This window comes from Rhopalosiphum maidis, chromosome 2, assembly GCF_003676215.2.
Source record: "Rhopalosiphum maidis isolate BTI-1 chromosome 2, ASM367621v3, whole genome shotgun sequence".
Classification (NCBI taxonomy): domain Eukaryota; kingdom Metazoa; phylum Arthropoda; class Insecta; order Hemiptera; family Aphididae; genus Rhopalosiphum; species Rhopalosiphum maidis.
The window spans coordinates 82,197,386-82,312,308 of NC_040878.1; the positions used below are offsets into that span (position 1 = coordinate 82,197,386).

Below are 114,923 nucleotides of genomic sequence, written 5' to 3' on the forward strand. Positions count from 1 at the left end.
GTTTAGCACGGCGGGACGATAAGATTATCGCGTGATCTGGTGCACCGTATATGCGCTTGTTATAGCGGTGGACGGGGTAGGTTAAGATTATCGCGTGCAGCTGTGCAAGTACCTACTGATGTAGTTCGAACTTTGAGTACTTATAGTATATACGCGGGTATGTATCATTTTTTTTCTGGAAGCTGACGATTAAACCTTTTCCCCGCCACATCCATCGTATTGCACGCCAATGCGTTTATATCTAATGTTTATACACAATATTATATAATCTATTGTGTAGATGTCTTTTATTTGATGTAAGTATACCTATAAGGCTATTAATGTATTATATGTCCAGAGGTGTATGGGCCTACACGCTGACATGGTGATTTTCCCTATGGGCACTGATGATGAGTGTCGAGTGACGACGGTTCGTATTACCTAAATATTTTGGTGAACACGTTCGGGCAATAACGGTGTAGATTCACATAATTTTAATTGTTTATGTAAATTCCGACCCGTGTGTACATAGTATAGTCAGTATAGGTACCTACATAAACCGCGACTCGAGTATATTTTGTATATTATATGTAAATTGTGGCATAAGTATTTTTTTGTCTGTAAGTACTATTATACCTACGCAAATTAAGTCGAGGAATACCTATTTTTATTTTTGAAAAATAAATATTTTCCTTCCCATTATTCAGACTTAGGACTGCCAATATAATATTGTAGTAATGGTATGGTCAACAATATTTGTTTTTCTGTTTATGTCGCTTATGATATATTTATTTATTATTATATTATTTATTTTTTTTTTTGCAAGATTTTCGCTTTTCTTGTGTATAATTTATGGAGGTATTTTTTTCTACTTTTTGTTTTCTGACTTCAAACTAATATACCCCATGTACTTATATAATTATATACTTTGCTCGTTTTTTTTTTCTAAATGTCCTGAGACTTGATTTAAGTAATATATTCAGATCGCAATAATAATGATAGCATTTATAATATACTGCTGTTGTTTTAAGCTTTTCGACGTTCGTGAAGAACCGATCTTGCCTGTCGTTTAATTTGATCGTTATAGTTAGTGCGGTCACATACGATTTTTTTTAAATTATGTATTATCTACTATAATAGGTATTAGGACGTTAGGTACATTATTATATTATAATTATTCATATCTTTATGGATCAAAAAATCATCCTCATAATATTGTAATCTGTTAAACTCGACTACCTCTTTCATACCCATAATTTATTTAACAAATTCAAGTATAGGTATAACTACCTAATAATAAAATTGTACAGCTAAATAAAAAAAAAATAGATTTTATAATATACATATAGGTAGGTACCTAACTAAAAACCTACTACCTACACATGGATAGATACAGGTATACAAATATGGGTACATATTTAATTAAATTTCTTAGTAGATTATTATCTATAAACCGATGGTGTATTAATATTATATTCTTAATTCAAAATGTTTAAAATATAAATTTAACTTAAAAAATACGACAGTAACCTATTCATTAGAACTCAGAAGTTTTCTAATTTTGAAATGTATTTTTAAATTAATTTATGTCGTTTATAATAAGTTTTAAACTATTTTTGTATGTAACAAACGATCAAAGCTGCTGTTATGTAAAACAAAAATTCCTCGAAACTATGAAAATAGTTTTCACAAGAATAATATAATATTTTTTGATTATGACTTTGAGTGTTTTCGTCTTTTAAGGAACAATAAACTTTTTTAGTTAATTACAATTTTGTATAATTATTAATTGTTTCATAATTTTATAATTTGTTTCTGTATAAATTTGATCATTACATTTTGATTTACCCATGAAATATCTATATTATCTAATAATCCTTAATTTATGTTTATGTCTATAAAATAATAATTTAGACGGTACCTACTACTTATGTAATAGGTCCACTATTGTTCTAAAAATGTTAAATTTTGAAATAATTAAAACCGTAATTTCAATAATTAATAATTATACTGCTAATACTTAATTTTTGAAAAGTATTTATATGTTTAACTAGGTATTGGTTATTATTATAATATTTAGGTTGCTTTTATATTTTTAAAATTATAATAAATTATTCTTTGGTATTTGATTATACATATTTGAAATATTATTTTTTTTTATTATTATAAACAGGTACCACATAGAATCAATATACCTATATCTACAATACAGCAGGAAAAAGTACACACATTGTTTTGTCAATAATATTTGCAGTGAGATATAAATAAGTAATATTTTGTTTGTAGTTAAATGTACACATCTGTTGATACATATAATTATTATAGTGCGATACCTACGTATGTATAATATTAAAAAGATAAAAAAGTAATTGTGTTTTTATATATTCAAGAATTTTTTATATGAGATATGATAATGAATATATAAAATAAATACAAAGGATTTCAGTATTAAGACCAAGTATCAAAAAATTATCTATTTACAGATAGAGTACGTACAAATAAAATATCGTTATTATCTAGAAAATAAAACAGATAAATTTAATTATTTATATAATATCAATAACGATTTTAATGTAGGTACTAATATTAAAAATACCTAAATAATAATAAAGTTCGAAGAATCTTGCAGCCTCAATTTATAGTAAATGTGAAACCGATTATTCGCTTCAAATGTAATTTAAAATAAATAAATAAATAAAATACAATGTAATCATAAGTTGTATATACAAATAGTCATTGCACCATCATGTAAAATGGATTTTGGAGTGCATTTCTCTTGATAAATGTTAGTTTAATATTTGATAAAGTGAAATCGATTATTAGATTTTCAACAAAGAGAGGAAGCTTTATTGAATTTATAATGATATGTGTAGATATTATTTTTATTTTCACGTTCTTTATTAAGTTTAGATTTTTTAGGAAAGTAAAAGCGTTCAAAATACTTTCACGCAGATAACACATTTTATAAATACCATTGTATTACATATTATTAAATAATTTATTAACCACTACCGCAAATAATAATAATATAACTTTAAGTAACATTAATTGCATTAACGCTAATGAATACATTACATATTATTTTTCTATAGTATACAGCTATTGATTATACGCGTACATGTTAATTTAATCACAACAATAATCAATTATGCAGTGGAGTAATTTTTTTTTTTGGGGGGGGGGAGCTGATAATTTTTTATATAAAGAAAATTTTTAACAATGATTTTTTGTGAGTTGGATATGTTGATATCATGAATATATACAACTTTAGACTTTTGCAGCAACTTTCATATATTGAAATTTGTATACATGGTTAGTTACCTCTTACGTAGGTAATATATATTGTCCACAAGACAGCTAATGTGGAATTATTCATTTGCGTCAAAATAAAAAAGATCTGTTTTTTCGATGCTTCATTTGCACTGAATGTACCTGCGACGTTCAGTGATTTAAAATAAAAATAATAATCAATTAAATAAAGTTTTATTTTTAACATTAAAATAGTTGTAATACAAATTGTTTTAAAATAACTATACAAAAAAATAAAAATAAAGTTTACAATAATAGTTAATTGTACACATTTTTAAGGAATTCGGTATGATAAACTATAGAAAATTAGCTGTCACTGTGAATTTCGATTTGGTTGCCCAATGTTGACATTTAGCGTAACGTGTGTGGATAAATATTTTTTTTCTCCGATTTTATGTACTTATAGATAATATTTCCAACATATAAACTTTAAGTACATAATTTTCCTACCCGGTGCTGGCCATGTAATTTTTTTTAACCGTTTAAAAGCAACATTTCTTAAAAATTATTCTTCGCTCAGGTGGCCAGTGACAGGCTTAATATTTTTTTAAAAGTTTTTTTCAAAGTTTCTATTGATTTTCTACTATTTCTTTGTAAACTGTATTATTTGTTTTTATGATCAGGGTTATAGACGTATAAATTGTTTTCTGAGCTTTCCACAGGGACATGGGCAACCAACATAGCAGTTATTTTTGTGCACTTCGCTATTTATTAAAAATATGCCTCTTATTATGTGGTACCTACAAACTTTGTATAATTTGTTATTTTTACTCGTCGTTAAATCTATATGTGCGTATTTGTCGATTATAAAAACTAATAACTCGATTGATAATAAAATTATATAGAATCAGAAATCAGCTTAAAACCTTCTTCGCTTGAAAAAAAAAAATAAAAAACAAAAAACGAGAATGGTGCTATATTTTTGTAATTAGATGCTAGTGTACCTATCACTTTACTGGCAAATTGTTAATTTTTTCAGGGATTCTTATAATCGATATTATAAAATTAACTGAAAATTTATACTATTATTATTGTATTACATTTAATTTTCCTGGACAGATATGCCATTGATATATTCATATTTTATCGCTCAATATTCCGGGGACAGGAGATGGATCCATAAAATGATGCTTAAAACCTGCTGTCCTGCTGCGTAGTGGGCTCTTTCATTTAAAAAAATTTACAAAGCGATCCACTTCAGATCCACAAATTGAATGTATTATCGAAGACATATAAACATTAAAAATTTCCTAGAAATCGATTGAAGTGTCACCTACCAAGTCTAAATGTGAATCTAAACCATCAAGGAACTCATTTGCACACAAAAAATTTCATCAAAATCGGTCCAGCTGTTAAGAAGAAGTTCAGTGACACACACACGTACAGAAACACTAGCTATGTGTACAAAAATTAGTTTATTTGTTTTTTCAAACACTTTTTTTTTTAAATAATTCAATAATTATTGTTAATAATGCAATAATACATTTTTTATTTAAACAAATGGCAATTTCCAAACAGTGAAAAGTGAAAGTATTTTTAATTTTTCTGAAATTTTGGATAGGGCTGCATCCTTAATCCACTGCATTCACCCACCCCAATTTCGAGGTACGGTTATCGTCCTACCAGTGTGATGTATAGAAGAGTTCAGTGTCCTTGGGATGTGTAATATATTATTATACAGATCATTTTAAAATTACGTTTGCAACTTGTACAAACAATCCAATTATAATTATTATGTTTTCTCGTTAAAATTAAAAATAAAAATACTATAAATTTTAATATTTAAGGATAGTGTACGTATAAATTATAATTGTAGCGTGTGCATTATTACACGCGTACTGAGGATTAAAAAGTGTTTAATCATGTAAATCTAAGTAGGTTTAAAGTATAAACCTTGTGGAAAATAATAAAAATGTATATGATTTTAATACAAAATAATATGAGTGTTAAGATAAGGAAAATAATTGGAATAAAAAGTATATTTTCCAAGTAAGAGTAGGAAAATTTTTACAAAGATGACGTTTTGCATATTGTCAAACAGTCAAGTATATATATACTATAGTTATTTATATATATTTGCACATCTGATTTTAAATAATGCATACAGCAATAGTAATAAAAAATGCATTTTGTTGAACACTGTATAATCTAACACTATATATACCTAACTATATATATATATTTATTGATCGTAAAATAAATTTAACATCAGCAACAAAGACTATTAGGTAGTTATATAGTAATATTACACATTTATTAATCAAGAACTAGATTAAAGCTATTTTTTTTAAATATGATTATATAATTTTATTTGCTTAAATAAATTAATCATGATTAAGTTTTATTCTTGATCAGGCCCGAGTGCTCTGTCAAGGTTATGTGATGCATTGTGCTCAAAGTTCAATTCGATCTTGATTATACTTTAAGCATGTGTTTAACGGATATAGTTCAGTTTTTCACGTTTGGTTTGCAGTGGAGGGAGGTCCTTTACTCCTCTCTGGCCATTAAGAAATTATAAATGATTCTGGTGTGATTAATTAGTAATTAACTATAATAATATATTATATTATTATCAATTACGATTATTCAGTTTCACGTAGTACCTAACTGAAAACTCGTTATTACATAAATACAACTTTTTTTCCATGCACACAAAAGACACAACGCACCATTATATAATAAAAAAAGTTATTAAAATGTTTCAAAATTTTTACAAGAGAAAATATTACGCACGCCAAAAAATGAAATTTATTGATGTACATTTTATGTATAAAATTAAATATAAAATGTCAGTTCAAAATATATTTTTTTATAACATTTTTAATTTAGTATCTATTATGTATATATTGTATATAAACAAAGCTAGAGCAACTATTGAATGATAGAGAATAAGAGAATAAGAGGGAAGAGATCTGTAAGAGGAAGATAAAAAAAAAAAAATTATGGATTTAATGGCATACAACAACCGAAGACTCAAGAAAATTAAAAAATCGATGTTACAGAACTGGAGAAGAACCAGGATTGTGGAAATTGGACTGACAGCGTTAGCTATATCCTTACAGAGTTATGAAGCCATATGGCGATGGTGATATATCTTGTCTGTTAATACAACTATAATGGTGTGTCATACTTCTACAATATTGAGCTCTACTATTATACTTTTATTATATTGCTCGAAAAATAGTATCATAGGTACGTTAAATTTTTTTTTATAAATTGTGCTCTTAAATGTATAAGACTTATTTAATCATTTATATCATTTAATAAATGATATGGACTGAAATGGTTATGCTCATAATAGAAATAAAAAAATGAATTGCACAATTTACTATAGATGTATTCTTTATACTCCCTTTTCCCTTTGGGAAAAATTTACAATCGTTCGTTTATATAGAATTACATTGGCGTAACTAGGGTGTGATTAGGTTACAGGGATTGGGCTATTGGGTTTTATAACCCAAACAAAATCCTTATTAGTTTTTAACTGTAAAGTATATTATGTTTAGGTTAGTTATCTGACCCGGCGTGGCGGCATATTTTATGTTGTTACCCGATAAAAAAAAAATACAAGATAAGACTTAACTGTGTTATTTATTTATCAATTGTTGTTTCTTATAAATTAATTGAAAATAATATGGACAGTTTTTTAAACTTGAATTTTAATTATACGAAAAAAAAAAGATTAAAATAAAATAATGGCAAAGCGTTATGTGTTTGAAAAAAATATGATTAGAAATATGGCAATAAGCTGTTTGAAAATATTACACCTCATATACCTAATTTTTAAACAAAAAATATAATATAAGCATAATGTTTATAGCCATATTATGTTATTACGAGTATTATTATTGTTATTAAAATTAAAACCTAATATACATTTATTATAGCAAAAGTTATAATCACTTTATTAAAAACAAAAATATCAAAAAATATAGATTTTATAATTTTATAGAAGTGGTCATACTACATTTTGTAATTATTTTAGTCTTGTATTAGATTTTTAATGATGATGAAAGAGGTGTTAAATTTTTAAGAGATTTTTAGGCGACAAAAGTATAATTACGACCGGAAGGTAATAAGCTCCATCACAATTTTCATGGTACATTTTTTATAATATCTTTTATTTTTATTTGTTATAATGAGAATTTCCTGAGTGCGTCCCGGAATTACCCTTTTTTAATGTTCCGAGTGGGTCCCAAACATAAGGTATCACCCAAGTGCGTCCCAAGAAAAAAAGGTCATATTTTTGACATAACCCTAATGCGTCCCAGTTCATTTAGAGGTACCCAATTATTATCGAAGTTAAAATGAAATGCAATTTTCCCACCATTTCCAGTGCTTCACAATCATAGTTGTAAAAATTAAGCACCTATAAAGTATTATAGTTATAGTTTTGAACGAGCATGGACCAATTAACCAATTGGACCAACTAAAATAAAATTTTCCTTTTGCGCTCGTATTCAAATTTACCTATTTACAGGGATGAAAATATTTTTGTTCGTATTAATTCTATCAACATCAACATAAACAATCTAAACAATAAAATACTTAAAAAATTATAAACTTGTTTATCGATCAATTGATTACTGGTTAAAGTGACTGGTTATAAAATATTTTATTATAGTATTGGGAATTTTATGAAACGTTATTATTATCACTCAAGTAAAGACAATTAACTTGTTTAGTTTGAAGTAAAAAATTATTTTTTTTATTTATATTGTATACCTATTATCTCCTATACTCGCCAAAAAATCCGTTAGTGTATACTAACCAGTATTATATAATGTATTATATAATTATAACTAACTAATAAGCTTTCCTTAGTATTATAAAATATTTTGAGTGCAATTGGCCTATCAACCCTAAAATGTATAGAGCGCAATTGGTAAACTAAAAAGTAATTTTTTAAACTGCCATTTTAACCTCCATACTCGATTGTCAAACCTGTATATTGAAAGATTTATTCGATTATTTTATCTTAAATAGGTAAACATAAATAAATATAATTTTTAATATTACCTACAATATGTACATCAAAGTATATTACTTAACTTTTACATCGGGTTTCGTGTTTTAACTGGATGATTGCGACGAAATGAACGGAATCGCTTATCATTAGTTCAAATTAACTGTAGTAGGTACATAATATTATACTAATTCCCTTCGGCGTTTATTGGAAAATGTTTATGTAATATTACAATGTTTATAGTGAGACGTCGAGACGATTTTATTCTCTTTTACAATTTCTAAGACCTGAGTATGACAGCACTCCAACTACGTATCATGATTGGTTGTGCATAAACAAAACAACGACGGTTAATACTTAGTTATTACTAATAAGTTTTTAGTTTTGAATTTTTAACGTAGGCGCAGAAGAGATGTTTCTCGTAACGCTTAACAGTTAACAATGTTATATAATTTATAACATTATAACGGATATGTAAAAGCTAGTTTTTTATTACTTTGATACATATTTTGAGAATAAAAATAATAACGATGTATTTTCAAAAGGATGTAAGAGATAATCGCCCTATATTTTGTTTTATTTCTTTGATCCACCCGTGACATGATAAATTCGTGTTTAGTAGAACGAATATTATGTTTTTTTTTATTAGTTAAAATTGCGGGGAGCACATATAAATCGGAGAAATATCCAAATTGTACCGTAATTTTCAATAAAATAATTATTGTTTTTGAATATAATTCAGTTTAAGAATAATCATTCAAATGAATTACGGTAGTAAATAATGAATAGCATTTTTATGGAATAATGTTTTTATATGGTATGTTATTTTTCAAAATAGTTTACTCGAGAAAGTATAAAACAGTAACATGTTCTAGTAACACAGTAGTCTACACAGTTATATTATTTTATTTTGTAACAACATGGGAATTGTTGTGTAACAGATAATGAAGAAAAATATTAATTAAAATACGACTGACTTCAATCGAGTAATTATGTGTATATACAGTAAACACACACACACACACATACACAAATACCTGTATATATTATATATTGATTTTATTTTTAAATTAAAAAAACAACCTTCGTCAAGAGTAAAGTGTCCGTTTTAATTTGTGTAAAAAGCAGCGGTCCGTCTAATAGAAAATAATAATAACAACGATAAAACTAAAGGGTGGGAAACTTCTTAGTTCTATTTTGTGTTTGTAAAATTATTAACTATGTCTGTATGACGATGACTTGATTATTATAAGACGAATGTTCGCATCTCTGTTTGTTACTTTTTGATAAAGCTATCATAATATTATTGTATTAATATAATTCAAATAATAATCATATTAATATTTAATGTTAAATAAGCGCTTACATACATTTACATTCGGAATAACGTCATAACAACGAAAATCAATTAAATTAAATTGTAGACACGATTAATATAATGTTTCTTTGTGAGTACACAATATTTTAAACTAAACGTATCTATATAAGGACGTAATGCGATTTGTTTTGCCGCTTTGTTAGGTAAATCGTTTCACGCGTGTGTCTTAAAACTACGAATCAAGAGTCTCCTGCAAACTTTCTACGTCTAAACGGCAGAATGCGACGCGTATATTTTATGTTCAGCGTCATAATATAAACGCAGTCAAAGCATGTGAGAACATACGAGTTAAGTACAAGGGATGATCTATTGTGTAAACGTATAGTTACTTAAATTTGAAATTCAAAAAAAAAAACTTTTTACTTTTTACCCGTACAGTTAGAACACTGAAGCATTTATATCGCGATAGAGAGGATATGTTGCTACAAAAAAAAATCTGAGTTTCACTTTTTTTCTAATAGACTAACCTGCATGCAAGTTTATATGCTCTTTCTAATGACGATCAAACACAAAACTTCAACCGAGAACACATGCAAAAATATATGTATGGTATTATTTCTCTCGTCGTCGGGGTTTTAACTTTAATGTCTGTAAAAAAACGTCAATAAAATAGAATTTTGCGCAACTTTGACGGTGGCTTAATTATGTAACAACTATTAATGTATTATACAACTGTCGCTGTGCGCAGTGGTTGTCGTCTAACACGTGGGGGTAATATATTTTTGACGAGATTTGCATAATATTATTATATATTATACATAATATTATAATACCCACGTACCACGCACTAGTGCGTGAGCTCATACATAGTGAAGGATTTCCGTTCGATTTTTATGTACGTCAACAATATCATCACCGTCATATTATAATATACGCACCGGTATTACACACCCATAGGTATTATACAAACACTTTTGTGTATACCTACCTGTACATACCTTCACAATTATTAAATGATATTTAGACGTGTCAACCGAAGCGATTATAATATTATCATAATATATAATAATATAGTATACTATGGTGGTGCATCGTACAGTTTCTATTTTTGAAAACGTTGTTACTGCACATCACTTTATCATTTTTTTAGTTTTTTTTTTTTTTTTAGCATATCTAGACAGACATCTTTTAAGGGTTATAACTAGTAAACATAATAGACTTATTTTCGTCTGCTTGTAGTCATTTGTTTCTGCGCGCGAAAACAGGGTCTGCTATTGTAGGTGTTTATAATAATAATATATGATAAAACTATACACGCGCTGGCCGTGATTATACAAATTATTACAGTCATATAATATTATAATATTGTCACGCCGCGATCGAAGCCTTCCCGTGTTTTCTCGTACACGTCCCTGCGAACGGGATAAATAATTAAATGACAGTATTAATCGCGCAGTGTTACTCACGGTCGTCAAACTGCCGCGTAGCTTGTTATGCCGCATATTTCGGCAGCGCGGGTATACCTATATATACTAAAATATTCTGTAGGGCATAATGTAATACTCGTTCGCTACCGTATATACAGGATGATTCTTTTATCAAACAACAATCATTATTTCAAAAAGTATAAATGTTTTTGAAAATATTTTGTTTACATAGTTTCAAGCTGTTAAAAAACAACGTTTTTATTAAAAATTTAAATATTTTTTATCCTTATAATTTTTTAAGTTTTTTACTTTTTTGAATGACAACATAGTGTTTTAATTTCATATTCCAAATCAGAATAATTTTCTGAGTATTTTGATACATAAAATTCGAATTTAGGGTGAGTAGTTTATGAGTTATACTTATTTAAGGTTTAAACAAGTGGAGTAGTGGACAAACATTTTACGGGGTAACCCCGTACCACTCCACACCACGCAACTAAACTTTAAATACGTGTAACTCATAAACTACTCCCCCTAAATTCGATTTTTATGTATCAAACTACTCAGAAAATTATTCTGATTTGGAATATGAAATTAAAACACTATGTTGTCATTCAAAAAAGTAAAAACTTAAAAAATTATAAGGATAAAAAATATTTTTAAATATAATTTTTTAATAAAAACGTTGTTTTTTTAACAATTTGAAACTATGTAAAAAAATGTTTTCAAATGTATTTATACTTTTTGAAATAATGAGTGTTGTTTGATAAAAGAATCACCCTGTATAATATTATGTAATATATCGGCGCCACCGCTATAAGGATCTCGAATTCCTAACGAAATAACACGGCGACCGTGATGAATACGATTAATCAATAATCGTCTCAAATTATTTTCGCAACGGCGGTTCGTGTATAAGTAGGTATACCACGTCCTATACATACAATAATAATATTATTACGAGTATATAATAAAATACGTATACACACCCGTCGAAGTCGTATCCGAAAGTAAATAATATAACAGAATAAATCAGTATATTATAATATGGTACGTGTCGTTTAATTGGAAAGTCGGACTGTATTATGCGCACACACTGATATTATAATATTATAAATTAACGGTAGGTATGTGGTCCAGCTACAATATCTAAAACGTAGATTTCGGTTCTGAGTTTTATTCCGGAGGATTATACTGCGCTGCATCCCGAACCGGAATTTAAAACTTACATTTCTAAAAGTATACTTACTAGGTATATTATATTGTTATATAGAAAAGTTTGATCATTTAATTTATTTCTTATAATATATATTTATTTCTTATATTTCTTATACGTATTACTTATATAATATAGTTGCGTAAAGATATATAGGTACGGTTAGATGCGATTTTTTTTAACTTTTGACCATAATTATTTCGAAGTGTATTACTGTTTTTAAATTTTTAAATAATTTGTAACCAATATAAGTTAAGTAATAGTTATTGTTATTTTACTTATTGATTTGTACTTTTTTAAATAATAATAAAAAGTTTTAAATTCTCATTTTAAAACAAGCAGAATTATTTTCTAAGATTCTTAATGATGTATAAAAATATAATTTAAATAATTAGTTAATTAGTTATACGTGTTTAAATTATAGGCGGCTGTAACATTTGCATAAAAAATTTATGATTTTTACTTTGATCACTGTAAGTCTGTAGCACTATTTTTTCACCCGTTTATTAATAATTGGTTTCACCGATATCTATCCGAACGCCGATACATCCGTACACGCTTTTTGTCAAATTAACCGGATGCCGTAACACACCTGATCAATTATTGTTTTTAAATTCGATTTTCATGTTATTTATAAATTTTCATAAAAAAAAAAAAAATTAACTTGACGATAACAGTAACACCTATAGTATAATATGAATGATATTTTTCAAAAGAAAACTTTGTTCTCTTATTATTTTAGATAATGAAGAAATAAAAGTTTATCAAAACACACACGTCATCCATACTGAGAAAATGACTTATATAGTTGATGTAATTTGCTGGTGGTTTTACGAACATGACATTCGCGGACTTTCCGACAAGTATTCGATCTCTATATTATAATGTTATTATCGTTATCGTCATCGACAGAAGTTTCAACTGAATACGAAATGTTGTTTTCTTAATCCGAGGCTACAGCATAAGCTTCGTGGTCTTATCCAAACGGGGATTCGCGTCATATAGGTCCGGCTTGACAAACTTTGCACGCGTTGTAACGCTATTTCTTTCCTTTTTTTGTTTACAAGTAACAAAATGTCGTCATAAAATTGTTGTAAGTATATAACACATACATTTACATTCAAACTTACAGGTTAGTATATACCTACCACCTTTGTATGTCACGCATTACATAACATTACGATATAATAGACGTATATACGCGTGTATCCTGTTATTATAGCAATATTTTACGTTTAACCACTTTTTTTTGTTTTCGGGTAGATACCATACAATTTTGTGGTAATAAAAATGATAACGGAACATGCACGCATGACTACTCTATAAATATATATTTTAATTCGAATTCGGATTGTGTTGTTAAAACGGGCAATTTTCGACCAAGCAAGTTATATTCATACGACGGTGGAATAACAGGGAAGTTCGATAAGTAAATAGCGGTAGGTATATATTATAATACTATGGTATCGGTACATTAGCTTTATATTCATCTGCACGTCCGCGTCGGCGCGATCGTATATTGTATTTGTGTAAGACTGTGAATTCAACTTCGTGGTACATCGAGAACAGTATTTCCATACCAAAGATTTTCTATCGTTTTCAGACAATAATGCATAATACCATAATATTGATTTTAGTGTGCAGTTGATCAAAGCAAACGATACCCATATCTGGCCATTTTATCCGGTCCATATTTTTTTTAAACGTTTGACTTTTAGTCGTACAATTTATAGCGTATATAATTTGATTATTTTGATTTATTTATAAATAATTCTAATATTGACATTTGATAACATTTATTTAAAATTTTACGATTCAATTTTTAATTTATATTTCAGAAACTTTTATATTTCTCTAATATTACGTCATAATAAACTGTATTTATATTTATTGTTTGAATTATAACAATATTGATAAAATATTTAAGTATAAACGTGCTTATTATTATTTTAATGAATAAAAAACAATAGACGTTGAAATTTAATGTAAATAATAAATATTGTCGCGTAATAATTGAGTTTGAGGTTGTTTGCATTAATACACAGAAAAATAGGTTAAATGTTGAAAGTAAAAAGCGCTACAATAAATGCTTTTTGGTTTGCATATATAAATGTGTAGATAAAAATTTCATTGACGATCATGGTTGGTGAAAAAGGGAGCAATAACCCAAACATTTTTATTTCAATATAATAAATTGTATTATTTCCAACAATTTATTATATAATTCGATTCGTTTTAATTTTGTAATTTTAAGCTACAAATATTTTGTAGTAAGTTTAACTTATAAATTTAATCGGTTATGATTTCCATTCTATTAGTTTTTCTTTAAAACATAATTTAAACAATAAACGTCGTCTTATAGTTTAATTTCTTTACGTTATAAACGATTATTTTATTTTCCGCTTCACAGGGTTTTTCTTAATGAATCGTCGGAAAAATAGTCTTCATCGTATTGATGATTTAATCATTTTCATTGTTAATAGACGTTCACACTTATTTTATCTACTGATCTGTAAACACTATTACGTATTTCCTATATCAATTAGTTTAACACATATATACAGCATACATATTATTTATCTTAAAAGTACCGAACAGGTGTTTGTATAGGTTATAGTAAAGAGATTATCGTCTCGACTTTCTTATTGTACGCCATTCATTATTGTTGGATGACAATACTTCAGACACGCAGGTGGGAATTAAATTTGTTTCGGATATATAGAGCGAAAAACGCATTCAAAATAAAATCTTCTATAGTAATAATAATCCATTTATATTGGCAATAAATATTTGTATGGCAAATCATTTAGAATAATTGTAGAAATTCATGTACTATAAAGACATATTATATAATATTATACTAATATTATAACAATACGAAAAATAATAGTTGTCAGACGGAACAAACACTTTTTGGACGGTTTATATTAAATGTCATAAAAGGTCTGCAGTCGTTTATTATTTCTTCATATTATAATATACAAAATAAATATAATAGCTTTCACTATCTCTGTGTTTGTTAGCCGTGTAGTGTAACGCCATCGATGTAAATTTTTGTCGTTAGATATTCAAAACGCGGTTTGCATATAGAACTCGAGTGTGCACAGGATACGATTCGTCATTCCACACACTTATTTTGTGACACAGTATACGTCTATGTTATACATATTATTATATATATGTACATTGCCTACGCGTCTATGAATATAGGTATAATAATTTAATAAACGATAACACGTCATAGGTACTTACCAGTTATTACAAAGAGAGCTTATTACATTTTTATTTTTCATTTAACGAACTAAAACCGTTAAAGGGTAATACCCATTGAATATTATTTTTTCAATACATTTGTAATATATATATATATAATCTATATCAATGCCGAGGATGGTTATACTATAAATATGTCTTTACTGCACCTGGACAGCCACTCTCTCGTGTACTACCATTACGGCTGCAACTTGATTACGCACAATCTACAGTAAATTCTTCTTATGTCGAACGTCGCAATTTCGAATCTCGAACTACATTGACATCATCCAGAAACCACTATTGCATTCAATAGCGTTTTATTTTCGACAGATCGATATAAAATTAATCGTTTTTTCGTTATCTATAGAGTATACAAATAACATTTTTATTGCTGTATGACCTGAAAATTGTGCAATATACGTACAGTATAATGACAGAACACGTTCATACAATATAGTGAAATGAAAAATAATAAGCGTAAAGTTTAGTCTCTTTGGTTATAAAATATGACCGTAAAAATGTTAAATCTGTAAATTACTCAATATTTTACTAAATATATTTAGACAGAAAGATAAAATTTTAACGTTCATTAATGGTTATATGAAAAAAAAAAATAAGATGACTTTTTATTTTAACATTGATTAATGGATTATTTATAGTGCCAAAATAAAATCATAACAGTACATAGAACGATTTTACTCGAAAAAGCAAACGACGAATATGCACAATAAATAGGAAATACGAGTTTTAAAGTTACTATTGGTTGGCTTCAGAATTCAAAGAGAAGATATGATATAGTTTTTCAAACCATTTGTAGAAAAAGTACTTAGGTAAACAAATAAATGTTCAAATTGGATAAAAATATTTTTGAAATTTTCATAAACTTTTTTCCTAATGTTATTTAAAAATACGTCTAAATTTTGATGAAATAAGTTTATTGTTTGAGTGAAATATAGGTAAAATGTTCATTAAAGTGATAACTATGTTAGGAACAGATATATCGGAAAATAAAAAACTAAATTTATTTGTCATTAGGAAAGCAATAATGACATGGTGTTTTAAAGTAATCAAATCTTTATTATTTAATTATTGGAAAAATAAAAAGGCTTAAAATACTTTGATATTATTTAAAGAACGACTTTTAAATGTCAATAAAAAATGTATAAATAAAACTATAAATCATTTTTTTTTTTTAATGTATTCATTATTTGTTTAACAAATTAAAATTTATGAAATATCTAACTATGCATAATTAGTATGTTATAATTTTGTTTTTTATGTTCAAATCAGTACCAACCCATCGTACACAGTGTTCTATAAGTTGTAAATTATATTGCTTTATTTTTAGAACGAAAGAAGAGATACCTACTTGTTAATTGGATGTTTAAATAGTTAATAAATTGAATAGTTAATATTTTAAAAAATAATTAAAATCACTTTTGGGCATTTATGATGATACAATAAATTAGGTATTGTTCACGCCGTGAAATCTATCAAACTAGGTTAAGGTGAAAAAGTATAAATGAAAGTCTTTCACAAATATTACAGTTAATGGAATAATGAAAATAATTCATTTTATTAAACAAATTGCATGCATAAAATATTATGATGATTCTGTACTATTAAGATATACGACAATATTTTTTTCAAAGTTTACTTGTAACAGAATTTAAATTATTTAAACATTAAAACATATTATTTTACATAGTACACACAGAATGTATTATTGAAGTGTTAGAAGTTAGAACTTAAGTTAATAAAAATTAAAATGTTAAACATAAGCATGTCACTGGAATAAATTACAATCTATAATAAGTTAATACAATTTATTGCAATTATGTAAAAATTTTATAAATCTTGATTTTTCAATATAAACATTCTTAACTAAATAATATATTACGTATCATTATATATATAAATATTTGTAATTTAATAACAGTTTATCAATGATATAAAAAATATTTATTTATTAATGATTGATTTATTGCCGTTTTTCTCAACTTATACATGAACTCAAAAGATTGAGATTTGTTTAAAACTTTTTCTTTATAGCTCCAAAAAAAAAAAAATAACATTGAAATATGGAATGATTTTGTCAAATATATGATATGAGTTATCGTAATTCCGATTTGAAAATTATTACGTTAGGTAATACAAGTAAATCATTTTAAAAATATTTACTACTTTTTTTAAGTAGGTATATTAAACACGCAAGTCAGTATTAACAAATAATAATAATATATTTCTACAGTAAATAATATAATACGTTCGTATATTATATAGAAAGAAAAAAAGAGACGAAGGAAAAGTAGGTATAGAAAGATAGTAATTTATTATTAGCTATTCAAATTAAAAGTCAAAACATTTTTAGTTTTATAGATACATTATACCAATATTACTGTTTATTGAACAAAAGAAAGCTTTTTAAAATTATTTGCCTGTTATATTCATTACGATTGTTACTGTATAAATCGTGATGACTATGAAACGACTGCCAACAATATTTGATACTATTGTTGATTTTTTTTAAGTGTACGTTGAATATATACTTTATATCACATTTAAGTCTGAATATATTATATTATTCATCGTTTTATTTGCATAGTTCATTATAATAATGAAATCAGAGTCTGTCTTTCAGTTTATAGAATACGCTATCTAAGACAGTATATAATATAGTGTTACTATAAATATTCATTAATATTACATTATATATTCAGTTAGGCTATTAAGTTATAATATATAAACAAATAAACTGAATTTAATAGCAACAATAACATGGCTTAAACATCAAATTCTTTGTATAGGTAGGTTTATTTTTAAAATTAATATGGTATTGATATATATGACACGGCGTATTGGATAGGCTATTTAGCTACACTGCTGTCTATTTTTGTTCGATATTTATCATTATGAGTCAGTATCTATTTTACGCATGTCTACAAAACCTTAATAAATAATATAAGACAATTAGCCAGCAAGTATATTGTACTATCGATTGCAAAAACTTGACTTTGGTTACAAATAATTATCATATGTATTGATTGCTATTTCTTAATGGTAGTTTAAAAGCTAAAAGCAGTTATTAACCAAATACCTGCAATCTTATTTATATAGTTATTAACCTCTGTCAAGTCCAGATAATTATGTAGATGATAAAACATAATAATTATTAATACTTGTCAAGTAATATAACCATTTATATATTTTATTCATTTTTCACCAGTCTTGGTTCAATTGTTTTGAACAAACGAAGTTTTTCTCATAATTACTATAAAAAATATACAATCTACAGTTGTTTTTTACATTATAAATAAAATTATTTGTTGCCCTTTAAGAATATTTCCTATTACCTCAGTTAAAAATAACCTCTACAATGATTTGTTTTTTCAGTCCTTAGTATTGGAATATATGAATATTTTTGTATATAGTTTCCGTTAAACAGAAACGAGGTAGGACGTTGGGAATTTGTCTTGATTTATTCACCTTAATACGTAGTATTTTATAGTATTTTAGTGGTGTATTACGAGTTTTACGAATAGTATTGCTCTTCATTAGTAAACAATATTATATACTTATTTTATTGATATTAAATACAATTCTGAAACATTATTGTCCAGTTAGATATTTTATATTTTCGTCACAAATTGCCAACCATTATATTAATGTATTATATTCCTAATATGTAAACAATATCTCATTTAAAGACGACACCATGGACAATTCATGTAAAATAAAATTCCTAACATAAACGTTATTTGACAAACTATTTACCAAAATATAAATTTCCAATAAAAATAATTTTAACGCATTAATTGATTTTCCTGAAAAACCAAATTTCTATAATGCAATGTTGAAAAATATTTTTTTTAGTATGTAATATAGTTTTTCTATGTGTTGTGAAATTATATTTTTCAATATCATTTCACAGCTTGTTTTCCTGTATTTCAGATTTTTCCAATTTATATTAATACAATTCATATTCTTAATTTTTAAAATAAAATAGAGTACAAAAATTAAAATTTTAAATAAGTTTAATGTATTTTATTAATATCTTAATATATATATTCTATTATAAATAAGTTGTCTTTTCTAATTGTGGTTATTGTTATTATACCTAAGTAGATTTTATTTCAATCTAGGTTAAATCGAATGTATGTCTTTCATATTAAGTGTATTTTCATTTGTATTGTATTGTATTGACAAAGTCTTTTAGGTAAATAATTTTACTTGGCGTCCTTTATGTTTCATTTTATATTCGAAAAGTTAATATTTTTTAAAAAGGGTCATGGCTTAATATTGGATTAAGTAGTTAAATTATAAAAATAAAGTTATTTATTATAAAAGAGTTACTAGTGAAGTGACTTGATATAATATTAATTGCTTAGAACAATAATAAGAGGTGTAATACATTGTTCATTCATACAAGATATTAAGCTGGTTTTTACGCAGAAGGCATAATAAATTATGAATCGTTAACTGTATAGTACTTTATTTTCAAAAATAAAGTTTTTTAAGAATTAAAAATAAAATACATACATGGTTTATTAAAAAATATTAATATTTTTTGAAATTCATAATGATTTTATAAATAATGAGCAAAAATTTAGTTTATTAAGTTAGTAATATTATTATTTGAATTAGAATATAATGTTCAGGGTTTTAAAGGTATAGTCAGTTTTGTTAGTTTTCTTTGATATAATCAATATTAATAAAGCCACTCCGCTATTTATTAGATAAATTGTAAGCTTGTCATTAATATGTTATTATAACAGATGTGTTAAATTCGAATTCAATGATAAATCATTGTGTGCGAACGAAAAAAAATCAGAACAGAGACAATTTTTCATATTTTGAAAATTGCATTGTGTATAATCAATTAATAAATGACCATATTGTTTTCAGTTATAAAGTTTTTATTTTTCAAAAAAAAAAAGTGTTATCATACATATAAAACGAAAAAAATCTAAAAACAAATTTTAAATGTCTATAATTGGCTCCAAAATTAGAGCCAACAAATATTGAAAGTTATACCATCGTTATAAAATGCTAAAATAAATATTTGATATATTTAATTGTTATGGATTATTATACGAAAATAATTGCAATTTAGTGAGCATAAGTATGCTAAAAATATTCTCCTAAGCTCACTTTCTACTGTTTAGTTTAAGAACAACGGATTAAATTGCCTTTCAGTTGAAAGAGCTAAACTCTGACGCCGGCTGCGGTTACTTTATAGCCGTTATATTCGTTGATTATCGTAATTTGGTCAAAGTTGGTGCTGTGCAAGAGGTAAGGATAAAACACAGTTACCAAATGCAAAATTGAATGTACAATTTATGGATATTAGATTTTATTCGAACGAAATACTATGTTAAAATGAATTAATATTAATTACATTCTGAACTCACAATGGTCGGCGGTCGTCATCACTGACCAACGTTATTCGTAGAACACCGTCGAGCAATTCCGTATGCCTACAGCCGGATAGGTCCCGTGTTCCGCCACTTCTCACCCGTGATTAGGTAAGGCGTGACAGTCAGATTTGCGCTGTTTGTGTTTCGAACGGATAGGAACGAGCGTTAGTAGTACAATTCAGTGTTTGTACTATGTACTTACGACTTCTGCGGACCGCGTCAACTCGTTCAGCAGTAAAACTATAATTAAATGGCACTGTATATAAAATCAATATAAATTCTTTTAAACTTCGAGTTCCACAAATCAGAGATAAAAGCGCTGGATAATACGCACCGATGATCGATCGTGTTTAGTCGGTACGAAGCCTACAATTATGACATTGTACTATAGTAAAACTGATATCAATAGCTAAGCGAGATGGACAGAATAATAATAAAATACAGCGATTTCTTAAAATATTTTCAACTTAAAATATGTCGTAGTTATCTTTATAAACGTTATTAGTTTGACATATTTTCTCAGCACCTACACATACCTATTGGATTCGAGACTGGAAACTGCAAAGCTGTATTAGTAGTGAACTCAACCGTATTCAAGTGATCAGAAAAATCACAGTTCAAATCTGGACCTTGAATTAAATATCGAAGACCAATGGGAAACGATAAAGACGATAAAGTGACATACCTAATTTTGCATTCATTAGAGAAAGTCCAAATGGTATGCATTCCGCCAAACAAACCAACAAATCAACTCTCCTCATAAAATGTGGACATAGTCATTTAATGATAATCATTATAAAATTTAAAAAAAATTAACGTCATCCACAAACAATAGGCTCAATTGTATACACGTCACAAAACTAAATGAATATTATCGATAACAAAGAAAACAATAGACAGGACAAATTACCGTATTGTGAAATTACACTAGAGATAACTTCAATAATGAATGATTTAGCATTTAAACCCACTAGAGTCCATAGATTATAATTTATAATAATCGGTTCCCACAAAATTGTATTATTTAATATTTGTATTTCTATTTAATGGACTTACAATAAACAATTAAAAAAAACAAATATTTTTATATACTGCATCGGTAATATTCAGTTTTCTTAAGTTTCACTGAGTTAATTACTTTTTTCTATTGCCTTGATAATGAATACTTTTAAATTATATCTATTTAATAATATAAAAATTTGTCGTGAAAAAAATTAAGTTTTTTTACCAATAAAAACCGTTTTAATATAATGTTAGTAGTGAACTAAAATTTTACTGTTGCATAAAAAAATGTTAGCTTTCATTAAATACAGTTTACGATGATATGATTATGAAACATCTAAGAAAAATTATTATGAACTTTAACAATAAAATAATTTTGAATTTTAATATTCCTACATTCCAGCAAAATAATGATTTGACTGTATATTATGATCTAACTATACTACATATAGGTATTATATATAATAGTCGAATGACGTGGATATTAATCTTTCTAAGTTAAACACTATAAACTGTGACGAGTGTTGAAATTTAACTATATACATATAATATTATACTATCATAATAATAATAATTGTATTCTGTATTCTTAAAAATTAATTTTAAATATCGCAGAAATATTTATTACCCCGAAATAGTATAATCATAATTGTATATAATAGTATGCATGTTTAATTTAAAAATAATAATTGGATTTTTCATTGTTGCCGCTTAAATAAGTTATTCTTTCCTATGGATTTTTTTAACTGTAGAGGTATTTTATTCACCTAAAAGATTTTATTCATTTATATATATATGTTAATGTTATACGTATAATAATGTATATTATTACATCGATATTTGTTATTTTTATATAATATTTGTATACATGCTACGGCTAAAGTCCGAAACATGGCTAAAGTGTACATTATCCGGATAATGCGCACATAATCCATACTAGATGGATAAAGTAAACACTTAACATTTAGAATCATAGTTTCGTATATTAACCGGATATTTTGTACATTAGTCATTGATTGATGGATGAAGTAACTAGATAGAAAATATGTACAAAAAAATATATTATTATGTAATTATATTTTCAACGGCATTAAATGAAATACTAAAAATAAATATAAATAAATACTATGAACTAGGTAATAACGAGGGAACGATAGAAAAACATAACTATAGGTCTCAATTTGATGTTTGTCCTTAGCCATTCATTGCAGTAGACGAGGTGTCAAATACAAAAAAACTGTTATGAGAAATCGCAAAAAATATGTCATTGTTAGGTGATCAGGGTTATCAACGTTGTGCATATAAATCAAATTGCAAAAAAAATAAATGCAAATGCAAAGCATCTGGCATTTTATGCAGTGGCGTTATTTGGACATTTGCACATGCAGGGTATACATATGCGTATTTAAAATCTAATATTGTAGTAATTTGGCCCATTTTTATAAATTAATTGGCCTGTATAGTTGATAGTTGCTTACACTTAAGTGGTCTGCTATATGTATGCCATGCGTAATATTAAAAAATAATTGAAATGACGCCACTGATTTTATGCAATTCTAAGTGTCATCAAAGTTTACCATGTTTAAATAAATAATAATAATAATGTTATCTAATATTTAGAAATAAAGTTAATTTGCATCAAATGTAGTTTAATATTTAATTGTTAACTTATATTAATTAATTTTATTGAAATAAATTATTATATATTATGAATTTATTAATAACATTTTACATTAGCCATAACACGATGGCTAAAGTCGCTTTAGTCGGGTAATGTATACATAATCCATTTCCTAACAGTTTTTATTCACGGCTTTCAACCGAAATTAGATAATATGCACATTAGTGTAATTCGGACTTTAGCCGTAACATATATACTATACACGAGATAATATTTTTTATTTGTTATATGTTAGCATGTAGTTTGTTATATAAAAATAACAATTTTATTTATGAATTTGAAAATAAAAGTACTTGATAGATAATGAAAATATAAACAATAACGAATTATATTTTATATATTATGTAAGATATTGTATTGTGTCAACATTAAAAATAGTTTTAGTCTTAAAAAGAAAATGTGTGCGGACTCATCACATTTGTATTTTCAAACAAATGGAAACTGCGCTCGGAGTGGTACTTATAACCATAGAAAAACGCGCACCTAAAGGCAATAATTATTATAGTTGGCTACCTGAATTTAAATTAAACCTTTTCAACGTGATAAGAGATGAAGTTGAATTTATAAAACTAATTTTTATTCAACAAAACGTGAATTATCCCGGCTCACTTAAGTGTCGTTGGTTTTTATTATGCACACAAAATATTAGTATGCCACGGCAAAGGGATGGGATATGATATCTCACTATATATGTACCTACTTTATTTAGTCTACAGTTATGTTAGTTTCGAATGACAGAAATATATTCTTTCTCTTGTTTGTTACAGCTGACAAGAAATAATGTACCTGTATACACGTATGATATTATATGTCTATACATTATAACATAACAATAACGCTCGTATTATGATATAGATTATATACAATAGCACAATTTATCATTAAACAATACCATATTATTATTATAACTCGGAATTGAACATTTATTGCAAGATGTCATTGTTGTTCGATAACGTTTAAGTAAACAACGGCTGTTAAGCAGTGGGATTACCCTTAGCTGTAGTTTTAGGTCAGCCGAACACGCATTTGTTAATTAGCAACGGAGGAGGGCGACACAATCAATGTCTGTGTGGTATTGGTAACGCACGGCAACACGTTTTAATGGTTTGGAAGTTTATCGTAGTTACTTATGAATAGAAGTTAACGACATACGTACATACAAGGTAAGTCCTAACAAGTATATCCACATAATTATACTAAACGCATACTAATATATCGATACTAATCATAATAGGTATTAATAATGCATATTTGAAAGTCTAAAGTTAGGGAAGTATAAATTAAAAACGGTTTAATATATTTTTTTAACGTCATATTCACATGTGAAAATTATTGAACGTATTATAATACATGACATTAACATCATTTTTATTTGTCCAATTGTTATATTATTTTTTGTTTTTAATATTATTAAATATAATTGAACATAATACCAAATTAATTATTAGTTAATCAACAGATAATCATTATATTTTATTAAAATAAAATATGGATAATTAGATTAAGTTGAATTAAATTTAAATATCAAAGAAGTATTATTTTCAGATATATTTAAATATATGTGTATAGTAGTTTCTTTGATTAAGTTTCTTTACTTTTATATGATAATACGACTTATGTATTTTTTTCATTTATGCGTCAATTAATGATATAAATGTCTATTATGCATTCAATTTCAATACACCATTGATTTTTATTTTTCACTCGAAATATTTTTTATTCAAACCTAATTAAGAAAAATATCATATTTTACTTTAATTACAGAGTTTAGCTGAAATATACAAATAAAGAAAAAGATTATGTACGTTTAAATATTGTTGAAGAGATTAAATTCAAAAGTTTGTTTATGCTGAAAATACGCGTATATGATTTATATACTTTAATATTGTTTTTTTCGGTTTAACTACGTGCCAATTATACTAATAAATTATTAAATTTCCACCTAAATTAATATATTCTTTTTAAACCTAAGTTTTTACGTTTATTTTTTTTAACATTTACAATAATTAATAATAAATTATTATTAGCATTTTTGTCAAAAAATCAAAAAAAATCTTTTACAGTTAAATCCTTTTCTACTTCAATTACACACACACACACACATATATATGATAGAAAATTAAACATTTCAAAATATCTATTTATATAATACATTATACTCCGTATGAACGATTTCCGTACGTTAGATATTGTCCTTATGCTAATAGTTCTACGTCATTAAACGGTAATATGAGATTTTCCCACAAGAAAGTCGTTCGCGCAGCATACAAAATAGATAACAATTGTAAAGTGTGTTACGAGCATACCTATTGATTATTCACCGTAATGGATGTGTTAAATACTTATTTGAATTTAATGATAATCATTGCATATGTAACGATTCTAAATGGAAACGATGTATTTTTTTCTATATTTCTAAGGATATTTTATAATTTATTTATATTACTATAAGTAATTTATTTGTCTATACAATATGTCTACCTAATTTTTAATATTACTGACAAAAAAAATGTATTTTTAAATACTTAACTTTTAATGATTAGATATTTTCAAACACGAACGTAGAGGATAAAAATATAAAGATTAGAATTAATCTTTAATAAATTTAAAAGTATTTCAAGATTTAACACTCCGCAAAATAATACAAACCATTCTTTGATTTGAATTTATCTCTAAAAAGTTTCACTCTTCTATTAAATCAATTGAGAATAAACTGTTATTACAATTCAGTTTTCTATTAAAATTCGACTAGGAAAACAATAACAATTTACGCATAAATTAACTTTATATCATTTTATTTTTTTAGAAATCCTCAACGCAAATTTAAAAGGAAGTGGAGTCGTGATTCTTTTGTATAAATTATATATATATATATTTAATCTTTTAATTCTAAGCTAAATGTCACTAATGGGTATAATTATTTACATGTAATCCTCATTTATGTTTTTTTCCCATTTAACATGAACTTATTATGTATACATAATATTAAGATATGTGTACTGTTTAGGTTGTATAATAATTTTATACACATTTTTTTTTTAAATTCAAATAATAATAAAAAGGTGTCCAATTTTGTTAAAATTTGATCTTCAAATAATCAAATGTCTTTTAAAAAAAGTGTTGGGTATATTAAATTTTTAAATTTCTATAAGAAAAACTATTAATGAATTGAAGTTTCAAACTTTATAGTTATTCAAATCAAAAATTTTATCAATATTTTTAACCACAAAATATTTGAAAAATTATATCATTATCTAGAAAACGCTTATGTAAATATTTAGTAAAAATTTCAAGTATCTATGATCTTCTATTTTCGTATTTCGATTAGTTTTGACTAAATATTCTTATTTTGAATTTTCTATATTTTTTCTCAATTATTTTGAAAAGTATACTGGAGACTTTTACTTTTCATCCTTTAATACATTCAATTTTATTTTATTGTAAATCTCGACAGAAAATTTAAGTTCTAAGCGTTTTTTTTTTTTTTTTATAGTTTAATTAATTTTTGCTCAACTCAATTCTGAGTATTTTACATTTTAAATTTCCACGCTTTCGTTTGAATGAAAAAAATAAATAGCTGGAACATTATTGTTCTTTCTTACTACCTGAACAATGAACTAATGGTCACTGTATTTGATCTATACTTTGTTTTATCACCTTAAAAGCCCCAATTCAAAAGTTGTGAGGATGGTGTATCTAGAATACTTCGTTTCACTGATGACCTGTAGGTTAAACAATCGGGGATTTGAGTACGTACGATTCAGATTATGTAACAGTCGGATGTTGTGAAATTGCATAATCCGAGCGTCACGTGATAAATGTCTTCGGTTAAACCTTGTGAACGTTTTGATCTGCAAATGCGATAGCTCTATCAACGTTATTCTTGTCCACATTTCTTCAGTTCTTTGAAATCTTAGCAAATTTTATCCCTTTTGTTATATCTTCAGTAGGTATTGTTACTAGGAAATTTAGTTACAACAATTATTCATCAACATCTTCCATTCATACCAAAATGGTCCGGTTAAAAGTAATATATTATGCTTAATAACTTTTAGTTATTATTCAAATTTAACACCAAAATAAGGTAGGTTATTTCAACCTATGATAATGTTATATAAATCAAAACTAGGACGTGTGAGTTAAATTGATTTTCATTTATACTTTTGAACAGGATAACCAATTAAATGTTGTTCAAAAAAAAATAATCATACATATTTATTTTGAGTACCTAGTACCTACATAACATAATATATGTATTTGTATCTCGGGTATGTATTGTCCGAAGTTGAATAAATTAGTCTCGAAAAATAAACGAGTTTAACAATTTACTGAAGTATTATTTAAACAATTAAATTTTATTTGTGTTGTTGATTTTTCCAGGAAAGCCAACAATGCTGCAAATCTGACGATAAATTGTATTCCCAACAACTGTTATACACATATAATACGTCACACGTCGTTTTTTCTATTCTCGTGGGATTTCGTTCATTCGGCGTGATAACACTCGGCGTCGGAACTCACGGAATAACAAATTGTTGGCGTGTCGACCGGTCTGTCATGAAATCACACAAACGTTTTTGGACACGATTGCCAATAATAATTACCGCCGTAGTTTAACGAACGTGATTAATTATTATTATATACATCTATATTATTCATCGGCCACCATTGTGCGAATTTTCGAAATTCAGCCCTACATATATATATGTATATATATTAGGTATACACGGTAATTTTTCACACACATATCTTTACCTTATACATGTATATAGATATATTTTGAATGTATGTGTATTCGTGGTGTCGAATTATCGTTTATATTATCGCCGCTAAGGTTGTCGTTGATTACGGTATAGCGTGAATGCCGCCGCCGCTCGGTGTTCGATACGTGCGCTTCCCGCTCCGCCTGCCGTCCGGAAATATACAGTACCTAATGGTTTTCGAACACGTGAAACGATTTTTTTTCACTTTTTAATTATTTTTCACGCACAAGGAATCTTTCACTTTACACCGCACTACCTCGTGGCGCGCACACCTAACTATTATATGTGACTTTCGGAAAACGGAACACCCATCAGACGGCTAGTCTAAAAAAAAATATTATATATTACATTAGAATATTATTATATTGCGGTAGCGCAGTTTAAAATGCCATTGGGTGCACGTTCCGGAAATGCCGGCGGTGACTTTTACAACGGTCGTAGCCGCCAAATGGACACCACGACCGGAGGCCACAGCAAAGGCGTTGGTGCCAGTGGTGGCAGGCCCGTGAAGAAATTGGGAGTCGTGGCCAAAGCGGTCACAGCTACCATGTCCGCTGACAGGCTGCAAGGGGTGTCCCGCACACAGAATGACGTGAAAAACGGTAAGGTTTCCAGTTTTTCCACGTAACATAAATGGTGTAGTTTTCAACAGATGACGAAACACGATTTGGCGACACACTGCAATTTGTTCTATTTATCGTATAATTATAGTCATATTATAATATACTTATGCACAAAATTATACCATATAATATATAGTATATATGAAAATACTGAAATTGAACACTGAACAGTGAAAAGCACCTTAGAAAAGAGTCTCTATTGAACATATTTTTTTCCCGGTTATAAAAATGTCTAATTAGTAATTTCTAAGTGAAAATTTTAATGATAATATTTTAAAGATATAAAAATAATAAGATAAGATAAAATATAAGATATTGCATGTAATACTTTACAAAATAAGTTTTTTATTTTATTTATTCTAAAAGTGTAGTATTACGTTGAATTTTAGATTTTAAAATGCACAATATAGTTTTAGTGTGGGTTGCACAAAATTTGTTAAAACGCCGCATGCGGGCCACGTAGTGAGGATCGCTTCTGTAAACGATAGGCGTGCCCAACTTTTTTTTAAGCCAGGACTTCATTTGAAGTTTATACTTATACTATGGGCTATATATATTTCCAATGATATATTTTTTTTTATTCATTCCTATATGGTACTCACTACATAAATATAATGTTGTCTATATTTCTATAATATAATATGTCCAAATTAATTTTACTTAAGTTAGTTAATGCGGATGATTGTGTAGACAGTAAATATTTTGTAATTCTTAAAAGTTGAATAAAACGAATAATGTATTTTTTTTTTAAATTTATAATAATTTACAATTTTATGAACTAAGCCGATTGGAATACTTTTATGGGTTGATCTACATAATGTATATTATAGCATTACAATCGGGTAGTAGATCAATATACGATTTACTAATAGTTGTTTCGTCCAATATGTATAGAGTATAGACCAATAAAATATATACCTAATGATTTATTAATTTCATAATAATATAGAAATATTCCTTACTGTTACTTTAATGCCTAATAAAATTCACGTTTCTATATGTATGTAAAAATGGTTAAACGATTTTATTGTTTTATTACAACAATATTTAAAATTGATTTACAAACAAAATAATAAATATACAAGACATAATATCGAAATATAAATTATAAAAATATTTATTAAGTGTCCATACATTGATTAACGTTTATAATTCCATCATAACTTATCTAATTTATAATCTTTATTCAAATGCTTAAAAATACTTTAGTCGGACGATCAAAAAATAAACGAGCAGCATGTATATCACAAATATTTATTACCATTTATAAGAAGATCTTTCTTTTTTTTTTGTGGAACTCATAATATTGAATCAAAATATTATGTGGATATCATATCAAAAAGAGTATAATATGACATGGTTTTTTTAATATTTCGATAATATATTATAGTATCAGCTTTATCAGTAATGTATAAGCAGGCCATCGTAGTGGTATATAATATTTCGAAAAAAAATGAAAAAACTTTGAATCGAAAACCCCAAAAAATTGCCAGCTCTACATAGTTTGAACAAACCATCGTCGGGTTATAGCCTAGTCTGTAACTCATACTCGTGTATAATAGGTGCCTCATACACACGTATTTTTAAAATTCCTATTTAGTATTGTTGTCGCGTAAATAAAAATATTTATTTTTCGTAAGTATAGCTTTAGCTATATATATATCTACTACTAGATATACTACTATATCTGTGTATTACTATATATATATATATATAGTATACCGGAACGAATAAAATGTCAACAATTTATGACGTTACGCAAAATTCAATAACCTCCGGCGACTTTATATATTGTTTACAATGTACAGCCCGCTTTTTGGAAAATAAATTATATCTAGTTCCTATACTTATAGTGTGAATACGAGCAGCGTGAGGTGTGTATTTGGAGAGGGTTAAAATTGTATTCAGAGTCGTCTTGAACGTGCGTAGAGATTCAAATACCAAGCATCTACCAGCCGTATTATGACGCACGTAAATATATTATGATTGTTGCATGTACAATTCGTCTGCCGACAAGACAGCTATTTTGTATCGACAATAAGAGTTTTCAATCACGTCCATTTCGTATAATATAAACCGTTTAAATAGTACCTACGTGATTTTCAACATTTAAACACTGCACTGAATTTAACACTTGCGTTGCATTATCTTCGTTTAATATAACAGTATCTTCCCGATTTTTCCACATTATTTGTAATATATGAGTATGTACACTATACCACAATATATTAAGAGGGTGCTTATACATTTGCTGTAATATATTCGAATGACGGTTTTGCTCCGATTTTTCTAGAAAATCTCAGTTCGTATTGCATTCGTACACTGCAAAAATGTGTATGGCGGCGTTTGTCCATGCAGGTCACTTTTGTATTTAAATTTTTATAGCTGAATGTAAAAAAGATTAATAAAACATATATTCTGCGAGGTGTAACACTTATGTGAAGTTTACATTCTCGTTTTATATTAAAAAATACCAGTGAAACAAAACACCATTTTTTTTTAAATTAAGTCAATTTATTTCCTTATGATTTCGAGTAGAAAAAATATTTTACTGACCTTTAATAATACTTCAAACACGTTAGTTTGAATCACGTTAAAAAATAAACCTACTGATATATTTTTACATAACAAAAAAAAAGCTGCAGTTACATCTCAGTTGAATTAGTTCACAAAGCGAGTATACCGATGACTATTTGCTCACGAACTGAGTGTATTAGATTCAAAATACATAGAATCATACTTTATATTCGTTCATTTTTTCTGGGACGAAGTCAAGCTATGCTGCTAAGTAATATAACAATTTAAGATTTAATCATATTTAATGAAATATCTTAAGGCTCTATTAGAATAACTGAATAAATATAAAATAAAATATATTTATAATCAGATAACTAAAATAAAAATAAAACATTATTACATTTTTAGATTAATAATACAAGGCATAGAACTTGAATAATTACTATAAAATATTAAGAAAAACCTGAAATCAGTTATATAAATCAGATAGGTACTATAATTTATTAAAATACATTACATTTGAATTATCCTTAAAAGAGCCGAAGACTGTTTATTTAATAGTTAAGTTTTATAGCAGTTTTTATAAATTTAAATGTTTTTGAACACTTGTGTACTCGTGTATCCGTGTTATACATTATCATAGTTTGAACTTTAAAAACACATTATTTTGTTTATAATAATGTAAGTACTAAATTTATTAATACATAATATCTTAAGATATTTCTCATACTTTTTAGTTATAAATTATCAAGTAAAATGGTTTTTGAGAAAATTTAATTTATTAAATTATTAACCTATACGAATTATTTCTTATGATCTGTTTCTATTAGTATGGAACTAATACAAGTTAAATTTGTACTTCATCAAAATTTGTGACTTGTAAAATAGGTAGGTACAAACATATTTTTATTTTTTTGAAAAGTGATGCATTTTACCTATATTTTTGTTAGTTCCCTTTTGGTTTCTATCCTATTTGTATGTAAATATTTTATTTGCTAAAGAAAATGGTTTATTTTTGTTAAAAAATATTAATAAACTATTTACCAATATCTGCAGCTGACTTATTAGTCAAGTTATCTTTTTTAATAAAATTATTAAATTTGAATAACTTAACCACCGGTAAAAGTATAATTCACTCATACAATATACTATGTTTTTGATAAATTAATTATTACATGTTATATTTTAATACAATAATTATTTTAATATTTTTTCAAACAATTGATATTTTTCTGGTATTTTAACATTTTATTTTTACTTTAATGTACGCTTATATATACACATAAACACATACCACGATGCCAAAACAAACCATTACTTTATTAAGTACTTATGTTATGTATTTATAAATGATTATAGTTGTATTAAAAGACAACAATGTATTATAATTATGCACCGAACAATGATTTGGGTATACCAGTTTGGTCCTTCGTTTACCGACTTACCAAGTTAATATAATATATTTGGTTTGGTTAATGGTGTTTGGCTATTCAATACCTTTCGGGTTTCTATAATATATACAGTAAAATATTAAGCATAACCTAACCCTATAAATTCCTTTATTCCTTTTATCTGTAAGCTGTTATGTATTATGCAAATAATTGTCATTGACATCGGGGCTTTTAAAAAAAAATGTACATTTCCTGTTGTTTCTCGATTATTTCATACACGACACATATAAAATTATACAGTATTTTTTATAGTTTAAGAAAACTATTTACTCGACATTTTTATATAATATGTATAATGTATAGATTGTAACGTTTGTACAATATCTGTTTTGAAAATTTAAAATTTAACTATGATTATAGTATATATTATTTTATTTATAATTGTGTAATTAGTGGAATATGTTTTTCGTAGATTTTGAAATACATTTCAATGATATAATTTGTATCAGTTCAAATAATTTTTTTTTTTCTAATGTTTAAATATAAAATGTAATATCTTGAAATACCTACTGGTGTTCTTTAAAATTTAAATCTATATCAAAATTTATTTTTTTTTTAACTGATTTCAAACTGTCTAGAATGCCTATTTTTGTAGTCAACTATTTACTAATATTTATATTCACGAATTAATTTCCCGATAAAAGGTTAAAATCTTATTTCAGTAAAGCTATAGTATTATATATATATATATATATAGAACAATATGATCACTGAGTAACCATAATGTCGTGTTACTATTATATTATAATGTGTTATTCATGATCAATACTTTTTTTCCGCTTTTTACGTTAATCGATTTATATATATTGTAATTTTTGGATTTTATATCCATTATCAGTGAAACGAGTTCAACCATAAGAGTTTTTTTATAATATAGGTATTATATTGTTATGTATATTTTTTTATTTATTATATTAATATAATTTATTACGCTCGTATACAGTTTTGGTACAAGTTAATTTCACATTTTCACTTTGACTCAGTGACGCCCACCAACTAATAATTTTTCGTAAAATATATATTTTTTACGTTTAAATTAAACGTGCGCAACAAGTAGGGTAGAATAACCACGGCCAATTATATTTAAAATGTATTTATAAGCACGTTTGTGATTTTACATTTAAATGTATTAGTGCCGTCACTTTTCATAAAATGTGCATAGCAGAGTACCATTATATTTGCATAATATCTAGTCGATATTATGTAGGTGAAAAATATCGCGTGGAGCACTAACAAATCCTGTAAATTTACATGACTCGCAATAAACGTAGATTCCAATAAAGATAATTTATTATTTTTACTATTGCTTACCCATTATTAATATTATTATTGTTCGTATGCATATTCATTATCATTAAATATATTAAGTATGTAGAATTTAGACTCCTAGTTTTAACTCTTGAATATATCTTATATATTTTATAACAATGAATATTTTAATTTTTTCGATAATATTATAAAACGTTTTTAAGAGCAAAACGTGTTTAAATCCTGCCCACTTCTTTTAAATATGTATTATAATTACGGGATTCTATCCTCTTTTGAAAGTTAAACTTTAACGTAATATTATCATGATTCACTAGAAAGTATGAATTATTTTTAAGCTGTTAATAAATTAATATTTAAAGTAGGGTTAGCACCGTAAATTCTAGTCCAATAAAATATGGTCAACTTTTCCGGGTTAAACTCCCGCTCCTGCAGTTTAAAAAAAAAAACATGCGGATTTTCAAAGATAAACTCATAAATAAGAACATACACATAAATAAAAGCTCTTATTTGAAGGTTTATGTCTAATAATAATTAATAATTTATTCGTTTTAATAGTAAGACTAGCGACACAATGTCTAGACATTTTTCAATCGTCCCCTATAAAATATAACGTAACAAGTCGCTGTCAGCTTTCATTAATTGTTCAATTGTAATTATTTCAATTTTTCATTTATATTATGTTCTTAAAGATAGTTGCAATAAAATCGGTAATAGCTAGGCATTTATTATTTGCGGAAATACCATGCTCACCTTTATTTATAGAACTTTTCAAGTGTCTAAGACTAATATTGATAATTTAAATACGCCAATTTCTTGTCGTAATTACAATTCAGTTTAGTTTTAGAAGAAGAATTATCATCATTAAATAGAAACAAATCGTCTAGCAGAAATTGTTATTCTGTGTCAGGTTATTATGTTGATAAAGTGTTATTATTATCCAAGCCATTAACTCGAGGTTAAAAGTATCATTTGTTTAAATTATTTTTCCATTTTTTATACTCTTTGCAGATATTTAATATCCAATTTTATCGTATGTTTAAGAACATTATTTATTTAGTTTAATAAAAATGTTGTTAAAAATTTAAATATTAGAAAACACATATTTAACAGTTTATATGTAGATAGAAAATATATTACTATATATCTCTAGATATATAAATATGTTTATACAATTTTATAAGAAGTATAATAAAAACATATTTATAAATATTTTTATTTCATATAATTTTAGTGACCAAATAATAAATTTCAAACATTAAATATTATCCTTAAGACGTAAACTAAATAATAATTTTGGATAAAAAAAAAACGTCGTATTAACCATTAACCGATGATTAAACATTAAAGTGTATACAAATCATGTTATATTTATATATTTTTAAAAAATGTTTTTTCTTTGCAATATGGTATAATAAGTAAGTCTAATAACTGATTTGACAAATGACGTTAATATTAAGTATAGAAAGGCACCCAGCAGTCCTACTAGAAAAGATAATAAACGTACATATAATTTAAAATGTCCAAGATTTTAACACCTATTATGATTAATGTTTTAATTTTTAATCACGCGTCGCGCGTAGTGCATAATTAATTCGAAGTTTGTGTTTTGATTTCCGAGATTTATTTCATGTAATTATTGGTTACCGAATTAATTTGGGGGACATTTAAATTTATTCCCAGCACACATTATAGTTGATTACTGAAGTTACTATTAATATAGCCTATTAATGTGACTCAAGAGACATCACAGGAACGTTGGTTCCAAAATTGTATTTTAAGTTGTTAAATTTTGCCTATTGTAATATTTTAATTCTTTATGGCTATCATGACTATTATGACTAATTAAACGTATGTTAAACTCTTTAGATTTACCTAGTTGTAAATGTCTCTCAAAAATACTCCTGTTTCCTAATTTTCTACCGACATACAATAAAATAGGAATTAACTCATTTAGGTAAACAGGTACCGGAGGAAACAACTCGTATGATTTGTCAAAAGTAATTTTTTCATATTCTAGTTTAATTTATTTTGATATCAATATTGAGTAAATTAATGAATATATTTACTTAAATTTGTGCAATTTTAAACCATAAAGATAATATTTTTAAACTTTAATCATTCATTATGCATAATATAGTTTTTTTTTCCAACACTGCAGTTTATCGAAGAAGGCCATCTATTCGTGATCGTGGAACTTCAAGAGTAATAATTATTATTAAATCATTATTCTCAGTACCTAAATATTATATAATAACAATGATCTTTGGTGTTGTGTTTATATTTTAAAACTTATTTTAAAGTAAATAAAAAGTCTTAAAAAGTTTACGATAGTGAGTAGTGTTTTTTAAAAATAAAATAAAATAACAGAAACGAGATGTAAGATAAAAATATTCACGATAAAAAAAAATAATTTTTTTTCCAATAGCTTATGAAATCATTGGAATCCATTATAATATATTATCAGGAATCGAAAATCCTGATAAATGTATGTATACAAATAATTTTTTTTATTTAAAACTATATATAAAAGCACCTGCAGTAGGTACTCATCATTTATTTATTTTTTGTTCAATTATTTTTCATGGTTTCGAAAATCGTAAACGACGATGAATATAATTACGCAGGCAAACAATAATAGCGCGTTAGACAACTATGTGACTTCATATTTTATGCGTAAAATTATAATATATTGAAATATAATACTCGTTAAAAAAATTTAACAAGTGCTGCCAATCGAATAACGGACAAAGGTAATTTTTTGTTTTCATTATTTATTTAATATTTATTATTTTTACCGTCGTTTTGTTTTGTTTGGATCTCGTCAACCGGCACTACTAAACACTGACTGTGTTGAGTGATTTTTTTTCTTTTATTCCTTTCTTCACCGAGACCTTCAAATACTACAAACCTAAACTATATACAGTTGCGTTTCCGTGAGCCGCGACAAACGACAATCGATCAAATAACAAAATTTTCCTATATTTTTTTTCCTTTCTTTTAACGACGTCTACTATACATCATAATATAATAAAATATAAAAATATTTCTATTCTATACATCATTCGGACGCGATGCGCGCGCACAATATAAACACACACACACACAGGCTATCCCTTTTGCAGCATTTGACGATAATTATTCATTCTGTCACAGACACACACACACACACACACACACACTATATATAATAATATGATGCATATCGAAGTCGAAGGCCAATAACTCCGACGCGATATTTGAACTTGAGTTCGGCCATACATTGTTCGGGCAGGTATATAGGTACTACATTATATATATAGATATATACACACGGACTATCACCATCACCCCTCGTGTGTATAGTCTTTGCGGTAGCACTACAACAGTCGTGGATTATTATACACTGTTATTATACGTCGTGTATTGTACACCTACTACAATAATGTTATACATAATTACATCGATGCGGTCGGGCGCTAGGGCGACGGAGGTTGACGGTGTCGTCGCAATAATGACGGGGGTCGGTGACGCGCGTTCGTTTTCACGTCCGATTTACGGGTATCCGCCGCGTACCCAATACGTTTTATTATCGAAAGAGAAAGAGAAAGAGAAAGAGAAAAAAAAAACAATCACACTACGTCTCTGCGTTTCGGGGGTGATTGCGAAGGCGACGACTACCATCACACTCCGTTTCATACCGACGACGGCAATTATCGCGTGTGCGTGTCGGGTAGCGTGCTCGTAAAACAATATTGTATCGGTGTAATATCTGTATACATATATATATGATATGATATTGTTTTATTAAATACATATTTCATTATCGGGACGGCGGCGGCGGTTACACACGATCAGCGATCGAGGAACCATATTATTATTATTATACCGATAAGTAGTTAGTGTAGTACGCACCTGCTGTAATAGAAGCGGAGCCGCCGCCGGCGGACGGGCCGCGATCGTATTAATTATAGTATACAAGATAATAACGTATAATAACGGCCGGTAGTATATATTTTTAAGACGTCCGATGAAAATCCCGCGGTAATCGTACGCGTTTACAAACCGACAACCGCAGTTGTCGTCGTCGCTCGTCGTGTCGGTAATAATATTATTATTGTTACATTATTATGTCAGGTTCGTCAGTGATAAGATGACGCGGGAATGTTGTTCGAACGTTTCGCCGGTAAATGCCAATATGTACTCGGCACACAGGCGGACAGGTAACATAAAAAAAAAGTCTATTTGATTCTCTAAACTTAAAGTTTTCGATGTCGCTGACATGCTTTCCGATATCATCGATTTCGTATCATCTTCATATTCATATTAAATTAAAATAACTTAAATCAAATGAAACACAGGCGCACAGCTATATAGCACCTATTAGGTCCTGGGTACCTATCGCAATATGACAGCTACAATTAAACACTATTGTACAGCAGTTACTGAGCGCTAAGAAGTTATTAATCACGTAAAAGCACAAACAGATAATGTACTGTAAACGCTATGATAATTATATTATTAAAAAAAAATTATAGTTATGTGTAATATTAAATAGCAATCAAACAAAATTATATTAGTATACACGTTGTACTATTATTTACGCATTAGCATTTATTTATTCACAAAAAAATCAGTGACTTATTTATATTTTTTTGTTTCGTAACACTAATGCGAAGTTCTGTCCCTATCATAGTCGATAGATAAGTGATGATAAAACGTAGGTAAACGATCGGTAATCAAACGCAAGCCACGTACAAACACCGTCATCGGGCTATCATCGCCATCCAATCGGATCGATTTATGGAACTGTAATGATTTCTCATACATACATGTCATACATAATTTTTATTGTTTATCGCATAGTTTCGCAAAGGGGATAATCACGGTTCACGAGTGTACTGAATAGTTTCGATGGGTAACGAATCTCGTCCAAAAGGTGTATCCATTTACAGGCAAAAACGGTTAAGATTCGCTCAAATGTTTAATAACCAGTGCCCGTAATAACGAACCGAATCCGTATTGTATAATAGGTAATAAGTGGCAAATAAAAACGCACTATGATATACTTAATATGCAAAGCTTAAATTAATAAAGGATAACGATCAACAAAAATTGGAATATATATAAACAATAATTAATAATAAAGTATAAAAATGAAATAAGAACATTTCGCTATGAAAGAATATTCAGTTAAGTCAAACTTCGTAAACGCGTATGAATGTGAAAATAATTTGATCAAATGATAAAAGAATATTTCAACTTTGTAAAATGTATTTTAATTATTTTGCGTTTAAATCATTTGAAACAACGATTATCAATATATGATGTAAATAATGGCACTTGTTTTTTTTTCTATTAAATAAATTCTTACCTACCGTATTTAACAATTGTTTAATAAACATTACGAAATCGTCACAATACATATTGTGAGTGAGGTATAGCTTACAGGTCTATATAGTATTATATCCTCTCTCTATATATATATAGTCTCTATCGTATATACTCATTAACTAGTTATTAATCATTATTATACTTTAGTAGTTTAGTCTACAAAGATACATTTAATGAACACGTATTATGCCATAAAGAAATCAATATTATAATAGCGTAAGAATAAACAGAAATAAAATAATAAATCATTGTACAGGATATAATTTAAATATCTCGTATTTATATTCATTCGTTATAAATGATTCAAAATTTGCACGAATAATTTAAATAATTGCGTGTAAATGACTATTACCATCACGTCATCACGTAAGTGCTATTAAAAATTACTATTGACTCATAGGCAAGAACAATAAAATTGCCAATTTCAATTTTAACTAAACGATTGAACTGGTTAATTTGTTTTTACTGTGAATAATGTTCATTACTACCTATTCAATATGATGAAAGGTAATTTCATTGAAAGTTTAAAACTATGTGGTACAATTTTTTGATGAACAAATAGAATTTCAGTGATTACCTAAATAACTATATTGTTCTATTGTTATGTATACAATATTAAAATACAATTTAATATTGTATCTAATATAATGGGCTGTAAACCAGATTTAAACGATTGTTCTCATACGTAAGAATAAGTGAATAAGTATTTTTTTTCAAAAATATTGAAGGTTAAGGTTATATAAATAAATAACATCTATAGTATTTTTATTTTACCTTAATTTGTTGAAATACAATACTCGGGATACAAGACTAATTAGATTTTGGAAATTAAAAAGTACAAAATCTTTAGTACTTTTAAATAGGTAATCGGAAAAACTAAAAACAAATAATGTAAAAACATAAATATTTATGCAAAAAAGTTAATTGTTTTATTTGAATTCAAAAATTAAAACTATTAGATGCTTGAAATTTTCTGATAACATTCGTTAAAATCACAAAAATAATCCATAGATTGTTATAAAGTTAAAATACAATATGTACAATATATAAAAATACATAATAAAAATATATTTACAATATATACATACAATATTTGTTTTTAATAATTAAGTTTTGATAAATAAATACATATGATTCCTCATAAGTTTTTCTCACTGAAATTTAAAATAAAAGGATATATTCTAAATTAACATACATTTTTATGAATATTTGAAGTGCAAACGTTGACGGTATTATAATATATTCAAATGTACAATAATTATAAAAATAGAGCGAGTGTGACTATTGCATTTGTTCATAAATTATCTATATACTACTAGCATACTACGTACGTAACAATGCAATGTAAAAAATATTTAGCTACTTTAAATTTTATATCAAGTATTACCAAAATGTATTGATTATTCATATCTTTTTTATGTTTTCTAACATTTGATTAAAAATGTATTTGTACCAAATATTTGTTTACGCTAATAGATGGATTATATAATAATGCAAAATTGATTCTTCATTTATTTTACTAAAGATAATAATAGTTACAAAAGTTTGTGTATCTCGTGGTAAGTTTGTTTTTTAAATTTATATGTATATTTCGTAATTCCAACGAAATTAAATTATGTTAAACCATAACAAAAGCGTGTATTTTAAGGGCAAAATAAAATGATAATCAATCGATAAAACAATTTCGAAAATTTTTGTTTGGTAAATATTAATAATTCTACTTCGTATTATGTTTAAATCAAACCTGTCTTAAAACGTTTCATAACAATGGTGAAAGTATATAATGTATATAATAATACATATAATTTATTTCTCATAAAAATACTTATTGAATTTATTGTTGATACAGTCTCTAGGCCACGGATTCACAAATTATTAAGTGATTTTTATTAAACTAAATTACATGTTAGTATAGTAGCGTAACATAATATTTAGATATTGGTTATACATGAAAGGGGTTTTTATTTGTCATTTATTTATAACTCATAAAATATTATTATTTTTTATGGCTTATAACATATACTATTACTTACATAATATATGTGTTAATAACAATAATAATAATAGTAATAATAATAAATGAATGCTAATTGTAGGAAAAATCGAATACATAGCTATTATTATCAAATAATTTATATTATATTATAATTTACAAGCCTGGAATATAATAAGAATAGAAAGTAGTCAATAGTCATAATTATCAAACTTGGCTATATTTTTTGATATTCGTTAAATTTTGAAATTAATATTTACTGTATTTTTTTTTTTTTTTATTTAAATAATCCTTATAAATAACAGAATATGTATAATACTAAAAATTATTTAAAAGATTATCTATCTCTTTACACAATAGCTAGTATTGAGATAGAGAGTAATTCAATTTGCTAAAATAAGTGACAAAAATATATAATAAGTATAATTATATAAACAATGTTAACAATAAATTATGTTAGTTAGGAAAACAGCCAGTGGTATATTATTTTTTAGAATAAATTATTGTTGTATAGTAAACTTTTTTTTTTATGAATATGGCATAAATTTGAAATACACCACCACAAGATATGTGTGATCATAAATAATTTAATATTCCTTAATTTAATACATATAAACATAATAATATAATGTTATTTGTACAAAAATTGTGATTTGTGACATTTTTTGGTCTTTCGAAGGGGGTTGGGAGATAAACTAGATTTCGGAAAATTTTGAAATCGTGTAGATTTAATAACCATTTTTACATGAACGATTCCGCATGGTTTTTGCAACGTTGCCAAACTGATAACATAATATTTACTTACCTACGAGTATAAACAAATATATTATTGTTGCTACGTAAAATACTTATACATACTGTTTTGTGAAATTAACAACTCTACTATTTTGAAAAGAAGACTTTTAAAAAACACGAATTTTATCCACGCTTTACACATTGTCAAACTTATCGTATTTGATATACTAACTAAGACTTATGATTTATTTTCTTATAATTAGAAATATTAAGGAATACTATTATATTAGGAATTTTAACAGATTTTTTGGAAATTTCATAAGTATTAATTTGATAGGTCTAACATCTTGTAAATACTCGTATCAACTGTTTAAAGTTCATTAATTTAATTCCATATTCTATATTACTCAATAATATTATTCTGTATCTACATACCTCATTATAAATAATGAATTACTTTCTTACCATGATATTTTTAAAGCATGTACAAACAATTCGAATTACAAATTCCTAAAATTTTTATTTATAATATATCGTTTAAAAACGTAGTACAATCAAAAGGATATATTTACATTTTTTAAATAACACAATTTATTATTGCCATAATTTAATTTCACTAAGATGCAACTATATACATGGTTTTTTTTACTGTAATACGTTATTTAACAAATACAGTTGTTGGTTTGAATAATATTTTAGACTTATGTTAAAATAACGTTACCTAATTGTTAGAGATATTAAATAATTTCAAATCATCAAGCCGAATTTAATATTCATAAGGAAATTCCTCTTGAGCAGGTATGTTCTAATTTGTAATTTTAAAACAGTAATATAATAATATATTCGTATTCTGAAACTATTTGGGGACGGTTTAGAATTATTCTTGACAGATTAATCACACATCGTACTGCATAAAAGCTTAAAACATTTTTTAGAAATATTTTATCTTTGATAAGATTTGAAATTTGGCCAAATATTGATTTACAAAAATTAAATAAAATTTGCAGTGACGTATCAACACATTATGTAGTAATCTAACGTGTGTAATTAAAACAAATACTATACTCTGCATATATATATATATATATATATATATATATATAGATAAAAAAAATAAACGTAACAGTATTACAAATTTATTTAAAAGTTTTACTTGTTTTTAAAGATATATATTATTTAATATTTAAAATACTTCAAAAGTAATATAAATAGTTGTATAAGTATATATCTTTGGTAAACTTTATCAAACTTAAAAATGAAATTCAAGTAAATTTCAAAATATAAATACAAAATGCTATTGTGTGTAATAAAAAGTATAAAGTACTATAAATTATATTAATTTATAGCATGTATTCAGCGTTTAAAATTAATATTTTTTGATTTAAAAATAAAAACTGTTAGACTAGAAATACGAGTATACATTATTGTATTTATAGTAGTATTTTTTTAGTAATAAATTTTTATGTTAAAGTTGTGGTTGAAAATTGCATTTAGTATAATTACAATAAAAAGTGAATCTATGTAAGAATATATTACAAACAATTGTTGAACAGTAGAAAAAAAAATAAATTTAATGGAGTATGATAAAGTAGAAATATTGATAGATATAATATAAAAAGTATCTATTGACCATTGATTTCTTAAACTGTAAATTTAAATGTTCTTTTAGGTTAGTTAGTTTTTGTTGAACATTATAGAAAGTCACTTTGCAAACATTTTTTGGACATAATGGTATAACCGTGAAAAAGATTTTGTTTTATTGGATAATATAACTCATACATTTGATAAACACTATGTTCTCGTACTAGAAATAACTATTAGAAAATCTAATAAAATACTCAAAATCATAATATAATTTTATAAATAACAGGTACTTATGGCTGAAACAGATTCGAGTGTGTAAACGATTTATTTTTTAAATGTAAACTAAATGGGTGTTTAAACAAAATATTTGAGAAATTAAACAAAGATAATGGATTATTTATAGAGCATAATAATATAAGTAAAGCACTATAGGCGAAATATTTTCAGATAAAATTATTAAATACATTATTTAATATATAGCAAAATGTTTCTATTGTTGAGTCCTTCGATTGTAAATCTACAATTAAACAATAGGTAATATTTGGGATCAAATTATCAAAGATGTATGAACTATATAGGTTATAGCTATAGTATAATATCAAATATTGCAATGAAACAAGAAAAAATAATGTAAGTTTATAAATTTATAAATCAATTATTGTGTAAAAATTATAATTCATAATTTTACGAATCAAGTAAAAATAAATATCTTTGTAAATATTACGCTTATCTTACAATAAATACTACCGGTGACAACTATTGTTTATAACTTTGGTTTCAATTTTCAACTATAAAAATGTTGTTTTATATTTATTTAGTATAAAGGTTTTTTTCTTTGAGTTTTAATTTAATTATATAGAGATAATGGGATTACAACTTTAAACAATTTTCTATAAACTTGACAAAAACTATCCCGTTCGACCCGTTAGAAGTTTATTGAGAATAAATGTTTCATTGGACCTTTAAAGCTAACAGATCACGATTTTTGTTGGGAAATCTAAACAAATAGCTAAACCACATTTTAATACGATCTATTTTATCAGGTTATATAAGGTAGCAATTAGGCCAATGCGAAAAACCAAAAATAATAAACGTGTCATATTTGAAAGTAAAATTTTGCGTGAAATAGTTGGAAGTTGGAACTGTGAAGGATAAAGAATAACGAAGATCTAGAATCACACTCTTTCGGGAATAAAACATCGTATAAACGATCAAAAGTAAAATATCATAATAAGCAGTTAACGCCTAAAAAATGCAAAATCCACTATTTCCTATATTTAAAAAAAGATTCTGACAAAGAGAAGACTCTTCAAAGTATCCATATTGAGGTAAGAAAATGCAATAAAATAGATTTCTCAAATTTCGGCAAATTTTTCAGTTCAAAAACTGAAGATAACACAAAGTAAATATCAATAATAAAAAATCATGAAAATCACTTAGCTGAATAATATTGATCAGGATTCAAGTGTTCTTCATCAGTTATCATTAATTAGGTCACTGTAGAATTTAATTAATGATATATTAAATTTGAATTTTATGATAAATACAAACATTATTAATTAATAAATTTAAATTATTATCTTATTTTAGGTACGGCATATTTAACTGAATTTAACAAAAAATATCGCATATATTATATTATTAGTTATTATAATATTATATATTTATATCATAATATAATTGTAATGTTGTTAATTCATAAATTAATACAAATAAACTGCACAGGTGTGAATAGGTTCATGGCATAAATAACTTAAAATTAGGCTTAACATTTTAAAGCTTAATAGCAAAAAGTGCCAAGTTATTATAGCTAATAATTTTTAAAATAACTAAAATCACAAAAAAAAAATTCTACTTTTTTTGTTTAAAAGACCAATTTTACTAAATAAAATGTTTCTTAATATGTCCATAAAAAATTTGCATATTACATGTTTTTTTTATTAATATAGAACTTCATATAGTTTACATGTTTAAGAATGTTGCCTATTTATTTTTAATATTTTTAAATTGAAATAAAATTATTTACGACGATACATTATTTATAATACAAATAATGTATCTATTAAATTTTCAATCTTTTTAATTGAATAATAATTTTGATGATAAACATAAAATTATTATCACTATTACAAATAAACGAATAACAACTAATAGTTTAGATTAATTAATAATGAATAACAATTATTTTTATGAACGATTATAAAAATAAATTAATCAATACCTAAATAAATAGTTATAAATAGTATAGTAATAATGGAATGTGTTGAGTATCTGAAATTAATATTTTTGTTTTACAATAAAATGATCACAATTTATTGTTGAAGAACAAATTGTTAATTTACTTCAGGATATCCAATTTATTTAAAATTGGAACTTAAAATGGTAATACAAATTATTGAATTATAAATGTACGTTATATTCTAAGTTTCTTTTTGCAATAATGCTATTATATGTTTAAACATAATATCAAATAATACATATACGTCTAATATATCAAACTGAACACGAATGGGAAATCATTTAAAATGGACACCACCATAAAAACCAAAAAATGTTAGTCTTGGGGAACAAAATATAAACATTGCATATGTGTAGATACCCTCGACATGACAGACACTCAATGTGTATTTTAAGGAAACCGAAATATTGATCAACCGAAAACGCGATCATGCAACTTTCTGGCCGACACCTGAGTTAAGTATGCGCTTTATACCGCTGTAGACCGTATGAACAATCGGTCGATTTCCTATGAAAAACCGTCGTTTACTCGTTTGATATATTATAGCAACGCCAGTCATTGCTGGCCGTGCATGTTGGGGTATATCGTTAATAGGGATTAACGTCACCGCCATAGGCGCAAATAGTGTTTGAAATTTGGAAGAGTTTGGGAAACGTAGCTAAATTCCCAAATGGTAGATTTCCAATATATTATGTAGTTAAATCATTACTTTTTTTTGGGAGGGAGGGGCTAAGCCCCCCAAGTCCCACCCAATTTGCGCCTACCGCAAAAATCGAAAATTTCACGACTTACCTAACCAAATGGTCGTTGTGCGTTAAACACGCTCCCATCTGGTAACGCATATTATCTCGGAAACTAGAAAACTGACTAACTGAAAACGTGATGAACATGCAGAAACTTTCCTATTGACGCCTGAACCAAGTATTTGCTTACCTATGTATACCGTATACCGCATGAGATTTTGCAGATCAGTTATTACGTATTACTGTAAAATTGCGGCCGCTATACTATTGAGGTGAAAACTTCTTTAGCGATGCTTACAGTGATTCATGACACAATGGATGATCTAATGGTATTTAAATTTCTGAGATAGTCGCCACTGCAAAAACTTTGAAACTCTAGTAATATGGAGCAAATTACGATCGTTTCAAACGTTGGACATCCTCGTCATGACAGTACATTATGATGTTCACGGAATTCGAAATACTGATCGACCAAGAACGCGGACATGCAGCAACATTCCGGTCAATGTCTGAACTAAGAATTTACTTACTACCAAAGTACGACGTAAATACACTTTTAGCAGCGACAGTAGTTGAACATCTCTGTCCAGTAAACGAATAATCTATTCGGAAAGCAGAAAAGGATAATATAAATTTTGTTGAAAATCAACGATACATTCTGCACATAAAATTTGTTTTCAAGATTCAATTCATGATTTAACAAAATTTTAAGATTGTATAAAATTAAACATAAACTTAATTTGTTTTTATACGAGCAATCTAAATTGGTTAAGTTAATTATATATGTGTAGCATACTCAATTTTTAGGTGAAAAACAATTTAATACAAGTCATAAATAATAATGGCGATTAAACACAATAGAAATTCTAATAATATAATGCCTATAGAAAAACCACTATAATTTTATTATCAAATAATAATGTATGAATAAACGTTTAAAGAAATTTATATTAAAATATACGTTTTAAAAAATATCTGATTTTATTTTAACATTATTTTTGCTGAGAGTTTAAATATTATAGAAATTTACCTCATATTTAATTTATACATTTTTAGGAACTCTTTTCCTTTAGTGACTTAAAGCTAGAACGTTTCCTAAAATGTACATTCATCCTAAAAATGTCCATTTAATGTATTTATAATTATAAGACAATCATTCCAAATGGATTCTGATTAAATAATTTAAGGTTTAGTTTTAGGAAGTTCTATCAGAAATTATAAACTTATTATATATTATCATAAGATTTTAAATTATTAAAAATTCATAGTTTATGTTACACATATATACATATTTTATGTCCTATAACTTAATATTATTGACATTATTTAAGTTAAGTAGGTTTAGTAGTAAAATAGCCAATACTTAGTCAGTCAAATTAAAAAAAAAAAAAACATTAAAATATTACAATTTTAATACATAAAGTACTTATGTATTATAGAAAAATAAAATGTCAATAGATCATTTTGAAAAAAACACAATACTTTGAGTAAATTAGTATAAATACATTTAAACGTTGTTATTAAATTATTAGATAAAAATTAATACTGCTCATATGTTTCTGTACATAAATACGTATTATCATTTGGAATAAAATAAACTATTTATTATGATTACAATAAATTGGTTTCAAAGTTTATTAAAGAAAATAAGTATAGCATATGATGTATTATACATAGGTATAGTTATAGGTAGATAATTAATTAATTTGTTTGCTTTAAAACTTAATTACGTAATAAAAAAAACTATACATACATAATGAAATACATTTAATTTTAAACAAACTTTAATAATTGGTTTCGGGTACCAAAAGTTTTTACTAATAGTATTGCATGTATGCATGCAAAAAAAAATCTCATTCGCCTCTACCCCGAGAAAAACTATCTGCAGGTACTGCGTGTATTAATTTTTAACGAGTCTCGTGACGGAATATTGTTTTTCGAAAATAAAACTTTTACACCTCTAAACACGCACTTCCGATAAAACTGTTTTTATTTTATTTTTCTTGGCGACAGTTAATCGTTTTTATATAGGTATACCGGAATCCAAAAACTACACTTGTTCAACAAATAAAACAATCAAATCCCATTTTAGTAGAGCTATAGAAGCGGTATTACTGCGGTCATGAGTGAAAACGATGATGTCGGTAAGCTAAGTTAATCATACAGACTATAGACGTATATTTTCCTTATTATTGGATAAATGACCTACAATATTCATTTCAATAAATATATACATATACATATATATTCATTTCGAAATATATATATTTATATATAATTAGTTTGGTGACGTGATGTAAGGTTTTTAAATTGTTAATAAATAATAATCTTGGAAGACTAACATTTAAGTGTTTTAAATGTTTTAAAAATAATTATGTGAATGGTTTTTAAAATCATCCAAGACAAAGAAGTTTTTTTTTCAGTTAGCGACTGATTAAGATTTTGAAAAATTTGAATTATTCATTTAAAAATGTGTTAAAATGATATTTTAATATATTTTCATTTTTATATTATATCATTGTGGACGCGCGTAGCAACATTTGATTTTACGGTGTGTCAATGTGTTTTTAAATTTTAAAACATAACGTTATATAATGTCATTATATATTTTAGGTTAAAATATTTCTTTGTTTTTCTAAATTATTATTCATAATTTACCACTATTTAAATACTCTCGTATTTTAAGTTATTATACGTTATAAAATGATATTGAATAGTATGGTAAAGTTAATCAAATAATTTATTTCAGCATAATTGACAATAAAATATAACCTGCGATATTTATTTTTGTTTTATTGTTGGTTCAAATTTTACGTGCATAATTTTTACAATTTAGGTTAATTATATCAATATTTGATTAAAGGTCGGCTTGTGTAGAGCTTCTCCTAATTGTTGTGGTATGGCGTGGTACTTATTTCTCGAATATTTGAATTTTCCTCATTCAGTTAAGATGTGGTTGACGGTATAATCCACTCCACATAATTCACACGCGAGTTGTTTTTGGCTATAAGGTAGTGGTGTGACCTATTTGAAGGTAATTTATAATGATTTCGTCTACTGTTTTAGACTCAGGTTTCGCAATATGTGTGTGTTGTTTTTTGTTGGACACTGTTTTGGGTCTTATAATAATAAGTTATTGTTGTATATATACATTATAAGACTAATCTGTTTTCTAGACGTGTTGATTTTTAATTTTACAATAACATTTTTCTGCGTTACCTATAACGACTGACGCAGTACTAATTTAAAGTATTTATTAAAACAAATATTTGATAACGATCATGCATTTATTTTAGGAAGAAATTATATAATTATTTATTAATAATAGAATTTTTTCTTAATCAAATAGTATGTAATTGCAAATTATTTCAACTATTTTTTTACGATAAAAACTAAATATAGACTGATATGGATAGTATTTAGATTTAAAGTGTTTGTACATTATATATTTACCTACTTGTTGTTAAAAAAATGTTTAAATCAGTGTTTTTCAACCTATGAGGGGTGAGGGAGGGGTGTACACTGTACACATTGAAAAGAAGCACAAGTTAATAACGATGGGTTATCGAGTATCGATAAAGATTATTAGTGTTTAGCCGCTAAACTCTCATATTTCCCTGGGTACTTAATCGTTTCATATGTTGTTAGCCTTCACATTCATTCTTAATTTAATTATAATGCATTCTATTATTTACTTTTAATATATTTTATATCTGTAATCATCAATAAAAAAGTACTCATTCCGAATAGTGTATAGTTTATTTATAAAGTATACAAAAAGGTGATACATTTTTTTTACTTTATAGTAGGGGGCATGGGACGTTTTAAAATCTCAAAAGAGGAGTGTTAAATAGAAGAGATTGGAAACTACTATTTCTAAATGAAAGAATAACATTGTCAATTTAATTATACAGATTATTTTCAGTTTTTAATATACTGATTCAATTATAAATATAATTAAAGTGATGCTGTCCTTCCTGTTAGGTAATAACTACATAATCTAAATTAGTAAATATAATTAAATTTGGCAATTTATTTTAATTTTATATTAAGATTCAAAATTATATATCTACATTATCCTATATACATAACTATTGTAACGCCTACTCAATATTATAAAATATAGCAGTTACACTGTTAAGTTCCATAACCCATACATTGTTTTTTGTATAATAGTTGAATTATGCTCGAATAACCCGTACAGCTAAGTCTCAAAAATGTATATAAAATAGTATTTTCCTTCTCATATTAAAAGATTTAGGACTATAATAACTAAGTTTTTACTTTACATAACGATTAGTATGGAAATAAAAAAAAATACGTTGATTATTATTAATTTAAATTAACAATAAGTATAAAATTATTCTTTAATTATTTATTATTTATTGGCCAAAATGTATAAGAAACTTTCTTGACAAACTGCAGGTATCAACTTAATTTATTAATTTAATTAGATACCCACTGACCTTTTATATGGATTTAAAATAAATTTCAGTAATTTATAATTTATAAATATTGAATAAATAATATGTTGTGACAACTATTGATTTATATGATTTTTTTATGCGTTGGAATATTATGTCCACTTTAATTCATATAAACCTTAAAATTTTTGTTATTTATGATATTCATTCACAGTACACACATGGTGTTACATGCATTTAAACAAGATGATTAACCTAGTATGCCTTTTTTACTTTTATAGTATATTTATAAAATTTTGATTTTTTAATTTTCATGTATACTACCAAGTGTTTAGGTCCCTAAAACAATTTTATTTCAAACGATAGCCACGTTTTTTAAAAATTGTTTTAGGGTTGGTCGGTAGGTACTAGGCTAAAATAATATTATATGGCATTTATTATTGTCATTAGTTGTTTATGTAAATTTATAATGTTTTATATATAAATAAAATATCAATTATATAAATTCAATAAATTATAAACTGCTTGTTTGAATTTCGATTTAGATGAAACACCATATTTAAGGAAATAATCTACTAGCAAAAAATTAAGTTCATATCAGCACAGAAAACTCCTTAAATATTATAGAAAAAATCTAAGCATCCCAAAATATGACGTTTAAATATAATAAAAAAATTATAAAAATCAGAATTTGAATAAATTCATTATCATAATGGATAAAAGTCAAAATAGATGGCAGCTAACATGGTTGGTGAATCACCCAGTAAATATTATATATGAATATTTACGTATCTAAATACTAGATACAGTCTTGATAAATGGAATATCTATACATTTTGTACATTTTTATGCTATTTTAAAAATAATATAAGTTTAAGCAACTGAGTTGGGCGCTCGCTACGGTAAAATATATAGTATACTATACTATTTTTATGTGTATAGTAAAGCGGCTAAGCTAAGATAAAATATGTAAACAATAATCACCGATATTATAGTGTTTTTAGAATAAATCACATGTATAAACTAAAATATTAGTTTAATACCATTTATATATTAATATTTACAAAGTATATTATCACTTCCGGGTACATCGAAAATCTAAATTGCTAACCATATTTTATGTATAATATTTGGTGTGGCATAAAAATGCTCAAGTACGTAGTAAAAATATTTTTTTTACTATTGATAATGACTAAAATCAAATACGTACAATAAAAATATTATATGGTTATGAGTAGTAAACTAGAAACTGTTTAGTAGAAATTGTAATTAACCACAATCAATGTGTGGGTATATAGAGATCGATTTAAAATAGGTAACGTGCAAATATTCTACAGTAAATAATATTTTTATAATGAGCGTTGACATAATATATTTTAAAAATAAATTGGAAGAAAAAGTATTCGGATAATTAATTAATTAAGTGTCGCCATTGTGTGTCCACTTTTTTACATTTAACGAGTCATATCTCAATATAACATTACTAATAAACAATAAACATAATATAAACTTCTTCGTACAAGTAAAATATATATTCCAAATTTTTTGGCTTACTTTTTTCATAGTTTGTATTAAGGAAAAATATTTCTAGATATATATTTTTAATCAATTATCAAAACAAAGATTAGAATACCAATTAATAATTTATGTTTATTATTGACCCATGAAGGTATTGTGTGATATATATGTACCTACCTATACCAATAACGCATTTATTTAATTATCTAAATCCACTTGAATCATATAGGCATTAATTTATTTTTGTGATATAAATATTTACCTATTTAAAACGTGTTTAAAAATTCTCAATGATAGATTTAGTTTGTGACAATCTGGTATTTTTAATGGTTTAATCTAAATTAATTTCATATTACACTAACCCAGCAGAAACTTTTTACATCTCTGTGTGTTTGAAACTGAGATTAAATTAATCCTATATATTGAACGAAATTCTCTCTTAAATAAAAACAAACTTTAATAATATTTCAAAATTAATTTTATATTTTGCAAGAAAAAGAAATGTATTGGTTTTAAAATGTGTTTTGACCAATCAGTTTTAGATTAGTTTAAACGCAAGGGTCGTTTCATATACATTGACACATTGTATGGTAGACAAAAATTTTATTATTTTAAAGTATAACAAATTGTTTAATTATGACTAATAATGATTTTAAGTAATTTAGAAGCACATACTTATTCACATTCAGATATACAATTAAAACTAAAGGTTCATTTAAGTTTCTCTTTTTATTTTTAGTTTAGGTATATAAAATGTATAAACGGCATTTAGAAATTGAAAAATATAACATACCAACGTGATTTTTAAATGTCATAATTCTTAAATTTAATTTTTTTGGTTCTGTTGGTTAACTTTGTTCTTTTGTTATTCATTTTCCTGAATTTTGAATTTCAAGTTTTAATTTATTATTCAACATTTTAATTATATTTTCTAATTCAATATGGAAAAAATAATACTATGCTTGATTAGTGATCTACCTGAGAATATTCATGAAACCGGATTTATTTATTTATTTATTATTATGAATCGGGACGGGCCTAATTCAAATTTAAATATTAAACTTAAAGAACATATCAGTATAAATTATAAAAACATCAATATAGTGATAATAATTTCATAAACAGGGATTGGTTTAGTCCCTCAATAGTAGGACTGTATTATGGGACAATGCTGTATGGGGAAGCAAACATTAATATGACCCCTCTAATTCAGTAGACGCATTTTTTTACAAGTAAATAACCAAAAAGAAAAACATTTTCTCACTACGCTCAAACAACCATTATCTTTTACGGTATACGTGAACCAGATACAATTTATACAAATTATTACACAGACTATACATAATATCATTATTTATTTTTAACTCATGTCTCATGGTATGTGATATATTCTATATAATGTTGATCGTTGATATTTTTTTAATTCTTCTGAAGACAGAGAATGATCGCTCACCACATGCACTGGAATATGGTATTCAAGATAATTACTATATTTGGAAAAATTACTGCAAAAAGGGAATTGGATAATTTGTGAATAAACCGCTTATTGTTAAATCTTTTTTAGAAAATGAAATAGCAATTTTTTTTTTAAACTGGACTATTTTTTGATTTCTCCAATAAATGATGTGTTTATATTATATACTAGTTGTATATATTCAAAATTTGCTATGCCTTCTGATGTAGTGTCAAAGAATTTAATTTAGTTGAATTACTTGAAAATCCAAAATTCAAATGGACATTTTATTATTTTTTTTTCTTTCATGTGATTGCAAAGATTACATGTGAACTTTGAAAAACATACAAATTCATAAATCCGCAACAGTAATAGGTACAAATGTACAACACTACTCAAAGTCCACTGGTCACTGTCAATCTACTTACCGTACGGTCCATTTCACTCGTATAAAGATTTTAAAATTATTAGTTCAATGATTTCATCCAAATATTGTAGTTTAGATTCTAAATTTAAAAATATGGGTTATTATGTGGGTTTTATAAGTTATACCATTATATGATTTTCCACATCATGTAAAAAAAAAAAATCAAAATTGTATACCTAGTACCTATATATGTAAAATACTTAAATTTACATATAAACTAGAAAAAAAATAAGGACTTCGAAATGTATCGCCATTTTCTATTTGATTTTATATATTGCACCTCTAAAATATATTCTTACTATAATAAATATCACGATAAAATACCAACGAATTACCCAAATGTATTGATGAATAACATAAATTATATACTTTGACACCCTATACAAATAAAAATTCTCGTATCGGGAAATAATGTAATTTACATAACATTATAACATAATAAATGACTATTTGCTATTTGCTAATGGGGTAGACTTGTTTTAAAGTTTTATATATAATAATATGTTACTTCCACGTGATATACACGCATTAATCATGATTAGTAGTAACTATTGGTTTTTATTATTAAGAGACCTTATAATATGCAGGTGTGTACTATAGTTTGTTCTGTCAATTATTTTGAATCAAGTTACATATGATGAAATAAAATAAAAATGTTTAATAGTGTTTTTTTAAATTATAATAGTTTCATATATACCAATACGGGTATGCGAATATACAATCGATATATTTGTTACATGTATTATTATTTATCCATTTATTGATGACAGTAATTAATCAAATAAATCACTTGCCTTTTTAATTTTCTCTAGTTATTTTTTAAGAATGTTTTTAAAAAGTTTTATGTATATATTAATAAACACAATTAATATTATATTGATTTTAGATCGTGTTATGTATGCGAGAAATCAACAATACAAATACAATAAAGAACCGGTTACTGGGGGGCAACCAATAACAGTTGAACAAGCAAAAGTAAGTTGATGCACAATTAAATAATATAATAATAATAATATACTGATTGCTTATCCATTTATTATTTACGTGATAATTTTCCAATTATTTATATATTGACGAAGCATTGAACCCAATTAAAGAAAATACTTAATTTATGTTTTCCTTACTAGAATGTGAACTATAGAATAAACTGAACGTTTCATTTATTTCATCCCTTCATTTTTTAATCCATTGTGTTTTTCGATATTCATGATCATAGGTTTAAAAAATTATAAATAGAATTATTATTATTATTAATATTATTACTATTATTATTTTATTTATAATAAGTCATTCATTAACATTTCAATCATTTTTAATCTAACGTACCCAACTCATTGTCAACATGTGGCTTATCTAGATCTCTATTAGTTACTTTAATATATAATTTAATTAACTAATGGTCATCATTCTAAAATATAACTTATTATTATTTCATAATTATATAAGTATTTACTTTTATTTCCAACCTATTTTTTAAGTACAATACAATTATCAGATATTTAATTTTTGTATACGTTAAAGTGACAAAATATTACAGCTATAATAAAAAAAGTTCATCTTAATATGTATTCCAAAAATATGGTTGAATTATTTAAATGTATTCCTAAAATAAAAATGCAATCACAGATAAAATAAACCATTTACGTTATTTGCTTACACATCGATTTGTATTGTAATTATATTTTATTTAAAAAATGCGCTATGACATTATATATTATGGTCCCTTATTGTATATATTAGTATCATAAATATAACGGTCACAGTACTATTATCTTATTATCTTTACCCTATATTTAATATATTAATTAAAGGCAAATAATTTTCAGCAAAGAAAATCTGATAATAATACAAATACAAAAATAAATAGGTATATAGATAAGTAATGGAATAATTATTTTATATTAAAATTTAACTGTATAAATTCTCTTAACGCAATAAAAAATAGAATAGCTAGTAATCTGAACAATTAAGTATAAAATATTTTTTTTATTATTATTAAAAAAGACATTTACAATTTGTACAGTAGAGAACAATAAGTAAACATGATAAATAACGAATTTAATAAATTGACATGTGTGATATGATTGGGGGAAGAAGCCCATAAAGCTCAAAATATAAATATAAAAATACATTTGTTTAAATTAATAGGTGCTAAAATATGAATATATGATAATATGGACATATAAATAAATAAGAAAATATCAGTTTGTAAATAAATATATATAAAGCTTTTATTCTAAATAAATTGTGGAACATAAAAAAAATCGATATCATTACAAATTGAATAACATAACAAAAACGCTCTCAGGAAAAATAAATCGGTTTAACATGTAACATTGTCTGCAAAACAACCAAAGATTTATACCATAAACATGCATTTTAAAAGAGGTATTTATTTTTAAATTTTTATTTTTTGTTATATTTTAAGGCATTACGATTGACTGTATTTGGTGCGTGTGACACACCACCTAGAGGTGAATGGTTGCGTACTGGGTTTGTGTTTAGAGATCCTGAGAAAGAGCTATCGTATGGCTTACGAGCACGCAGAAATGGCACCAGAGGAATGCAGACTGCAATACAAGGATATATACTCAAAAATTTACTATTCACAAATATCAACAACTCGTAAATATATTTAATATATTAAAAAAATAAATAGAACAAAATCTTTTAGGTTAGGTTAGCTCTAAGGTCTATCGTCAAGTTTTTTAATCTATTTTTTTAAAGTGATTCACTATAGTATATTCAATAACATTTTTACAAATAAATATTTATAATATTTATAGCTATATTTTTCATAGCATGCGCGTATCATATGAAAATAATCTATGATGATTCTAGAAGTATTATATTTTATGACTAATTATACTACGATTACACATCCATTAATTTTGTTAATTTTAAATTGTTAACGAATTAATTCGTATTTATAGATATGCAAAAGACTCGCATAGTAATAATTTTGTATTTGTCTAAAATTATATCATATGCAATTTAAATAAATATTAAATTTGAATATGACATTAATCGATTTTTTTTAACTGTTTTCTTATTAGATGTACAATGAGACCATCTAAACAGCAGCAACTAGATGCTCTTTGTAAATCAATTACCGAAATTCTATGGAAGATTGGAGAAAACGAAAAGGTTATAGTATGTTTACCGCAAGAGAAGAGTTACGTACCACACTCGTTAAACTATTTCCAAGACAATGTTACCGAAAAAGTAAGGAGATTACATCGTAATTGATTGAATTATACTGACTATTATTGAAATTAACCCAATACGTAATCTGGCCATATCTAGTTTAGTGTAGTCAATTTAGGGACAGCAAAAATATGACCTTTGAACAAAATCCAACTCATGATTATTATCAACAAGGCGTGCTAAAAATATTTAATAATATATAATAACACTCGTAGAGTGATGCTAACAACACCTATACAGTAAACGTATATTATATTTTTTTTAAGGTATCAACTTCGTGATTAATAGCATACCTATAGGTATATTATATTTATATGATGTAAATTATACATTCCTATTTTATTAGTTTAGGGCTTTTGGACTTCTGGATACAAAGTAGTGTCCGTTCTTTGTGCTTCTGACAATATAGATTTTAAATCTTGAGGCTTTCAGTCAGGTGTTAACTATTTAAGTAACATCCTAGAAGTAATTAAAAAAAAAAAAAAATAGAAAAGTAAAAAACAATTTAAGTAAATTTAGATAATTCAATTAAATATTAATATACATTTTTAATACATTCAGAATTTATTATGGAACATTTTATATTTATAATTTTAGCTTGTGTTTAAAGATACCAATAGTGGCCATTAGATGTGATTAACAGATATTTATTTACATATCAGTTACATGTATATTACAAGATTTTATGTTTATAATATTTTATATTTTTAGTCTGTAGTAAGTTTAAAAACTCTCAACAGTTTCAATTCTCTTATAAATGGCACGTGTGTCCATCGTCAATATCATAAATAAATGATAATACCAATATTGACTTTATTTTTTAAAAATTACTAAATAATAATAAATATATTATATTTAATTACAGCTCCATTTATTTGAATTAACCAACATTGAAGATTTAGAAATTTTCCTCAAAAGATATTTGCATTTGGTAAGTTTATACGTGTTTTGCTTTTGTTTGGTTTTTTTTTTTTTTTTTTTAAGTAGAAGAAATAATCGTTATAAATGATTATTTTCTTATTTAATCAATATAATTAATAACAAAAACAAAAAAAAAATGAGTATGTCGCTTAAATTTTAAATATAATATTTAGAAATTGTTTTTTTATATTTGACTAATTAGGTTTTTTGTAATTTGTTGAAAAAATGATAATCTTGATTATGTCTAGTTTCAAGATGATCCCGGCCCTGGATCACTATTGTTGCTTTACAGTTCAGTACTAACAAGAGGACTATCTAAGTAATTTATTTTTTTTACGTATTATTTAATTTGCAATATAATCATAATCTATATTGTAAATAATATTTTTGTATCAAAAAAAGTTTATATCGAATAACAAAAAATATAATAAACAAAATCGTAAATATACGTATTTACAGAATGCAAATCTCTAAAAATGTCTGATAAAATGATAATACTTTAAAATGCATTAATTTATTTATAAGAAACTACATATTAATAGTTTAATAACAATAAAAATACTCAGAAAGAAAACATTTAAGTTCTTTTGACTAATTTTTTTAAATATATTTATTTTTATTAAATAAACATTGTTCAATCATTTGAAGTTAATAATTTATTGCATCATACTTGATAATTAATACGTTGTAACATCAATGGTTATATCTTGATTGCAATAAATTTATTAAACCATGAGTTGACAACATGCGGCTTTCCTAGGTCCATACGCAAAAATAATTATTTTAGTAGATATTAAAAAAAATAACATTTTATTATAAAAAAAAAATATATATTATTTTACATTATATTTTTGTTTCATTTAAGAATTTGAAATACTTGCACAGGCATTCGTAAAATCAATTAAAATTAAAAGTGTGTTTGAAACTTTCCAAATGCATGCAAAACCAATGTTCTCATTGATGTAACCATATAACTATCTATTATTCCAGAACTGTATTATTATTGCTAAAATACTTGAATATAGTTCGTGCTAAAGATATTTATATGTTTTTACACGAATAAATATTATTTTGTGTACAAATTCGTTTATTTTAAATCAAAAATCAATTATAATATAGAAGCAAATGGTAGAATATTGAAATAAATTTTTTTTGTTGCTCTTTAAAAACTGGAAAATGATGTAAATTGTAAGTTTGGGCTTTTGGCTCTGCTGTTTCAAAAGGTTTCCGACCCCAGAACTAAACGAATAAACAATGTTGGTCATTTATGATGCTCTTCGTCTTCTTTACTATTACAATAATATTATTTCCAGTTTCACAGTGTATTTTATGAAAACAAATCGTTATCCCCCATATAATTTTAATTTAAAACAATAACAATTTACACTATTAAGCTATAAATATATTAATATTTGACACTAAACTTTAGTTTTAAATATTATATCAATTAATTAAAATTATTTATTTTATTCGTGAAAATTAAGTGTTGTTATAAAATAACCATCATTTTTAGTGTTAAATATTGTATATTTATATTTTTTCTAATATATTTGTAATACAAATAATTTATTATTTAATAGTCCACTTAAATATGGAGAATTGGCTATTAGTCAATTTTTGATAAATAATGAAGTGTATATCATATTTTTTTAATGCCCATGGAAATTGGAACTATTAGATAAAAAATACAATAAAAATATAATAGGACATTTTTGGATAAGAATCTGTAATAAAAAAAATTATAAAACTTATTGTAAAACTAATACATTCCTAGAATGTAATCAGAATTTAAAATATAACTTATGGAAACTTCCTTAAATGGAAATAATATTATAATATTTAAATTTTAATATGTGATATTTAATAAAAGCTGTATAAGATAGGAATATTGCAAAAACACACAACCTAAATGTTTGACGTAGATTAAACTACATAACTTTTATAAAAAAATCGTAAGATATCATAAAAATTTAATAAAAAAATTAAAATTACAAAAATATAATAATCATTATTATCTTAACTTCCTTGTTTGGATGATCTAAATATCAAACATTGTGATCTATAAAATAAATAAAACTTTAAAATGAATGACATATTAGAAATAAAGATATTTTTACAAAAGGTTTAATTTATTTAATTTGACTTTTGACCGTAACATTTTATCAATAAAATTCAATGTAATGAAATAACGTACATGGTGCATTAAATATATAATTAGTATTAGTTATATACGCACATGTTTACTGATATTTGATACTCTACGTAAATTGGTTTATATTAAACATTTCGATTTCTACGTACTTAAACGGTGTGTTTAAAATATTAAATTATTGGAGTAACTAAACAAATTTAAAAATTGAATAAATAAATTAAAAATTTCAATTACAAAATTTTTATAGGTAAATACAGTAGATGAAAAATTAATTATAAACATATTATTTTTTATTTCAGCTGTATTTACTTGATCTTTATTCCAATTTTTTTTTTATATATTATATGTTATAGTCGATTGAATTATTAACATTTTAAACGAATTTTATTTAATGATATTAGGTATATTACATTTATACAACGAATTTTAATTGTAAAATAAAATATGAACCTTGGAATTTAAGAAAAACCAAACGTATAAATTTATATTGTGGAAAAATGAATCCCTTGTCACTATAATATTGTTTTATGTGGTCAAAAGGGACTTTTTTTAACACTTAGTGTACTCTATTTTACTGCCTACCTATTTTTTTTTTTTTTTTTTAATGTAAACTTAATGATATTTTAACATTTCCAAATTCACATCAAATGTCGTAACGTAGTAGTTTTATTTCAAAGAATTTCATGCCAGTTGTCTTTTTCGACTGAATAATACAATATAATTTCATTCACTTTTTACATTGGTTTTCTTTAATATATTTGTATAAGAGAGAAAAAGTTTTTAAAATTATCAAATTAAAATCACAAAAACGTACACAAAATGTTATGATGGATTCATTTTATGAAGCCAATGTCATATTGTATTTTTAATCAGCTTACTACTTAAACATGTATACATTAATTATTCCGTAATAAAAGTTGATTATATAATTAATATACTTCATTTTATTATTGTTTATATATGACATATAATATGTTATATATTTTTTTATAACACTTCAATTTTATTATAAGTAATAATTATATACGTTTTTCAATCTAGTGAATACCTAGACAATTTTCGATATATTTGAACTACTTTGGTTTAAGATTTTTTTTTTTTTGTTTTTTTTTATGCAATAATGACTATTTTTACATAATTTAAAATAAATAAAAACAAAACAATTTTTAATAATAATGTTTGTTTTTTTCAAATTAGAGTTAATTATATGTTATATTTTTGCTGTAATGTCATCATTTAAACTTACTTAAATGCAATTTTTTTTTAACATAATTTTCATTATAAAATCAATAAAACGCTAACTTTGCTTTTATTGATTACTCCGTTGAGAACCTACAATTTCACTTAATTTTATAAATTTTAAATTTAAATTTTTAGAACTTTGGCTTATATTTTTTTCTTTGAGTAAAATATTATTTTAATTTAGGTACATGCTCTAGAAATGCTATCGATAACTTGGGATAAGTAAAATGTTGATTCTTTGATCAATAAATAACTATTTATGAGATTTATTGTACATGTGAAGACTAATACTCTATAGCAAGTCCGTCCGTAATAATATATTATTAACTCCAAAAATGTGAATTTGACAATGTTTTTTCAAGATTAAAGCTCTTGATATATTATCGATTGTTGAGATATTTTATAATCCTTTTTCGTCTCTTTAGATTGAATATAAAAGACAGTAAAGTACGTATTTTTCGTATAAAATATAATTTTCAAATATTTAAAATAAATGTTTATTTATTTGTTTATAAATATTTAAAATAAGTGTTTATTTATTTGTTTATAAATATTAAATAATGTTAATATTTATTTTTAAACAAATAATATAATATTAGATTATTATAATATTATAATTTACTTTTTTTAATATTTTTTTATTTAATTTGAGTACTAATTTTGATACTTTTTTAAGAGTATACTGATAAATGAATAAAACTTATATTTTTTTTTACATCTTTATTATAAAAGCTACGATGATAATTATAAAAATAAGACGATGATAAAAAATTATATTTTTTCTTAGGTTATTTAAATATTGTTGTATTTCGGTTGCATAATCTCATAACGTAATAAACTTTAATCGTTAAGATATTATTTCTTAATGTCACTAAAAAACTTGAATATTATAGTTTGTACATTTTTTAAACCTTTCTTAAATTCATTTAACCTCCTTAATTTTATAAAATAAACTATTTAATAAATAAATAATTTGTTTGCTAAAACGTTTTTCACTATTAAACGTTAGGATTGTTTAATTCTTGATTTACACCCTATACCCTTTATATTAGGATCGTATCAGATTTAATGGATGAAAAAGTGTATCTTATATCAAGTGCTGAGGAAGGATCTATATGTATCGTGACGCTGATGCTTACTGGTAGAGCTACTCCTAATTTGCATAACGGTATTGTGAATATAGGAGACGAACAACATTATGTGAGCTGTAATTTGATTAATATAATCAAGAGAAATCTATAAAGTTGTATTATTTAAACATAAGTTCATTTATTTTTAGGCTATACCACATTACGGAATATTGGCCAGAAGTGAAGTGGGTCTATTAGTCCATTATGAAGAAACCTCTACACCGGTACAAGTCACACAGATACCGGGTTCTCGGTTAAAAACGCCGTCCTATCCAATTTGGATAACTTGCGCTAAAGGTCATTATGGCATACTCTTCAACACTAATAGGGAATTGTTGAGAAATCATTTAGCTGAACGAAGGTATAGAGCAATTTATATTTTACAATTCATTTTATAAATATTGAATGTTTAAAAATATTTCGTTTGTGATTTTTACTAGACTAATATCAACACATATCCATATATACATATATATATATATATTATTAGTTATGCGTACCAATTTGTATATAAATGTTCACAGGGCCGGATTGGGCTGGTAATTTATTGTGTAAAAATAAGTGGGCCGATCATGAGTGTTTGATTGTAATTTATTTTTTTAATAATAATGATAAATTAGTACAAACATAATTGAAAATATAATTAAATCAAATTATTGAATCCTAAAATACACAGTAGCTGTTGTAGCTGTAATCAAACGTAATAAATCCTAAAACTCGATAGACCGATACCTTGCTAATCCGGCGATGAATGTTTATAAGTGATATATCTTACAGCTTATAATATAAATTGCATGTAATAATGTATAATTCTTACGCATAATTTATTGTACTTGGTAAACAAAATATTGAATAAAATATACGTAGAGACGACCTTGTAACTATAAACACAAAGTATTTATAATAATAAGTCAAATCGTTCAATGTATACATTTATATATTGTCCTTTAATTTTATCATTTATTGACTATTACTAAAACTCACTGGTATTTAATAAAATAAACAATAACGTAAAAATAAAGCAATTACAATGTACTTTAGTAAGTAGTATGAGGTTTATTGTAAAAAAAAAATGATCAATTTAAATATATTAGAAGATTATAATACTCTATAATAAGTTATAAACACTGAAACGAATAAATATTTAAATAATTGTTAGATTTTTTTTATTGTACTTCTATGCGTCATTTTAATTTTATAAGAAAATAAACGTCTGAAGACTGAAGTGCATTAGCAAAAAAACATGAAAACACAATTAGATAAAACATTATTTCAACTATTTGTAACATATTTGTTCTAATAACATATCAATAACATATAAAAAAAAAAAAAAACTATCATTCCGTAAAAACAACAATCATTACTATCACCTATTTTTAATTTATTGTGATTATTGAAAATATTAAAATGATTAAATAATAAAATCTAACTAAAAAAAGTAAAACAATGAGCTCTGAACATTTTTAATTTTTGCACATAAGAATATAAATTTTTATAAAACTATTTACGCATCTACACGTGTGTCTACAGTACTCTAAACGTGTCTAGTATATTTATATTAAACAAATATTTAAGTATAGTAAAATATTACTATAATTTTTCGAAACGATTTTTACTTCATTTTCAGATCTTTTAAAAAAATGTTTTATTACAATTTTATATGAATATTTTAAAATATTGTGAACAATGTTATGAGAAGATAACTAATATCAACTGGGCCATATTATTAATTTATTCAAAAGATAATAATTGACGTTGAATTAAAATTGTTCTATAATTATATATTAAATTTTGTTGAGCAAGATGCAATTTAAAATTGTATTCAAACTTATTCAATTCATTATAAATAAAAAATATATTATCGTTTGTATATTTAAAAGTGATTAATTTATTATAATTAACCGTATATTTAAGTTATAAACCAAAATATAATATAATAATATTATATTTTATCAAGAGAGTTACCTAAAACAAATGTTTAGTTGAAAAAAATATTTAAATTTCAATTTGAGATTTTGCAGGACACCTCGTTAATTTAAAGAAAGCCGATGTCTTCCAGTGTATTTACTTTAGTAGAGTAGGTATTATTAACTGGGTTTGGTGTTCCGCGGCAAATGTGTTATGTATCATAGTTTTATAATAACATTTTTTTTGTCGTATTTTATTGATATTCATAATATTCTTAAGTTTTAATGGTTAAAGTATGTTGTCATTTATTTAAAATTAAGTTAGGGTTAGTCTTCGTTAAAAATTTTTGAGAAACATTGTATTTAGTACCTAGTATTAGTTTTCAATTTAGTCCAAAAATAGTTGTGTTACAAAATTCTCTAGTAAAGATTGACTTAACTGTTAAAAAAAATGAATTTTTAATGAATATCGTTATAACATTTAATATTCGATCACTGACAAATTACGACTGTAGCTTAAACTAATTTAATTAAATATTTAATACAATAACTTGAGTTTTAATATAACACCACAAAGGTCAGTTAAGTAAAAATTAAATTACCTCAAACATAAAAATGTAATTCAGTTTTTATTTAGTACAATTTTTTTTTGAAAAATTTAGAAATTGTGCTTATGAAGCAAAATATTCAAATATTGAAATATGATGACATAATACTATATACAAGTGTTTAAATGAATGATATAAGGAAGAAGACCATTCAGAGATAGAACTTAAGTACTACTGAACGTATAATTATTATTTTAAGAGCTTATTTGAGTAAATTTTTACACCATTGGCGTTTAAAATGGCACATTGGATTTCCAGGTAGAAACTTTAATGAAAATGAGGAAATTTCAGGTTTTGGAGGTGTAAATAATTTTAAGAGGAATCTAGAGTAGTGTTTTATAGTTAATTGTCAAATGGCTTCTATACTTAAATCGTCTATAGATATGTAACACGATGTAAAGTGATAAGTTGAAGAGATTATAATGTCTATTTGATTTAGTACAATTTTAACATTAGTTATTTTTGTATTCTGATAATAATACTTTTATACATTTATTTTAAATAAATTCCCATTATTTTATTAAAAATATTTTGAATTTTCACCTTTTAAAAGTCAGCATAATATTCCTATATAGGCAAAAATGTAGCTTATTTTTTTAGGGGGGGCAGGCATTAAGTATAAAGTAAAATGGATTGCATCCCAATTGTTATTTACTTGGTCCACGAATGTATCTACATACAATTCCAATGTGAAAAGGAAAAGGACTAAGCGCTGAAAGTTCTTCCCACCTGTGCCAATGACCTTTTATACATATATATTTAAGTTATAGTTATATGAATACAGCTTTTTGTACTTTGATTTTTGAACCGATGTCCACACAATATATTTAAATAAATACTTACTAAATAATCATATAACCTACCTATATATTTAGTCATTAAATATAGGCTCAAAATATAATACAAAAATATTATGAGATATCTATGAATACCACAAAAAATCATTTATTAATTTTATATATATATTAATATTTTTGGTCTTTGAGACATATCAAATTAATCATTTCTTAGAGACCATGTTAATATAGGTAATATAACACTCAGTATAGATAAATGTGTTATGTAAATATAATATGTATATAGAATCTATAATATATTAATTACTATGTAATTAAAATGTACCAGTGATGTAATTTGTATTTGATTTATTTTTGCTTTAGGTTTTTAAATTATCGTAATTGATAAACATAAAACAAAAACCTAAAAACAAATATACCTTTCAGGTTTGCTTAAAATAATAAAGTAACTATACTATTATATCGTATGGTGTTGATTAGTAAATCTTATTGGTTGTTAAGAGTGATAAATAAATTATACTTTAATGTTATGTTTTAGAAAAAAATTAAAAATTACTTATAAATATATTCTACAATAAATTCGATATAAATATTTTAGTGTAATCATTAAAAAAAAAATGTTGCGCATTAAATACAATTGATGTTATAAGCTATATAATAATCTGTTGTAATCTAAATTAAATACATTTATCGTAAAGGTTTAGTCTTGATCGATTTAATAACGAACTCACAATTGGATTAAATCATTTTTTATATTGACCCATGAAAATATTTACTTATGTAGGTACCTGATTTTCGATTAACTAACAAAATTACGGTAAAATATGGAATTAAGGTTTTAAAATCATAAATATTATGCCCTAATACGAGTATTTTAAGTCAAACAATTTTAATACATAAAATCCGAATTGTGAACGAGTTTTTAATTAATTATAAATGTATAACTTATAAGTATAATATTTTACAGTTATGATAGGAAAAGTAGTCTCATGTGCTTTAAGGGTATCCCACAATATGTTGGTCCACTAGCTACTCCATTCATTATCACTTAATAAACTACATTAAATAACCATCCTTGCACAATATTATATTGCCAAAAAAGTCGTAAATACTAACATTTTTTTTTCCATTTATTATTTTATCGATCTGGTTAGTCTAAATACATTGTAAAATTATGACTTTATTTCACTCCCACTTCGTAGCTTACTGTAGTGGACTATAATATAGGAATCGTAGTGTTCAGCCAAAATTGGAAACCTAGAGTACCCGATAATCATATGCAGACAATGTGGTAATTTACAGTTCATGATCACAGGGATAATTGGCTTTTATAAGAAAAAAAACAAATTTTTTCACAGTACATACTGAAAAGATAGCGCCACATGTATATTTATATTTTACTGCCCAATTTTACTAAAGGAGTTAGGTTTGTCGTATACCTATCATCCTATAACTTTCTCCCTTGATATTAATTAAATAACAGTTAAAACTAAGATTAAATCTATTTTTGAATTAATCAACAAGGGGTAAGGACAAAATAAAAGTACTGTATCTTTATATATTAATAAGTATACATTAAGAAATAGTTTTTTTTTTTATTTGAAAAATCTATTTACAATATAAACAAATTAGAAAAAAAAAATAGATAACGATATATATGTGGAGGGAAGGATGCTATTTAGTGATAAAAACTCAACATTCATTTTCTTTTTGTAATTATTATTATTATTATAATTTTTTTTTTTTTTGTAAATTAATTATAGTTAGTAGTGGTTAGTTAACCGTTAATTATTCAAAAAATCTCGGCACTATTTTTTCTTAAGACGGTGTAGGAGATTTCTAGGTTATTTTGATACAAGTTAAATGCAGTTCAGCTATTAAATTGCTAGAGTAAGTCTATTATTTAGCGTGGAATTTTTTATAATGTTTCGTGGCTAATTATCACTGCCAAAGTGCCAATAAATACTAGTTCTTTTTTAAAGTAATTTCGAAGTGTGGAATTGAGTACGTTCCATGAAGGAAGAAGTGATAATGCAAAGGATTGGAAAGCTTGTAGGAGTATATATTTGGTTGGTTTTGAACATCCTCAAATTTGGGTTGCGTAGGCCCAAAAATAGGTCTTAATAAGGATTTGTAGATTGTAATTTTTGTATGAAAAGCTAGTTTTGATTTCCGAATTATTGGAAGTAAATTAAGTCGACTATTGAGGATTTTTGTTTTAGATATGATTTAGTGGTCCTAAGTTAATCTTTTATCAAGTATGACACCGAGATATTTTAATTCTGAGGATATTAGGATGGGTATTACTTGGAAATGTTGAAGAAAAGGTATCGATTTTTTTTAGCGTGAATGAGACATAAATTGATTTATCTGGGTTAATCTTATTCTTAATTTTTTAATTGTATGATAACTTTATCTATTAAATTTAAACGTGTTTGTAGAAAATGTATTGTACGGATAAAAAAAATACGGTATCATTTTCATAGGTGGCCACAATAGTACCTACATTTTAGGTTATAGGACTTTCAGCCGTAAAAACATTAAATAAATCGAGAGAAAGGATCGCTACCTTGGGGAACTTTAGCTTTAATTTGGTAGTATGACGATATTGAATTCCCATATCAGGTTATGTAAATTAAGTTTTCTAAATACGAGTATGAACGAATTATCAAATAATATGGTGCAGGTAAGAATAATTTAAATTTAAAGAGTAAACCCTCATGCCATACCCGGTTAAATGCCTGGTCCACGTCCAATAATACCCCCAGCCAGCATTATTTTATTTTCAATTTAAAATTAAATTTGATCAATTAGTCTGTGAATTTTATGTGCAGTCGATTGCTCAGTTCTGAAGCAAAATTAGTTAATGTTTATAATACTAACAAAGTACATTAGTACGTATATTAAAATAAAGTACTAAAAAATAAAGTAGTATACTATAAAGTACTTATTATAGTTAGCGATGGATTCAGAAATCTTTTTAATGGAGGGCACATTATTTATATTTTTAATAAATTTACTATAAATTATATATTAAATTAACATAAAATACATGAGTTAAGTTTTATTACTGACTGTCTGACTATTAGGTATATGGGTATTTATTTAGTTTTTAAAATTATATGTATACATAAATAAAAAAATTATTATTTAAAAATGTTTCTGTAGTCTATTAATGGGGGACACGTACCCCCATGTGCCCTCCGGATCTATCAGTACCCATCATGTAGATATAAAACTGATTCTATGACTCTTATTAAAGTTCTTAGAAAGTTGTGCTACTTTGGAAGATAAAATAAAAAATTGAAAATAATTAAAAAACTTTTAAAACGTTAACATCAATGAATACGCCATCACACTATAACTTGTATGCTTAATAGACAGTATAGGTGGTACCCGTCATTATGATTCATAATGAATGATAAAATATTATCGAATACCAACGAGATAGTTTTCACTGTTTTGCGTAAACCAACAAGCTATTATTGATTACTATTACATCATATCAAAATAATGTTTGGACATTCATTCAAACGATAAGACGTTTTATATTGCAATAATACTATGTACCAAATTAGTATATAATATGTTTATTAAGTGTGGCGTAAATTGTAAATATTATTTCGACGAACTCTTCAATAAATCAATATAGTTTTATTATACTTTATAAAATTCACGCTAAATGTTCGAAGTTCTAGAAACAGTAGAAACTAGCGCCCTGAACTCGTGAGTTTTCGCTCGGGGACAAAACCTTTTATGATTACGCCCACTACTCACTAGCTTGACTTATTAATACAACTTTATTGTACCGTTATTATTATATGCACATATAAAATAATATATGAGTGTAAAAACGAAATTGAAAACTGGATATTATTACATATTTATTTAATATTTATTACAACACACGCGAATAAATCTGTATCGATTTGTACACCGTTTATTCAGAACGTGGAAGAAATAAATATACATACCCGGTAGTCGATTGTCGATATACTTACCTGCTGTACTATATATCTGTTTGTTTCGGATATTATTATTATTATTATTATAGCGGTTTATTATTTAAAAGTTTTCCGTATTCGTCTGTTTACCTACATTTCTCGGTACAGCCAAATATATACGCACGTATATATATAGAGTATAGCAGACGTATTGTATGAATAATTTCCACTGGTTTTTCATAAAAAATATATTATTCGTAAAATTATTACGTTATTACGTAATTTTTGCAGATTCCCATTGACTCACTATTCGTGTAGCGGTAGCGAGAACCACGCGACGGTGGACACGCGATCGCACCAGAACGAACAAGCGCGGATGATGAAGGCCACGGACGATATTAACAACACCACGTCGCTTCTGCTGTTGGTCGAATGTCTTATACACACAAAGTAAATATAATATCATTGTCTTTTCTTATTCATAACCTATTAAACCAACACATATACATAATATACCAACACGTTCTGACTACGCGGGTGGGATAAATCTCAGGGGATGGACGGGGTAAGGGATTTAAAATATTGTGTTATATACACTTATTTGCCGTTGACGGGTTAATTGTATGAGAAATAATGTTATGTGTTATAGCTATACAGTTCATATATATTATTTTAATTAATATCAATATCATTTATATATATATAGAAATTAATATTTTTTACGTTTATCCCCTGCGGATTTAATAGTTACTGGGCCGCCGTTTTCAATAAAAATTATATCTAAGACTCGAAGGACGTTTATAGCTTATTTTTTAACCCCTATAGATTGCTTTGGGGTGGAATTTAGTTTTGGTTTGCAAAAACCGAATATATTTTGTTTATTTAAATGGTTGCCATTGGTTACAGATTAAAATACTATGGTATAGATATGGCATAATATTTACAACTTTTTACAAATATATTTTAGAAAAAAATAATAAATTTTAAAATCAAATACTTGTAAACACTGTCATTATTGAAATAATTAATTTTATGATTTTCAATCATGATACGTACTTTACTCTCTTAGTAGCTACTGGACATATTTTTAATGTAAACACATGAAGACCAATACAAGTTTTGATGAAATTGGATTAACGTCAGATTTTAAGAGGACGCCACACCATCATATGTTGTCTCCATCTCACATATACACAACGTAGTGAATTTTCGTTCTCCAGGATCCATTTTACGTTGTTAGCTTTAGAATAAATAAATAAATTTACATAACCTAGTGTATATGTAAGACAGATACATCACACGAGGATGTGGCGTCCTCTTGATCATCCATTGAATCTGTCACTAGTTGTTTGTGTTTACATCAAAAATAAATATAGAATTAATAAGTGGAAAATCATAAAATTAATCATTATAATAATTGTGTTTGTATTATATATTTCAACTGGAGCAAAACGGAAATCGATAGATAGATTAATTTTAACCCAGATGAAGTAGGGTGATATAGCTAAGTTATAATAAATGTTAAATGATTTGATGACTATGATGAATGATGGTTATTGTCAAGGGGAGAGGTGACCAACTCATCAACACCCCCCTCTCCCGAAACGTAAAACCACTAATGACGATTAGTAATATTATTTTGTTTCTCTTCACCAGGTGGGAAGGAGCTTCAGTGCAGTGGACGGGTGTTACAAATGCAGTGAATTAATACAGCATAATTTATAGTTACGTTATTATATAGTAGCAGTATACAGTTGTTTATTGTCCAACGATAATTATTAAAAATCGGTCGTTGTGCGTGGTTACTAAAATACCCAAACACCTTTAACAGCAATAATATAGACCATAGTATATGTATAACATATTAATTATTGATAAAATATTGTGTGTATATTCAATTAAAAAAGAAAAATTAATACGATGCGTCCTGTAGTATAATAATATATTTTTATTAAAAAATAACAGGTATTAAATCACTTTACGATGCTCTAATTAATTTGTTAATTAATCAAAAAAATTATAATAGTAATAAAAAAAAACAAAAAATACAAAGAAACTAAATTAAATATAGAATACTGAAAGTTGTTTTTGGGAACAAGTATGTATAATAATATTATGGTGAATAATGTCTATGGATTGAGTTTTTTTTTAATGTATAACATATACGACATAATATTATATTTATACTAGATATATTTTTTATATACTGGAAATACATGTCATAATATATAAGTAAATTGAAAACAAAATAACAATGATTTGGCTGTCTACAATATTAGGTATAGGCAACAAATAAAATAATTATATTGCATTTTAAATAAAATATTCATAAATAATAACGCTGTTTAACCATCGAATCATTTAAAACCTGTAAACAAAATGTAATTATTAAGTACAAGAATTCCTAAATTCGTAGGTACAAAATAAATCGTACATCATTTTTATTCTATTGAAAGAAAACCCTAATCAAAGCCAAAGAAAATAATATAGACGCTTGAATTTAGAAATCCATATTTATACAGATGTTTTTAAAATTCTATTAGCCACAGTCATGTTTAAAATTTGATTTAAATGAATTAAATAAACAATGAAAAACTTAGTAGCGTACTCCAATAAGTCTGTTTCAAAAAAAATAATAATAACTCGATTTATTATTATATACGTAATACGTTGTACCTTCGTGGTACTTCGAGAAAAGGAAACAATGACCGCTTTCCGAGGTTCTTCAGTATCTGGTGGTTTTGCGACAACACTTTCTGATTCTCATCTACGTGTCGCCGTGCCACCTCATACATTAATTTTTGTCGGAGCACGTCTAGAGAGTTGACGATGGATAAACTAGGACGACTTCTCGGTGACTCGCCTTGCATTACACCGTTCCTCTTTTCGATCGAAGCCACATCAAAAAAGTTTTTCTATTAAAAAAAAAAAAAACATTATATTATTACATTTATAATCACTTAACATTATACCTATGCACTACTAAATTTAATATTATATTTAATGATTTTGTCCGTCAAAGCGTTGTAAAATATATTGAATGCGACCGTCATTGAACAAAAATACAGACAAAATAAAATAAATACAGATGTGCCTCTCTTTTTTTTTGTTTTGTTCGTTTGGGTTAAGGATTTACTACGTTTATTGTTTTTATCAAAACTTCCTTGTAAGATTAAGTTATCCTGACCGGACAGTCTGAAAAAATAACTTTCTTCTACAAACTAAAACCTTTGAACCGAAAACAAAAAAGAAAATATTAACGGAATAACAAGTTTGGAAAAAAGCTAATCGAAATATTATACGAATGCTATATATTGACTACTGAATGATCATTTTATATGGTACATTATATTATACATTACATACGCCAAACTTCTATAATTGTTCAATTATTATTGGTTTGTGTATGATTATACAATATTTTGCATTGTAAAATAGTCTGGAAATGCCACAAAACATAACATTTTTAAAGAGGTATTTTAAATGCAGGAAATTTCTTTATAATAATCTTCGAGTGTTCGTTTAAAGATTTAATGAATAATGGCTTTTATTTTTGTTAAATTGTATGTTTAATATAACTGCCACATAAATAATTACACAAAAATTAAATTACACATCAAGTTTTTATCTAATAATATCTTATATCAACATAATATTATCATCGATAATGTACATCAATACGAGTGTGTGTAAGACGATTAAATAATATAGAATCAGTGGTAAATGACAATTAATACATTAAGTAACTGTGATATTCAAAATTAACTTAAGTACCATTCAAATATTACTGAATGGTCTGAACGTATAATTTACATATAAACAATCTATTTTAACTTTTGACCTATGGATATAACTTTGTTAATTTATATTGCATAAATTATAAAACATAAAATATTGTAATGTTTAATATACCTACTATTATTATGTAAGAAAATGTAGTAAAAACACGTTTCGCATTCACGTATTCAATGTTCATTTATTTTATCAATATATTTCAATTGACAATTATTATCTTATAATTTATTAAAATAGGTACTTAGTATATGATCATAAAACACATTAAATATTATTAAATAACAAACAATAGCACTTCGAGCTATAATCTATTATGCTGTATGTTATAACAATGAATTCTAACTGTGAGTTGTTTTATATGATTTAAATCAGCTAGTATAGTAAAATACAATTACAAACTTATAAATAATAAAGCAAATAATATATATATATATATAAAAGAGTAACTGATATTTTATTAGTGTAGCCGAAAAAACAATATTTCACAACATGAAACGATTCAAACTTCAAACACCATAATATATCAGTATGTGGTATACGTATTGCCAAGGCGAGTACTTTAGTTTTAACGGACAATATAGTTTTATAGATTATTATTCAGACCGATGTGCACAAATTACGCGTTTCCGTATAGTACGCGTATAATATAGGTAGGTTCCAGTTTAAACACGTCATTGAACACTGGCCAAATACATTTTAACCCCCCTGAGTTTTAAAGTGCTTTAACATTAATATTTTTAGTTTAGTTTTGCACGAGAACTATATAAAATATTATACAACATCTAGCCCCGCTCGCTTGTAAATCACCGAAATTAGAGTTTCGTTTTGAACTACGTATATATTAATACAGATAAATATAAAATTACGATATGGCGTAGCGCATAATATTTTATCTCGGCCGTTCATTATTTACACTCTAAATAAAAGGGGTGTATTGAACGTCATAGTATAACGAGTATTTCCAATCGAAATGTCGTACTATATAAATAAAAACGGCAAACGATGTACACACCTACAGCATCTACCTATATCGAATTCCAATTAGCCGACGATTTGTCGTCCGACGGTTGTATATTATATAACAGCGCGCCGTATATCGCATGTACCCAAGTCAAAGAGATATTGTCGCCGCGTGTTTATATTGCCATAGTTCGACACGTCGTTTTTTTTAAAAAAAAAAAAAAGGTTTACCTATATATATATATATGAAGTCGTTTTGAAAAATAATATTTTTTCGATGTCCCGTGTTATTTACTATATATTATATAAACGATATACTGTAGGTAAATATAATATATAATATATATAATGTACTGTGCGTTTATATCTAACGTTGTCTGTTATATACTATATTATATATCTGTGCAATAAATGCACTATTTCTACTATATTATATACTTTACACGGTTGCAAAGAAGTTTTCAAGCCCATTCTTGTCCGAAGGCAACTATTATAGTTCTCGCGTTTCTAACACAATGTATACATTTATATACACACTAGTTTTACGGTTATCTCGCTCGAATTACCTGCGTAAACTATTGAGGACTATTCGTCTTAATCTTGCGGTCTGCGCGCAGTTCCGGTATACAGATGAAAAAGTCACTATTTTATATATCCCGAGGGTCAAATGCCCCCACTGCAGCGTATAGTGTATTATAATGGTTGTAAAGTGTATTTACCGTTTATTATTCCAAGCTGCAGATCGTTATTGGATACACGTATAGCATAGGTATGTACATAATAGTGAGTTGACTTAATCGTGACTTTTAACACTCGTAATAATCACATTCCGAGAGATAATTGTACGCCGGACGAAATGCGCCGTTGACAGATTTTATTTTATAAGACTTCCTTGGAGGTGAGTCTGAGTTAAGAGGGGCTGTAGACCATGGACTTCAAAACATTACAATTTTTTAATGTTTCAGATTTTATCATAGCAATAAAATAAGATATAAAGTATTGTTTTATGCATATTAAATTCATAGTAGGTATATATGAAAATAATTATCCATAAACATTCTTACCGTTTGTACAGAGATTTCAGACAAAGGAATTATTAGTTATTATTACCAATTGGCTATTATATGTAAAATTTGTAGATAAATAAAAATCTATTTTTATACACATTTATAACGAACCGTAATATCAACCCGTTATCTCGTCATCAAAGTCAATCGTCGCGTGTCATTTGTCAATAAATACGTTTTACCAGTAGGTATACAAGAAAATTTATGTACGTCATGTGAAAAAATGTTTTGCAGATAAAAAACCATAAATAATTGATAAAAACAAAAGAATTTTAAATGTGACATTAATAAAAAAATTCATGAAAATGTATATATTGCATTTTGTATGCATATTAAAATAATAAAAAATAAATCCTTTTAGCCTTTTTTAAAAAAAGAAGCCTTTCTGAAGAACTAATACCCAGAACCTTTACAATGGTTTAATCCGATCTCAGATACACAGTTTATGTCGATGGATCAAATAAACAGTAATATTTATGCTAACAAATTAGTATGATTACACAATATATAATATCTATTAATATCATTGTTTTTTTTTTTTTTTAACTTAATATATACCGTGCAATTAATTACATTATATAAACGTATTCAAGTAGAACAAACCGGACTATTATTGAATATTGTTTATCACAAAGAATAAAAATAGAAATGAAAATACAATTTAGAAGTACGTTGTTTTACGACAATATACGCAAGACGTGATCAACGGTAGAAATACATCTATCTATCTGTACGTGTAGCTCAACAATATTATATTATCACAGACAATTTAAATGAAAAATATTGAATTCAACTGCTCGATTGTGTCAACGTTAATTAATTCAAGTGACCGTAGAAACCAATAGAATTATAGTTGAATAAAGATCCTTAGATAGTTTTAATTAAAAAAGCATAGTATATGTATAAGTTGATTTGTAGTTATCTGAGCGTCTGACTATAATTTACTCTAAGAGTGGAATTCATTTTGAATGTACCTACTACATACCAATCGAAGGTTTTTTTTTTATTTTTTTCCAAATCTAAATTAAATATGATTATCTATTCGAAGAGAATAATAGACGTTATAATATATTAATACGTATATTGGTTAGTAATAGAAAATGTACGTATAACTTACGAACGTTAGACATCAATTTAATATTAAGTCGTTATATTATGTAATTTTAAGTTCAAACACCATATTATTTCATTTATTTTTTAATATAAAAACAGCGCAGATAATTTGTAGATATAAAAAAATCTATTTTTGTACACATTTATAACGCTCCCTATTTGAAGTCATCCCTATAACATGCATAATTAAAAACCCGTATTTTGTAATAATATAATTTACAAGTCCTTAAATAAGTGTTTAATAAACTGCATTGTAACTAAGTCAATTTATTTTGTTTCTTTAGTATTGTCGTAAAATTTATTTTTTTTTTAGAAGTTATATAATTGAATGAACCCCAGAGCATAAAAGTTGTTTTATATACATCCATTTAATTTACCTACATGTTACGCGTTGAGTTACCATTTGTGTAAAGCTATGTACAGTCTACACAAATAAATTATTTATTAAATGACTATGAACCATAGAATAATAAGAAATATTAAAAAAAAAAACTAAAAATGTAAATTATAACTAGGGTTTATTATAGTAATAAATAAGTATTAAGCACTATAGGTATCTGGGAAAAAGTTTGACATATGTATAAAAAATATATATAGACTAAGTACATTTTTTATTAGAAACAATTTGTATACATATAATTTGTGACCCACTACACATTCGTATATTACATATACTCTCATTGTTATATTTTCAATGACTCAATATGTACTTGGTTGTATAATCAAATACAAGGTACATACTCTGTCTTCGTATATATATTTATTGAACTATATGAAAATGTATTTTAATTTAATAATAATTTTACTGATATTATTTAAATATTCATTAGTAAACTTTGTCAACTTTTTGAAATACATTTCCATTGTTATAGAAATATACTACCTTTTATTAATTTCAATTGAATACGAACTGTGAATAGTTATAACAATTAATTCAGCAGAAAATCAAAATGAACTCAGATGTGTATTTTCTAATGAACTCGAGTGGTTCTTAGATAAATCTTTCGATAGCACTTAGAGTCAAACTTTGTTCCTTTGGGATTTGAGGATACATTTAAGTAGGTATATCTTGTTTTTTTTTCATATATTCAATATGACCAGACTTAGAAACTTATACGTTGAAACCTCATAAGACTTAGTGAATGAGGCGAGCACACCCATTTCGAAGTGTTGTTTTTAAGTCAGATAACTTTTCTCTTTGGATTATCATCGAATATATACTTCACAATAGATGCCGTTCGTTGTGAGCACAACGCAATAAATAAAAAAAAAACAAAAGCCCCAAAGATTTTTCTATGAAAAAAAAAAACAGAAGTATTAGTAGTTGATTCTTATCAGTGTAGAAAGGTAAATCATTTCGAATCCACACGTAAAAATAGAGAAACTCAATGATGGATTTTGCAAAGGTTATACTCGTAAGTCGAAAATGTGATCGTTACCTCGGTCGAAAACCAACTCGATAATAATATATTATACTGGATTTTATTACGGGTACCGGTACATTATACATTATTCCTTAGGTAGAGATATACCTAAATATATTATTATGTACCTATTTTCAACAATTTCTACTGCTGTGGAGAATTCGACAGAAATGGCGTATAGAATAAATGCAGCGGTCGCGGAAACAATAATTATCGCTGCAGCGTTGTGAAATACGAAAGCGGACTTACGTCGAGAAGCTCCAAGTCCTGAATTCTGGGCTCGTAGTAACGGGTGTTTTGAACCACCGGTTCGTAGATGACGGCACTGTCGCAGCACCACGTGACCGCCACCAAAATCCAGGCGATCGTCAAAATCCTCATTGTGTATTCGCGATTTTCGGCTGTAGCTCGTTTACGATGGTTTCTGCAACACAAACAAAGCAAAAAAATTTGTCTTAGTATGAAACGCATGTTATAAAGGCATTATAGAGCTGCTGCTCGCAAGCTGCATCAAGTAAAATTTACAATTTCGAAAATTTCCGTCGATCGTTTGTGTCTTTTCTCCGCGGATTTTGCGATGAATTATAATATTTAATTGCGTTGAGGGTCTGTATAATATGAGTGTTATTATTTTTAATTTTTTTTTTTTTTTTTTGGTGAATAATTGTTTTCTCTGACGCCCAGTTTTTCACGAAACCCCGGACGACGTTATTTAATTTCCAACACTAGTAACATGATTGTTACACCGTTAGAGGACAGATAGTCCGCTACGATGACTGACGGTCCCATGATGTACTTGTACAGGTAAAATTAATACAATAACGGCGTATACACTTAGAACGAACAACGATATTATTATTAATATTATTGCGGTTTTCGAAAAACGCGCACTAGTCGAGACGACGACCACCTACAACCGCACGACCAGAGTGAATGATTCGTTTACCTTTACTATGATCTGTATTAATAATAAATAAAAGCGTCCGACCTTTGTGTTAACTCCCACAACCTTAATTTAGACATTCTTATCAGGAAATGGCCTATTATTTATTTTTCGTATTCTTATATCTAATCGTTTTAATTCCCATGCACATTAAAAATATTCTTTAAAGACAGATTGTGGTAAAAAATATTCCCTGCCTACTCTCTCTTATTCACGAAAAAAAGACTAATGGACAATGACCCATACTTGAATAGACTTAATTATCGATATAGTAATAAACAGGCAATAAATGATTTACCAACGCATTAGTATAGTATTATCATTTCACCTGTAAGGTATTGACAATATCAAATTATACATTTAAATTGAAATAATGTACGCATTTAGTTTGTGTTCACAAAAATTACGTTACTATATTTATTTTCTTTGTCAATAAATTAATTTAAAATCAGTTCTTCGTTCACGTAGTATAGTTTGAAAAATGATGATAAAATACATATTATTTTAACATTACTAACTGATCTAGCAAAGTGTTTCCCGTAACAAATTATTAGATAAATGCTGGATTTACTCCTTTTTAAACTCCATTGAGTATAAATCGAACAAACTTTTAACACTACAGTAATAGTTATTTTGATGGTCTTAACCAATTATAAAATATAGGTCTAAATATTGCCTTTTATTAATATGGGTATTATATTGATTATATGATGTATTATCATAAGTAATTTTTTAATATTCATTATAGGTTAAACTAATTGTTTCCAAAAATCAATACATGCTATATAAGTATATCATTTATTTATGCAGAATCCTGAATTATGAACTGTTAAAACTCAGTATAAAATTAAAAATTGTATACAGATTTTAAATGAAAATATTGCTTACTAAATTTGAACTTGAAATTCTTATCAAATATTATACACAAAAATTTTCATTGATTTTAGAATTATACATGAATAACTTATATGAAACATTTAACATTTTCATGCTTTTTGATAAAAAAAAAGTGTTTACTATAATGCGTTAAACACTTTTTTTAAAAGTAAAAAGTTTCATATGTATTAAAATAAAAATTGTATTCATATTTTGTTAGAAAATAATGTTAGACATTTTTGTTTTCCATGGATTTTGATTTAATTTTAATTTACTAAACAAAAAATTCTAATTCACATATGTTTGATAATTCTTAACCTTTTTATGAAGAACTTAATATGAGAAACCATTCATCATTACATTTTCAAGTTTTTGTACTTATAATTATAACCATATAACTTATAAATACAGACCTTATCATCATAAATAGTTAAAATAGTAAAAATAATTCTCATAATTGCATATATATAAATATTTATAAAATTTTCTGAAATATTTTAAAAATTAATCAAAACATGTAAAAGAATATAATATAAATTCTTGTCAAAAATTTAAAATTCCTACTGCAGATTCTTTTTTGATTACTTAATACAAATTTGATTTTGTCACAACCTAGTGTTGCGTAAATATTCCCATTTTCCGATACTTTTTGTTAGTTGTTCTCAATTATTTTAAAAAGTACTGGAGTATTTTTTTAACTAATCCAAAAGAGCAGAAACAAAAGTTCCAATTTGGTAATCGAAAAACAATTTACAAAGCTGAAAATGTAATCATGCTCAAAAATCTTATGGTAGACACAAAAATGAATAAATATACAGATATATACTCGTAATAGTTGTAAAATCAATACATTCATTGGAACGATGTGAATCTATCGATAATTTTTTTTTTTAATACGCTAATGTTACTCAGAATTTTTAATTTATTGATTAAATGTCACTGACCGGATTAATAGTAATATTTGATTTTTTTTTCATTTATCAACTTATTCTTAAAATTCACTGTGAATTGAGTAGTATAAGTAATCAAACCACATCTTCAACTAACTTCGACAGTAAATACGGTGATTAATCGTACTGTTTTACTTCCTGCCTATAACTAGTGAAAATAATCGAAAGCTTATTATTAACGATACAAAATAAAGAAAAACGTCGAATCATTGATAATACGTTTGATTTTAATGGTTAATCTTAAGCCAGAGAGAGTAAGTTGTTGATTTTAAGAAAAATCTAGAAAATATCATTTTATCTAACAAGGGCAGAAATAAAAAAAGTTGTTACACAAATATAAAAACAATGCTCGATGAACGATAAATGCAATTTCATTATTTAATTGAATAATGTAGACAATGTACTGTGATGTTTTTATAGTCATAACTCGTTAAAAAAACAATTAAAAAACGTCGTGTTAAGTATCTAATCTAGCTATATCATATATAATATGTAAATAAATGTATTGTATCGTATTTTGATGGAAAACCACATAAGAACGATAAACATAAGACAAACCCTAGTATTCTGTACTTTCGTATACATAGTTTTCACGTAGTAGAACTGTAGGAATTTCAAAGCGTGTTCCAGAACTCAAAATATTAAATAACGCTTGAAATTTTTGTTTTGATGTACCTACATATAGCATGGTATGGAAACTATTCACACTACAATAAAGTATTCAAATATTCTAAGATTGTAAAGACAATTTTAAGAATGTGTCAGGCATTCATTTTAACTTTCTTCCGTATAGTTTTGTTGACATTTAAAATAGGTTCCTAGAAAAAAAAAGAAAACTCATTTATATCACTCACAAATATTAAAAAAAAAAAAAAATATCCGTTGCGAAAATTGATGTATCATTATAAGCACCAATATTGAAAAGTTTTATTGCATTTTGTAAAGTTGTTGCTGACGTGTACGCAGAACATATTATTTACTTATATATATATATTTTTAAATATTTATATAGCTGCATGGCAAACGACGATGTCCATTAAATTTTTTTTTAAATTTCATGAATTCAATAACATTTAAAAATATAAATTTTATATTATATAATTATATTTTTTAATCCAGAAAAATATGTAACTAATTATTTCATAATCACTGAAGAATTACTTAAACATTTTACGTAAACAAAAATCTTGTCAAAATAATAAGAGTTATTTTAATAGCAGTAATTGTAATTGTTCATTTTAAATTAATAAAATACCGTTGGTAAAAAAAATTTAGTGATGAATTTCGTGGATTATTTTAGTAAATAGGTATATACGGTATAATTTCTATTTATTCTAACTTAACGAATTAACATATTATAGATAATGTATTGATATTATCATTGAATGAAATATATTCTATATGAATATATTATATTATAATAAATTATACAATTAATCAATATTATTTTGTTTGAATAATTATTTTATTAATTTTTATTATATTAAATTTCATACGTAGTTTCGCAAATAGTTTTATACTTTGTTAAACACTTATATTTAAACACGGATAAAAATGTATAATTAATATGAAACATATTAATATTATGATAGTATACTTATGAGTATACTTTACAGCAATTAATATTTTTTTTCAAGTTTCTATATAAATCGCTTTTAATAATTCTATTATAGTTTTTAAATAATTAATGCAACTTGGTGTAAAGATATTTTTTCTTTATAAAAAACAAGTGTTATGTGTTTTGTCTATAAAAATTTTAACTGTATTAATTTATTGTATTTTCAGCTTACCTGCATATTTTATTAGGTATATCTAATTTATACCTAATATACCTAGTATACCTAATCAAACTAATTAAGGTTTTACAAAAAATAAAAAAATAATTAATTATTCGTTTTATTTTCTAAAATGTATTACGTATTATGTTTAACACAATAATTTTATATAGGTAGGTACTTGTTAAAACATTTTAAGTGGACAACGCTCTCAGAGCCTCTGATAATATCCTATTAAAATGTAGACATATTCTAAGCTTCACATATAACTGACGATCACGTACTTTTTAATCATTTTTGTATACAAAGATTTTAAATCCATTTTTTATAAACATACTTATAATTTAATCGTGTTAGTATACAGTTTTATTACTATATTGTTGTATAATTTAGTACAGTAGGTACACCTTTGTACATTTTTATTCAATCAATTGAACCTTTCAAATATTGATGAAAATGGGTATATTTATTTACACTAATTTTTAACAAAATCGATTTTACTATTTTGTTGTTATTCGAAAACAAATAACTTTAGTGTACTTAAAATTTTCATCAAATATTTACATTATAATTTTCTTGACATTGTAAAATATTAAAAATATTTTGGGTTTTTTCCAGTTATTTGTCGAAATTTTAAATTGTCTTCTTTTTTTCTTTAAACTTTTTTGTTCTTAGCCACAAAGCTTGAAAATGTATACAAGTAAACAATTTACAAGTTTTATCATAACTTTTTTTTTATTTAAATTAAAAAAAAAAGTTAAAAAGCCACATTATTTTATTATGAGCCTTATAAAATCATGAAGTAATTTGATACTCATTTTGATTTTTTCTCAAGTGTTTTTTGTTATATTATGGTAATTAAAAATATATATAGTATTTGAAACTTGAAACTTTTTGCCGTCACCTATATTATCATTAACTATACAAAATTATATTTCAAATTTAACGTACCTATTACTTATAGAAACAATTACTAACAGCAAAATAAATATACATAAAAAAAGTATCATTAGAAATATAGGCTGTATTTTCAATGCACTGATTGCCAACTGTGTATGAGTAAAAAAAAACTATAATTTTACTAAAAGCCTTATATTGTAATTTTATATTATGTTGTACTTCATGTTAATATTTACATAATATATTATGTTCTAGGTATATTACTATGTGTCTGTGTATAATAATGTATATACTACTGTGTGTAAAATATTTAATAAAATAATAAATATCTAATACTCTAATGTCAAATTAGCACAAAATAAATTTATTAATACATATATTAATGTATTATGTTAATTTAATACAATATGTACATTAATATACATAGATATACCTTCTTACGATAACCTTTCTAGACAATATAATTCGTTGGGTGTTTTAATAGTTTAATTTTTAATATAATTACATTTTTCTTCACCAGTAACTTGATAGCAACACACGAAACAACCAATAAAACAAGACTATTTCACTAGTACACTTATAGATATGCGTAGTATGCTGAAGAATCGAAAACTGTTGTATCCATACTGTGGAGGGGAGATATTTCGTGTGGATACATAATAAATGTAAGATGATACATGTATCCGAGATTAATATGTATTATATATAATGTAACATTATAACAATAAAATATAAAGACATACCTATATAATATTATTATAACCTAATTTCAGTATAATTTTCCACATGTCAAAATTAAAAAAAAAAAATTGTTTAACTATCCCGCTTAATTAAATGAGTTTTTAACAATTTTTAGTCATATACAGTACACACTAAAAAGACTTGACCTAATAAAACATTTTATAATATTGTAAAAATAACTATTTACATTTTGAATAATATTTATATGAATTTCATTGCGTTTCATTCAGAATAATTTGTTGTGAATGTCGCTTCAATTTCATTAACATATCCCGTTGTAATAACACCGTCCACAAGTATCAACATTATTAATCTTGAATGAACAGTTTGTTATTGTGCCTGAGATAAACTTTGGAGACATATTTGCATAAACCATCAAATCGCGTCTCATACTCGTATATTATGTTTGTCAAGCTGATATAATATTATAATACTCGGATTAAATCACAATAAAACATCACATCTTGTTATATTTTCAAATGGTGGTGTATGGTGGTGAATGTTTACGACCAATTTCATTTATTTTGAATTATTTATATTTAATTGTTACAATAATCCGCGAATCAAGAGTCCAATCACTATATTACTATCACAATAGATCTAGAAAGGTTGTTCGTCTGATTCGGACAACTAAGCATAATATATCTTCACAAACATCTGTAGCGCGATATGAATGTGATATGTTTCACGAAGAATAGGTATTGTGTGTGTATCACACAACACGTAATATTTATCAACAATACAAGTTGCACGAGAGTGATGTGACGGTGAGTATTTTGCATACGAGAAAAAATGTATCTATAAATATATGTATATAATTTTTTTTTTTTAATAATCACGCGTGGGTATCGTAACATATGAATAATTTGAACCCGAGTGTTGGGTGGAAAAATAATGTGCACACGTCGCGGAACAATATAATAGTATACCTAATGGAAAGAAAGACGAACGGTACTGACACACGCCGTTCAAAAATGATTGTGGTATCTGTCAACGGCACACGTACACACCGTGGATTTGTAGGTTATCGAAAAGGAAAATAATATTATACAAAAAAAAAAGGTTGTCTGCCGATATACGGATGGCGATAGTCGCTCGATGAAAGGACAGAATTAATGTTTTTACTCGATCGGTGGCATTTTACACAAAAAAATGTATATCTCTACGTATAATATTTATTGTATGACGTACGTGGTGTACATGCATCGCGAAGGGGTTGGCCGCCGACATTATTCAGATATCATACGGCGTCGGCACCGCGATTTTTCAAAAAAAAAAAAAACCAAAAGAGACGATTTATTTTATTTTTATCATGTAAGTACTATATTGTATGTTACACGCGGTTTTTATCAGGAAAAAAACACGTCTGAAAAAAATCCGAAAACAGCGTGTTTACCATTCTTATTTAACTCCTCGCAGAATTGAATCGGTAAAGTGTACTATATTATACATTTGCATCTGAAATTATTATTCTAACGGGAATTACCATGCATGCGCGGAATACAATAAACTTTACTATCTTTACATTACAATTACGTGTATCGTTGTGTTTGTCGGGTCAATAACGTTTTATCCAACGCAAATGTTTGAAATCTTTGTAAATCGCTATACTGTATTAAATGGTCACATTCCTATATCATTGTTACTGTTGTTCAAAAATCGAGAAAATCAGCGAATTTCCAAGCCTAAAATCTCTTGAAATAAATCTGAAATAAAATTATTGATTTAATAGTAGGTACTCACGAGTCATAACGTTGTGAAATTTCAAATCGTCTACGATTTGCGCATATTAAATTTCACACTTTTACAACAAATATTATTATGATTGGTAACACTCAGTTATTATGAAATCTATTTTATTTTGTCATTGAAGTTATTGGATTATTATAAAAATATTTTTATAACATTAACTATGTAACACGTCATGTTTTGAGATTATAATTATATTTGTTATAGTTCGACTTTCTATAACATGTAAAAATAACCGTTGGAACAAATCTACGCTATTATCAGGATTTCATTAGGTTAGCTAATTGGGGTGGGGGTTCATTTTAAATTAATCATACCTACCTACATACACAAAAAAAAGCAAATAAATTATTTTTTAACATATAAATTTGGATAATAAAAGGTGTTTAACATCCAAAAACACTCCTTGATAATATTACTGTTATAACACTTATAACATAAAATAATATAATATTGCCTGTTTGCCTTATACGTATTAGCGGATTTACGTGTGGGAGAGGGTCCACGGAATCTGGACATTGTCTTTAAGATAAAATAAATAAATAAATACCACATGGTAGCCGTAAAGCTATTTTACCCCTTGTTCAATTTATAACGTGCGCGTGTGACGTTGCCCGTTTCTCAGATTTCAACCTACGCGTTTTAAAAAGCCAATTTGGTTGCGATTTCGTTCAATTAAATTTGCTATTAACATTGCATACAATATTTTTAGTATATAATTTATATTTTTTTTTTCTGTACTTAATGTATAATGTTTATGATTATTACTGTAAAAACTTTATACACCACTTATAAAACGCGGATATTATGACTTATATAGATGATTATGAAAATACGAATATACCTTTTGGAATTATTGTAAGTCGAATAAATATTAGTTGATAATTTCCGCTAACTGTTAACAATAATATGGTGTAATGAATAATGTGTAACATAATTATTGATTTTAACGGTATTATGGTGTTATATTTAATTTCAAAAATACATTTCAAGTTAATAACCATAAAAACAACGTATCATTAGATTTTACCGAGATTATAAAAATAATAATAAAAACAAATATTAAAAATAAATTATTCTAATCGTAAAAAAATCTTGCCATTTCATTCCCGCCAAACTACCAAACTACCATTTAAAAAAGTGTCTGTTATTATTTTCTTTATTTTTACAGAGTTTTCGCAAGTCCATTTTAAAAAAGGTTTTTTCGTTAAATAATTTTATAAAGTATGTTTTTTTGTCTAATATTGTTATTTGTTGTTATGTAAATTAAATTCTTGAAACAAATGTTGTTATAACTCTCGATATCATAAGACTTATTTATATATATATATATATATATAAAGGTCTATGATGACTATAAGTAAAACAAAAAACAGTCAAATAATAGACAATTCTGAAATCATTTTTGATTTTAAAATAAATGTTTGAAAATACAACAAATTTAATACAATACATTAATTATTGGCTATTCAGTATGCATATTATATAATAATATAAATATGAGTAGTGAATACGTGGCATATTATTTAAATTTAAGAAAAATAGAATAAGAATTGTAATAAGGAAGTAGGTGTTGAAAAAATAAACATTTATTTTGTATTTTTTAATATTATTTGAATCTAGGATAAAATATTTATTTTAAATAATAAAGTGTGAATCTAGATTTATAATAAGTCATCAATTATAATTCTATCTGTACAAAATTGTCAAACTTATAAAAGTTATGTCGTTGGCACATGTTCAGTTAATGACAACATTTTCAAGACAATCTTAATTTACTGTTTATTTTATACCTAAGTATTATTATTTCAAATCGTTATTTCTATTCAATGCAGTTATAATGTAATTTAATAGTATCACTTAAAAAAAGTGATTAAACGTAAAATATATTAAAAAAACAATAGTGAATTCTTAAGATTTTCTCGTAGTTAAATATTTATAATTGAACTAGTAACTATGATTTATAATCTAAGTATTAAATTATACAATTGTATAAGTCTTAATTTATATAGATTATTAAATGTGGATAAATGTACTTACAAAACACACACATACATATTGTAGTTAATAATATTTAATATACACCTAGTTGAATGAAAATTTGCATTTATTAAAACTGCATCGTTAGACTTTAATTCAATCTACTATTCTCATAATAAATATTTTATTTTTATTATTTGACTTGAATCTCAATATATTTAATTATAAAATAATAAGTTATTGATGTAATATATGAAAAAATAATTGTATATTATAACTTAAATTTGCTTTTTGTGATATATTTGACCTACTTATACGTACTTCTAACGTAAATAATTAAAGACATTTTGTATTTGTATTATTAAATATATAAATATGTATTTATCTAGATCGCAATAAAAAAAATCTTGTAAATAATATAATATTATACATAAAAAAAATTAACTTCAAGCAGAATATTTTCCTTGGTGCGATAATTGCCTCCCATTCGAGATTAATATGGACCATTCTTGTATTAACTCATCCTAATATCGCGTTTAAAAATCATTTTTAAAAAAAGAACAATAATATAACATTTTATTTACAGAAAAATAAATGTTTTGTTTAAAGTTAATGACCCATATTTATAACAATATGACCAATATTATAAGTGTTAATTAATTATTAATTATATTAATCGATTTGGTTTTATTAATTTTTAGCTTGCATTTGTCAATAATATATATATTATGGGATAAATTGTATTCCATTGGACTAGTAAAATATACTCAATAACTGAGTTACACTTTGTCTAAACAGTTTAGTATAAATTAAGTTCTTGTTTATTTAACCAAAATAACGAAAGTAGGTACTTCGTTCAGTGTACTCGCCGCTAAACAAAGGCTTAAGTACAGTACCTACCTAATATCTACACATGTGCCATTAATTTGTGATATGTATAATTTGTTTTGAAACTAGTCAAAGTGCGAACACACACTCAATGTTTGAAACATGTTAATTATTTAATAAAAGGCTTAGATAATACAATAATATACAACTACACGCAACACGTACGTAAATATTTAGTTGTAACAATTGTTATATTTTAATTTAATTATTTATCGTGCGGCTTTAACTCTCCGTTTTTTAGATTCCAGTGACGATTGTATTAGTTTTACAATGGTTTTTTTTTCGTGACACTTTTTAGAGAATACGAGTAAAATAATTCTAAAAGTTGTTTATATGCATGTAGCACCTTTTATAGACTGGAAATTTTAGGTAGTACATTTTAGTGATTGGTTTTTTGATTTTATCTGTATAGTTCCTATAAGCGTAAGGGTAAACTACCGGAAACATGTGAGTAACATTGAGTAGATCTTAGAAAGTGGGATTTAATTCTCGTTATTCTTAAAATCATCTTCAAAATCCAATGATCGAATGATTTCTTACTAGTCAATAAAACTATCAAATATCAAATAGTGTATTGGCTAAGCAAAACTGGGTGAATGTGGAGTAATATACAATAGTGTATGATAATAATTAGATGTATTGTTTAAGCATAAAAATCTCTTATTAATAAAATGATTTAAATATTATTTAAAATATATTTCTAAGTATAATTTAAAATAGACCGTGCGTGTGTCTCATAAGAAATCCTACTAACAAAATAAAATATTAATACTTCGAATCCGTAAAATGCTATACCAAAAAAAACAAATGAGTAACAACTAAAATAACACACAGCAATTATATTATCAAGTGTTTTTATGTATTAGTTATTTTGTCTAAGAAAACTAGGAATTAGATTTTCTTACATCACACAATATGTATACTGTGCAATTTTCACATATACCTTGGAAATAAACCACACTGATTAATTTCTTACTCAACAAGAGTATTGATTCTGATACAAAAATATTTAAATTATTTTTAACAAGCAAATGTTAGTGATGTATTAATACACTACATCGAATATATATTAAAAAATATAAAATATTATATCATTCTAATATATGTCACGATTTGTGATTTGCCATTTTACAATAAGGTAGATACTAATTTTAATTATTTATTTATTTAATATTTGATTTCGTAGTAGATAAGTTTATATTATTAGTTTTAAATTAAATTGTGTACTGTTTTATTTATATATTAATTGTTATAAAATAAGAAACACGTATAATATTTATATATTTATATGATATTAAGTTAAATGCATACTTTGTCTGACCTTGTCAATGATAATAATATATACATTTTATTTTTAATAATAAAACTTGGTCAATATTGAACAAATACGTATAGGTTTAAGTATTATAAAACATAAATTAAATGAAGACATTTTTCTGAGACGTGAGATTTACGATATTTGATAAAATGACGTGAACAGATTGACAATGTTTAGGACAGAAACGATTACAAATTCAGATCAAGTATAATATTGCAAAGAATAAATCTGTGGAGTAATTTATATAGAAAAAATTTAAAAATCTTTTTTTTATTTTCAACACATTTTAATGGGCAGCCCCAGTGAGTGTTGAGAGTCGACCATCTATTCTACGTAGACACGTATTATTCAGGAACCTATCGTTAACTTTACTGAGAACTCATATTTACAGTATTTACACAGATCGGTTTTAAATTACAAAGTTTTAACGTATATTATGATTAATACAATAGTTTTTATTAGAAATTCTAAAATATTAGAAAGTGTATTTTCAAACTTAAAAAAAAAAAACAATATGGAATAAAAAAATATATACAAATTAATTAATTAATTAAAAGACATATTATGTTGATCTTTAACTTGAACAACTAGGTTTAAATGTTTAAAAGTACAATTTTCGTTATGTGTTTAAAGAAAAAAAATATTTCTATCTTATTTTACCGCAAATATTATAATTAGTTTATTAATATAACAAGTTGTAACAATGAATATTATAATTTAAACTGTCCATTGTGAATAATTATTCACTACAAATAGAGAATAGCCACTATATATTTATATATTTTATAATCCCTTATATATTGAATAATTAATATCTTAATACAATATTTTGTCGATAAGTGTGGTTGACTCAGTCTTATTTTGCAAAATAATATAAATTACTATTCATAAGATAATTTTTGCGTCAAAAGTACTAATACATAACAAAGCCATTGTCAATAACCAATATTTTTACAATGATTTATACCTTCACGTATTATAATAATTTATAGTCAACCATCGATAAATTTATTGAAAAAATTAGTATATTTAGTTAAAATCTGAAAAGTGTAAACCACGAATTAAATCAATATAAGTTTAATAGACGTATAGGCAACTTCAGATGAAGTAATAAGTATATACCTACATAATAATTAAATATAACATGAAAATACGAATTGTACCTTTTGCCTATTAGTTATTTAAAGCAATAATTTTTAAACTTTAAAATACAATTTTAATTTATCTAATTAAATATAATACATATTATTATTTTTAGATGATGCAGATGGTGGATGTATTGAGTACATTTTAATTTTAATTTATTTATTTTGGGTAAAACAAAAAAATACTGAGAATTATTCATTTAAATTTGACTAGATTTTAATAATGGTTTTAAAAAACATAAATTGTCTAACAAATATATTATATTGACAAAAATGAACACAGCATACTATATACCAGTATATACTGGTAATTATTAATATTAAGTATATTAATAAAATAGAATTGTATGAATTTCTGATAAAAAATGTTGTCCTTGAGCTTTACTATAGTAAATTCTATTATGGTTTATTCAATGTGAATATAAAAAATAACTTGTTCGAATTCATTCAAATACAACTCTAATTTAATTTTTTTTAAATATGTATTTTTTTTTTTTTTGTATGATTAGCAATTCATTAAAAGTAATAAAAATCATGAAAAATTCAAAACCATCTAAAACTTTATTTTTCTATTATACAATTTTTTCGAAAAAAATATACATACACATTTTATATAAGTCTTAATGTGTATAAATTGCAGCTATACTATCCAAAAAAATATTACTCTAAATAGGCCTATTTTATTTTTCGCTATGAATTATGTCATATAGTAACATAAGTGTATGTGTGTGTCGTGAGTGTTTGTGAAAGAGAGAGCACGCACGTTAGTATAGCGAAAGAAGTAACATATACGTCAGTCATTATAGTTATGAACTATAGTTACATATTCAATGTTTAAAAATTGATTTCTATATGAGCTGAGCATATTTTATGAAACAGATATATGAGTGGTAGGAAAATGGTTATAACTAATAATACATGTCACGTTTAAATTGGGTCCTTAAAATAATGCTTATACTGCACGTTCGCCGGAGTGACACGTATTCAGTTGTATTCTTAACTTATACTTAAAACATCCAAGACCGGAATAACGTAACTATATGTACAAGATATGGTGACGTTCCGAAAGATGGGATTATTTTCAGCGAAATAAGTTACGTAAAATATCGAAAACGTAAAACTCTATATATAATAATACTATTATAACACACAGCCGCAATATTATAATAACATTAAAGCATTAATGTAGTTATATTAAAAAAAAAACCATCACCTCTTTTACCCTTTTTATACCTCTTATTTTTCAAATTTAGACATAAATTAACATAATATTTAAGTACATTTGAATCAATCAAATAACTTATAAGGGTAATTTTTTTAACGGTTGAGAATACAACTGAAAATATTATAGACACATGGTTAAACCATTCTAGTTACAGACAATGGCTCATAGAACACATTTTTAAAATATCATTTACCTAAAACCATTATACATTGGCTTCTTTGAATTATGTTTAAATACACAAAATAACGTTTTAATATTTTTCTATCGATGATTAACGTATGCTCTCACATTTAATCAGTTAAAAATCTTAGTATGTAAATTAATATAGTTTATAATAGAAATGTATCAAAAAATTTTAGGAGCCATTTCCTTAAAAAATAATAATATATTCAAAATATGGCATGCCCATTTTATTATTTATAAAATATTTATATATATATATATATATATATATATAACTATATAAGTAAATTTAAAAGTTTCAAATCAACAAGAACATACCTTCTCCTCTACTCATCTTTAAATAGTATTAGCCCTTATCTCCCCATTACAATCAAACTATTAAAATTATAAAAATAACCATGAAGATAAAATAATAACTTATCTACTATTTTAATTTTCAAACGTTAACCACTACGCCTCTATACTTTTCTACAATTTCAAATAACTGTTGCTGCCGAGGATGTATGTTTAATTAAAAAATAAAAGCTTCTAAAATCATCTGTTTTATTGATGTATTAAAAAATATGATAGTTATTTTTAAGAAATCAACTTAGAAGATCCTAATAAAATATAAAATTCGAGAGGTGAGCAATTGTATCTATTCGTACACCACAACATCGGATTGACGAGATTACTCCGGTTCCGTTTTAAAATAGTAGCGTTTAACTGTAATTTTATATAAAGTAGATAATTTTTCTTAATTGGAAATTATATAAAAGCGAGAATAAAATGGAACATTTGCACTGCTAATCTAAAGTTAAACACGAAAGTAACTTATTTTTAATTTAAGAAAACTATCAGCTTTAATATACTTAAATAAATAACTTTTTAAAATATAAATAGATAAGATATTTTTTTATGGATTAATCAATTTTATTAACAAGGTCAAATTTTTAAAATAAATTAAGAATAGTAACAGTAATTTATCAATTTATTTCTTTAAACGTATATAACTGTGTAGCTTAAAATGTTTTTATAGCATGTGAAAATGGTTGAAATTCTATAATGCTATTTTTAGGTATATCTTTGATTAAGTTTAGTTACTTGTAAGATTAGAGGTTTGTTTCAAAAAATACAATATTCAATTACACGTCAAGAGTTGTAATACCAATAGTTATTAAGCAATTGACCCGAAGTAATGCATATAAATACAAAAAGTTGAGAGAAATATCATAGTTAATGTTAAAACTTACACTATTATGATTTATAAAAATGAACACTTTGATTAATACAATTAAGTTCTTCAGTAACAAAATTCCAAAATGTCACTACCTAACGGGTGGATTCTTTTAATATTTTATCAAGTCTATAACTCCGGAGATTACACACCATTCATTGATCAAAGTTTATTTTTATTTAATATTATTGTGAGTGGATTAATTTAATTTAAAAACAAATAATATTAACAACACAATTGGTTTCTTTAATTAAGTAAATATTGTTTATAATGGTTTTGATGGTCACCTTTTGTGGTAGTAAAAATACTTAGGTATTCTACTTCAAGGGTAGATTTTGGTAGAACATTGTATCTAATTGTTTAATTGTTTCGTAGGGAGAAAGGTAAGTCATATGCAAAAATTATCTTAAACGAAAATATTTACACAAAATTATTTTAATAACAAACAACATGATAGAGAGTTGACGTTTTCAACAAACAAATTATATTAGTATTTTCTAAATAAAACCAAATTTTTAATTTGAAAATCCAATTAGCTTTAAAATGTATACTAATATTTACTATACTAATATAACAATAATTTCGTATATTTTTAATTTTTCAATTATTTCAATTTATTTTAATCTATTTAGATATAACACGAACCTATACACAATTATTTATGATATTTATTTATACAATTAATAGTAAATAACAGTTAGTAATATAATCATAGTCATTAAATAATTTATACGATTGGTTATTGAAAAAATTAGATCAATCTACCTGATTATTTATTACTAATAGAAAAATGTATTACTCATAGTATTTTAATAGTATTTTTATAATTTATAAATACGCATACTTGTAATAATATATCCTTAAGAATATAGACCAATAAACAGTTTTTATCAGGATAGTTTTTTTTTATTTATTAAAAATAAATATAAATATTTGTTTATAGTACAAAAACAATAGTTATTGTTAGAAAATTATATTTGCAAAACTATATAAATAGAATTCAGTATTGAAATATCGTATGCTTTATTGTTATTAGTAAAAAGTCATAGACTAGAATATATGAATTGGTTAGGTGTATTTTGTAGTATAATCATCGTTTAAATGAAAAAATACCAATACATTTGTCTACAAATAATATATCTTACTCATTATTTCTATTGCATATCGGATAGGAAATATAATATAATATCGTACAAATATTTGGAATCGATAAAACGGAACAAACCTAATGTTTAAATATCGGTTTATTAAAATATACTTTTTGTTACTATTTTTATCCAGAGTTGGCTTATGTATTTTAAAAATGCATAGAATATAGGTTATTTTTTTATTATATTTAGTAAATAGCTCTAGATAAAAATAATAAATGCTATAATGCAATTCATTTCACTTTAAATAAATAATAAAAAAAAAAAAAAAAAAAAATTGAATTCTACTTTCCTATTAAGAATATATTAAATTCTATGGTCTATGTTTTTGAAAATTTAATGAAATATAGGAATAAAAAAATAATAATAGTACAAAACATATAAAACTATTCAAGATTGTATTTACATTGGATGCTATTACAATAAATTCATTTCGAAAGGCATGAATCTCAATATATAAAATAACGCAATAAAAAAGATACTACGCATAGTTGAATAGAAAATGCATTGGTTATACATATAATCATTTTGAATGTATCAACAATATGTATATTTTTAGTTAGGTTTAAAGATGAATGATCTTCAATCAGCTTTCAAATACATTTAGGAAGTAATAATGGAAAAATATAATACAATTTCCAATTTCTAGTAACCTATCAATAAAAAAAAAACGAGCATATCGTATTGATTACGTGAACATTTTGCACAAATATTCAGCATCTACAAATGTTTAGTATAGACCAATAGGAATAACAATCGACAAACATTAATGGATAATATTTTTCTGCCACTTTAAATCTAAAAACGATTCTCAACGGTGTTCATATATACTGATAAATAAAATACTTAACTTTTTATTCTTTAAAATATAAATGAAATAAACACTTACAAATGTCAAAGTTTTTATAAAATACCTGCTTTAATTGCAATTTCACAAAGTATCAAAACTATTCTTGTCATATATATACATATTAATTAAATATAAAGACAGCTTGTAACAGATTTATTTGATTTATAAGTTAAAACTGTTTTCACCAAATTGTTTTTTATAAGACACATTGAAGAAGTCTTAATTAATAATTTCTCTATACCAGTTAGCTTTCAAATCTGTTAAAAGTTTACCAACTAACTTTTTACCTCAATACCTACCTTAACTAAATATGTATGAGTTAAGTTAAAATAAAATGAATACTTATAGTAATTTAATTTATATTCACTATTTGCAGTTAAAATAGAATATATTTAACATTAATAAAGTCAGAAATTTAAATTTTATCATTGCTTCATTCCAACCAATTTAAGCAAAACTATATACCTATTTTAATCAATTATCACTTAATCACGTTTAAAATAATGTTTTTAAAAACAATGGATAAATATGATTTAGGCTGCATACTAGTTGTGGTTGTGCATGATATTTTTTGAGATAAACACAATATATAACAGTTGGGGTCAGGCCAATTAATATAACATTTATAGTCACTGCAATATAGGTACCTACCTAATATCTAAGTTACGGTCACGGCAAATACTGAGTTTTTACAGTGATAATAAAATGAGTTAAAAAATTTAGAATTAAAATTACATATTAATAGTAATTATGTAATACCTAAAAATTTAATTTGAAATTTGAAGTATATATTTTTTAAGTAGTCCAAACTGGAATTTTTTTTCTATGTAGGTACAACTTCCATGCTTTTATATTGGAGTTTACTTTAGAGGTTTCAAAATTAAATACCATTTTATATTAGTGTATACTGTATGCACTATATAGTTATCTTAAATGATTATCAACTGTCACCATAGTTTATTTCGATAAAAGACGATACGATAATTTATTATAATACTAAACTTCTACTGAAGTCGATCACTGTTGTTTTTGAAATCAAAAAATATTATATTTATAATATAAATATTTTTTATAAAATATTTATTTATTTTTGCGGTTTTATATCACTTCTGAGGTATAAAAACGTTAAACGAATTTACGCTTTTATTCTATTGAAAAAATAGATGATTTGTGCTTTTGGTTTTTACCGAGACAAATAATTGAGTGACCGCAATCAGTAAGTAACCTTTTTATTGAGTGACCGCAATTAGTAGGTAACCTTTTTGATGGTTGACCACAACTAATACGTAATTTTTGATTTTGACCGCATCTAGTAAACACCTATTATTTATAACAATTATTCTACTACATTTCTTTGTTTTAAGATTAACGATTTGTGTCTTTGTTTTATTAGCTCACAAATTTTAGCAGTTCGAACTTCAAACTTTAGTTCAAAATCAGAAATTTAAAGGTTTTTTTCATATTTTATTTACTTTCAATTGAAAACTAAGGTTAAGTTACTTTCAACAATAAAACCCAAAAATTAGCCAAATAAATACACGAAACAAGCAGAATAATAAATAGGTAAGCGTTTACATTCTTTTAATCTTCACTTGATATACGTGTACATCATTCTTTTGTATTAATTTGAAAATGTTTTTTTATAAATATGATTTGGTTACTAAATTTATATAATAAGCATGACACTCCAACGCACGATAAAAATTCTTTATAATTTATATAAGTAACTCAACGTATTACCTATAATATTGAAGTTTAATTATAATTTATTTAAATTTTAACTGATTATAAAAAAATATAAGTATGTACTTATTTACTTTTTAAATAGGTCTATTAATTTTTAAATTTAGATTAGACAGTATAAGGAATATAATATAATATTATTAGTTTTAGGTATACATTGATGTATTATATTAAATAATTTAAATATATTGTTATGTGTTACTCGTAATAATGAAATGAAATATTTTAAATATACATTATCAAAAAGATTTTATCTACGTTCTATGTATATATATAATTATAATAAAATAAAAAAAATCTAATTAAATCAATAGATAATAAAAAAATACGAAGAATTAACGGAAACTCTGCACATACATTTTATTGATAAATATTACATTAACTATTATTATCAACCCGGGAACCAATTCGAACGTTTCAAGACCTACTTGGAAGTTCCAGAATAAGTAAATATAAATTAGTTTTATTTAATTAAATGCATGTTAAGCCATTTAAGAATTTAAGATATTTTCTGTGTTTAAACACGTAGCTCTAAAATAATTTCAAAGGAAATGTTCTAAAGACTTAATTTAAAAGGTAACAGCTATAGTGTTTAAGAATTCAAAGAAAGATTTTAGTTTACTTGACATTGAACTTTTAGTAACAATAATGAGTTAAAAATTTACATATACATAGAAATAGACAGATATTTATAGTTAGTAGGATAGGGCGTGCATGTATACATTTTGCACATACCAACTTCGTGAATTATACGCTTGTCCGGAAATAATTTATAATGCAGACAAGGCTCAAGACATACCTATCTAAAACTATTATGGAATATAATAAGGTAGATACATCATTCCAGTATATATGTATAAGACACTAAGCAACCCAGTAAATAATAATTATAAAGTAAGTTCCTATTTTTGAAAATACCTTGTACGGTTGTTTAAATTAGAAAAAGCTCGTTTAATCTGTTTGAATTTGAATATAACATGCAACTCCCAATTATTATTATAAGTTGTATTTAAAATTCGGTGCAAAGTCCCGTAAAGTCAGTGTTTATTTTATTTTTACTTTTACAAAATAATATACACGTTCGTATAGATACATCAAGTCTCTAAATTATGTCCAAGACAATCTCGCATGATAAATTGGAATTAGAATATTATATATGGGTAGTATTTCAGTAATTTGCGGGAAAAAAATAGAGTATAAAATATTATTGAAAATTATTTGAAATCCATTTAGAATAGAATGCAGTACAGTAATTATGAAAATAAACCAGTTGAGCATTTATAATTTATAACGCGATATCATTACCATAATTCATAAATATTGTGGTTTTTAATCTGATATAAAATGAACATATCAATACGTCAAACAAATAAGTAAAATACATCGTTACAATGGTTTATATTGGTTTTGTATGCAATTATATTCAAATAGGAGAATATTAAGGATGTTATTAAAATTATATTATAATAAATAAAAATAAATACGTCTGATGTGTGAAGTCACTTACGCGTTTGTAAATATTTTGATAAACAATAATTGTAATTTCAATAATGTTTGTTTTGATTTTTTCCCATTTTTATTTTGGTAATCACTAAACCCCCAGGCGTTTGAATACGATTGATTGATTGTATAATAATATGTGTACTAATATTGAAACTAGGAATTATATATTGTGTAGAAATGATCAGCTGTATTAATCTCATTCAACCGTGGTATTTTGCCAAGAATTAAAAATCGAGATTAATCACCAACGTACTTGTTGTTCAAAAGCAAATAGAATAATTTAATATGTTCGATTACCTCAATAATAATATTTTTTTGATAGGATAATCGTTTTTTTTTCATGTTATTCTGTAATATTAAAAACTATCAGACTGTTCAGAGTTCATGATATGCTAAAATAGGGAAGGGTATAATATTAAATATTATGGATTTTTATAACCAAATTTAATTAGGGTATAAATTATTTCAAGAAAATATCTTAAAAATTTTCATCATAACATAAATTCAATATAAACAAGAAAAAATAAAATCGTCTTTATCGACTCCAATAGATAAAATATTCTGAATAGGCTATAAAGCAATATTTTACCACTGCAGGTGGCAGGTCATCCTTTTTACAATACAATACATTTATATTATTATGGTTTCAAAGGAATCATTTATAAACATTTCTCAATTTTTTTTTTTATTTCATTAAATATTCAATATTTTATCTTTGAGGCGGTTTAAGTGTTCTTAAAACATTTTGTGTAAGAAACCCTCAAACATTTATAACCTATAATTCTAATATCTAAGACAAGTACATAAATTATATTATATTACCTATTATTATGAATAATTATTAATATAGGAATCACCATATTACAAACTTAAGGTTTTCAGGACTGTATAATTTTAAAAGACATGTAATCACTATACATTAAAAAATATATTGTATTACTAAATTGTAAGACAATATATAAACTATGGATATACAGAGATAAAAATAATAAATTATTCATTAGACGAACAAATTTAAATCGTAAAAAAATTGTTTTCTAGATTTTAAATAAATAATATAATTTCTTGCAATTAAAAGTTACACATTTTCAATAGGCACCTTTCTGAGATTGATCACTAAAATTACATAAATTATAAGTTATAAGTTACCTCATTTACACTACTACAGACTACAGTACTGCAAACATAAATTGCCAGTAGTTAGGAAATGAATTCTAAAACAAATTATATAGAATAATAAACGCATATAAATATTAAATAACACATAATACATGTTAAGTATTTAAATGTAATAAGTGAATTAGGATTAAAATTAATAATCATGTATTTGATTTATTTATTTAGTATTAGTAATTAATAACTCACGTGAGGATAAAATATGTCTTCTACCCGCTTATCCTCGTTGTCGATTCGATGGTAAAATTAACGCAAAATCGGCTCAAACTATATATTTTATTATAACGAACCTGCTTAAACATATCACACACATCCTGCAGAGACTAAAATTAATAACTTACTATGTTTTCATATAATATTCTCTATCAATATCAAAAACAGAGCCGTAGAATTCAAATGCTTAATTTCAGAAGTGTATGGAATAGTTGCTATGAATTTCCCGTGTGTATTAAACATAATTATAGAGTTACATGGGAAACATAGGTATATTTTGATATACACATATATATATATATATTTATATTTTAATAAAAAAACACACGCAAAATAAAATTGTTAACTAAAATATACTAAACATACAACGTATAAAACGTAATTCTTTTAGTAGTAGAGTTGAATAACTTCCATTCATACACTATAATGTATGTGTGCGTATAAAAAGGGAGAAGAGATGAGGAAATACTATTTGCGAACCTTATGTAAGTTAAAGATTTTGTGTAATAGAGAAACACGGGTTAATAAAGTTGTCAACGAAGGGCGCATGAAGGGTTTTCACTGAACAAGCTAATCTTTCAGATCAGTTTCCTTTCATTCCCTTATTACATCACTAAAAACTCAAATAGGGCTATAGGTATTTAATTTTTATTAAAAATTAGTAGTAGGATAATATTATTAAGTATATTATGTACCTAGGTATTAGAATTCTGTAAATGGCAAAATATTTAAAGTTTTTTATGCAATAATTATAATTACGAACTTATAAATTTGTTTATGATATTTTCATAAATTTTAAGTCATGGTAAACTCGTGTCCAAAATTTAAATCTAAATAAGGTACTTGTCAAACCTTTTTATTATTCCAAATGCAACAAAACATATTACTATGCCAAAAGTAATATCAAAAACTTCATTATAATACTCATGATATTATATTATATACGTCTATTATTTGAAAAAAAAAATATTCTCCATTTCATTATTCAAAAATTACTTATTTTTAAATCGTATTTTTATGATATAGTATTCATACCACATTTTTTTAAATATACTTAATGAATACCTTATAATAATTATGTGCACTACGATTATTTTAGCAAATAATATAGCATACAGTTAAATATTTATGTCTAAAATATTATTAAAAATATTTTTCTGTTTAATCGTAATACTCTACAACTAAATATAAATATAGATATTATAGCAGTGTTTTTAAATTTTTAATTAAAATTTCATGGAAAAATATAAACAATTGCAAATTCTATAAATAAATTATAAAAAAAAGTCACTAGTAAATATTATTTACCAATTATAAAATGTCTTATTTAAATAATTTTATAATACTTAATAATTTGAAAATATAATCTATAAAGTATAAAGGATATAATTATATTCAACTAATTTATTTTCAGTAGATAATTTTTCAAAACATTAATACTTTTATCGTATAGTTAATAAATGAAGCACATTAAATAATGTTTATTTTTTAAGTTCAATACTTATAAAAAAATTATTTTTATTCTAAGTACTTGATACCTTATTATATACTTATTTCTCTCCCTACATGTATTTTATACGGTAGTAAAAGAGCTAAAACTTAATGCAATCCATGGGTTATTGTAACAATTATTGTTATTTTAAAAAAAAAAAATTAACTTAACAAAAATGCATATCTGTTCAGTAAATTTTGATTTATATATTATGGTCATTAAAACAACAATAGTTTTACAGGATAACTAATTTATTACGTATATATAATTTTATTTTCTTAAAACAGTTATTACTAACTTTAAAATTAAGATATCAATTTAAATCTTATATAGTATTATTATCCTTAATTTTGATCATTGATAAATACACTCTAAAACTAAAGGCTAATTCCAACCACAAAAAATTATTCCTACTGAATACAAATTTGATATGTTGTATAACTGTATGGCAGAAACAACTCATATCGACTCAGAGTCCTCTTAACACTGACTATTAGAGAAACAATTCTCAACTTGTAGTATACGCGTAGATAGGAAATCTCGAAAGCAGCAAAAAATTTCTTTTTTGATATGCAAAAAAAAAAAAAGATTTATAAGGTCAAGTGGTACGTGAACATTTTTAAAATGGGTGTGTGGTACTCGGATATAAAATAGTTGATAATCACTGTGTTAAAGAATTGATAAGGGTTTTAAAAATAAAAATAAAAATGAAAACAAATCTTACGTTTTAGTTAAAATAAAATACCTACTAATCATAAATAATTATAATTAGAAACGCACGAGTTGTTGTAGGTATGTAGTGAAAACGATAATAATTCATAATTATTAAACATTAAGGCGTGACTTATGTAGTAATGTATAAAAATCCTTAAACATTATATAATCATAGATCACAATAAATTCACAAGTTATAACTAAAATGAAATTATATAACATATATCATAAAATAAAACTAAGAATTAATCTGAAGGATGAAACACTCTTTATACAAAGTCCTTTGAAACTATATTTTTCGTTATTTTTTTTTAACATTCTATACGAATATTTTCTTTTAATAGAAATATTCTCAACTTTCAGAATACCAGCATTCACTTGCGACCGTAACCACTATATTATTATATTTCATCCGTTTTGGAGGTTTAGGCACTTGCCAAATTGAAGTAAACCTTTTAGTTTCACCATTTAAAAAAAAAACACTGAAATTAGTACATATTTGGGGTTTTTTATTTTTCACTATTTTTATATAATATTTATCGAAGTTTTTAATGACCTCGGAAGCCGTGATTAAATGCACGCTTTTAATTCACGTAAACGTAAGATCCATATTATATTGTTATATAATGTATACTTACTAAAATAAAATAAAAGTATTATGATTAAAATTATCATACATCTAATGTTAATGACCTCGAAACGATTTAAAAGTGTATTGGGAGAAATATTACCTCATAATTCATATTAAACGCGAAAACTTGTTATTACATTAAATATATATCGTTCGTATAGGTAAATAATATTGTGATCAAAATATTATACGAATTCGTCGAAATAATATTCTTAATTAAAATAAGTACTCTATAAATCACATCAAGCAAACATGAAAAATGTTAATTAAAAATAAATAGATAGAACAGATACATTTGTCTAAAGTGTAGGTGTGATGGTTATTACGTTTAAATTAAATATTACACATTAAACATATTTATTAAACAACACGTATTTCATAGACTTTGGATTTTGAATTAATTTATACACATCAACAGTTTCAAAAAAAACATGTACAATAAAAATCTTGGTCCTCAAATAAAAAAAAGACAAAGAAGGTTGTATACACACACTTTAAGTTACGGCAACAATAAGACATTTAGTATTTCAAAATATTTTCTCTAAGTATAGGTACATGAAAATTTCAAAAACCATAAATTACATAAATTCTATAGTAAAGATAAACATTGGAAGTACGCATGCTTGGCGAATCGTCCTGTATAACAATAATAATATAATATAATAATCACTAAATTATTTATTTATAATACATATCTTTTTTTTAAATTTTTTTATCGAATTGAAATATACAGTATTATATGAAACTTAAATCATAATATACTTTAGTAAGTTAACTTTAGTAACCTTAAATAAATTTGTAGTAAAATTATATTTATAATATCTTTAATAATAATTTAAAAAAAATGATTTGCTAATAAACCTAAAATTATACAAATCATTAAACTTGATTAAAAATATTTGTGCATAGCATTTAATTTATTCATTCTCGTTTAATTGAATGTTTTCTAAAAATACTTATTTTCTTATGGATATAATTATTACAAGTTCGTAATTTGTAAAATAATGATTTTATAATACTATTAATAAGTACTCTGGGTATATATCTATACATAGGTATTCTGAACAGATCGCGTATATATAGATACTAATTTAAGAGTATATCCATTATTCATTACACTATTCTTTATCTCTATCTGAACGACGTTCAGTACCTAAAACATTTTTTTCGTATTACTAGAGTGAATTTCATTTATCTTCATATTCTGATTTATTATCAAATATATTGTCTAGACTTTAGAACATTATCTGAGTTTATACGTTGGATTTTTACGATATCTTATTGTTTATGCAAATTATACATATGTAAAAGTATTAAATATATTTAATTTATATTTTTAGGCCATAACACTGATTTTCACAAAAATAATTGATCTTATTTTTTGCTTTTTAAAAAGCTTTAGAATATTCGAAAAAAACAATTAATTTCATTGATGAATACGATTGCGTTAGCCGATTAGTAAAAGATTAGTAGGAAATAAGTCGGTATCATACAACTGAAACTTTTACTTTAATTTACTGAGTGGATATTTAATTCTTAAACGTTTGAAATTTATTTTATATCTTTCAATGGTTATAAATTTTTACACTTCAGGTGTTAAAAAGGCATTGTATTGATATTGAATTACAGTGGTATCACTTTTCATGTAAGAACTACTGCAGTGTATAAATTTAATGTGAGAATTTTTGAGATTTTGTGCTAGAATACTCATAGTTATAGTATATATTTTTGATTTACATTTGGTCCATAATACAAATTATTCTTTGAAATTCGTTGAAAATTTCAAATAAAACAATTACGAACCTAATAAATAATTATATGTTATACATTTTAACAACTGAAACTACTAAAATAATTAAAGATGACTAACGTATTTAAATGTATATATTTTAGTCCTAAATATTGTGAATATTATTCGTATTAAACCCTGTTGATTATCAGTTAATTCATTCACAATAAGAGATCCCATTGATTTCGAATCATATTTCATTTTTCTGTAACTGAAGTTTTCAATGACCATTAACTATTAAGGTGTCATATAATACAAAAGCAAAACCTGATATAATTCCAGAAATAATTTTCTAGTGTTCTTGGCTCGTATTGTGTACAGCTCACTCATTGAATTCAGCTGTACTATTTATTTAATTGTATATTCGAAATTTTCCCGCCCTTTTCAAAAACTAGTTTTTGATCAATACTAAAATTTGGTTACTACCATTTTGTAAATAAAATTATGCGGTCTCGTGCAAAACAAATCTGAATAATTGACACATTATAAGTTGTCCGTTTGTATAATATATTATTATTATATTTTTATATTTGGTAAAAGGCTTCAACTGCCGTATAATATTATGTAAACTATAACAATGAACTGATTTGAAATAAATAAATTGTACTCGGTGTGAGGAAATCAGATATTATTAATTTAAACCAAGTATATTTTACTATAAAATCAGCAAATACATTTTTTTTCTTACAAATTTACAAAATTATCTATTATGCAAATTATGGGTTATAAATAAAATGTATACAACATTTTATTACAAATGAAAAACTAAAACAAACAACCACTTAAACAAAATTTTTCAATTTTAGACACAAAATGTACATTAATTTAGTGCAAAAGAAAAAATATAAATTATTTATTTTACTGTTAATTTATTTAAAAAAAATTAAACTTGATAAGGATATATCCAGTCATTAATCTAAATAAACATAGTTCAAATATTATAAAAAAAAGCCATAAACATCATAAAAAAAAAATGATTCGTAGTAATGTAACTTGAGTTAATATGAAAACCTCTATGTTTTAATTAAATTAAATAACAGTTGTATCCTAGTGAAACTTAACATTTCAAAACATAATGCATTACGTTGTAATATTTAAAACGGCAAACCAAAAGGAAATTAACAAAAAACATAAAAATGTAATAAAAAATTAATCAGTTGTAGGTATACTATGAAAATGTATATTTTGTGGCAAAGTATTATGTTCAAATTTTTATACCTATAGTATATAATATTATCTACCTTTCTTAAACTGTATAAACTATATAAACTTAATTTTATCGTACCGATTTTTTCAGACATTTTTATCCAAGAAAAGAATGTTTTGTATAATCCTTTAAAATTGTTTTAGGTATAGCCGGTATAGGTATTACGTATTATATAATATGATTAAAATTCATAATATAGCTAAATTGTTATGCGCATAATAAAATTATAACACATAAAATGAAAATCAATTTAAGTAGGGGTAACCCAGGCAAAGTGAATACATTAATTAACGTTGTCAAAATATGATACTGTAATTTTACACAAACCGCTATTATTTACATATTCATTTTAAATGCTTTGGACTTTGAGGAAATAAAAATGTGGTTGATACATTAAATAATTTACTTTTTTTTAGAGTAACTGGACAAAGTAAAACATATTTTAAACTTTTTAAAAACAACAATTTTTTTTTTAACTGACAACTTTATCTAAAATTTTTACATTTTTATTCATAATCAGAAACCTGGTATAGTTTGTAATTAAAAAATTAAAACTAGATTCAGCATAATATTAAAAAAAAAAAAAAAAAAAATCATATTTAACAACGAAATAAATACTTAACATTTTTGTTATAAAAACAATAAATATATTTAAATATTTTATATTATTTTTACATTCATTTCTCTTAATCTTATTTTTAATTTTTCTTAAATGAAAATATTTTTTTTATTATTATTTGGCCGTGACTTAGCAGTTAAGTAACAAAAATGAATTATTTTCAAATCTATTATTTATTAATGAAAAAAAAATTAATTCATTCTTAATATTTTGTAAATTTAAAAGACTAACGGAATGAAAACAATATTTTTTTATGAGTACGTTGATATTTGTGTAATTTTGAATCGGTTAACTTATTAGTCAATGTTGATAATTATTATGTTACAATATTTTAGGTATAAAATATTTTTTAATCATTATTGTTAAAATTATATAGACATTATTCACTTTCTCTCCTACAACTGTGTAAAACGCAAAAAGTGTCAGGTTTTATTTTAGACTCCATAAGATAACTATGAGATACGCCAAAATATTACATTAATTTATCAATATCTCAAACAAATATTTCTTAAATAAAAGCAAATTGTTTTTATTGTTTTATTTTCAAAGCTTATAATAACGACAAATAGCAAATTTTAGAATAATCTTAATATCAAAGTACAAGTTTATGTTGGAAGTAACTTTTATTCTCAAGTGTTTTAATATCACCAATATTATAATATTTTCATATAAATTAGTTAATGCTTTTTGATATATTTATAATTGAATAATTTTATCTTAAGTATAATAATGTTAATACATAATCTTAATGATGAAATATATTTACTATATGTTTAAATAACAGTTAAAATAATATTTTTATATTCCTTTTAAAAATTGCTCGTTTTTAAGGTGAGTTGGGCCTCAATTAACTAAGAAAACTTGAAATAATCAATTAGAATACAAATTTCATTGCATTAAATTTTTACATAAGTAGGCTCGTAAGAATATTTGAATTAATCCAAACAATACATTTATTTTGTCAACAATACAATTTATTCATTGCTTTTTGAGAATTGTGTTAATTGATACAACTTAAGTAAGTTTCAATATTTTATCTATAAAAATGCAACGATATATCAATACTTCTTAATATAAATGATTTTTAATAATTTCCCGATCAAGACTTCTAAAACGTTATAGTATTATTTATAGTATATTTCCATTAAGTATATAAACAAAACACACACATATAAATAAAGTACATAACAAACGGTTTACTTAGATCAAATATTCAATAACAAACAAGAGATAACTTAAAAATAAATTTAGAGAATTATTTATAGTTATTAAATTATAATTTATAGTAGGTACATAATATCATTTTCGCATACCAATACCACTTTGAATATAAAATGTGTTATAAGTGTCAATAATATATTCATATTCATTTTTATGTAAACCGGAAAACAAAGGATTATCCTTATAGCCTGTATTTTAGGATATTCCCATTGTGCTTTGACTATTTAATATATCCAAGTTATCGTATAGCCCATAAAGAAGAATAAAACATTATTATTGTACACAATAATGTTATAAAAATATAATATTATAGAAAGTCTCGATTTTACATCGTTCATATATTATTTTTTTTTCTATTTACTATTTAAAATGTATACATTTTACTAAATAGTAAATACCTTAAAATTACCTATAGCATATTAAATATAAATACATTTTCGTGTATGTGAAATTTTACATTTAACTAGATATTACCTATAAGCCTGCAATTGCGTAAATATAATAATTTATCTCTTAATAGAAATTTAATGATTATAATATAAGTAATATTAACAAGATATAATAAAATTTAGTTAATAAAAAAATATGCATGCAATTTCGAATCAATATTTTTAGATCAAAAAAATGTAATATATCAGTTGTTGTATATTATAATGAACTATATATAGGTACATTTATCGCGCGAAAGAAGAAATGTAATTTCTTGAGATTTCTTGAAATCCAAATTACATTTCTCACGGCTATTAAGAAAATGTAGATAATGATGTAAAACTAATTTGTATTGTATTAAATCTCAGTTAAGCATTCGACAGTAAATGAGAGAATTTTCAATTGATTCTCCCTCCTTTATTAACGTCAAGAAAATTTAGAACGATTTGGATTCAAATACTATAAAGCAAATTGCCATGCTGACTAATTGCTCATATCATGGTTAATATTCGCTTGGTGGAACTTTGTAACAATTAAAATCAGAGTGGGTGAAACTATTATCATAAACAAAAGAAAAGGAAATAATGATGATTTAAGGATATTGGAGACATATTAATAAATAGTTAGTACCAGAATTGTATATAAATAAAATCATAACAAAGTAATTTAGTTATTTTGTATCAGTAATTTCAAACAGGAGTCCCAGTAGTTCCTAACGAATCTTTAAATAAACACGGTTAATATTATCTATATAATTAAAATCAAAACGTACAATACAATTCATCACATAGTTTTATTAATTTTAAATTTTATCGTTAATAAATATCTAAATAATATTTAAACAGTTCAAATTATTGGTGCTTTAAATATGGTGAAAATTAATTTAAATTTTTACTAATGCAAAAATAATAAGAAAACAGAGAAAATTGATTATAATTTGAATATTGGGAACTTCTGTGTATTAAAGTCTGTTATTATAGATTCAACATTCACCATTGATTTTTAACAAAAATAATAACGAACCTGTAGCAAATAATTTAATGGTTTGAATCATTATTATGATTATTTGATAAAGAATAAAACATATCCATTCTATTTGAGCAAAATATATTATGAATGTTATACAACGTTATTTTAATTATTTATCTCATCACGTATATTGTGTATACAAATTATATTTTAACAAATAGTAAAAATATAAAATAACTATTTCAACTTCTCTGCGATGTTCAATAGTTATCTTTATGTTTTAATTTACAGAATAATTAAAATAATGTCTCTCAAAATAGTGATAAGATATTTAAAATTAATTTTAATACAAAAACGTCTATAATAATCCAACAAAACAATACTTGAGAAGGTTTTTCTCGAATAAATATCATTTAAAAAACTAAAGAAAAGATGTATATAATTATTGATTACACAGTTTATATCTAAATAAATTAATGTTGAACATTACAATAATATTTAATATGAAATAAATATTAAAATAAATGTAATATTTTTTCAAGAAAAAAACATGTTTTCTCAATATTTTTATAATAGATTCAAAATCATTTTCCAATAATTGATGGCTGATTTGCAATGAATCGTTCGTAATTATAACTTACTAATAAATAATTATACCTGGGACATCGATTTCAAAAAAAAAAAAAAAATGGCTGTTAGTCTTTACACAATCATTAATTTTTATTTAAATTATAATAGACAATTATTAATTATACCTATGTAATATATTTTAATAACCACTGTTATAGTTATTATAAAATAATTTGTTTTGTATCCTTAGCTTCAATTATGATTAAAACATTTAAACAATTTTGTATTATAATTGTTGAGTGTTATGTTTTTTGTTGTTTAATCGAACACTTCCAACGTTCCTATTTTGTAATCATAAATAATCTGATCAAAGAATTTGAGGTATTTTTAGTATAGATAAAAATAAATTTCTGTATAAAACTATCTATTTTTAAAAATAAAATACTATATAAGATAATACATTGTATTTAAAGAAATGTCAGATAAAAAAACCAAACAAATACATTCCTTTTTTTGCTCAAAGTTTGAAATATTTTAAATATTATAACGTAAGTTATAGTACGCAGTATGAAATTTTACACTCACTTCACCTCAGTAGTTTAAAAGTTTGTAAAAAAAAAAAATTACCCTAACCAAATTGTACCTAAACAAAATCTGAAGAATTTATAAAAAAAATGCATATAATATTATTAACTATAGATTTATAATTTAAAATGTCCAATTTATTGTATAAAATAAAAGTTAAAATTAATAAAATATTATACAATTATTAAAAATATAACTTTCTAGGTCTGGATTTTTAAATAAATTAGGATTATAAATTATAATTATTATTTTTCAATTATATAATTGTTTGTCAAATATTAATGTACTGAAAATTTGGGCATACATTTAAATAACTAAAGTTAATTAAACATAAATATGATGTTTTAAAATGTGTAAAACTATACTGAATACCTATTAATTAAAAGTGATATAAATAACTATTATAAAAATATTATTATTGACTGAAAAATATACGATTTCGTATTTAAAATTAAAATATTGCAATGTTTTTCAATTATAAAATTACTAGAGTTAACTTTTTGACTCTTTTTATACTTTTCAACCTACATACTATTATAGTTCTAAAGGTGATCATTAATATTATTATTCTTAGAACACGATTATAAATTGCGTTATAGTAAACAAATATAATGTTTAAATAAAGTTTAAAATTTAAAAATAGTATCTTAGTGTTGCTTTCATGTTATAGGTAAATAAATACGTTTTAAAAGTAATACTGGATAATATAGTAAGAACCATTGTCAAAAATAAATAATGTTCACCGTGCAAATATTTATTTATTAGAATACAGAAATCTTTAATTTTATGTAAACTTAAATATTTATTTAAATGTTGTGCTGAATCTTATACTCATAGATACTATATTGCATTAAAAAAATTAAAAACTCTTGTTTTATTAAATGTTTCAAAATATCAACGCCAATTATATTTTAGTAAAAATACCACTATGGACTTTTACGATCATTTAAATACCACCCTTATTTTAGTCTAAAAACCAAATGTTCGTATACCACGTCATTTAACATAAATTTTTATGTTTTAACGCCATAATGATGATAGATAAAAAATTGCTGTTCATATTAATATGGTAGAATAAAGGATTTTAATCACATCATCATCATTTTTTTTTTCAGAAAAAAGAAAAACCACAAACTCTTTGTAAATAATAAAATATTGTGTTAGAAAAACAATCGGCCATCAAAATAAATATTCAGTCCAAATGACAGTTATTTTGTTCTAATAAATTATTCTGATATATCGAGATTTATAAATATAATATATTGTATAATATTAATTATTATTTAAAATCGTCACAATAATAACTAATGTATAGTTTATTATTATAATATGACAATTGTACGCATACTATAGTATTATCATTATATTACCACCTACCTATGATAAATTACAAATACGATACAGGAAGAATACGGCGGCGTTTCGGCGTCAACTGAGGTGATGGCGGTGACGATGACTTGTGCAATCTGAAGACTTGTTGCTGCGCCCCAAAGACGGCCAAGACACGAACTTGTTGCGGCGCCGATAAACGCGAATAATAACTCGAAAATAAAATGAAAATGTCTATATATATATATATATATATATACAGGGAGATAGATGTGTATATATATATATATATAAGTACGCGTCCCCGTCGTCGGAATCAACAGCCCCTACCGTGTGCGCAAGGGTACAAACACGCTCGACAACGACGCCGCCGACGACGACTACAACGACGACGACGGCGCACCGGACAACCGCCGTGCCCTCTCGCCGATCGGTCGCACACAAAACACCGAAATAATAAGTACGTTATACATAATACAATGTGTAACGACACGTATAAGCCTCGGGACCATCTCACACATGACAATCATTGTCGACGGATATACTGTTTGATATTGTTTTTTCCCCCGTTTCGATTTGAAAAATCTCCTAGCCGCTCGTCTATATACCCGCCCTCCGGCCGCGGAACTATAGCTATTATATATTTTCACGATTTACGATAAATATATATTATGCACCGTATACTGTTTTGCCCGTCATCGATATCGGAGCAACACCGAACACACTTCAATACGATATTATGTCCCGAAAATATTATGATATCATTTATAAGACGTAATACGACGCGTAAACAAAATATTAAAATATGTGTTAAATGTATTGTCTGTAAAAAAAATTTCGATAATTGAGTGAAAAGCATTTAAAGTTATTCTATAATGTAAGTGAAAAACGCTTAAATTCAAGCTTAAAGTACCTTTCAAAACTTTTAAAACAAATTTTATTATTATGACAATACAAACAACTTTATTATTTATTACTATAACTATTAATTACACCATAAAATGCAAAAAGTTTAACATAATCAAATTGTATGTAGCCATACATATTGTATGTACGTACCCTATAAATTTTAAAAATTTTAACTCAATTAATAATATTAGTTTTAATCTGTTGAAATTATTTGCAATTTCTAATTTTTATATAATAAGGATTACACAATAAATCATTATACCTAAAGTAATGAATTTTTCTTGAAAAAAAAATTAATTTCAGCTTTTCTCCAGAGTACAAAAATCGGTATACTACTTTATATATTATTTTTTTTTCTATATTTTTGATCATTTTAATTTCAAGAACAAGTGTGGCTATAAGCTATAACTAAAATGTACTTAAAACCAATTTTAAATAAGTTATTTTTGTATTAATTTAATAATTATACATATTATTAGATCTAATCATTATAAATAAATTATTTACATGTACTGCACAACAAAAAATAACTTATTTAAAATTTTTAAGAACGGTAGATTTACAGACAAATATAGACTAAAATAGATATTATGCAGAAACTATAAAGTATCACAATATGGTTCATTATCAACTTTGTGTTAAAAAAAAAAAAATAAATGCAAGATAAACATTAATTCCCACGGTATCAGCTCGCCGAGCTTGATTATATTTGTACCACTGCGTATAATTACAATTATTATAATTTATAAGATAATCAGTTAAACAAGCTAATTTTTTTCCCATTAAAACATTAAAAAATCTTCATAATGCCAGAAAAACACAAAATATTAACATACTACAATCTGAGGGTAACATCGGAATTCTACTACAGCCGAGAAATTAGTAAAAATAATTTTAATAAATTATTATTCGGTTGGCGAAACATTTAGAGGAGCAGCTTCTACGCCATAACTTTATCTCGAATCACAAAATTTACTCCGAATGCCGTATC

General features: G+C 25.1%; 3 protein-coding genes across 6 annotated transcripts; 2 read left to right on the forward strand and 1 right to left on the reverse strand.

The window, feature by feature from the left end:
- The first annotated feature begins 20,120 nt into the window (after nucleotides 1-20,120).
- On the forward strand, nucleotides 20,121-28,187 carry LOC113552618. The gene is made up of 5 exons (XM_026955467.1): nucleotides 20,121-20,138; nucleotides 20,667-20,762; nucleotides 23,164-23,278; nucleotides 24,708-24,733; nucleotides 27,951-28,187. Exons 1-5 carry the CDS (start codon nucleotides 20,121-20,123, stop codon nucleotides 28,185-28,187), a joined length of 492 nt encoding a protein of 163 aa, XP_026811268.1.
- A 307-nt stretch (nucleotides 28,188-28,494) lies between these two features.
- LOC113554013 (inactive ubiquitin carboxyl-terminal hydrolase MINDY-4B) lies at nucleotides 28,495-72,460 on the forward strand. Of its 3 annotated transcripts, none has more exons than XM_026957650.1 (10): nucleotides 28,495-28,935; nucleotides 55,566-55,654; nucleotides 57,108-57,304; nucleotides 57,736-57,904; nucleotides 58,752-58,817; nucleotides 59,056-59,126; nucleotides 63,254-63,401; nucleotides 63,481-63,692; nucleotides 70,879-71,037; nucleotides 72,244-72,460. In XM_026957650.1, the coding sequence occupies exons 1-10, from the start codon at nucleotides 28,719-28,721 to the stop codon at nucleotides 72,293-72,295; spliced, it is 1,380 nt and encodes a 459-aa protein (XP_026813451.1). In that variant the 5' UTR covers nucleotides 28,495-28,718; the 3' UTR covers nucleotides 72,296-72,460. The 3 variants fall into 3 exon arrangements, with proteins under 3 accessions (XP_026813451.1, XP_026813452.1, XP_026813453.1); XM_026957651.1 differs by lacking the exon at nucleotides 28,495-28,935 and adding an exon at nucleotides 38,173-38,392 and having other exon boundaries at nucleotides 72,244-72,346; XM_026957652.1 differs by lacking the exon at nucleotides 28,495-28,935 and adding an exon at nucleotides 48,902-49,001 and having other exon boundaries at nucleotides 72,244-72,346.
- A 365-nt stretch (nucleotides 72,461-72,825) lies between these two features.
- On the reverse strand, nucleotides 72,826-113,358 carry LOC113554255. Of its 2 annotated transcripts, XM_026958012.1 has the most exons (4): nucleotides 113,072-113,358; nucleotides 79,196-79,370; nucleotides 73,264-73,502; nucleotides 72,826-72,955 (listed from the first exon to the last, which is right to left on the reverse strand). In XM_026958012.1, exons 2-4 carry the CDS (start codon nucleotides 79,325-79,327, stop codon nucleotides 72,949-72,951), a joined length of 378 nt encoding a protein of 125 aa, XP_026813813.1. In that variant the 5' UTR covers nucleotides 79,328-79,370; nucleotides 113,072-113,358; the 3' UTR covers nucleotides 72,826-72,948. The 2 variants fall into 2 exon arrangements, with proteins under 2 accessions (XP_026813813.1, XP_026813812.1); XM_026958011.1 differs by lacking the exon at nucleotides 72,826-72,955 and having other exon boundaries at nucleotides 72,963-73,502.
- Between the last annotated feature and the right edge of the window lie 1,565 nt (nucleotides 113,359-114,923).

Excerpts from the sequence above, each read along its gene's own strand:
- LOC113554013 (XM_026957650.1), top strand. The coding sequence starts at position 28,719 with ATGCCATTGGGTGCACGTTCCGGAAATGCCGGCGGTGACTTTTACAAC. Across the intron at positions 57,905-58,751 it reads AAGACAATGTTACCGAAAAA|CTCCATTTATTTGAATTAAC; the intron begins GTAAGGAGATTA and ends ATTTAATTACAG. Across the intron at positions 63,402-63,480 it reads TAGGAGACGAACAACATTAT|GCTATACCACATTACGGAAT; the intron begins GTGAGCTGTAAT and ends ATTTATTTTTAG.
- LOC113554255 (XM_026958011.1), bottom strand. The coding sequence starts at position 79,327 with ATGAGGATTTTGACGATCGCCTGGATTTTGGTGGCGGTCACGTGGTGC. Across the intron at positions 73,503-79,195 it reads AGGACTTGGAGCTTCTCGAC|AAAAACTTTTTTGATGTGGC; the intron begins GTAAGTCCGCTT and ends TTTTTTTAATAG.
- LOC113552618 (XM_026955467.1), top strand. Across the intron at positions 20,763-23,163 it reads AAGTTGGTGCTGTGCAAGAG|GTGATCAGGGTTATCAACGT; the intron begins GTAAGGATAAAA and ends TGTCATTGTTAG. Across the intron at positions 23,279-24,707 it reads TGGACATTTGCACATGCAGG|AAGTTAACGACATACGTACA; the intron begins GTATACATATGC and ends ACTTATGAATAG.